Raw genomic sequence first — 144,179 nt, 5'->3', positions numbered from 1 at the left:
TCTTACCCGGCTTAAAGTCTTTTATTACCAATCCTTACAAGGCCTTTATTTTACCAATCACTGCTTGTAGTCATACACTTCCAGTTACAGAAGTGTTTGGCAGCATTAAATTAAAAAAGTTGGACAAATAACGAAATCTAACATTTTAATGCGTTTTCCTGGTTCCATTACTTACATTTGGAAAAGTTTTATACTCGTTATGAAAAAATAATCTTAGAAGAGTTTGACTCCCGTACAACGAAAACTGACCTGCATATTTAATTTCAAACTTTGCGGTTTCATGTCATTTTCAGCTTGCCTTGAGGAATCGTTTAATTAAGTTAGAATAATTTGAGGATATACGTTTAAATAAAGGTGTAGCAAAAAATGGGTGTAATTTAATAGACAGTAAGGAAGTCATCTGGTGTCCGTATCAGACTTTTTTTAAAGTTTATTTATCCAATTGCACGTAAAACCAGATATATCATATTATTTTAAAAATACAATTTCAATTTTTTCTACATTTCACGCTACAAAAGTACCAGTTTACATCAACTTTTAAGTTCAGAGCTGAAATATGAAAAATTAGATAGCAAATTCATTTCTTTTGTCATATTATATTTAAAACAATTTACAAATACACGATAATCCTAAGTGTTCTTTAGTGTGTTGTAAATGCAAGCTAGTTTCTCTTAGAAAACCAAGATCTCTCTAAGTCAAGCTAGCCAATGCATGCTTTACTATAAGAAATTAACCAAATTATCGCTAACCTGATTATAGCGAATAAATTTTAAAATGCTTAAGTTACTTTCTCCTGATATTCAGTTTCATGTGCTTTATTTCTGATTGTTTACATTCACATGTAATAATTATTTTTTTTTCTCTTCAGGTTAATGAAAGGCAATGGCAAAGATCCATTGTAATGTTTAAGAGTACATAGTGTTATTTTTTGCATATTTAAAAATGAAACATCTTGCATTCATTAAAAATGCGATAATTTGAGTTAACGAAATCTCTTACATTTTGAAAAATGTGTTTTTTCCCCGTCTTTTATGCAAGTTGGACAGCCATAACATATTACATTAAGTTTCAAAAGACTTTATATTTCATGCAAAATATTTGGATTTATAAAAGTTTAGTCTTATTAGTTGTTGTTAGAGCATTTGGCACTAATTTTTAATATCTGAGAAAATAAATTTATTTGAACTACTTTCTGTAACGTATTCATGAATTTGCAGTTCAGGAAAATAAGTTGTTAAATATTCTATGAACTCAGATTAATTTCATCTAATAATTTAACAATATTGATATTATTGCGGTGCACAGGTTCGTGGATTTGGAGTAATTGATGATAACACTTGATGAAGAATCAAAACACAATTTGTTCTCAAGTATTACATAGGACAGTTCCAAAGACACGTTTACAATCGTCGAAAAACTACGAATAAACACACTGAAACAATCAGCAACACAGCCATCAGGTTATAAAGATTAAGCACCTGTACAAGTAGGGTATATATAGCTTTAACTTACCTTCGAGCATATTCCCGAGAAAACCGCTATGAGTGTGTTTTAGAATGTTTTCGCTCCGTCTGTGTCATATCACTAATTTTGTCGTCAAATATTGCCAAATGGTCAATTTCGCGCCAAATCTGACAACCACGCCTTTCCTGCTACTTTCTGGCAGCCTTAGCCCTGCTTTTTGGGGAAGCTATCTCACCACAGCTGGGTATATCGCAGTAATATATTGAAGGTAAAATAATACGTTATTTTTTCTCTGATGTATAAAAATTATTAGTCATTTTTTAAAATTTGTATTTAGCTTCATTTTTTAAATTAGAATAGAAAAATATTGTATATATAATATTTTTATGATTCTATGTAATGATGCACGGAAACTTGATTAGTGAAAAAGTTTCAACATTTATTGACTACAACTTACAGACTCCATTTTTACGTATAAGGTTTATAAAGATACATTTATTTTGCTAGTATTTCGGTTTTGTATATTATTTATATGCTATTTAAAATATTTATAAAAGAAAGTTTGTTCATAAGAGACGTTTTTAGCTGGATTAAATGAATAACAATGATTAAATGAATAATAATAGCTAAATGAATAACAATGATCTCATGACATAATATTTGGGGTTAAAACAACAACAGCTGTTGTTATTTATGAGTTTTATACTTACTATAATGGAAACTTGTACTTTCCAAGTCTAAATAGATATACCAGTATAAATCTGTCTGAAGACCACGTTTTCATCACGGAATCTAACCACGGAGGAAAAAGCATATAAAAGGAATTATTCCTTCTCCTTATTAGATAGGCTATTATTGATAAGATATAGGAAGGTTCAAGATCTAGGGTCAAAGGTATTATTCTCAGTATAGTGAAAGTCTGCATAGTTTTCTTTTCATTTGAGATTAAGTGGATAAGTATAAATGAAAATTCGTTACATGGATAGAAAGTTTGATACAACTTATCTCAAAATAAAACGAATTAATGACTTTGTAGGAAATATTAAGCAATACATTTCTAGTTGAAAGAATAAACAGAACGCAGTTAGAAATGTTGACAATGTAGTTGAATTAATTTCAGAATAAAATGTATTAATGGCTTCATGGAAAATATGCTATAACATTTCATTCACGGTCTTTCTGAATCACATAAAATTCATATTAAAATTCGAAACATTCATATTATTGATCTAAAATTTGCCGTATAAATAATATTTAATTGTTCAGTTTTAGTTCGAAGAGAATGATTTAAAACAAAACATTAGGTAGCATTTAATAGATGCAAGATTTCTCAAATTTAGAAGTAATAATTTATGAACGACATTAATTTGTCACTAATTTTAATTGAAAAGTTTTATTTCATTTGATTATTCATAAATCAACCAACTAGAGCAATTTGCTTTGTAAGGATTATGTTAATTTTATCAACAGTTAAATTTTGAGTTAAACTTCCTTGCCTATCGCTTCTTAATTTCAACCTACTACTTCCGGCCAGAACGTAGTTTTAGAATCAGTCTGAATGCTAATGAGGAAGAGCGGTATTTAACCTCGAAGTTATACTGTCTTAGTGAGAGAAATACCAGATATTCTGTCTAGCACGAGTCCGCCTTTTTAGGCTACTCTCTCGTTTACGCTCGGCCGTATAGCTTCGTAGTCAATTAGCATTAAGGGGCCAACTCTGTTAGAATTTTGATAGCTTCGGCTATATCTTTTTAGTTAAGATTAATTTAGTTTATTTCTTAGTCTCTTAAGTTGAAGCCCGAGTGTCGGCTTTACTGTACAACTCCAAGACGGAGTTTTGTTGAACTTTATTTGGAATAATAAAGGGTTATTTCACCCTTCTCACTTGTCGTTTTCTACCTCACGAACTCAAGCGATTATTCGCTTACTAGTTCTTAAGATTCTTCACATCCAACTGTAATTTAGATGTACACAGTGGAGAATCCAACAGCTTTCAAAATACATTGAATTATTTCATGTAAAAATAAAAATAAATATCAAACAAATGTTGAACTTAGGACAAATGTTGAACTTAGGTTAAATATTTTATTTGTTAAGTTCATGAAAAGTGACATCATAATTGTGAAAGTAAGCTATAAAAGAAGCTTGTATATCGATGTAGCAAAATTGTGAATTTATATTTATTATTATGATGCTAAAAATTTAGGTATACTTTATTTTTAAAATTTATTTACTTTATTTTTTTATTTTTAAAAATTTAGGTATGTAATCTTTATTTAAAAAAATGTTCTACTCCATGCAAATTTTCATTCTGAGACTACTAATTCATTTATGCACTACATTCGAGAAGAATGTTTTATTAAATCTTTAAAAATGATTGAATGATTCACTGTATTATTTAATTATGAATAAATATAAATTAATCTGAAAATTAACTTTGCAGTGTTAAACGTAACAATTTGGAACATGGTTCCTTAAAAGTCAGTGAAATATTTTTTATATTTTTAATCTTAATTTTAAAAATAAAAGCAATTTTTTGTAGCGTTTTTTACTGAAGATTCATTTTTAGCTCCTTACATACTTTTTTTTTATCTCTTTAAGAATTATTAAAATAAACTGAAATTCAAATTAAAAAATCTAGTTTTGCATTTAAATATCAAAATCCTTATTGTTTTGTACTGATTATAGGAGAAAGATTTGAGAACATCCCTGGAAGGCGATAAGTAGGTTTAAAGTCCTCACGACATCCAGGCACTCTATCGAAAGGACTAAACTAAAAGGTCCTGAGGATATATTGGAATGTGACATTAAGCCTACAAGAAGATGTATTTAGAAGGTTAAGAGAATGTCATCCCCTTCCGGAATGTCCTAAGAATATGGTAACTAGGGTTTTAAATCCTAATAACAATCCGTACTATGGGACCTAATGAATGTATGGAGGCTATCTTGGGATGCAACACTGGATGTCAAAAGTAGGACTGTAATCTTAATAACATCCCTTACTCTATTAATAGGAGAATGTCCTATCCTGCGATGTGACATTCAGTACTTGGGAAAACATGTTTAATAGTTAAAGAAGATATTTTGGGATGTTTTAAGAATGTGGTAACTATAGATTTAAATCCTAGTAACGCTATTTACTCTATCGGTGGCACCTATAGAGGATTTCCTGAGTAAAGTTCTTAAATTAAGCACCAATGAAGGTAAGTTTAGGAGATTAATTGGACAATCTGGAATGTCATGAGGATGTTCTGTGAGTAATACCTTCAAGATATTCCACGGAGATTTTGTGCTACATGGGAGCATTCATTGTAGGACAATTAAGTACATTTTTCATTTGAAGAAAGGAAAACTTCAGCGTCGGATTGTTTTTTTATATTTGTATTAAATATTCCTTAATTTATTTAGAATTCTCTTATATTAATATGAAGCATAGTTTTATTTTCAGCTTAATCTGAAATAAAAATTGAAAAACATCGTTTTTATTGTAGAAATTTTCAAATATTTCAAGCGGAAATAAATTATTTTAAATACAAAATCAAAGTAAAAAAATATTGTATGTTCATTGAAAAACTTCGTATGTCAAATTTGAGAATTAGCATGTTAATGATTAAAATTTAGAGCTGCTTAATGAATAAAAGCCGGACGAGATCCAACGCATTGGAACTGAGCATCCTGGAGATGTATTAATAAGCAAATTTTGCTTTCATTTATCATCCACTAGATTTTGATTGTGGCACTTCGATTATAATAATGTCTTTTGGATTGATTTGAGATACCTACAAACATTTGGGCCAACTTTTTCACTCGATGCTACGCCAGGTATCTACATCAACGCCTTGTTGAGTTTTCCCCTTTGTATTGCTCTTTCTCTTAAATAAATTATTCAGGCTTTTTTAAAATTTGTTTTTCCATAGATGTACATGAAAAATCTTCCAAATTTGTCACAATTTAATAAATGGTGGGTTGATTTTAAGCCTTAACATCATTTATAAAATACAGACAATTGCAGTAAAAGGTTCAGTAACCCTAGAGGATGGAATTTCATAACTCGCTCATGAAAGAATGAATTTTTCCAAGGAATAATCTTTCAGAATATATTAATCGTAAGACATCCCGTGACAATGATATTGAATGAATAGGAATTTGATTTCACCAATATAATTTGAATATTCGGAAACAGGTTGATCAGTTATTTTTTTCCGTGCTACAAAATGGTTATCTTAAATCAAAGACTAAATATTCGCTCATTATATTACCTAGGTAACAAAATTCGCTATATTACCTAGGTGTACAGAACTCACTATATTACCTAGGTGGACAGAACCTATAAAATTTCTTGAGACCAATCATCAGAAATATATTGCAAGAGCTTGTTGTATTGCCAAAGCACAGTGGATAAAGAAGATATGTGTGCATGTTTTCAGTAAAGTAAAGTGGTACTTCAAGTGAGAAATTTAATTTAGAAATTTTCTATTTTCATTTCATTAATATGGTGATAAATTTCTGAGACATATGCTGTTATTTTTATTGCATGTTTAATTTGTATTGCATGGTATTAAGTAGCATAAAATAGAATTAGATACCCATAATTAGTAAACATAAACTATTCGCTTTCATAACAGTTTGGAATACGTTTATAAAGAATAATAATCGCTTACTGAAAAATTAATGTTACATGCTCATCATTTCTTTTTGCAGTTAAACAAGAGTGCTTTCTTTATAGATTCATTAGATTTGTGAGAGTACGAAACATGAAACCTGAGTAATCTCTCGCCGGAAATAAACTCCAGACCATCCCATTGTTAGCTGGAAGTGCTTGACAGTTATACCGCGAAAGCACTCATTCAGGAGGAAGAAAAACCTTACATTCTCCCCCACTTAAAAGGTGACCGAGAAGGCCAGATTCCTATTGTCAACTCTTGTGGGGATGAATTACCTTTCACCACCTTTCAGTTCAGGCGCCACTTATAGAGTCTATTATGTGTTTCTCTGAGAAGTAAACATGAGAAATGTGCAAAATGTCCAACGTTCTCACCGGGAGTCGAACTCCGGACCTTTTGATTAGTAGACGGACGTGCTTTCTAGTTAAATGAGAAATGCACGGAGGGAAGAGGAAGAAAACCTTACATTTTTATTTCAAAGTATTGTAAGGATCTTAAGTTTTACTAACGTTTATTTTATTTTAAATCTTTACTATCACTTCTTATTTTCTACTTCCGGCCAGAATTATAAGCGTGAAGGAGTTTATGCAAAGTTGTCTGGCGAACGCCAAGTATTTAAGTGTGGCCTTTTTGCCAAGCAGAAGAGAGGAAGCCGTGAGTTCGAAGCAGGCCGCTTACCTTAGAAGTTACGCAGTTGCTACTTTGCCTTTCAGGCCAGAGGTTTTCATCCTCTTGATAAATTAAACGTATTGTAGTGTTCACAGTCTCTGTGCTACATACGCTTTCTGTTAGTATAAGGCCAATCTTATTCTAAAGTTAAATTAGAGTTTAGTTTTATTTTGATATCTTTTAAGTTAGACCCCGAGTGGAGGGTCATTGTATTCCGAAGTACGGAAGTCATTGTATATAAAGAAAAAATAAAGGGTTTTGTATACCCTTCGTCTGTATCCTGTCTACTTACTACAATTAGTGAACATAGCTTTAGTAAGCTCTCTGTTCTAGTCAGGTCATTGTATGTTTCCGAAGAAGGTTAGAAGAAACATTGAACCTGATAGTGGCGCCCGACGAAGAATAACCATGGCCGAGTTTCAAGAAGAACCTGTGCTGCCTGCAGAAACAGCTCAGAATCCAGAAATGCCAGCTGCCGCCCTGGAAGGATTTGGGTATATTGTCCAGACCATGCGCGCTTCGATGAAACCAGAAGCAACGTTTAATGGAAACTCACAGGTAACCAGTTTTTTGGAAAAATTGGATGACCACTTCATGCTCTACCCCGTGCACGAGTTTCAAAAAGTTACCTTAGCTACCAGCGCTTTGAGGGGCCAAGCGCTTAACTGGTTCAAATGTATCGGCAGAAGTCTCTTGGGTCAAGCAGGAAGTCCCACCTATACCTACGAAAATTTCAAGACTGCCCTACTAAAAGCCTTCCCTGTTGTAAGGGATCGTGCGAAATTAGAAACAGAACTTTTCAGTATATATCAACAAAGAATGGAAAACATCTCGAGTTTTATTTTAAGAAAAATTCACGTTTTCAAGCTCTTGTATGGAAACCGTCCGGATCCTGAAATAATTCAAGTGATTTTGCCGAGGTTACTACCCCAAGTGCAAGACTTTATTGAATTGAGAAATCCGACTACACTGGAAAAATTATTTGAGCTAGCAATCCAGTTTGAAAGTAGAAGAACGGTGGACGTCGAAAGAAGACGCCAATATCAACAGCGAAACCAATTTGGTACGCCAAGACTACAGCAAACTCAAGCACATGGCTACGGAGAAAAAGCGAATCAGTGGGCAAGGAAACCCGAGCATTCAAAAACAGCCGGCGAACGTCGACAGTTCAATAGCAACCCAGGAAAAAAGTCTCAAGGCCAGTGGAGAAAGAAGGAAAGCACCGAAAGAAAAAATAATTTAAACTAAAACGGATTTCTGCTGACGAGAGGGTGCGGAAATCCGAAGGCCACGAAAACCCCTCTTCCTACAAGTTAAATACAGTAATGGTGAAAAATTTAACTCTTCCGAAGATTGAAGTCTTGGTAAATAATATCCCGGCCACCGCACTCCTGGATACCGGCGCGCAGTGTTCCTGTGTGGCAGAAGTCTTTTTTAGAAAGTATTTTCGCAAATACCGCATATATAATGCGGATAATACAACAGTATTAGCGGCGCAAGGAGAACAATGTAAGTGCGTAGGTAAAGTACCTTTGTACATCCGTATCAAGGACGAACAAGTAAAGGTGATGTTTTTTATAGTAAAGAATTTGCAAGCACACTTAATACTAGGAATAGACTTTCTTTCAGACGCACAAGCTACACTGGATTTTAATGAAGCGTCTCTTAAGCTGACGATGAAACCAGTGCGTGTAGAAAAGGTTGAACCGCCAAGGTTAAATCTCGACCACCTGCCTAATGACGAGCAAGATAGAATCGGACAAGTGGTAAGTGAATTTGCTTCCTTATTTAGTGATATTCCAGGATTTACCCAGGTTACTAACCATAGTATTGACACCGGAGATGCATTGCCGGTTCGTCAAAAACCATACCGGTATGATAAGAATAAGGAAAAAATTATAGAATGGCATATTACCGATATGCTACGTAAAAAGATCGTAACGCCTATCTCAAGTAGTTATGCTAGTCCGGTGGTTTTATGTAAGAAAAATAATGATTATCCTTTGGAGCATCCAAAAAGGTGGAGATTCGCTATTGATTACCGTAAATTAAATTCCATAACGAAATATCCGGTATATCCGTTACCGATTATAGAAGAAATTTTAAGGAACATAAAATCAACCAAATTTATGACAACTTTAGACTTAACGAATGGTTATTTTCAAATAGGGATCAGGCCTGAGGACGTGCCTAAGACTGCTTTTATAACAAAGTCTGGCACTTATGCATTTTTGCGAATGCCGTTTGGCCTTTCAGGCGCCCCAGCAACATTTCAGCGATGCATGGACATTGTGTTAAGACCTGTTCTCGGAAAGTCCACATTTATCTATTTAGACGATATCATTATTACTAGTGATAATCTAGACCAACATGTACAGGATTTAAGACAGGTGTTTTCTTTATTAAATGACGCCGGTCTAAAAGTTAATGTCGAAAAATGCAAATTTGCAGCCCCTGAATTAAAATATTTAGGTTACAAAATATCGCAAAAAGGGATCGAGACAGATGAATCAAAAATAATCGCTGTACAAAAGTATCCGACTCCAAACACGGCAAAGAAGCTCTCTTCTTTTCTAGGACTTTGTTCATATTATAGGTCCTTTATAAAAGATTTTGCGGCTATCGCTGAGCCATTGTTAAAATTAAAAAGGAAAAAGGCAAGATTCTCGTGGACGGCCGAAGCCAATAGTGCTTTCGAAAAATTAAAACAAGCATTAACGCAAGCCCCTGTGTTGAAATTTCCTGAAAAGGATGAAAATTTAGAAATTTCAGCGGATGCTTCGGATTATGCGGTAGGAGCGGTACTTTCGCAAAATCAGCAGCCAGTGGCATTTTTTAGCCGAACTTTAAATCAAACACAAAGAAACTATTCCGCGACCGAGAGAGAGGCACTTGCAGTTCTGTTAGCAGTGCAAAAGTTCCGAGTCTATTTTGGAAAGGCGCCGATAACAGTATATTCTGATCATGCGGCGGTAACTAGATTGTACTCTGGAAAAAATTTATCCCCAAGGTTAATAAGATGGGCACTCAAGCTGCAAGAATATAATCTGGTAATCAAGCATACCCCCGGAAAGGAAAATATCGTAGCAGATGCCCTGTCACGAATTAAATTAGACGAACAGGGTAATACCGTAAAAATTGCAATGCTGACAGCGTGTACAATAAATTCCCGAGAAACTGTAATAACCGAACTGGGTAAGGATCCTGAGTTTGGAAGTATTTATGAGTATTTGAAGGATCCTGAAAATTTTAGCCACCAAGATATTGTGGCGATAAGAAATAGGGCGGCCCATTACGAACTAATAGATGGTCTATTATTTTATACAAAAACTACGAATTCCAACAACGAATTTCGACCTGTTATCCCAGCTAGTCTTAGATTAAATATCCTGCAAGAGCTCCATGACAGCCCTTTAGCTTCTCATGCTGGTATTCGAAAAACTACTCAACGCGTACGCGAGGCAGTCTACTTTCCTGAACTGCAAAAGTTAACAAGGGCGTATGTCCAGTCCTGCCCAACATGTCAAGCCGTTAATTATATTAATTTCCGCCCGGCCGGGTTTCTAAATAGTATTAAATCCGAATTTCCAAATGAAATAATCGGCATCGATTTATTGGGCCCTTTCCCAAAAAGTCAGTTAAACAAAAGTCGCTATCTCCTTGTTATAGTTGATCATTTTAGTAAATGGACCGAAATTGTTCCCTTAAAACGAGCCTCCGCGAAATTAGCTACCGATTCTATTTTAAATAAATATATTTTAAAATACGGGGCGCCCCTAAAAGTTATATCGGATAATGGCCCTCAATTTGTAAGTAATATATTTGAAGACATGTGCCAAAAACTGGGCATACGTCATTTAAAAATGGTCCCGTATCGGCCGCAATCAAATATAGCGGAACGGGTCAACAGAAATATAGTGAAAATTATCCGTAGTTATGTTAAAAATTTTCATAAAAGCTGGGATAACTATGTCAATGAATTTGCTTTCGCCCTTTGGACCGCAAAACATGATACAACGGGCAAAACTCCTGCTGAGTTATTTCTAGGCAGAAAGGTTATAACACCGTTAGATAAACTATTTTATGTGCAACAAAGAGCCCCAGAATTTAAAATGGGTGATATAGAAAAACTAATAAAAGAAGCGAAAAAGAATACGGAAGTAGCACAAAGAAAACAAAAATTGTATTATGACTTGAAACGACGGGGAGTAACTTATAAAGTAGGGGATGAAGTACTAAAAATTAAGCATTCACTTTCTTCAGCACCAGAAGATAAAACTGCCAAATTTTTTCCACGCTTTGAAGGACCATATGTTATAGAAAAAATAACTCACGCTGTTGTAGTGTTAAAGGCAAGAAATGGTGAAACCTGTTCCGCAAACATTGACCAGATAAAACCATTCTATGACCGTAATAAAATGCAAATCTTTTCAGATCTTTTGCAGGATCCGGTACGGCAGACACCGCAGGTACAAGTTCCAGAGGTGGGAAAACGACAAGTACAAGGGCAAGCCAATGAGAGACAGAAGCAAGTGAAAAGAAAATTGCCCCGCGGAAAAATTGAAGGTACAAAGAAAAAGAAGCCGTTCCACCGTCCAAAAAACAGAGTTCACGAACACCCCCAGAATGAAGAAGGGAGAAGGACGACGTATGTGGAAAAGACCGGGAGAAAGGACGGCAACTATAACCCGGCTGTGAAACGGAAGATTGACTCATCCGACAGAACTCTCCGCAGCAAAAGTCGCCGAACTGCGGAAGGGCCATCAGCGGCGGAGGAAAAAGTACAAGAAAAATTTGAACGGCCAACAACGAGGTCCAAGCAGGATCACGACAGAAGTTTCCCGGTTCCACCAAGACCAGCTGCCTTCAAACGGCCAAGACCACAAGCAGAGGACAGAAGGAAGATGTTCAAGGGTGGCCGTAGTGGTGAAAAACGGAAGCTTCCAGAGGAAAGCACTGAAGGGCGAGCCCGTACAAGAAGGAGGATCAACCAAGCTACGGTCTGCAGCACCTTTAAAGACTGGGCCCAGAAAAGGATGTCTGAATATTACAAAGATAAGTAAAATTTTATGTTACTTTACAAACTTAAGTTAATCTTTCATTCTTACTGCAAGTGGCAGATTTCAAGAAGTTTTACCTCATGCGAGGTCTACCTTTATCGCCAAAAGGGCGAGAAATGAGTTGTGACCGATTTTCTTATTATGTTTTTCAATTACTCGCGCGTAAAACTAAAGTTGATGTATAATAGCGTTGTATAAAGACTTAAATATTGTAAAAAGTTATTGTATAAATTTTATTTAAAACATTCTAACAAGAAAGAAGTTTTAGTCTGAAAGACTTTTTGAAATGTAGTATTATTTCAATGTAGAAAGAATTGGCACTTGCTTTGAAAAGAATAGAAGTTAACAATGTACTACTAATGTATGTTTTCAAATGTGTAAAATTAACGGCATCTTGATATGTTCTTGTATACATGTGAACTGTTATTTTGAATGTTTAGAAATACCGTGATATGGTAAAAGTGAAAGTAATGTTAAAAATTTGTTATTCGTGTGACTGTAAAGATTAAATCATGGTGAATATGTGTTAAAGGTTGAATGATGTAGTTAGGCTCTCTGACGCTACACTTTAGAGTTAGCCACTTTCAGAATAGTACCTCAGGGTCTAGAGTTGAAATTAGGGTGTGTTAAGAGGTCTCGTATGTTGAATTTTAACACATTAGTGTTTTGATTGTAGGAGGAAGTGTTGAACACATAGACAGAAACACATTCGTGTTTGGTGTTTTTACAACACATATCAGAGAGCACGGGGAGAGATAATTAAAATAGTCATGAATGAAATAAGAATGTTAAGAAAAGTATATTCTATTTACAATGTCATTCTGTAACATTTCATTAAACTAGTTTTCCTTCCAGATCTCTGGAAGGAACCAGAATTGAATAAAGCTCCTGTTTTGATGCAGTACAGATGAAAAAGAAAAAAAGATTGTTGTATATTCCGGGAGCTGCTATTGTAACAAATTTCTTTCTTTTAAAATTTTCTAGTTTCCAGCTAAGTTATGACTGTAAAAGGTTGGCCTCGCGTTAGTTTCTAGAGCTAAAAGTTTTCAACAAGGTCGTTTTAGACCTCAGTTTCAAACTAATTAACTCTGGCGGGAAGTATGTAAGGATCTTAAGTTTTACTAACGTTTATTTTATTTTAAATCTTTACTATCACTTCTTATTTTCTACTTCCGGCCAGAATTATAAGCGTGAAGGAGTTTATGCAAAGTTGTCTGGCGAACGCCAAGTATTTAAGTGTGGCCTTTTTGCCAAGCAGAAGAGAGGAAGCCGTGAGTTCGAAGCAGGCCGCTTACCTTAGAAGTTACGCAGTTGCTACTTTGCCTTCCAGGCCAGAGGTTTTCATCCTCTTGATAAATTAAACGTATTGTAGTGTTCACAGTCTCTGTGCTACATACGCTTTCTGTTAGTATAAGGCCAATCTTATTCTAAAGTTAAATTAGAGTTTAGTTTTATTTTGATATCTTTTAAGTTAGACCCCGAGTGGAGGGTCATTGTATTCCGAAGTACGGAAGTCATTGTATATAAAGAAAAAATAAAGGGTTTTGTATACCCTTCGTCTGTATCCTGTCTACTTACTACAATTAGTGAACATAGCTTTAGTAAGCTCTCTGTTCTAGTCAGGTCATTGTATGTTTCCGAAGAAGGTTAGAAGAAACATTGAACCTGATAGTATCATCTTCGGAAGATCATTCATCATTATCTGTATGTTGATGTTCTGAATATTTCAGAGGAACTATCAATTTATTTATTATTCTCGAAACCTGCCCTTTTTGCACAACCAAGATTTCGGCGTGGTTAAAGTTTAAGATTTTATGAGTCTATGAAAAACTTATCTCTTTGTTTAGGGCTATCTGATATAAAACATATGTTTATGATTAGATTGATATTAAATGTTTTTAAGGAATACATAAAAATTCATCCCATTTTGATGCTGAGAGAGGAAAACGTTAACTTTTCTGTAGTTTTTTTCTTTGGCTTTAATGCCCCCCCCCAAAAAAAAAAAATTCAAATTCAAGCTGTAAATAAATTTTAAAACATAAATCTCCAAATATATTTAATAATTTAATGAACGTTAATTATAATGTTGTTAAAGTGTTAAAATATGTTAGAAAGTGCTGTAAGACAGATTGTTGTACGAATATTAATATTTTAAAACTAAATAATATTTTTACACTTATGAGGTATTTCTCCCGCTTTCCTAGCGTGCCTTCGTGGTGTAGTGGTTCTGCACGCTGTGTCGGTATTCCAGAGGTCCGTGGTTCGATTCTAGGCGAAGGCGGTTACTAATTTTTCCTCTCTCCGGCCTCGAATTAACCTAATGTTTCTACACACTAACAAACTAATTAAAAATTTTAAAATACTAAAATATATACACTTTTAGCGTTATTTGCCTAATTTCTACTTTTCTTGGGCATCAATGTTTCATTAGTTAAAGTAATGGTACTAATCAATACTTAAGTACACATAACCGGTTACATAACAGACTGGCTGCATGAGATTTTTCATAACTTCCTTCAGTTGTAATGACAGTAAGAGGGAAGTACATTCGAAGGAAGGCCTTCTCCTCTATTGTATATAGCCTTCAAGTGTTCTTATCGTAGTTAATTAATAAAGGATCAACTCCTTTTTTAGAATCTTCTTTTTTTAAGAAGCGCATAAAATTTTCCCTGATTTGATTTTCAAATATCCCCAAAAATTTAGTTACTCTTAGACCATTTGTCTTCTGAGAATTTTGTCTCGTAAAGCGCGTCTTCAACCCTTGCGTTTCAGAACCCTTTTCTTCTCTGTATCCATAGCTTCCCCCCAGCTGACAATTCACACGAAACGATTACGATAAACGGCCTCGACTGGGAAATAATCGTCATCGGAAAGGGTTTTGACGATTGCTTTATTCTTTATTTTGTTTCCTTCTTCATCTTTGCAGAATAGTGAAGAAGAAAATATCTAGGATTATAGCTCCGCCGGTGAAATCTAATCGCCCTTTCCTTAAAAAAAATAAAAAGATGATAAAACATTCCAATTGGCAAAGAGGAAAAAAAAACCTGCGGAAGAAAAAAATTAAAAATTTTCACAACCCCTTGCCATCTTCCCTGCTTTGCATATTGATGCTTGGGAAAGATCCAACTTCAAAATATCTGAATAAATCCCCTCTTATTTTCCAATGGCTCCCTTAAGTACCATCTACATGGCTATGGTATTGAAACGTCTTCAACACTCCCTCCACACCTAATGCTTAATCCTCTTTGTGCCGTTTTTCCATGGGGGTGGGAAGGATATTCCAAGGGATATCTGATGATAAAGGGGTGCAATCGTCATTTTATAATGCCTATTTCTGATGCTATTGAGAAACAAATTTTTTGACGTCATTTTAAATGTCGCACATATCCTTGCTATCTTACTGTCGAAGTGAAAGTAAGAATATAAAGGAAATCTGAAGGAAATTCGTAATTATGATTTGAAAGAGGGAATTTGAAAGTTCATTGCAAGGATCGAGTGCTTTCTTTTAGGGATTATTATTGCTAGGGAAGAGGATTTTCCAACGCACTTGAAGAGATACCATTAAAATTTTGGGATTAGGGACGACTTGTCGGAATTGAGAGATTTTCATTATTGTGGAAAGACTGATGGGATAAAAAGAAACTTTGAAGAGATGACAGAGATGTCATAATTTCAAGAAAAAGGATTAATAAATAAAAAACGAAAAAATTCTTAATTTGTCAAGAGTTTTAAAATTGCAATTAACGCGATCGCGAACATTCATTCATGCAATTTTATATACCGTTATAATAGTTAATTTCGACATTCAAAGAAATAACATTACGAAACTATTTCCTAAGTGTTTCTAGACCACAATTTTCTGTCAGTACTTAAATTAGTTAATAATTTTTATTATAAGATATTTTCTCCCTCCTTCCAGCATGCCCATTTTTCACTTCTCCTGCCCCCCCCCGAAAAAAAAACCCTAATGACACTACATTGGCACCCGATCTAAAAGGTGGTGGATGATAATTCGTCCCCACCAGTGTTTGGCGACTGGGTCCCCTAATTCCCACTCGCCCTTTAAAAGAGCGAGTATGTAAGGTATTTTCGTCTTCCTTACAGCATAACTTTGTGGTGTAACGGTTGCATACTCGGAACTTATTCGAGGGGTCCGGGTTCGAATCCCTGCTAAAGCGTTGCACGTTTTACACCTCTCCTGTTTCAAAAATACCTAATGACTCTACATTATTATAAAAAATTACTGATCATAAATAACTCAATTAATAAAAATCAGAATTAATCATAAATAATGACAATTAAATCTTTGAATCTCTGAGACTTTAGAATATTTAAAGACATTTGATTGTCTTGATGTCCCCTCTTTTTTTTTATGAGTAGGAGCAGGAATGATGTCAAACGGAATAAAAATATTCTTAGAATTCCTACAAAATTCTACATATTCTTACAACAGATTTTTTTTAATGTATTTAAATTTTGTTAAAAAAAAGTGTTCTGTCTCAACAGCTGTTTCCAGATTATGCAATCTGAGACCACTGGCTTAATTCATATTAAAAGCTTTTTGTATTCTGTAGACTTCTGTGCTAAATACACTCTTCTGCAAAACAAAATCGAAGCGCCAAGAAGGACTTTTGCGATAGTGACGAAATTTGGTATGCAAAAACATCTTGATCGAACATACAAATGATCAAAGTTTCAAGGCAAATGAACAGGAATAGCGATCATAGCGGGCATTTCTAGTGCGTAATTAGCAAATTATAAAACCAGTAACAGAGGCGGAAAATTTACCTTTTTTTGTTACTGCCATTGTAATTCCGTAAAGAAGCAACTAAAGATGCCATTACGACGATATCGAAGACCTTACAGGCAACTAAATGATTTCGAACGTGCTCGCATTATAAGGTTGTCAGCAATAGTTGCTACAAGGAAAGTGCCTAAGAAATGAAGACTCTGGAAGGCCAAGGATCACAAATGCGAGGCAAGATAGGATGATTCTTCGCCAAGCCCGAACCTCCCCAACGGTATCATTGTCGACTATTCAACGCACTACAGCCACGTCTATACCTCCCGTGGTACCGTGCACCATCTTTCTGGCCCCTGCGAAAGAGAAGCCAAACACATGGCAAAACTCAATGCTAGCACCATTTGAGGATTACGTGTGCATGTGCCTGTGTATGCAAATAAGAATAATTAAACACACAAACTCAATCTAGTACAATAGTACTGCCAAAATATGTGGCAGGTGCAAAATGGGAAAATACTTATATTTTGCAAGCTCCTCATTTAACTTTCTTGACCATCGGGTTATATTAATTTCCTAATTAAGAATGCAAGCTCGCAGGAAAACAAATAAAATCTAAGAGTTAGTGCATAATGAAATGTGCGTTGTACGAAAAGAAATCAAGAACAGAAAGCGCTTTTAAGTACATAGTTAATATTGTTGCGTTCTACGGCTTCGTGGATTTGAAGTGAATGAGGACATCACTTGATAAAGAATCAAAATGCAATTTTATTCGCCAATTTTAAACTCAGGACATTGCCAAAAACACATTTACAGGCGTCTAGTTAAACAATTAGCAACACAGCCTTCAGGCTATCAGGCTGTAACAGTGAAGACAGTTTCATGGCAAAGCGCTAAAGTACAGCTCCTAACTCGGTGTGGTCGCTCTCAAGCTAATCTCTGAGCTCAAAACACTACTATTGAACTGAACATGCTCTAGATACTCCTCACAATACTCCCCGTACAGGCAGGATATACACAGCTTTTGACCTGCCTTAGAAGGACATTCTCGGGAAAACCGGTAAAAATTCGCTCTAGAATGTTCTCGCTCCGTCTATGGCGTATCGCGAATTTTGTCGCCATATGGGCGATTTCAAGCCAAAATCTGGCAAGCCTCTTTTTTATTGCCACTTTCTGACAACCCTAAACCCGCTTTGACGGGAAGCTATCTTACCGCATTTCGTAACAATATCAACTATTACCGAGAAGAATTTAAAGATAAATATTGGAAGTTATCGCTTCTATTTTTTAATTTTAATTTGAAAAATTAAACTTCAGTAATTTTGAAAGTTTAATTTCTTGTATTTCAGAAAACTTTCATTCCTGTTTCATCTTAACTGTTGCTTTGTCTGCTATTTAAATGTATACCTCAATTTTTCTTCTCTAATACATTTTTGGCATTATTTCAGATTCTTCCTCTAGTATTACACAGAAATTAAGATTATAAATGAGCTTAGAAATGCAGCTAAATTTTCATATAAAAAAGCTCTGCTTCTCTCATTTTAAATTAGAAAATAAGATAGTTTAATTGTAGAAGAAACATACGTCTAATGTCGAGACTTCTAAGCTTCGTGAGTCAGAATATTAGATGCCTTACAGCTGTTCTATTTGGTTACGGCAGATCACACAAGGAATATCTGCCTAAGAAGAGGGAATCCTTCGTGGAGTACGTTCTGGGAAAACTGGCTTGTAGCCAGCCACCTTACACGTGGAAAAACAACGAAAATACGACGTGCAGCCAACCCTGGAACTGAACTGAGAGATCGAACTACCAGTATTAGCGACGTTACTGCCCCGTCGCTGGTTGGCTCCTAGACGCCTCGTGAATCTCAAATGAAAAACTCTTGAAAGTAATTATAACTGTAATTCCACCTAACACGTACGACTAGAAAACGGAAAAGCTACATTCCTTTACATATTGCAAGATATACAGTATAAAAATAACTTTCAAATACACTGGGAAACCGGAACTTCATTTGATTCGTTCTCACTCTATTGCGCAGAGTTACAATTGAACCAGGGAGGCCATTGTCCCCTGAACTGTATATGTGTCATGTACTGCATGCATCTCTTTTACTGAATGTGTCTCCTGTACTGCATCTGTGGAAAGCGAAAAAAGACGAAAGTCTCGCCACTCAAGAAAATAAGTAAACGTGGGCAGTTAAAGCTAGATTACGACGTTGTGGTCTTTAAGTTTGTGATAAACAAATGGTATGATCGAATTATTTCATGGAATGATTTGGTTACCAAGAACGTTTGAAACATTTTCGGCATCACAGCTAAGTCCAGTTTTAAAGAAATGCTTATTAAGTAATGTGGTGCACCACAGGGTCGATTTTCAAGTCATCATTCATCAATTTACTTTCCATCAGGTAATAAGCATTTAAAATTGTTCTCAGAATCTTATTCTATGCTACCTGAAGTTTGCGAAAGTTTGCATTTGAGGCCGACGCCCAGGCTGTAGATGCGGAGCATAGAATTGGCCTTATAATGCATAGGTATCCTTTTTTTGTTGAGAGACAGTTTAGAGTAATTTCCTAGGAGTATAGAAAGTTAATTGGCGATACCACAGGTCTCTTCTATGACGTCCTGAATATGATACGTCTGTACGAGCCTTTGATTAATGATAACCCTCATATAACTTGCATTATTTACAGCGTCACATTTTTCCCAAATAAGTAGAGGTTTTTCAATTTGCTATTTTCTGAATCTCGCCTCTTCTTACTAATAGGAGCTTAGACATTGAAGCATTTATTCTGATTCTACTCACACGTATTATTTTTTAATATATGTAAATTTAAATTGCGCAAACAAAGTAATTTCAAGTTACTGTATGATGATACAACAAAAATTTATGGAAATTATAGTGTTCAACTCATTGGGATTTCGAAAATATATTTTGGTAACATTGATTTTTCTTAGTGAGAGTAAGTAGCAGCTTGTTCGGATTTTCTTATTCAAAAAATGACACTTTTAGGAAAAATGAGCAGAATATGTGAAAATTCAATAGCAGAAGGAACATGCACATTTACATACGTTTATAGAATGTTTTAAAAAGTCTGATGTATGTAAATGCTACAAATCTAAGGCCATGGACATAGTTACATGGATGTAGTTTTGATTAAACTTTTTTTCATTATATTTTTAATATATATTCTTTTTTATATTTTAATCCGCTGCTCATTTATTAGAATATTGAAGCAGCTTCTCTGGTCCTCAGGTTTCTGTAATGGTAATTATGCATCTCTGGGGTCATCTGGAAGTTTAAAGTTTAAAGCTCTGAAAACTGAATTTTGTGAAAGTTTTCTCCAAAATTATTAATATTACTTCTGTGAAAGTACGATTACAGTTTTAATGTTCTAACATTATAGTTGACAATGTATGCAAGCACGTTTAACTTGGCATTCTAAAGTCATTAATGGAAAATACTACTGAATACAACGTTTTGCAGCAAATTTGAGAGCGAAGCAGTGTCAATGGAACCAGATGTTATTCTTAATCCAGATATTTCCAACCCGTATGAGTATCTCAAATGAAAACTTATTAAAAATTCTGGTAATTTATCTCAACAGGAAATTCAGAAGCTTTTATGTGATGAACAATTTGCCAATATGAAGGTCATCAGATCTTTTTTGCTTTATGAAGCGGCATGTAGATTCATGTGAAATTCTAGGAGGATTTGGGTTCACATTACTCATGTTGAAGTTTACGTTTCTTAACTGAAATTATTATAACTGATGTCTCATTATTAAAATTCGAACAAATTATGGAAATTTTTTATTATATCCTTGACGTATTGCCAATTCTTCTTAATTCCTATTCATTTATGATTTCAGATAGAGCGAGCAATTCAGTAGTAAGAGTAGTAGATTTGGTTAAAGAATTGAAGTCTTTTTAAATCATGCAATAATTCTTCATGCTATATTTTTTCTGGAATCGAAATCCAGGAATTCTAGTTACTGTTGGTATCACAATCAGGTGCTGCAACTAACATTTACAATTCGCACAACAAATAAAACAATGATGGGAGATATCGTGCAGTATACACACACTGAACCAATCAATTAGAAATCCAAAATCAATATTTTATTGGACCACTTTTACGCGGATAACTGCTCTGATTCTTTTGGGCATCGAATCTACATGCTTCTGGAATGCATCTATGTCCAGAGAATACCATACATTAGCTATGCAGCTTTTTAGATCTGATAAATTAGATGGAAGAGGAGAGTGCTGTCGGGTGCGTTTTTCCACCTTAGCCCGCACATTTTCTATAGTGTTAAGATCCGGGCTATGCGGTGGCTAGGGAAGGTATTGAAAGTCAAACTGATGTTCAGCGAACTAATTTTGAACACTTCTGGCACGATGTAGAGTTGCATTATTGTCCATGTAGTATCCGTCGCCATTAGGATAAAAATGCAACATTGCAGGGTACACTTGATCTACCAGTATATCTAGGTACCCTCGAGGAACACCAGGGAATCGTTTCCATGCCAGCAGAACATACCCCATATCATTATACTCCCACCAGATCCTTGCACAGCGCGAGTAAGGTGAGATGGATTCATAGTCTCATGGGGTTCTCGACAAATTCGACTACTTCCATCAGTGCCAAATAAGGTGTTGCGTGATTCATCCGACCACATTACCCGTCTCCAATCCTCAGATATCCAGCGTATTCTTTCCCGACACCACAGTAAACGAATTCTTGCATGTCGAGCAGAAATGAGTAGTTTTTCTCACAGGCACCTGACTATGTATTCCTACCCTCTGCAATTCTCTGCGCATGGTTCGAGCTGAAATCTTTTGGAAAGAGTCTTTGTTGACGAACTGTGATAGTTGAAGCACAGTAGAATCTCTGTTTTGCCGTAAATTTCATCGGAGACGACGCCGATCACCCTCTTGGAAAACTGCGCTCGAACGTCTTCTAGAGAAGGACTGTAGTTTCCAGCTTTTTAAAACCTTTGATATGGCTGCTTTTGAGAACCTAGTGAGATTTGCTGTCTTCGAAATCGAGGCCCCTGCTAAACGGGCACCAATAATAGGCCCTTTTTCAAATGGAGAATGATCTTTTGTTTTCCCCATTTTACTTTATTCATCGTGGAAAGTACTCTTACACCTTACTTATATTAAAATTCTAACCACGTGTAACCCACGTCATAAAAAAAATTACATACCTCCTCTCTAGCGCACATTCAAAGGAAAATCTTAAAGGTTTCTAATTCATTGGCTAGTATGTATGTTAGTCATGTACATCTGGTCTCCGTTTTCCTTAAAGAGCGAGTAAAGTCTTCCCTTAAAGTGCCAATCCGCAGACTGATATTTTTAATTCACATTGGATCTAATGGTTCGAATTTGCTTACGCCAAACTCGAATAAGTTCTGTAAATCATTAATGACTTTAATGGGTGTACACCAAGTTTTAAAACAAAAACTCTTAATTTCAATAACGTTTTCTTAAATTGTACTTCGTAATTTAAGATGTGAATTCAACTATTACTGAAATAGATTTTGTATTTAATTTTAAACCGATACCTAATAATAATAAATAAGTGAAAACAGCACAATCTCACGTTTAAGTGTAAAATAACAGATAGCATCAGTTCATTCAGTTAAGTAGGATAATGGTAATCGCAAGTATAACCAATTACTCTTTGAATGTCTAGATATAGTTGAACCTTTCCTTTCAGGCCAAGGAAAAAAACACGATGTTGTAGAGCGTATCAAAGCTTTTAGATTTCTGGTCACAGTAAAATCATGACGTCGTATTCCCAAAGATACTGATTCGGGTCACATGAGTCTTTTAGAAGCAAATATTTTTTCCCATTGCACATGGATCTCAAAAAGGTCTCTCAATACTGCAATAGGTCAAGCATTAAATGCCTAAACAATTAAAGATCGTTATAAGACACCAAGTACTCTCGATTATACGCCCGAGTTACACGCAAAACATTCTTCTGTAGTGATGTTTCGAAATCCTGTCATCAAATATCCATCAATTCTGATTTATGTTCACGTGACTGCAGTTACACCTTTGATCTTTACTAAAGCGTCAGAATGTAATATGCACTTTGTAATGTCGCTTCAACATTTCAGCGAGCGGTAGCCAGTAGGTGTGGTGTATTTAATTATGGCAAAGCACACTAAGGCTATCTGCCTAAGGGGAGGGATGTCTTCGGGGAGGACTTTCTAAGGGAAACTGGCTCGTATACACGTTACACATGGGGAAAACCACGAAACGACCCATGCAGCCAGCCCGTTCGCGGGATTCGAACCTCGGACCGAACTACCAGTGTTCAGCGAATTTACCGCTCGGCCGCTGGTGGGCCGGTAGCCAGTAGGAGCATGCGTGTATTTGTATATACGACCAGAATTTTCCAATATGCATGCGTGCATTTGTATATGCGATGTTCTGGTACGCTAAATGTATGTAAGCTTTGTAAAACTGCTGTCAAGAGCCCAGAGTTACAAGCTTCCAAGTCTGAATTAACTTTTCATTTGCATGATCGTTAAGTTTAATAATCTTTTAAAGCTCAGCTGTATTTTTAGTTGTTAGAACAGCAAAGATCTGCGTTGCTTAGTTTTAAATACTTTTGCAGTATATTTTAATAGTTAGTGTAATCAAGGCTCAGGAATATATCAGTCTTGAGTAAAACTAAAAACTGATTTTCGATGCGGAATTTAAAATATTAAGTCGACCTTTAAGAGAGGTCTCATTTAATTCAATATACTCTCTAAAGAAAGATAGGAATTTATTTACTCACACAGCTTTTTAATTTTATTTTCAAACAAATATCAGTTTGGCTTTCGTTCCATGAACTTTTTCAGGCTTTTTGAAAATTGAGTTACCTGATATTTGCTTGTTGAAATCATCTAACTGATTTTTCTTCTGATTCATAGGCAAATAGTCCTCAGATTCATAAGCAGATAGATAGGTTTTACTATAAATGATAAAATAAACCAATTAATACATAGAGGCTCAATGCTTGGATTCTCTTTTCGTTTCCACTTTGTGCTAAACTTTAAAGTGTAATCATTAAGCATAAAAATAATTTAAATTTTTTTTAACATTTTTCCTTAACATTTTTCCTTTGTCAATGAAAAATTTTAAGCCTCAGTCATCTCTGCTGTTTTTTATGCAAAAGTTATCAAGCGTTTTCAAAATATCAGCTTCTGAATGTGTTTAAAAAAAATATTTTTTCTATTTTTTAATTTGAGTTAGATAAATCACTGAGAGCTAATTCTGTAAAGTTTTCTAAAAAGAATTGATTATAGTTCTGTATAGATGATTTGTAATGCTTTATCAATTATGTGTAGATTAAATTAAATACCAGCCAAACTGATTTTGCTTTAGGTAATTTACAAACTAAACAAAGAGGGAAAAATCATCAAACTTTTATTAATCTTTGTCAACTCGCGATGCCAAACTTAGTTCTAAACTGACCTGATACGTAATCTTCCAGTTGAAACAGCGAAAAATAAATAGGAGTCTCAGTGTGGTCTTTAGTACTAAAAAAGTTTGAGACAGAAAATTTGGATTTCACTTTTTAAAATGCAATTTTCCTGGAGTTGCAAAGGATACAAAGAAGAGCAAGAGAACAAGGAAATTTGGGTCCTGAAGACTATCTCGCAACTTATTGAAATCTGTCATAGAAATAGGTTACGGAATCTCAATAATTTTCCTATTAAGGAAAATACTGATACAAGTCAAAGCTCATAATGAATTTATTACTTCATTATAAGCTTTGACATATATCAGTTTCCTGCTTGACTTTATGCAGTTTCTTGCTTGAACAGTAATGTTAAAAAGGGAGTAAAATATATGAATACGTAATTAAACTATATGAAGATTTTCTAAAAGTAGCGAGGAAAGGAAAATAACGTATTATGCAGATGATAGCAGGAGTGATAAGAAATGAGCAACACCTTCGCCGGGAGTCGAACCGCGGACCTCTGGAATATGCTCCCAGCGTGCAGACCACTACATCACGAAGGCACGCTAAGAAGGCGGTAGAAATACCTTACATACTCCCCCTTTTAAAGGGCAACTGGGGTTTTAGGCGACCCAATCGCCAAATTCTGGTCGTGAAGAATCATCATTCACCACCATTTAGTTCGGGCACCACTGTAGATATACCTTATATATTATTTCAGGAATGCACAATTTTTCCTTAATCTTGAATTTAATAATTTTTCCTTGGGTTTGAATACTTGAAGATCAGCAATGAATGGAATCTTTCGACCATGCGCGGGTTATATATTAAGTTTTGTAAAACATATATTTTGAATGCTTTTGTTAATAACTAATATATTTTATTTAAGATTAATACATGTTTGATAACATTGACTGCATAAAGATGATCACAAAAATTTCCAAAACAATTATGTTTTACAATTTTATTTATCAACAATACAGATATGTAGCTATGTACAGCATGATGTTTTCTTTTTATAAAAAAGAGATCAACCAATACACTAAATTTCATTGGTATCTTTGCTCATTATTAAATCTTGGCTTCTTTATAAATAGGAACTAAGAATTACAGATTTTGAGAAATTAATTGCACATACTTTCAGAAAAAAGATAAAAAATATAAAAAAAAGGCCATAATCGTTCAATGTAATTCTTACGTAATCTGTGAATAAAAAATAGTTGAAAATTTTTAATGTAGATTGGACACAATGGTTTTAACTTAAATACCTCTTTTTTATTGTAGTAATAAATTTAGTTTCAATTAGCAGTTTAACTGTATCAAAGACAGAATTCAGTATGTTTTTATGGTTTTAATGTAGATAATTTTAATAAATAATTTTGATGAAGAAATTTACTTAAAGATTATTGTATAATAATTTTGTATTCATTATCAATCTGCCCTCATTAAAATTTCTTTGATATAATAAATGATTTTTAAAAATCAGATTGAAAATTTGACCTTTTCAGTAAATGGTTAAAAGCAAATATATATGTCAGAGTTGAAAGAAAGTCTTTAAAACTCTAACTCATCGCTTCAACGAAGCAGAAATAGTAAGCATTTCTTACAGAGGTTACAAAAAAGTAATAATCCATCAAACGTACCGAGAATTTTATGAATGATTCATTCAGAATTTCAATTTCTTAATTTAGCTATTTTTAACAAATAGTCTAAAAATTTACGAGCTAAAAATAATAAAATTTCATTGAAATTGTTGCAAATATTAACTAAACAGAAAAAATAAGTTCACTTCAAATTGTAGCAAAATAACATTATGAAAGTAATTCAGTATTATAAAAAATAATAACAGTAAACTTAAAAATGAACAAGAGATCATTCATTAAATAAAGTATGAACATGCTTGTTTGGCTTCTTCTCTGAGTTTCAATTGTACAACAGTTTACTATGAACCCAGACTGTGACTAACAAATAAGAAAATAAATATTAAATTAAGTTCATTGGTAAAATAATGGATCACAAATATTTTGATAAAAACAATAACACAAAAGTTCAGTGATTAATACATTTGGACGAACAACAAAAACGGCACACACAACTTTCAGTTGCCTACAAAAACGGATACACTTTCTTGGATTTTATTCTAATACTGTTCTCTAGTGAAAAATGGATAGCTTGATTCTGTATCTTACCAGAATGACATGGTTTGTGTTAAAGAGAAATTAATCTGCAGATGCGTTTATCGGAAAGGAAGAAGGAATTAAAAATTAATTTTGACAAAAGCTTCATTAGCTTCTATTTGCCCATACGTTTTATTTCTTAATTTAAACACACTAATTACGTATTAAAATTTAGTGTCATAAATGAAGTGATGTGATTCAGAGGAAAAATGCTTTGTTTCAGTCACATAACAACATACTATATACAGTGAGTCAAAAAAGTATTGAGGCAGAACAAGATTCCAGACATTTTTTGAAAGAAAAATTAAATATTTAATTTAAACGAAATATTTTTATTATTTTCCGTATAACAGAGCTGAATAAAACCGGGAAACCTTAGAGTTAATTAGAAATAAAGTTAAATAAATATTAAATTATACATTTTTCGTGTACGAACGAGAGAAAAAAATTTATTGGAGCACAGAAACATAAAAAAATATTCTGTAAAAATTGCTTTAATAATGTACTGGGTCTTTTCATGAATTCGTTGAGTCTTCTAGGCATAGATTTTATTAAGATTCTTTTGAGATATGCATCTATTTTTTTCCATTTCGTGGTGAATTTTTCCCAAAGTATATTACTGTTTGATAATCTGACGTTATTAATTTTCTCTTGCAAATGATCCGAAATATGTCGAATAGGATTGAAATCTGGATTATGCTTTGTATCATCGTCTCTGCATTAGTAGATTCTGTAAATATTCATTGGGGTTTTACGAGTTCGCTGGCTTGTAAGTAAGATTTCTAAGATTGTAAGGATTGTTAAGTAATATTTTTAACCATCGACTTTCCTCTGCGTTCTGAGAATTCTCTTAAATACCGTATTCGTGGATTGTGTTTAAGCAAATTTATTTTACAGTATTTTGTAATCAAACTGAGCAATAGATTTTATTTTAGATTCAATAGCTCAACTATTTTTTATTTTTTAGATTTTTGTCGATTTCAATGAAAAATTACACTCTTGCTCGCTTCAAAAGAAATCTTAACTTCTGTTCCCCATATTAACAACGTAGCTCCTAAGCATTAAACTGCACCTTTTCTTCATTCAGGTATTAAAATTCTTCATTCAGGTGTTTTACGAAAAAAAGCTCTTTAGCTTTTACGAATTGGCTCTTTTACACCTCAGCGTCCTAGTACTTTTTTATCTTAATTTCGTATTTAAGGGCAAGGTACTTAAAATATCTAATTTATTCATTAGTGCTGTCTATTATTATTTTTTGTAACATATTTAGCGTTGTATTTAGGCTCAGAAAGCAATGAAAAATGCTTAGTTTTGGAATAAAGGCTGAATTTTCATAACCAAATTTTTAAAATTTCTTCTGCCCCAATATTTTTTGAGCCACTATATCCAGGAACAGTAGTTTAGTTGGAAGAAAATTCTGTTTAACGTAATAATAATGTCATAACCTTCCTTAGGACCAAAAGAAAAGTAAATCTTCCTTTTTATTTTCGTGAGAAGAACAAGAATTTAATTTGTCCATAAATTAAATTTTGTTATGTAAATAAGAAAAAGAAACGTATGTATAGACTGAAGATAATTGTAATTGATGATTACTTTATTGTTTTGTTTATATCTCTCTAATTTCTCTTAATTTTTGCTTTTAAGTAAGCTTATTATTAATGTTGATTAATTAACAATACAACGCATTTCATAAAGACTCTTTCCCTGAAATTTTTTATGAACACTCTCAATATAATGTAAAGCATTAAATGAAAGCTGTTAGAAACGTCGTGTTAGCTGTTAGAAACGTCGGCTGCTCTAAGGATAGCAAAAATATGCGCCACTTAGGAGAAATGTAGTAAAACGCTATTTATTATAATATATATATAATAAAACAAACTGGGTTTCCCGATAGATTTGGATATAAAACAGGAAGCAATGAGATAAAAAAATAAAGTTTATGAAAAGGTGAAATTGAAGAAACATGCAATATCTTCAAAACTTCATAAAATTTTAAATGAACTAAATTGGTCACTCTTTCAGTGATTATAATAAATTATATTCTTATTTGTAAATAAATTAATTTCAATTAATTTAATGCAAGAAAATTCCCTTTTGAAATAAGTTTTAACTCATAGAAAGAAACGATCATAAAAGTGCAGTTATAAAAGAAGAATTAAACAAAAATCTAAAGTAATGAAAAGCAACAGGGAATTAAAAGAATAACTAATAAACAAATGGCGAAAAGATTCATAATAAAAGTAAAAGCCATGGCTAATCAAACAGAAAAAACAGGAAATAAAAACTTTGCAATACACAAATTGTTTCAAAAGTTTAAAGTTTATCTTAAAGGCGAAAAGAAAGAGCGATAAATTTTGATAAACTACCCCATAAAGGCAATTTTGTTATATTATATATTTAATTTTATTAAATATTTATTTACTCAAACATTATGTAATAACAGCAATATATTGAATAGTAGAACGCAGGAAAAAATAGTGGTTTGTTAATAACTAAAGGTTAAAACCTAAAAGTTTAGCTTTGCAAAATGTACCAATTCCAAAATTTATAATCTTAGTTCTTAAATTAACCTAACAAAATACTTCTTTTTTAACATTCAAAATAAATGAAAATAATTGGACATAAAAGTTTTGAATAAACGAGTAAACTTAACCATACGAATAGTAAAAGCTATCAAATGCTGTAAAATAACTATAACAGTTAATTAAACATGCCAGAAAAATAGAACTGAAAAAGAAATAAGGAAATTCATAACAGAAAAAATTACGTTAAACTGAAAACTTAGCACAAGAACTTATTAAAGTGAATAAAATTGTTCCATTAGGAAGATAATAAAGTGATATAAAAAGTAATTCTATCCCCAATGCCTCTTGTTAAGAGCTAAACTATTAATTTGAAGTGAATAATAAAATATTTATTTATATAATGAACTAAAGCAAAGGCTAAATAAACTTTATTCATAGGATAATGAAGATAAATTGCTACGTTGGTTGTAAAGTTAGAATAAAATAATTTAAAACTATTGATATAAGATAAAGAAAAATAAAAATAAAAAAATAATAGAGATATAATTTTAATGCCTCGGGAAATGGGAGAAAAAGCTCAGCCCCTACAAGGATTGCTTTAGTATTAAAAAAAAGAACATTAATAAGAAAAGAGATGGAAATATTAATAAACGTTCAAACTAAGAAAGTAAAATTAGCATAGTTCTTATATCGAAAACATTCACTCGTTGCTTCATAACTAGTGAATAAATGCTCATAGTCCCATTAATTGCAATTTTTTAATTGTTTTCAAAAATCGTTTTAGCATGTGTAAATTTCTGGGCGTCATACTATATGTTTTATATTCAAGCTACTATATTACTGTTCATAACAAAATAAAAGTAGAAAGGGAGAAGCTATTTTTAATTCATATGAGAAAGAAATTCAGAACTTTATGAAAGGAATTTGTATTTCATGTTCTTAATGCCTTTACTGCTCAGTCATCTATAATATTTATATTTGCACTAATTAAAGAAACAATCTTTAGCATCTCATGAGTAATTACCTTAAGATAGTACAGTATGTTTACCGCAAGCTTACTTCGTAGTAGTTTTGTTCCCACGAAATGAAATAAAATTCGATTCCTTTCATACAATTTTCACTACCAGAATGGCTAACCAAGAAAAAAATCATTTAACCGGGGACAATAACATCCCTTATTGCAGCATTTGCAATATCCATATCTTCTCTGGCATGACACTTCCCTTATGGCACAACTTTAACAAGAACAACAGAAAGCTGGCAATGTCTCAAGATATGTGTGCTTCGTGGGTGGCAGAGAACGAGATTTGTTTTTGCTAGGTAGCAAATCCAATCATTGCCAGTGTTTGTAATTTAAGGAGTTGTCCAGTTGTTGAAAATGGCACTGTGTCCTCTTGCAGAGGGACCTGCTGAGGGTTGACTCACTGCTTGATGGGACTGAGGCACCTGCAGACGCAGCAGGATGGAAAGAGGAACCAGTCCATGAAGATTCCTTTACAGTCGTCATCAGGGTCATAAGCCAGCAGTCGATGCCACTTATATTTCTGCTCGCAGTTGCATTCCCCGTTGCATTTCTTTGTCTGGACAGCCCTGAAAATGAAAATGATTACTCATGTTGTTAACACAGAAAAATGAATATGTTTCAAACAAGCTTTCCTACTGTCCACATATTGTACGTCGGAGAATTTAGTCGGAATTGTTACCTTATTTTACGTGATAATAAGTACACAAAAGACGAGTACAGTATTGAGAAAGGAAAATTATTCAGCGTATTTAACTAAACCAAATTACAGATAAAACTATTTATCATTATATTTTGGTTTCGTAGATACAGCGATGCTTTACATATCGAAGGTTCTGGCAATCCTGCGTCGAGCTTATCGATCAATGCCATATTGCTGATTACACATTTGTCCGCATTTTGGAGTAATTCTCATTGTTGTTCATTAATGCTGCACAAAAATTAAGCTAAATGCTTTATTTCTAACAGCTAAATGTCTAATACAATATTACAATTATTTAAGACTTGTTACTTAAGACTATATTTCAATTTTGTCTATTGTTAAAACTGCATATCTCATCAATGTCACTTTCTTCGGAATTTCGCAAATATTTTTATGAATTACATGCATTTTATATACACATTATTAATTCTTCAAACTCTGAAATGTTCTAAAGAGTTATTGCATTGAAAATGAGCTGCCAACAGCAGTTTCAAAATTTCTCTCTAAATAAATGTTCTAATGAAAATGAGTAATATTTTTACAACTTAAAGCAACTAAAGGGGGGGGACCAAAAGGGAAAAAGTGTGATTTATTTTACTGCAACAGTTTCTAGAGAGGAACCTGATGCAATATTTCGAAATATGCGTTTCATATTTGCGAGCAGATACATAGCACTTATTCTCGGTTGTTTATTCGAATATGACAAAACATGCGAGTCTTAGGTATAACTTAGTACCAACAGCACCGTTTACGTTCCATGTGCTAAATCTAATGTTCTTACATTGTTTTGATGTTTTCATTCACATTCAGGTAAGTAAATTATCACCAGCTGTTAAAAGAAGAATGATGTTGGCGAGTTGCACAGCAAACGCTGCAATTGCTGAGAGAGGTTTACTACCAAACCTATTTTCTTTTTTAACGTTTTCTGAAATTTCTTTATATACTTATATACAAAGCCATTATCAAAGCATTCAACATTGTATCTAGAAAAACTCTGCTTATGTTACGTTCAAAATAATGAACTTTATTATTAGCTCAAATGGGCGATTATTACCGAAATGCAAATTTACATGGTCCACTATAAATGCGTATTTCACTTTTTATTCGAGTCTTTTGCTATTAAGAAAAAACGTTAAGATATTATTTTTTTTCATATTTAATCTGTCTACCACTGATAAAAAATTAAACTATTTAAAAGCAGTATACGCAGTTCTTAAAAAATATTATTTTTTCACATTTTAATCTTATTGATTTAAATAATAATGAATTTAATTCATGATATAGTTCAATAAAACATTAAATAGTTTTACAGAATTAATTACAGTACATATTTTTCACGTTTTAAATATACAGAGAGGTATATAGCATTTTCATGTGTATAAAAATTATATATAAAAATTTTATACACATACAATACACAATTGTACATTATATGCATTACTATATTTAACACTTCATGTTGCTTAGATATTAACTCAACCGCCTTGGCTATCTGGCTATTTTTCAGAGTTAAAATGCTGAAAGTTAATTATCGAGTACAAGTTGGCATTTTTAGAGCCTTTTTTTAGGAAGATTCCCAAACTATTGATAATTATCGTATGTAGGTAAATACTATCAACATATAAAAAGAAAGCATAACTTTAGCAATTTAAAATACAAATTTGAGTTGTTAAATAAGGATTACGCCATACATTAAAAAAATGAAACACGTTCTTCTTCAAATCTTTCTGCAACTTTTTTGCTCTGTTATTCTACCGAAGTACATAGGAATCAGTTTCGCTTAAATAACAGAGAATTGAGAGGAACACAGCTTCGTGCAATCCTCGGCGACAGCGGCTATTGAGAAAACGCATTTCCTCGATGTTCCATTTCGAAAATTTTCAGCTAAATTCTACATTCCTGCAGAAATTTTACAGCAGTTTCTTCCATTGCTGGCAAATTCCACAAACTCATACTTAAAACTAAGTTTAAAGCAAAAAAAGTAAGACGATCTGTTTATAATAACCGTTGGAACTTGGAATACAACAATAAAGAACTCATATGAAAATGACTTTAAAGGATTATTATGAGCATGGTTGGCGGTTAGGTTAGGTTATTTCATTACGGCAAAGCCGCGAGGGCTATCTGCCTAAGGGAAGGGATGCCTTCGTGGAGGACTTTCTAAGGGAAACTGGCTCGTATACACGTTACACATGGGCAAAACCACGAAAACACCCATGCAGCCAGACAGTTCACGGGATTCGAACCTCGGACCGAACTACCAGTGTTCAGCGACTTTACCGCTCGCCCGCTGCATGGTTGGCGGAAGAATGGTTATGCACCGTGGTTGTCAGAGTGGTGGGCCCATTCTGAAAATTTGGCGACTTCTACTGAGGTGTTGCGTTAATACGTAAGTACCAAATATGCATATTTACCTAATATATTATAAAATGCTTCGCTACACCGCCTGAGCTATCTCTATTAATAATCTCTGCAGAGAAAGCGTATGAAACTTTAAAAGAGTTGTAGGCGAAAGTTTCTAAAATCTAGCCCTTTCAGATTTATTTTTTTGTTTGTTTGTTTTGTTTCGTTAATGCTGTTTTTTCTCCTGAAATTGTATGCAACATGTGATGCTTTTATCTAGCTTTTCCTTTACAACATGTTCCAAAGATTACTACTTTGTTTTTGCACATCATTTATACTCTTTCAAGCTCTTCCTAAGTGCAATTTATCATTTAGCAGCCGTTTCAACATATGAAATGATGTGAATGAGTTATATGCAAATACGTAAGCAAGGATTTATGAATGTATGTATATGCCACAAAAATGCGGCAGATAATTAGTTAATTTTCGGTGCAGTATGAAATTACTGAATGCTTTAATAAGTTTTTAAATTCTTAATTTATCAAATCTTTGCTAAATATTATTCCAAATTACCTTCGCATTAATCGAATGTATATCAGAAACCTTAATGTGCTAAAGAAGGCGAGAGGCGAGAACAGAACTTCTTTAAAATAGCGTCAAACTTTCTAGTTACACTCATTCATTTCATAGATATTTTCCTCTTTATTTAATAACTGGTTTACCTACATGCAGTGACTAGCTATGAAATGTTTTCGCACTTTATCTTATGAAAATTAAGAAAATAACACAGTTAGAAGTTAGAATCTAATATTTATTAGATTCTGTGTTATTTTTTGCAAAAGCAAAAAATACAAAATAAAGTCTGAAAAGTTTCAAATTTTAACTTTCTCCCAAAAAGGGATTGTTAATTTTTTTTACGCTCTCAGCACTCTAGCCTCTACTCTTGCAGTATCGTTTTCTGCGTACATAAGTTACATACAATTCAACAATAAAATCACAAAATTTTTAAAAGTTACTTAGTAGCATATGTTTAGAATTACATCAGTTAGTCAGTGTTAATTGTTTGCAGACATTTTATATATTTTTCGGTCTTTTTCCAATTCGTCACATTAATTTTTAGTTTTCTTAGTAAGATGGTTAGTAAAAATTTTGACGTATTTTTTATTATTAGCTTTTTATATGTTAACTTTATTTAATAACTATCATTTTCTTCGCACTTACGTCACGTAAAATTCAATTCAACAGCAAAATCACAAAATATTTAAAAGCAATATATCTTTTAGATTACTGATAGAGTGTTAGAGGTTGCCCAGCATATTTCTTCATTGATTAAAGTATTGTACGTTTCTTTATTTGTTTGGTAGGTTATTGGTATACTTTCTTTATTGGTAAAGAAAATAGTTATCGTAAAAAAGAAAAAGTGAAAAATGATTTTAATGAGTTTAGTTGGTGTGAGTTCATAAAGCTGTTGAATATTTCTAATTAAACATCTCATAATTTTAATAAATGTTTATTTAAATCAATAACATTAAATTGTCGGGAAAAAATTCTTAAAAACTGTGTTTATTGCTTTTAAATCGTTTAATCTATTACTCACTAACCATCCAGATAAAACTTGAAAGTACCTTAAGTTTTACTGAATGGCAACACGTAGGCGCATGGAAGATAAAAGAATTTTATTTCCGGCCCGGCAGCACATTGCTTTCATAGCAGAGTTTGTTAATTAAAATTTTCCGAATGACATGTGTCTCGCGAACTGGAGATAAAAAGGTTTTATTTCGAAGAGCGTTGCCACTGCTCGCTTTCAAATTGTTGAATTTGTTAATCAAAAATTCATTAAAGTTTTGTAAAATATGCCATAAATACTAAAACAAATTCAAAATTCGGGTTTCCAAGTGCACATGCTCGGATGAAGGACTACGTTATTCAAAATTTGATGCCTCCAAGTATCGTCGTTTTCCACACTGCGAGGAACACAGATACTCGCATGTTGAATCTTCATTATTTAACTCCAAAAATAATACTGGGCGATCATATTTGGTGGCAACAATTTCAAAAATCATATACCGTTTATAGCGAACCAAAGCAAAATTTTATTTCGAGACTTTTAACGAGAGAAATTAAAAAAAAAAAAAAAAAAAAAGTGCCAACATAAATTTTTGAATTTTTCCGTAAATTTCGCACCAAATTTTACAAAAGAAGATGTGAAATGTTTCAAATTTTAAATTATGTCCAAAGAGGCGTTTTTTTTTTTTTTTTTTAACATTTTGTGTGTTACCTTTATTTATTAAATATCCTATTCTTCCCACTTAAACCATATAATTCAGTTCAAGAGCAATATCGCAAGATAATCTTAAAATGAGCATATCTTTAGAATTTCCGATACACAGTCTCGCGCGCTGATGATAAGAACGTTTTTCCTGTGCAATGTTGCCATATCGCTTTGAAATTCTCGCTTTCAAATCCATGAGTTTGTTAATCAAAAATTCTTTAAAGTTTTGCAAAATATGAAATCGATAATAAAACAAATTCTAAATTTCAAATTTGGGCTTCCAGATGCCCATACTCGCAGGAGGATTACTTTATTCAAAATCTGATGGTTTTTAGGTACCATTGTTTTATCACAATGCGAGAAACATGCATACATTTATGCACGCACATTCTTCATTATTTAATTTCTTTAAATATAATACATGGCTCTAATATTTGGTTTCAACAATTTGAAAAGTGAAACAACGTTTGTTGTAAATCAATGCAAAATGACAAAACGAAATTAGTAGTTCTTCTAGGCAAATTGCCCCTCTGGACTAATAAATATTCCAGTAAACTCTCGTACCAGTGTGTACGGAGTTAGGGACAAAGTTTATTTACTACAGTAATCAATAACACCTTAAGTGCTTATAAAATTGTTAATTAAAATGTATCGAAAATCATACGAATAAGCAATACTAATTTCAGTTTCATTTAACAGTTAGAGATATTATTTTAAAGAATAAAAAAAATTATTAAAGTAAATTTTTACTTTATCTGAATTATAAGGAAAGTAGGAAATAATGATCTAAAAGCACTTATCGGCGAAATTGGCAAGTTTTAAACTTATATGAGCTCTTAAAACTCGAATGTTGGTATGGTACATAGAAGCAAATGTAATACAGTAAAAATATATTCTTGTATCCCCTTCCAGAGAGAACTGAGAAGCCTTAGTCTGTTAGAAAGCTATAATTGAGCAATTACTGAACTGTTGTAGAAATGCTTTCTAACGTCCTAAAAATGTTCGTGACTCAGCATCTAGATTATTATTTTTTCCTTCCTTATCCATGATATTGCAAAAAAGGGGGAAAGTGAAAAAAACCAAGGAAAAGACAGAAGAAAAAGAAAAATGAAGCAGAGATCATCTTCGTCGGCTATACCTTATAGTAATAGGTGAAAAGAGAGTAGACAAAAGAATGTTCTCTTTAAGAAAAAATCAGACGAGAAAAAAGGTCATGGTTCATGCGTGGGTGGTATGGGAATACTAGCCTTGGGTCAAGGGGCCTTGAGGCGACTGACCCCTACATCGCAGTAATGTTCTGCGCCGGCATCTTATTCAGAGCTATCCGAAGCGAATTGCGTAATTTTTTTCCTTTCGAATTGTCTCTTAATATTTAAGTATAAGGAATTTTTTTTTTTTTTTTTTTTTTTTTTTTTTTTTCGGAACACTGCATAGGTACGAATATTATTACTCTGGAAGTGATTTTAGTGCCCCTGACTGGATGACACATGAGGTTGACTAGATTGATGAAGTGCGTGAATTCAGTTTGGGTTGATGCTGACATTTCGTCTGGAGAATGTGAAGTTTAGTTGGCCTACGCCCACAACTTTCAAAATTCGTGATTTCTGAAACTGAAAAGATATGTGGTTGGAAATGAGTCAAAGATAGTATCTTTTGCACTTTTACTCAATCTGTTTGCAGAAAATTCTTAACTCTTTTAGACAATACATTATAACCCATTTATCCGAACTAAAGTGGGAGGAGATATTTCCGTAATGTAATAATTTATATATGTTATTTAAAATAATACGTTAACATTTTAGATCCTCTCTCTGTGAAATGAACATTTATTTGACGCCACAGTTTGATGTACAGTGTACATAAAATTCATCTCTGGCTTGTGATTTTCATGCATGGATTTTCTGATTCACTAATTCGATGTTATGGTTTTCTATCATTTCTCTTCAAACATTTTTCACTTTTAAATATAGATGCAGGATTTATATTCTAATCTAAACTTCAATAATTAAAACATTTTTAAGTTTGAAATGAAAAAACCAGATACATTTTTGAAACAAAAAAAAATTATTTCCTGTAAATAATTTGCTTCTGTGTAAAAGACACCGCATTCGCTTTATTTAAAAATACTTTCAGACTAATGAGAGTCAGTGACTTTTACCAATAACTGAAGAAATCAAACCATTTTGGAAAATAATTGGTCTTTATTGACTTTGTAATCCTCTTACCCAAATTTTTTGAGCAGCTGTACCTTACCTTACCTTATGCTACCATTCCCCTTACCATCCACGTAACCTAGGAAGTGTGGTCATTGTACGAGACATAATATTTTAAATTAATCTTTTACGCATCCTGCAGACAGCCACTTTTCATCGTAGATGTTAGAGCATTCATGGTAGACCCGGAAGAAATCATATAGATACAATAAGATGCTGTAGTAAGAGATTTAAATTATATTTCCTTTATAGTAATTAAAGATTTTGCGGCCACAAATACTTCACACCTTAATCGAACCTGTTCCAGAACAGTTACATTTTTAATTTTGTTCCGATAGATCGTAAAGCAGCAAAATGCTTCTGAGCGAGAAAAATGGTGGTGGTGTGGTGTATTTAATTATGGCAAAGCACACTAGGGCTATCTGCCTAAGGGGGGGATACCTTCGTGGAGGACTTTCTAAGACGAGAAAAGTGGTAAAGGCAGAGTCTGTTTTAAAACGATGTGCAATAAGCAAGTGGCTGGTGTTCAGGATAAAATCTTATTTCAGAATGAATTAGTTGCGGTTTCAATGCTATTATAATTAATAATGCTGTAAAATTAACATTGGCTGTTTGAGTTTTAGCTCCATTTACATCACCAGCGTCATGTAGAAGACATATGATATGATTAGTTTCGAAATTACGCAGTTCAGGAAACGTTATTAGCATTTTTAGAATAACTATCGGAAGTTCCCAAATTAAAAACAAGAATTAAGGGGTTATTGCTAATTTAAAGCATAATTTATATATGCACATTTTTTTCTCACACACACACATATAAGGTAATTTTTAAAAATTTTGGAAATAAAAAATATTTTAAAAATTAAGTTATATAAAAATTTAATATACTGGGAAGTAGAGATGTCAACAGCCTTTGGCTTACAATGACAGCACAGCCAAAAATTTAACATTTTAACCAAAAGTGTTTTAAACAAAAGAATAAATTAATTGATGTAGTTTAAATATCCATTTATTGCTGAAGTGAATTTCTTGCTTATATCCATTTCTCCTCAGAAAGTGGTCAATCAGAAGCAGACATTTGAATTAGCATCTCGTACTCAAAAACAATTTTTTCAATATATATATATATATGTATAGGTAGTATGAAACAACCTCTTCAGCAACAGGAAGAGGATTTGAGGATGAGGGCGCAGTTTACATGTCCTACAGTTTTTCATTCTGTAATAGTCTTCCCATTATTAATAATATTTTACTTCATATATCTGCTGTTATTAACTTCATTCGCATTTCAGCCATTATAATTAAGAATTTCTTTCATAAATAGCAATTCATGAAAGTAAATCATACTATGAGAAATTCTAAAATAGACTGTAAGTGAAGTTGATGGTGAATTAGGCTGGAATTGAATTAAGTCAGAATAAACGTGATGAAATATTTTAAGCTTTGAAGAGTTTATTTTTTACTATACATAAATAATCATTTACTCTAAATTATTTTTTTAAATTTCTTTGTTTCCTTCTTATAATTATAGTTCCAAAGAGCAACTTTCAGTAACTCTATTAAGGGTATTTTCCAGTTTTCATTAATATTATTATTTATTATTCCAAGTTATACCAGTACTGCCAAACTTTTGAGCTCCAAGTTACTGAATAGTAATTTTTGTTTTTGGTCAAATCAAATTTTGAAATGCAGTAATTTTTCAAAATTAATCGCAATAATCATCAAATAGTAGCTAAAGATTGCTTTGATTATTAGCTAACTCATATGTTTTAAAGAATTGTACTCCCTGTTCCGAACTGTACTGTTTTAAAGAACTGTATAGACTGTTCGGAAAAGGTGGATAAAAGTTTCGTTTTATTAAAAGGTTCTGATAACAGAGCCCTAGATTCGTCCTTCCAACCACAAAGTTATAATAGACACATAAGGAGTTGTAGATTTATTCTCTCTCTCCTTATCACATGCCATTATGATGCAACTAGGAAGCATGCATGGCTATCAAGCGGGAAGTCCGAAATTCGAATCCGATGAGGACATGACTGATTTCTCACGTTTCTCGAATCTGAAAATAATGTAAAATAATAATCCATGATTCCTTGGACGGTAATTTGTCATAATCACGATTTGGCAATTGAATCCCCCAGTCGCTTTTTAAGTGGAAGTGAATGTAAAGTAATTCTTTCTTCCTTACCGAAAGCCTTCGCTGTGCTAATTGGCATGTCCAGCTAGCAATCAAATGTTTTGGAATGTCGGCGAGGAAATTGCACATTTATTACGTTTCCTGCTTCTAATCTTACAAATCTATACAATATTTTGCCACAGATACTAATACATAACAAATAAAAGCTAAGAAATGAAATTGCAGGTATTTAATAAAATCTTCATAAAATTCTCAGTCGAGTAAAGGAAGATGATCAAAAATTAAATGGCAAAAAGACCACATGCAGTGATTTCTTTAATACGCTGGCTGTTAAACTTCCGCAGGAGGGGAGGAATTCATGCTTTAAGGAGCTTGAAAATAATATTTATTAGTAATATTAGTAATTTAATTAATTTTAGAATGAACAATTTATTGTAGCTTAACTGATTACCGTTGTTTCGCTTCCTGTGGATAATGCGACATATATAATGTATACTTTTCTTGATCATATTTAAATTTTCGGGGCAACTATGATCAGGCATCTTCAAATTTCTGTCTTGTGTTCTGATTTTTGTATGAAAGCTTGTTTGCTTTTTTTTTACTCTTTATTTTATGCATGTGTTATAATTAATGGAGCAGCAGAACCATTTGCAAAATTGTATGCATGTAGCTTCTTCTATTGTAAAGTTCGAATGGGTTAAAAAAATTCAAACTTAGAAGAAGCAGAATGGTGAGGATATTATTAACAATTTATGCTTAAAAGATGAAGACATTTTGCTGCATTCTACATAATTCAGAATTGCCATGAAAACGTTTCGTTCAGTGACTGTAATCCAGTTGGGGAACTTGATATTAGTGATGCAAATGGGAAGCACTTCAAAACATTAAAGGCAAAAAGAAGCCATTTTTGAGAAATCACAAATCACTTGACTAATCATCTGTACTTAAGTTATTCCAGCTTGACGAGGATTGAGCATTACTTTTGCTTGAAACTGGCGAATTCCTTCTTTTACATTCTCTAAATGTCGAAAAGTTTCTTTATAAAGATGAACTTAGTCAAGTGAAGAGAGTGCGAATCTGAAAGGCACCAAGAAAACTAATTTTCAACTTACATACTTACACAGATCCTAGAACTCATAATCATACAGCAACTTTGCAGTTCTTTCGTTTTTGCGCTATGCACGCGTTATTGATCAGTTGCTTCACGAATACTGGTTAAATTTCTCGTAAAAGGATGAAATAAACCACGGTGCCTCTGCAAACATACAGAAAAAGGTAGCAAGAAATTTAGTTATGAAGTTATGTCTCAGAAAATACAAAAGGACCTTTAAAGAATCCATGTTATTGGTCATCTGTATATCCGAGGTATGCATTTTCGATATGCATGTTTGTCGACATCTTTGTAGCATATCATAGTTCATTATCTGTGTTGCAATGCCAATGGCAGTTTCAAATAGTATATGGATCACACCCTTAGCAATAAACTACAGATACTTATGCTTTAAAATTTCATTTCGGAGGAATTTTTGTCCCTCCCCTTCCCTCTCTTTCCACTGTCAACGCATCGAAAGCAGCACCCGCGATGAGTGCTCATCGTTTTTTTATTGCTACTTCTCAGAATTTTTTTTGACAAAGAAGCCACACCTTGGGGCCGCAATAATAATTGAATGCTTGCCCTCTAGCCATTGCCAATCTCTTATCGTCTGCCATTAGCTGGTGTCTTTCGCCCACAACACCACCAACGCTAGGGGGTGGACAACAAATTGATGTAAGAGCACCTTCACTGAGCATAAAAATACAATATTCTGCTTGATTTATGATTAATCTTCTAGACAACTCTGATAATGCATTTACTTGAAACCAGTCGGTAAAATTCTAGTCAGGAACAAAAACTAAAGATTGTTGGAGAATTCTTTAAGGCGTCTGTGGCGTAGTTCATCATGTAAGAAGTGTACGCAGAATTTGGTTACCATCTGGAACTATAAGGCCTTGGGTTTAAGATCACAGATTTCAGAAGGAAATCAAAAGAATTCTAAAATTGCTCATAATCCTGTTCTTCTTCATAAAACCTAGGAAATAGGAGCTGGGAGACACGAAAGAATGTCCTACCTGCTGCTCCAAACTGTCTTATTTGTGCCGTGAATGAATACTGCTAATGAACATCATATGAAATTATTTGGCATCTTGATATACATCTTATTTTGGTTGTTGAACTTTAATCGCTATCGGTCTCGCAATAATTCACTTCGCTCAGTAGTGAAGCCTGAATAAGAATTTTGATTACCTGAGGATTACATTTTAATTGAATTAATGCTAAAGTAGGGATCGATAAATAAAGTTATATTGCTCGAAGTTGCTCCCTTATGCTTGGTGACGTATGCTTTATGGCGAGAGTATGGCATGTCGGTCTTCACTTAGACCACGTGACAACCACCTACCGCGCTAACTAAGGTCCATTCCATTCGTCCCCCACCTTCAACATAAAAGCGCAAGAGCCTGTCATCGCCGAAAAAGCTTCGTCTGGAATGTAAACATTCGGGGAGGGGGTCATGAAGGCCCCTAAGCGTACGAAGAATGGACGTACATCACCGTTTGATAGTCGCTGTCTCTTTCATCGTCTTTTCCATGTTTTGGGGAAGTATTTTAAAATGCAATGAAGGTTACAGTGAAGAGAAGGTTCCACCTGCTCTTATTTCGCGATGTTCGGTCTTAGCGCTCGGCATGAGACAGAAATGATGAAATGTCTAATTTCCACAAGAGTCATGGGCAAAAACTTTTAACGCACGCGTTTCTTCTCTTTATGTTTCATCTTACTGTGACGTTAGTAAATAACAAGAAAAGGAAAAATATGGAAAAAATTTTTTATATATTAATTACAATTTTTTTTTTCTGTACTCCGGCATAACTCCAGTTTTTCATAGATTTTCATTTAAAATTACAGATTCAGTTATAACGGTGTTATGCCCGAACATTCAGACTGAAATGTATAATGTACTGGCAAAATAAAGTTATGATTAAATTTTCGAAAAGATAAAGGAAAAACGGTAATATAAGAATTAATACGAAACCGTTTTTCGAGGGTCAAATGAAAGAAAAATAGGAATGTAAGAAGTTAGAGAAGGATTTTGGAGGTTTCCTAAAATATAGAACCATGGCTTAGGTCTTACAGGTCTAGAAGGTATCAAGGCATGTAAGATCCATTAGGAGTTTGAAATTACTTTAAGGTGTCGTTAGAATTGAGAAGTTTCTTAACCTTAGTAATTAGAAACAGATTACGGAAATGGAAAAGAAACAAAGGAACTTATTTTAAATATGTAAATCTCTTGCATTGAAACCGAACACTGAGTAGTACGTTTAGCTTATTGACTCATTTTAATAAGCAAAAATGAAAAGAAAAAAAAAAGGCCGACTAAATTTTTTTAATTTGTAGTTTCGTGAATTCACTACATTAAAATGCCCGTATTCTGTATTAAAAAGTATAAAGAAGATGTAAATTAAAATAACAAAACTCTAGGCTCTTAATTATCAGATCTTACAATTACCAATTTATTCCACCTTATCCTTTAATTATTTTCCTTTCAACAAACTTTTATTTTTTTTTCTTCGCAGTTAGAAAGGTTTTAAAAACTCCTCTAGAATGATGTAATGGATGTTCCTAATTAGAGCAAATGTTTAGAGGCCCATATTTAAAAATCAATTGACCTAAACTTTGTCAAATTTGGTATAAATACTCTCTAGACTGTCAGTTTTCAAACACTTTGTAGCCTAGTGGCCACTAGCCACTAGTGTAGCCGTTTACGAAAATCTAAAAAAAAAAAAAAAAAAAAAAAAAAACCTGATGGCTTACTCCATGTCTTACAAGTTACTGATGTTTAGAAGTAGTGCTACAAAGACGAGCAAGAGTAAAAAGATAATACGGAAACTGAAAGAGATGTTTAAATAATTGCGCAACTGCAAATTTAGCATCAAATTATATTCTAGAAACTCTCTTATTCTAAAGAAAAAAAATTCTTTAATATCTCAATTTATTTTTAACTAGCACCAGCGGGCATGAAATTGTCAAAACTTGACCATAGAAATAAAAGTTCTTCTAAAGTTCAATAAATCAAACCTTATCAATTATGTGACGACCTATCAGTGAGGGAAATAAGAAAGTGATCCATAGAATAAACTCACTTAGATATTTTTTAGGTTATTTCATCATATCATTCGCAATTCGCAAGCTGTTCTACAAGGGGTAGAGCCTTGTCACTCAGGTACCCTGGTGTACCAAACACCGTTCCAAGGAGAAGAGAATAAACTCACTTCCTTTAATTTAATATTTTCTTCAATTCAAAAGCATATACACCCACCAGCGGCTGAACGGTAAAATCTCTGAGCACTGGTATTTCCGACTTCGGTTCGATTCCAGGCGAACAGGCTGGATGCATAGGCGTTTTCGTGATTTTCCCCATATGTAATGGGTATACCCTCTACGAAGGCATCTCTCCCCTTAGACAGATAGCCATAGTGTGCTTTGCCATAATCAACTAAGCCAAGCTAAATTCATACGTGTTCATTACTTGTTATTCAAAATTTTTATTATTCATAACAGAACCTATTTCCGGTTTAATTTTATAAATTATAGTGCAACTTCAATTGAAGTTAGCATAATGTATCAAAATATGCATAGAGATCCATCTGTGTTAACCTATCCAGGCATTTGTTATATGGTAACAGATTAAAAAGTCATGCAGAAACGCTGAAGTTTTCTGTACTAAAAAGTGTTATGTGCTTAAGTTACAATGTAAAGTGCTTAAGTTACACACAGAAATTGCTCCAAAAAGATGCGGAAGCTCATTTACACATTTTTGGTGCTTCTAGTTAACCTGCCTCATCTACTGCTGGAACAAAAGTAGATGACGCTCGGTCTGGAAGCACTGAAATATTTTTGAATTGTAGTTATGATGCATATTTTTATATAAATAACACTACGTACCCATGAAATAATTCACATGAAAGCCTCGTGATTTTCAAAAGACTTTGCACAGCTCTAAAGTTAGAGGATGGTATGGCTTTACTCTCTTATTCTTCAGCTGAAGAAACATACCAAAAAAGACAAATGACTTCTTTTGGGGGTACCTACCAGTACAGTGAAGTATATACCAGTACTCTCAATTGTATTATTTTTCAATTTCAGTGTGACATATGTCAAAGAATAACCGCACTTACGCATGATAGAGCACTCCTCGTAAGTGGACTGAAGGATCAACAAGGACAGAGGATTTCAAGAAAGACCGACACTGACATTTCGTGAGAAAATGGCCAAAGGGTTAGCCTGATCTCATCCTCTTTGATTTTTTTCGGAAGAATTTAAAGCTTGATACATCAAGACCGACATGGATTTATTGGATCATTTAGCAACTCAAATAATAGTCCCAAATAATGCAGCATATAAGGCGAATCCATGAAGAACTGACTTTTTCCTCAACAAAAAAATTATTCAAAATGTGTATTCAGAATATTAAGAAGCTAAATGTTTTGAACCATATGAGCAAGCAGTTACAAAATACACAGTTTTGTGAAATATAATCATTTAATTATTGTGTAGAGACATTACGTATATTTTTGGAAGCCGGAGAGATGAAAAATTAGGAGCAGCCTTCACCTGGAATCGAACCACTGACCTGGAATAGCTGTTCAGGATGCAGAACCACTATACCACAAAGGCACGCTAGGAAGCCGGGAGAAATACCTTATAATTGTATAGTTAATTTTTTATACATCAGTTTATCTTTTCACATAGGAAAGATAAACAAAGGCATAGAAAAGATAAAATAATGCATAAAACTGTATTATATTCGCAGATAGTTGTATTTTACATGTTGTTAATTTCTTTATTTCTACTGATGTCTCTCCAGTTTGCTTCTCCGCCAAATGAGTTACAGACGTAGAAAACCTAACCCAAAGATTCATGGAGCTGACCTTTAAAATTTATTATTGGGAGAAATAAATAAAAGAAAATTCAGACTTTATTTTGAAGGCATGAATATTCTTAATGAAGTCTATAGAAAAGAACATACAATATATAATAAATGGATATGCAGTACACGAACAGACAGTATAGAAACGAACAGGCAATGTAAAGGAACATACCACGTATACATAAAATCATGATGCTTTTTAAAAGAAGAATAGCTTTTAAATGTTCTTGAATTAAAAATCTATAAAATTTCAAGAATAACCGATACTTCGGTACTTCACAAACTTAAGCTTAGACAAAGACAAGAAACCGAAGAATCCCAGCTCTCAGACAGCTCAATTAGAACCCTCCGCCTCCAGTTCTGTTTGAAGGGGTCGAAGATGCATAACCACCCCCCTCTTCTACCTGGGAAAAGAATTTAAATCTACTTGGACAACCATAAACGTCCAAATACGAGATGGAATAATTGGCGTTAACAGCGGGAAGAACTCTGAATTGCCCCAGTGTTTAACCAAAAATTATTTACTTTGCTTTTCTTTACAGCATTGAGAGATGCAGGAAAAGGTATGATACTTTAACAGAAAGCATTCCTGTGGAGTTTTGTGTCCCAATAGTTGTCCCAGTGGGACATCTTGAGCTTGACTTTTGGTTGATGACCTAGAGATAAGAATGGGAGGATTTAGGAAGTAGAGCTGTAATCTGTAAGATGTCCCCTTTGCGTCACAACTATTGCGCTAAAAGGGTATGTTCGTTTATGGGGTCTCTGAATAAGAAGCAATGAACTATAAGCTCTTCTTGCATAACAGAAATATTAATCACAAATATCCTAACGCTGATTTGTGTGAAATACGATAGATTGTAACACGACAGGTTTTATCAAGTATTGATGGGAGCTTAATAAATTGAATTAAATTAAGCAGACATTTCAATAATCGTGATGTAATATCTTTTTAAGAGATTTTCTCCTCATTGTCGTTTCACTGATTGTAAACATTTTAAAATCATGGAGGTAAGTACTCAAAAATAATTTTATGTAGTCATTGCTCTAGCACATTTTCCCTCCAAATAATTATCTGCGTCTTAAGAGTTTGCAAATGCAAATGAAGAAAACACAGAGGTTTAGACGGAGAAAGAAATTAACGAAGACTTATAAGACTTTCTAAGACAAAAGAATGCAAAATATTTTCAAGAAATATGAATTTTTTTTATTATTTTAATTCAGTTTTAAGTTGAAAACTAAACTACATATCGTTCATTTGAAGCCTTTGAAAGGCTCATTTTTGAATGTTATCTATATGTTAATTATACAGGGCCATTTTTTATTACCGCCTTTCCTGATGGTTCGTGCTTTAACGAGCAAGGGTAACTTGAAGTTCATTCTGTGTCAACATCCATTTTTTACATAAAATACTCCTTTACTTTAGTATAACCCGAATTTAAGTATCGCATCACAACCTATGTAATAAGGAAAGGGACACTACATACCCACATATATTTTTTTTTCGCTTTACATTTCGTCGCTCTAAAACTAATACAGACAAATAATACAGACAGCATACATTGTACATTCAAAAGCCAGCCTGAATAATTTATTCACATTACTCTGGATGTGATATGACGTCAACCTTCTCTGAAGCTCATAAATCTGAACTAAATGATAAGATGGAGAGACTCATTTTGGTTCATAATAATTATTAAACAGAATTCTGCAAAGTATGTCAAACATAGAAATGTGATTGCAGGATATATTAGTCTTTAAGCTATTCATATCGCAAACAATAATAAGTAAAAGAAGCACAATTGAAAAAGAACTCGGACTTACTGACAAACTTCTTGCTGAATTGCTTGCTGTAGATGCTGTGTATTGACGATTGCACGAATTTTTCCTGCGCTATTTGATGCCCAGTAGGGAGTGACGATCTCCACTGCCGATTCACAAGCATCAACTCTGAAAAGAATTTTAAAAAGAATTAATATGGGTTACTTTGATCAAAACTATATAATTCACGTTTAGTTTTCTAAATAAAAATACTGACAAAATGGAAGATATAATGTATTAGGTGATTTGGGTCTATTAACCTGTAAATTTATTTTATATGGCTATATTTATTTCTTAGAACTCTATTCTATGACTGCTATTTTTTTCCCTCGAAAGATGGGGTCTAGCCATCTTTAGTCGTTGGCTATAATTAAGAACAGAAGCAGTGTTATGTAGGCACCTAATAGGTAGGTCATCCTTTCCTACTGTGAAGGGACGGACATATCAATATATGAAAAGAAAACATACTTTAGCAATTAAAAATATAAATTTGAATTATTAAATGCAGATTACTTGATACACACTGACTAGGATAATCCAATTCTTAATGGAATTTCTGCAAAATGGGTTCAGTTTCAGAGAGAATTTTCAGTTGAAATTTATTAAAAATTCATCGGTATAGCCACGTAGAGAAAATGCAGTTACACGTAATTTGTGTTGTTTGAGAACTTGCGTACGCAGTAGTGATTTATTTACGACAAGAAGTGGAATGCTAATTTAAAGTAAATATTCTAGTTGAAAAGACTAAGGTTGCTTTTATTAAGCCCTTATCTTTTCCCATATTGGAGTTGAGCATATTTGATTATTAAACCTTGTTAATTCTACGAGGAATATTTTGAGTAACTGCAAATTTGAAATCTTTGCATGGACCGACTCTAAAGTTATATTAGCAGGCTTAACATCACCTCCTCATAAATGGAAAACTTTCATCTCTAACCGAATGTTGGAAATCATAGAGGTTTTGCGAAGATTTCATGGAATTATTTTACTTCGCAATTTAATCCGGCAAAATCTTGGTTTTAGAGAAGTTTTGCTAAAAGAGTTTGTAATAATTCGACTGTGGCAGTAGAGCCCTAGTTGGTTGAAAGAAGCCCTTTCGGCTTGGCCGAGTTCTGATCTACTTAGTATCAGTGAAAATCAAGGTGCATTAACTGAAGAAAAGAATAATACTTGATTTGCGTTTCATACTAGTTTGGATGGAAAACGAGACTTTTACGTACTCTTCTATATAACGTATCTTCTTTATAAAAAAATGTACGAATTCTATGTTACTATAAAAGATTTGTTAGAGATTTCAAAGTACAAAATTGTCTACTAAGTTGCAAGTCTTTGAGTAAAATTCCGTCTATAACTGCTTTAGAATACAAAGAAGCATTAAGGCATTTAATTTCATTGGTACAACAAGTATATTTTAAAGATGACGTGAATTTACTAAACTCCAAGAGTCTTAAAAAGTTCATTGAGGCTTTACTTAGTTCATTGAGGCTTTACTTAAAGATCTCTTAAGAGTGGATTAGCGCATTAACGCATTCAGCATTTTGCGTTAAATTACAGTATTACAGTGCTCAGCATCCATTAATTAATCCCTCTTCTAATAGCTGAGTGAACGTTTGATTAAGCAATATCAAATTACATAATTACATGTAGATGCTGTAGTGTTAAATCATATTTTAAAGAAATTTTAATGGATTATTGGAGCAAAAAGCTTATTTAAAGCATTATAGCAACACGCGTAGCTTGTATTAGATATGTAAAGCGAATATTTTCTACTTTTGTTTTATGTTCCGTATTTTATTGTTAAATTTAATAAATGCTTTGTTTCTTGTTACAAATTCTCCTTTCCTGGATTATTTATTTCTAGGTTCAATCATATGAGCAAGCATATAAACACTTCCGTAGAACAACAAATATAATACAATAACAAGCTGGATGGCGTCCGATTTGCTTGGAGCAAACCTCGGCAAGGGAAACGGAGTTCTGTGTGAAGCACAAAGGAACTGGCACCGGTTATCTAGACTCTTAACCCTAAATGATTTATGTATAAATTCATAAGATTCAAATTTTAATAAATAAGATTGAAAATGAAGCTTCAAATAAAGTTCCAAATAAGATAGAAAAGAATATTTTGGACAGCAGAGATGTAAAAATTTAATATAACAATTTTGAAGTAATTGGTGTAATAGCAAAATTTTTAGAAAGATTGTGGCTGGCAAACATTAAGTCTAAATTAGAAGAAAATTTTCGCCTTAAACATAATTAATCCACTCAATAGTGTAGCCATTTGTGTGTGACCTTTCTGTTTTATCGTCTCCAATGAACTTCCTAGCAGCGACTGGTTTCTTGAGGGACTAACTTAAAGCTTACTAAAGCGATATAAACGCATTCCCAGTACTGTCATGGTATCTGTTGCATATATACTGATTTCCCACTTTAAATAACCAAAAAATCTTTTACTGCACAGCTTATATTCTTGTACAAATTTGCAAAGAAGCGGCCTATATTATCTGTTATTTTCTGATGACTTGCAGACTTGACTTTGTGCAAACTCTCATACTTTTTTGCAGACTGACAATGTGCAATTAAGATCTCTATCTGAAAAGCAGTCACATTTCACTGGCATAACCATATACTACGTCATTTTGAATTTTTCACGATTAAAAAGTTGTCTGTTGAATCTTTTTTTTAAGCATGTAAACTTTTTATAGATTGTTAAAAAATTCCGTAAATAGCATATACTGATGATGATACAATTTATCAATAAGAGTGTATTGGAGTTCAAGTAACAATTATTCGTTTTTACTATTAGTTAGCATTATTACTGCCCTACTTAAACTAAGAGATAAAATCCTATAATACAATAATTATAAAAGATATTTATCCCTGCAAATTCAAACTGAATTTAACATTGCAAAATATATCGCACCAACCTTCATATTTTTTATTGTCATATGCAGTTATGGAAAAGTAGCATCGAGAAGTTTTCTTCAACATTTATAGTATTAATTCAAATTGCAAATTAATTGAATCAGACAAAAAGCAAAACAAGCTCATAATTACATTGAGTTCTTTAAATTAGACCAGGACCGGCGCCAGATCTGGTGCAACCAGTGCAGTCGCATTCGGCAGCAGAATTCAGGGGAATTTAGAAAGAAATAGAGCGATACAGTATAGAAGTTACAGAGTTTGCACAAAACGGCGAAAAGCCTACGCCGACCCTGAATAAGACTTTGCAATCGGCCATGTTGTAATCAGTAATAGTTAATCAAGGGGTAAATATAAAACTTTAAGCTCTAAACTAGAGGTAGCTAAGCAGGTCTATGGTTTCAGTGAACTAAAAATTACAGGAAAGAAAATAGAACAGATCGACTTACTTATTGGGAGAGGTTCCGAACGCCGTTCTCGCCCTCTTGTTTCTGCTGTGAACAGGATGCCCGTCATAAGTTTCAAACTGGTCAAACCTAAATGCGGGTGTACTGTTGTCGTCGTCGGTCCCGAAAGAGTATTCACCGACCATTCTTTTGACCAGAGCTTTGTTTTCATCAATAAACTTCTCAATACGATCTCTACAAAAAAAGAAAGGGAGATTTAATTTCGGCACATATTGTGGTGGCTGACTTCAGTGAAAGCTATACAGTTGATCTTCATATTGTCACTAATAATAAAAACAATATGCAAAAGAAAACTGTTACACATGTAATACGCAATTTGCAGGATTGTTCAATTGTTCAGTGAAAAATTTTTTCAGTTAAAGGTTTCATTTAACCTTCAAAAGTACGATCCTACAAATTTGCGCAAATGAACTCTGATTCTTTTTCTACAGATGTTTATTTCATATTAGCACTGTCTTAAAAAGAGTATTCAGGCAATAAAGAACAGTGATAACATTACTATAGAGTATTCAGGCAATAAAGAATAGTGTTAAGCATACTATAGTAATAAAATTCAGTGCAAGGTGCGTAAATTTGCAAGATTGTAATTTCAGTCTTGCAAATTTACGCAATTCCCAGGACTGTTTCAACTGCAAAAGGAAAAAATTCACGCATTTTACGCAAATTGCACCTCCATATTTAACGCAATTTGCAGGAGTGAAAGATTTATGTGCCTGAAAGTTTCATTTAATTTTCGAAACCACTGTCCTGGATCTTAAAATGTGATTCTTATTCTTATAATATGTTTAATATGATATTATCACTATTTTAAAAAGAGTATTCAGGCAATTCAGTTCAATAGCAATGTCGTAAAATAATCTTTAGAATTTCCGACTCACAGTTCCGCGCGATGGAGATAAAATGTTTTTTTTTTTTTTTTTTTCCCCGTAGAGTATTGCCATTGCTCTCTTTGAAATCCTTGAGTTTGTTAATCAAAAATTCGTTAAAGTTTTACAAAATATGAAATCGATCATAAAACAAATTCCAAATTTCAAATTTGGCCTTCCACATGCCCATATTCTTAGGAGGATTACGTCATTCAAAATTCGATGGCTCTATGTGCCGTTGTTTTATCACAATACGAGAAATATACATACATTTATGCAGATTTTTCATTATTTAATTTCTTCAAATATAATGCAGGACTCTAACATTTGGTGGCAACAGTTTGAAAAGTGAAACGGACATTTATAATAATTCAAGGTAAAAATCACAAAACGAAAACAATAATCCTTCAGGGAAAAAGCCCCTTTGGACTAAAAAAAAATTCACAAAAAAGTCTCATTTATGGAAAATTTTTGAAAATATCTTAAAGTTCGCAAAAGCGATCGAAGATATTCGCCCTACGATGAAGATACTGCCCTAGTATTGACATGTACTTTAATTTAGCTTATTTACTGTTTACAAGCAAAATTTAGAGAAAATCTTTCAATCTGTATTTGCGTAATTGGGTGACATTCATAAAGACAACATTTTATCCTTACAGATTAATCGAAGACATCCCCATAAAGATCTTTGGCGTCTATTACACAAAGGATAAAACTTAAACGATTTTATATTACATAACGTTAAAAAATAGCTTTCATTAATTGCAATAATGTAGCAAACGTTCGTAATTATCAATTTGATAGATTATATATTAAAGACATTTTGAGTTATATGAATTAGATATGTTATTAAAAATAAAATAAAGATTAAAGTTATTAAGAACAGAACTTTGTTTTTAAATCTCTCAATTTATGCAACAAATAGAACTATAAGTTGAAAGGTAAATGATTAAAAGATCTTATTCCACATCAAAAATCAGCACTCTGAATGGGACCATGAGGAAGATATATGAAAGGTTTTGTCTTAATGGCAGTACCTGATAGATCATGTAAATGATAAATAGCATGATAAATAACGTAACGTAAGAACCAAAATATTTGGAAAGACTTCGTTAAATCATTAACATAAAAAATGAATGAAATTATCTTTAAAATAATTTTGAATTAAACAACATAACTTTCAATGCGTGCGTTCGCAATGCAGGAAAGTTGGGAGCGTGGTTCAAATTCAGGCGAGAGTATAAGTGGTTTCTAACGTTTCCTGCCTTCCAAAAAACTAAACTCTCTACAGTTTCTTTAAAATTTGCACTTAAAGCTAAATCTACTTACATTAACAATACATGAAATAATTAAATATTTGTTTTCACTCTACTTTGAAGTAAATTAATTTATACTAAAAGCGGGTTGAGCCATATTTTATCACAGTTGAATTAAATTCTTGTCAACAGCTTGACAATGGCTAACATATACCAACTAATTCTATTTTCTTAAAATTTTGAGTATTTTTTCGTAAACGGAAATAAATATTGATAAGTGAGAGGGGCATTGTTATATTATATCTTATAAAGTTGCATTCGATATTTATTATATGTTATTACTTAAAATTACATCAAATTATACTATATATGTTACTTAAAAATTACACCACAGTATAAAAATGACTTATTGAGAGTTAGGCAGTTTCTCACATGTTAAAAAAAAAGTCACACAAACATTTATTTTATACATCATTCATAATTAAATTTCATTTTAATGTTATTATGCTCGTATATTTTGACGGTAAAATAATATGCTTTTATTGTTCCTAAATATTCCATAAAATATTGAAACTGACTTTATTTACGCCAGTCATGTTATTTTTAGTTTAATGAAGATAAATAGAATTTATATCAACACATTTTATTTCTAAAAATTTTGTTCTATTCCTTAGGCCTTATTTCTCTCCATATAAGTCTTTTAAATATGTTTCGATAATCTACATTAAAAACGTAACGACATATAATATATTATTTGGGTACAATTTTAATTATAAACAATTTAGAATTTAAAATTTATTAGATATTTTATGCTATTACCTCTTGCTCCTCTTCTCCCTGCCACTCCGGCCTTCTTCCCCTTCCGTGGAACTGAGGGAAAAAAGAAAATAAATTGCTTAAGACGCTTGTCTTAAAATTTTTATCACCGGAAGGCAAAGGAGAAAAGAACCAACATTGAATAACATTTTGAAATTAAGTTAAATACACAGGTTTATTCAAAATAACAGATCCCTTTCAAACTGCTTATATATATTTAAGAAGCTTGTCTTAAAGTTTTTAACACCAAAATGCAAGGGGGAAAAAAAGAACTTTCAGCGAATAACATTTTTAGAGCTAAGCTTAATATATAGGTTTGTTTAAAATGACTGGCCTCTTACAAATTACCTTATTTAGGGGTGGGGGGAAGTACTGTGAATTATCTTAAATGTTTCATCACTGTAAGGGGAAGAAGAAAAAGAATGAATACTGGACCACATTTTAAAATTAAGTAAATACACAATCTGGCTAAACGTTTTAGGACTGAGCTCATAAAAAAATGAATTAGGTATTTTTTTTTGTTGTTTACTTATTATTCTTCATATAACTCTTGTGAAGTTACACATCGTTTGGTGCCATTCGCAAGCCGTTCCATAGCATACTGGAAGTTCTCTACTGGGATGCCTCTTAGCTATTTCGTAACGCCTTTTTGCATCGTTTTGATATCGCCGAATCGATGACCTTTCAGCTTTAATTTTAGTTTTAGAAATAAAAAGCAACCTGATGGTGACAAATGCGGCGAATAGGGATGGTGATGTAGCACAATTACATATTTTTCTGCTAGAAACGAACGAAGAACAGCTGCATTATGGGATGGCGAGTTTGCAGCAAGAACCAATTTTTGTTTGCATGAAAATCCAGGCGCACACATGCGATGCGTTTCAATAGCCGAATCAATACACTCGTATAAAACACCGCATTCACTGTTTTTTCTTTAGGAACGAATTCACTGTGAATCAATCTTCCACAGTTAAAAAAAAAAAAAAAAACCTCTTACATTGTTTTTATTATGGATTTTTGAAAAACATTGTTTTTGGCTTTGGAAAGCCAAATTTAAACATTGCAGACTTTAAAATTATCATTTAATACTACATTTTAATACAATAGGTCATTCGCACTTTATGGAGATGATTTTGACAATCAAATTTCATGCATAAAGTATGCATGTCTTGCCAGGATTTACTTTTATCTGATAGTTTTGATTTTTGACTAGCTTGAATTTTCCGTGAGAGCAATTCCCCTCCGTAATTTCAATTTATAATACTTCTCTTGGGTCATTTTCAAAGGTCCTTTCAGTGTTCTTGAACGCCATTTTCTAAGGCTCGTTTTAATAAACCAAAAGAGGAAAAATTCATATGCGAAGCGCCAGGTGATTTTAAAAGTATTTCGTTAAATTCAATGCATTTTATTCCTGTTACTCTCTTTGCTAAATAAAAAGGAGTTAACTTAGACATGTGACTAGAGGCTTTGTCCATGTGAAATTCAAATTTAGAGATATCCTTTCTGTTTAAGGCCGGAATTTCGTCTTCAAAAATTGGTTCTAAAATAGTTTCATCAAAATATCAAAATAGCATCAGAGTCTATTATTCTGCTGATAATACAGTGAATTAATTTTAACCTTACTTGAGATTTTTAGTTTCAGTTCTCTTTTCCAACAAAATTTTGCAAATATCATGAATGCTGTTGAGAAATTTTTTGTACATTGATGAAGCCATTTTGTGAGTTGAGCAATAGAAAATTCATCTTTTTCAAATTATATTCACTTAAATATACCCATGCCGCATCAGGTGTTATCACAAATTTTCTCTTCATCAACAGCTAGATATTTTCCACATAATTTTCTGCAATTACGTTTTCTTTTCACGATATACTTCGGTAAAAATAGGTGAACTTTAGTTGTTTTTTTAAAATTAAAACACAAAGAATTCCCCATGTACCACAAAATATCATAGCATGAAAATTGGCTTACAAAACTACGTATGAAATACAATACAAACAGTAAAGGAAGAATTTAATACAAAATTATGAAGGATTACAAAAATTAACAATGAATTTGCAAAGACATTAGGTTAATTGGAAGGAGATATGAAAAATGAACAATGCTTTCACCGGGAGTCAAACCGCGGACCTCTGGAATACGCGCCCAGCGTGCAGACCACCACACCACGAAGGCATGCTAAGAAGGCGGGAGAATACCTTATATACTCCACCTTTTAAAGGGCGACTGGGGTTTTCAGGGTACCCAATCGCCAAATCCTGGAGATTCATCATCCACCACCCTTTTAGTTCGAGCACCACTGTAGAGACTAGGATTGTAGACGCCCCTGTAGGTTAATTGGAAGCAGGAGATATGAAAAATGAGCATTACCTTCGCCAGGAATCGAACTACGGAGCTCTTGAACACGCGCCCAGCGTGCAGACCACCACACCACGAAGGCATGTTAAGGAGGGAGAAATACCTTATAAATTGACAAAAATATTCAAAGACACACTTCTTTCGGAAATAAACTGAAAAAATCTAGAGGTCACTTAATATTAATTGTTTCCGGTGTCAGTTTCAAGATCATTTTCAAGATCATATTTGGAACACAGAAGAAGCACATGTTCAACATTTTCCTCGCCGCCGACGCTGCAATCACATAACATTTCTGGACATAACTTAAATGCTCAGTTAACTTTTGAAGTTTTTAAACGTCGATTTTAACTTCAAAACTATATGAATGATTTTACTTACGGTGCCAGAAGACATTACTACTTCCAGTGCATATCCTTGAATCGGGTGATTTTGTTTCAGGATCAGAGACTTCATTTTCTTGATATTTAACCACATTCGAACAGTCAGTTTTAGAATGCAATTTGCGGTAATTTTTTTAATATTTTTTCAGCTACGCTTTTTTTTTTTAATATTTAATATATCGAATATACTTTTCTTTAAAATGCAGTAACCTTGATTTTACACCGGTTACAATTTATTAATATGAATATTTATCATCGTGAATAGCATATACGTAAACAACAGACTATCTGTCAATTTTAGAAGCCATTCCCAATATAAATCTCTGCATAATTTCTGTAATATCAAAATAAATCAAAATTATTCTGGATTTTGTTACTATTTTATCTCAAAATGCTAACAAAAAAATTTAAATCGAAAATTGTTTCGCAAAGTGCGAACGACCTTCTTTCTGTACTAAAGTTTAGATTGCAACATGCAGTTTTATAAGCAAGAAACTATGTAATTGTTTTAATACATTTTTTAAAGCATCAGTGACTGCCATTAACGTTTAGAACGGGGACTTACTTTGGATATGTATTTCCTGGTGATGGACAGTAAAGTTGATTTTTCCGCCTTATGCAAGGGTAGCCTCTGAGGATCTCAGCGCAGGTTTCTAGCCACAGAATCAAAGCGAAAACTGTCAGGGTCGCCTGTTCGGAAACAAAATGATAAGTTTTAAAAATTAGCGTTATTATTACAAAAGGAAGTAAGTAATAATTATAGAGTACTACTGATATTTATCTTTCATTTTTAGTTAGGCTTGAGTTCTTGTAATATGTTTTAGCTTTTATTAATCTGATCACCAGTTTTTCCTTAAAAACTAATGTGGTCTTTATAAGATTGGTGTTGTTGTAAACCTTCCGTATAAAATGACTCTGAAATAATTTCGCATGTATTCAGATTAAGGCATACAGATCCTTTGAATAAACAACAGTAATTTTGATGAAAAAAGGTTAATTGATCAAATATTGGTCTATAAACCATTATCAATCATTTCTTGTAAATTTAACTTGAAAGAAGTGATTTTGGATCTTTTACATCATTTGGAACCACAATGAAATGTTCTTCTTGAAGCTACTGATTAAAAATGTACTACATTATATTCCGGCATCACTGATATTTCACATCAATAATTTCGCCATCTTGTGAATCTTGTCTTTAAATTTGCAACGCAATAAAAAAGAAGCGTTTTAAAAGCTATATTTATTACACAGATAATTTTTTATACAAGGTTTAAATCGTTAGAATTATAACTCGGAGCATGTTGAAACCAATATCTTGTATAACCACTAATGGCAAAAAGTAACAAAAGCCTCATTATGCGATCACGCCCACCGATGGCCCAGTAAGAAAAAAAAGCCGTTGATTTTGCCCGACATAAGATTAAATGCCGGTCAATGGTGCTTCGTTATTATTATCATATGTAAAGTGAATAAGAGGGGTGTATACGAGCCAGTTTTCCTTAGAAAGTCCTCCACGAAGGCTTCTCTCCCCTTAAGCAGATAGCCGTTGAGGCTTTGCCGTAATTAAATAACCTAAAGGGAATATGAGGCAGTTTTCTTTGTAAAGGTCTCACCATGACAGAGAGCTCTAGTGTGCTTTGCCGTAATCAAACAATCTCATCCACTGCGAAATCAAAAATCAGATGTGTTCAGTAGGCAGCAGATCCAGCCAAGTAAAAAAATGGAATATAAAGGTTATTAAAAAAATTTGACGTTGGATGCCAGATGCAGCCGCGTAAAGAAATCTGAAGAAAGATAAAACGACAGACCTCCAACATGCCAGAGACAACTGATGTATTCGATATGACACCGGCAATGTATGAAACGTCAGCGTTTTATAGAATGCCTGGCGTTTTTAGGCAAAGTATGAAATATGAGAATTATTATATACTTTACCTAGGCATTGTATATAATACTTAGGCATTCTATAGGATGACAAATCCGCTTTAGGCAAAGTATGAAGAAAAGTTCATGATAAGCTATTATTTAAAAGATATTCATTCCTGAAAAATACAAATGTTATTTTGAAAGAATAATGAAAGACTACCATTAAAAACTTTTATTCTAAATAAGTTAAAAAAATTAGTGGGATGATTTTGGTACACCATAATAAATGTATATATTCTCTAACTGGAAATCAATAAGATCTACCTGACAACGGGAATTAGATTCAGAAAAACCATAGTTTTCAATATGATGCCCTTTTTGATACCTTTCTGTTTTTCTGGCAGGGCCCACAAGGATGAATTGTACAGTTCAATACCATTTTGTGTAACATTTTTGTATTTGGTTTCTTGCAACATTCTGTCACGTCTTTCGTGTCTAACAATCAAATGAATTTCATGAAGTACGTGAAATAACTGACGCCTTCTTTAACAGGATAAATGAGTTTAATTTTGTTTTTCGCAAACAACACATCATAGCGATTCAGCAACCAACAGTCTCGCGTTTCCATCTTAGAAGTGATTTAGGCTCTTTTACATCATTTGTTAACTTCTGGTAAGTAGTTTCGGTTATTCGAAAAGAATCACAGATGTACTTCACACATTGCCGGTTTATCATTTGGCATTCTATAAAATGCCTAGGCAATGTGTGAAATGTTTAATCGTTTCATACATTGGCCAGTTTCCGACATTCTATAAAATGCCTAGGAATTCTATAGAATGCCGGATTATATACTTTGCGGTAACAGATATACAAAAAATGCGTATTAAGTGCGTGCAGAACTGAAATCTAGTACCACTTCGTGACACAGAACTATGTTCCGCATCGGCATGATGACGCAGAATTCACTCAGTCTGCCCAGCGATGCCGCTATATGGACCATCAATGTTGTTGTAGACAGAAACAAGGCTAGTCTAAAAAATAATATCATAGCATTTATCACTGCATTCAAGATATTGAAAACATCACTGCAGTCTAAGAACATGTGTGATGTACAGTTAACCATAGGCAAAGGAATGGGTGTTTTCCAAAAATTCTTGGATACAGTTGACGAAGTCGAACTGCATTTGCGGATATAGATTATTATGCAGTACTCTCTATTCCTGAATTGTGCTGTTTAATGCAGATGTACGAACCATAATGTTCATCACATAACATGCCTGTCGTTTCGTTCAGTGGTATAATATGACCAATGAGACCTTCCCATCTAGCTTATTCCTCCTTGAATCACGTATTCCACATTAAGATCACTAAGGGAGCATAAGTAGCTACATAAATCTTTCAGCATAAGTACCAACATCGTGAAAGGATAATTTGTATCTCGATATTCCACAATTTTCTCACATTCAAAGCACAAGAAGACATCGGTATGGGTGGTACATTCTTTCGCTGAGGCATCATCAAGGCTTCGTTATATGCTTACTTCTTGTATTAAACTTTCTTCATTTAATACAGAGAGCTTGAATTTTGTCATGATAAAATAATAATACCTTTTAAATAAATAAAAATTAAATAAATAAAACTTGCTGTTTTAGAGTAAAGCTATCTGCCTTCCACCAAAAAACTTAATCGAAGCTATTAAGTTAAAACTGAATACACAATAGACCATGAGTTAGATTCCAAGTTGAACCTAAACACTACATGCTGTTATAATCGAGTTCAATCATACATCCCATTTTCTTACTTTCCACTTTCATCGTGAGTTAAAAGGACAGATAATTCAAAATGTAGAGTATAAAGTATTTTAAGGGCGCGTTTAAACTGTACAGAGGAAAATATTTCATCCTAATTTCTCAGAATTTAATAATTTTACTTATCGCATTTAAAATATTAATTTATAAAAAAAATGTTTATTGGTTTTCTAGGTGCGTATGCATCAACATAGTTTTATTACGTAAGAATTAAATTACCCATTTTTAGCGGCGAAAATAATCATAAAGAAATTTGAAGCGAAAATAAGCACAAAGAAATTTGAACATTGCCCTCATCAGATCATCTTTCGTTAGTTTTCAGTTGGATGAATTAAGATTAAGGTCAGCACAGTTTGACAAGTGATTGTTGCATAAAAGTATGTATTATGTTGTTAGCAGCCTCAAATTCGGCCACGTCTTCACCCAGAATCATACCTGATGCTCGCAAGTCACTAGAAGAGCATTCATTTCCCTGCTGCTAGCGCCATTATCCCCACTTAACTCTGCGGGCACCTGAATGCCTTTTTCCAAAATAACGTAAACAGTCTCTCAGCGTTCATGCAGGTGGAGTAACAAAATAAATTCCTTCGCTAACGACGACAAAAGAACAAGTGAGTAACATTTTTTGCGACGACGAGTGTGTAACACTTTTCCTTTCTCACGCCTGCGCGGGCTCCTACCCTTGACCCTAGATGACGGTAACTGACCGTCCACCGACCTCCATCGTGAGTTAAAAGGACTCCATTTCTAAAGCACTTGGAATGAAGGGCACGTGCCTAACCTTAAAAACCCACACCTGCTAATGCCTACGGTTGTCGGGGCTTAAGTAGAAGGGTAAGACCCTTCTCGTAGTTAGGATGGCTCCCTCCGCCGCTGCTTTTGTCTTCAACGGGAGCTCATCTTTCAGGTTTCTGTGGGAGATGTTTGTCAAGTGTTTTCTTTATTGTCTGTTGGTGGCATTACCTTGTTTTAAAGGTTTTACCACTATTTGATTACAGTATGTTTGTGGAAACGTTACGGCTTTATCACATATGCTGCCGGGCAATAATCGATGATCACAAACTAAATTGCTGCAAGTATGGCATCGAAAGTTCCAAGTGATTTTCAAATTAACATTCTTTTTACTTGTAATTGACAAGATTTTAAATCATGCAAAATTATGACATGGTTCTGTTATAGCTCTTCATTGCACTGTTCTTCACTGCACTACGCTTCTAAACAAACAGTTCGTTTCTTTACAAAACGTAAGTTTACGACAATCCTACACAGAGTGAGCCGATCTCACTCTACATATAATAACACTACACTTTATCTCTACATATAATAAAAGAAAGAGTCTGTCTGTGTGTGTCTCTTTCGTTCGCGCTGCGCGCAAGCTAATAGACCCACGGCTACGAAATTTGCTACATAGGTGCATCTAGACAAGAGCCAGTGCACCTCAAAGCGATTTTTTCGAAATTGGAAATAAATTTTTTTTAATTTTATGTTTTGTGACCAAATCGCGTCATTTTGAGACATAATGGGCTATAGGAAAGCGAGATTTTACTCTATACACTCCATTTTCACATCGTCATGAAACGTAGGCACTTAGCTATTTTAAGAACTTAAAGTAAATTTCGTGTTTCAATAAATCGATTAAATAGGAATTTATTTAACAAAAGGTACTTAACACCTTTTCAACGGGATTTTTTCTAAAAAGTTTATTATTAGAAATGTACAGTTTATTTTTCTTTGATTTTTGGACAGGTTAAACTTTCATCCTTTTACAAAAAGAATTTCGGAAAAATGATAATATTTTGTATTAAATTTTTTTTTAAATGATTCCGAGTACACTTCTCAGATCTCACATCTTTAAAAATGTGATTTTGGCAACAATTTTCCTGTTTTATTGTTGTTGATAGATTTTTGATGAAATCGCATCATTTTGAATAGTTTCATTCTTTTAGAAATATGGGAACAATTTTTAGAAACAATTTTTCATCGTATTTCTTATGTCACTGTTTTTAAGAGATTGGCATAATTCATTGTCTTTTTTTATATACATAATACTTTTTTTTAATAAAGTTGTTCTGCAGAGTAAAATTCTGCGCAGAATGTTTTGTTTTTGGAGTTGCTTTCATGTTATTTCTTGCTTATTTTACTGTTTGTAAGATATTGAAAAGTTTTGCATGATTTTTTTTTCTTCAACGGAAAGTTGGTTAGATTTTATTAGGATAATTAATATTTGTATTAAGGGATATAGCTTATTTCATTGTAATTTTTTTCTCTTGAAAATATAAGATAAATACTATAATAATTCATTATAATTTGCTTTTCTAAGATACTATAATAATTTAATTATAATTTGCTTTTCATAATTTTCTGTTTTTTGTATTCTTTTATGTTATTTATTGCTCATTTCACTGTTTTTAATATATTGAAAAGTTTTGAGTGTCCTTTTTTAGGAAACAAAGTTTTTAACCTCCTTTATACCATTTGAGTTCTTAAGATTTTGCAAAGGGAAGTTGGTTAATTTATTTATTAAGATAATTAATATTTGTATTAAGGGATATTGCTTATTTCATCGTAATTTTGTTAAATGTAATAACTTTTTTTTATGAAGTTGTTCTGCAGAGTAAAATTCTAAGCAGTTTTTAAATTTAACGTTTAATGTTCCCTTCAGCCATTTTTCCGGTACATTTAAAAGCCAGACGAAGGCTGGTAGCGAAGCTGCTAGTAAAACATATATTTTCGATTTGCATTTTTTCTCTCGAGGTCTGAGTCATAATATATAACGCACTTTTATTGCAGTCATAATGAGGTTACAAAAAAATGCTCTTCCTGTTATGGCTTCTGTGCGCTCAGTGACTTGTGAGCATACAGCATCGAAGTGATGATAAATGTACATCCAATCTGTAATTGTTCAGGGACTTGCAAACATTTAGTGATTACCTAAGTTTTAAGAATACTATTTTCATTATCTTCTGTTATTATAAATTATCTATCTGATGGACTTATTATTTCCAGACTATTGTTACACATCCATGAATTTCTTACATTTGCTACAAACCTGAAAATTCTGCAATATTTGAATTTTTTATTGATATTATATTAAAATCGCCGAGCTACTGTCATGGTAATAAGGAGAGGTGGTAGCCTTGAGGTCGGTTTCGAATCCAGGAGAAGGCATGGAGGTTTGTGTCTCTGAGGCAAAGGGCACTTATAATACCATCGAGTCCTGTTGGGAGGCTGATGGTAGAGGAAGAGAGGTAGCAGGTCTCGCATACGTCCCTATGGGTTTTTTTCATCAAAACTGAAATGGAGTTTCCCCTTTCTCACGGATGTAATATTTGATCTTTCTGTATGGTGTCCACTGAGCAACAGTCTCAGCAATGAGAAGGTAAAACGATAGATTGGTTCGACCATTTCTCGGAAGAATGCTTAACAAACAAGTGCCTGGCCGTTGGGAAAAATATAAAATAAGTGAATAATTATTAATTTTCATAAAATTATCACTAAATCTTCGGATGAAATGAGACGAATGACAAATTAAATCATTTTAAATCTAAAATTAGGTCTTTTGGATCAAGGTTGGGATGGCAAAAGAAATATTTTGAAAAAAGAAATGCTGAAGGAGCCTTATTGGTATAGAGTAGGGTATCTCAGATGGGAAAACACTGGACTCTGGTCTTGCGCCAGAAATTATAATGAATATACTAGTCGTATTTAAATTATATGTAAAATTTTTATGCACGGTTTTCATGAATCCCGAATTTATTTTATAGCTTCCGCAAGTATAAAAAGGAGGAGAAGTATTATAGTATAAATTATAGTGTGCAGTCTGTAAATATAACATTTACAAATTTTGTGGACTCAAAAATTTTATAGAGTACTTTAATTTACATATTCACTTTATACATTTCACTTTATTATGATAAGCTGAACCAAATTCATCTAATAGTTCGATATACGCCTGTAATTTTTATCATCCATATAGCTTAAAAATCTTAAGTTTTCCTACACATTTCGCAATTTATTAATTATACCATCTATAAATAAATAAAAGTTTAAAATAATGCCACAAACTATCAATGTTCGTTTCCTATTAAATATTTAAAACAAATACAAATTTTTCAAAATAGAAACTTAACAAGGATGAATTGAAAGAATCATGGAATGAATATAATCAACTAAATGATTACCTCAGAGTTCGCAGAATAAGTCAAAGCACTTGCTTTTATGTACGTTTTATTAATAAAAATAAAACAGGTGACAGAAATTTAGATCTAATCTGTAATGCAGATGAATTTTGTATTTTTTAATAATTTTTGTAAACATTTTTTAAATTTTAATGATAAATTGTTAGACTATAACCTAAACTAATCAGATTGCACATTTTTTGGTAATCAGTGTTTGCAAACTAGACATAGAATTATTTTAACTCGTAAACACTATATACAGAAGTATTGGCCTGTTATAAACTTTTTATTTTTTTATTTAGATAAGATATGAATTTTACTTTCCTTCGAATTCTTGCCTTAAGCTAATTAGAAAATATTTTGAAACACCACTCAGCATAGTATTAGTCTTATCTACTAGTGAACTGTGTTCGCTATACAAGAAACTGCGTAATTCATTGCTATAAACTGATAAAAGCCACAACTTTTCATATGAAGTTAATTCCTCTGAACTGTCCAACGATACAATTCTAAAGAATTTACGTTTTCCCCTAGCGTGCCTTCGTGGTATAAGTGATCAGTTATTATCGTATTATCTGTCAGGATTATCAGTATTATTGGATTATAGTATCGGATTATCAGACGAAAGGTCCACAGTTCACGGTTCAAGTTCAAATCCAGGGAACAAGTCCATCAAGGTCCACAGTTCATCAAGACATCAAGGTCCACAGTTCAAATCCAGGCGAGAAATTTTTGTTTTGTTTTTGTGCGTGTGTGTGTATTTTCAGCTTTGAAAAAACTAATAGACATTAAACAATTAAAGCGATTAAAATGAGTCAAAGCATCATTTACAAATCTGGCAAATTATACGGAAACGTTTCCCATAGTATAGTTATTGGTAAGTAAAGCAAATTCTCAAAAAAAAAAAAAAAAAAAAAAAAAAAAAAAAAGGCAAATTACTAAAAATTTTGTCTTTTAAAACTAAAAACATTGCATTTAACTTTCTCTATACTGTTGAAAGTAATTCAGTTAGATAATTATTAATTAAAATTGATCTCTTTTCTAACTGATTTACTTTTAAATCATTTTAATTCTTAAGGATAAAAGATCTTATTTTTGTTAGCAGATACTCCTTATATGTTTTAACCCACTAAATAATCTAAGTAACTCTGCAAATAAATAAAATATGGGATCAGAACAGAATTTTAATTTTTGAATTTTTGCATTAAGTATGAAAGGAGTATGATTTTTGTTTTGGTGTTGTGTCCGTAGGTACTCAAAATTGATCACAAAGAACCCTGTGTAGATAAAATGCAGCCAGCTATATCAGTGTTGTTCCCAAAATAGAGCCGCTCAGGATCAAAGGATATTCTCCAAGAAGAATTAAGGAACTTATAATCGAAGGACAGTAAAAAATATAGCCAAAACTTAATGCTATTTTGTTACAGTGGCAGGGACGTTAAGATCTTGTACCATATCTTTTTGTTTTCATACCCTGAAAATGCTGAATATTAAGTCGAGTTATAATTTTTGTGATGTCTCAATTAGCATTAATTTCACAAATCGGGTAGATTGTTTGATAGTATTTCCTCTAAGTCGATAACTGGCGATGGCATTTGCATCGTCAAGAATAATCTGTTTATTATTACCATCACTGAGATATCTTGGCTCTTTCGCGAGCCTTTTTTTTTTTTTTTTTTTTTTTTTGGCTGTTAAATTTATTTGTTTAATCTGTTATGGTAAATCACGTGATATCTATCTGCCCTGGCATGCCTTCTTGGAGAATGTTCTGTTGAAACTTGACACATATTCGTGTAACACACGAGAAAAATTACCGAAACACCTATGCAGCCCCTTGGCCTGCATTCGAGCCCGTGTTAAATTTCCAGAGTTCGGTGATCTTATCAAGGAGACTATTGATGGATCTTTAAAACTATGGCTTATGATTATATGTGATAATCAAATTAAAAAATTTTATACACTTTTCATTCAAAGAAAAAAATAATTTTTACATTTTCTGTAATTTTAAAATTATGCCAGTCAATCAACCGAAATATCATCAGTTCTATAAATAATTTCAAGTAACGGATCATAAACAGTTAATTTTTAATGAATTCGATGCTTAGCTAAAGCAGCACCAGGCAATAAATGCTCCAAATTTTGCATTATTTGAAGATGCAGTTTATTTTGAAAAATTAATTGAGTTTTGCACTGATTGGACCCAAAACCGACTACGGTGAAATGCTAAACTCAAAAAGTATTCACAGCCAATCAGTGACGAGTAAAATCGCGGAGACTTTTGACCTTGCTAATCCAGAAGTTTCCAGTAGCACAAGCAGACAGACCGAAGTCTTCGAGGAGGATAAATGTTGCTGATTTAAAAGTCTTGTTGCGTATTATTCAGTGCCTCTTCCTTGTTTTTTCCTTTTTCAGTGGAAGAAATGACGTTGACACAAGTTATGATCTTGTTTCGATGCTCTGCGCCGGCAGCTTAGTCACACAAAAGATTATCCCCTTGTCAAATGTCCTACCCTCCATAAAGTACCTGACTGCTGAGCATGATATACAGACCGCTGGGGAAGATGTTCTACGACGAAAAAAGGTCCCACTGCTACTTGTCAAAACAGCTGTTGGAGTCTGTCTTCGAACCGAGAAGTAAATAAAAAGAAAAAGCAATATTTTTCAGATTCTCAGCGCAGTTTTGTAATTCTCTGTCAGAGCCGGCTTATTAAAGATTCATTGCCTCGGGTCTGTGTTTAATTCTTTTCCCCTCTCCAGTCTCCATCGGAACTCTTTGTAATCGGAGAAGTACTTTGGTTAAAAATGATTACGTTAATTAGTTAAAGTTTCGGCTAGACAAGTCTTTACTTGCAAATTCACCTTTGCCTTAGAATATGAGGAAACTGAAGAATAAAGCGCCAACAGACACCAGATAAACGGGGCATAAAATAAGCGTGTATGCCTGCCCAAGTTTGGAAACTGATAGTTTGTTTATAACTTTCTATAGTTTTTTTTATATAGGATTGAAATTTCGAATGTCGATCCTATATTAAAAATTAGTTTTCAACAACATGAAACAAATTATGAATTTTTTATGCTGTTGAAGAAACTGAGATTAATTGAAAAGGAACCATTTGATCAATATCAAGCATATGATGCTGAAAAGATCTGTTTGGTAGGATTCTTGAAACTGAACGTCAGCTTTTAATAAAACTTCCTCATTTACATAGTATTTATTTGCGCAATAAAAGTTTAAAAATATTTGCTATGAACAAATGTTTGACTTCATTATTTCTTGAAAACCAATAAAAATTAATTTATAACTCTTTCTTATCTGAACATCAAAATTATTTGCATTTTGGATACATAAAACATTCAGTTTCATAGCGACTGAAATAACTTATAATTAGAAATATACATTACTTAGATAATATAGATTTTAATAATTAAAATACTACGCAATGCAATGCAATATTTTTACTTCCTTGACCGAAGTAAAGGAATAAGTATTCGCGAAAACCTTCGGTTCTTATTTCAACGAAGATATCCATTCAAACGACGTTTTAACCTGGCATCTGTACATGAGGACAGAACAAAGGACTCTTTTTTCCAAAGCAGAATATAAAACAGATTTAGAGATTTTTTCCCTGACGTATATGTACCCCCCCGTACGTTCGTACATACATATGTATGTATCTCGCATTACTCAAACACGAGAAGCCTTAGAACGTTGAAATTTTGCAAAGGAGACTTCTATACTTAGTTGTGCACCTCTCTTTATGGTTGCAATCAGTCGCAGCAAACGCATATATATATATAATGTTGTATGATCTTAAATCCATTTAGTGCGAAAACAAGTTATTATTACTTGCGCAATTGCTGCAAAGTAAGTTAATAATAATTTATTTCCTAAACAGTATTGATTAATTGATTATATTATCTCCTAAGTTTAATTAAAGTAGAATTATTTTCAAAGTGTGAATCCATACTGGTAAGTTATATTTTGAAAGATGTTTTGAAGTAATTTGAAAGCATAATGTTAATAATGTTTTAACGGGGACTGGAGTTAAATCATCATGAAGAATAAAATTTCAATTGTAAAAGGAAAAATTAAAAACATGTAATCATTGTCATTGATCGGAAATTAGTTGACTTTTCAAGGGGAACAAACCAACTCCCGTTCAGTGAACAATAATTGATAAAAATACGTAAATACGAAAGTGTTTCGTCTTTACTCGAGTTATAAGTTAAAGCCAAACCGGCAATTCTAGTCAGGCCAAATATTTCCGCAAATAGAAGGAATTATGAACCAATGCTGATACTAAAAGAACTTATTCTTATGAATCATTTTAGTCAATACAATTTGGAGTAAAAATCAATTACTGTAGAGAAATCCTAATTAACTCGAGTAACCGTCCCCGACACTTTCATGTTTATGCATTTGAGTACTATATTATTTGTAGAAATTAAACATTGGAAATTGTCATTATGAAATCGAATTCAAAGTAAAGTTGAATCAGTTTTTTATTCCATGTGTTGGTACACTGTACATGTTTGTCTTTAAAAGGGATTGAGTTATGTTGTTCTTATGTTCCGGTTAAGGGTTTTATGCTTTTCATTAATCTCCATGCAATATTTGTAGAATTATCAACAATTTAAAATTTTAAATGATGCTAAACTTAACGAGGCCGCCATTTGTTTACATTTGAAACTCTTAGCAGAATAATAAATTCAGTCAGTTGGTGCACCAACTTCAGTGTCTATTTGACAAGGCGGGCCAGAAAAAGTTTCAGTTTTGTGCACAAAATATCGGTCCCCCTGCATGCTAGTTGGATTACTTGTTTATGCGGGGAATAATTTTAACTGTAAATATATTTGACTATTTTTAACTGTAATTTTATGCCTTTCTGTATTTTAATAAAAATGCTTTTTTTATTAAAAGTTTATGTATTCTTGCCTTGCTGCACTCTTTTACGTATTCTTACATTGCTTCGAAGTGTAAATTTAATTAATTGAAAGAGAAATATATCTCTAATGAAATTCGAGGAAAAAGTTTAAATGAAATGCAGAAAAATATACGCATAATTTAATAAGCCGCACAAGAAAGTTATGTGGTATTCACATCAGATATTTTAAATATGTGTTTAGAAATCTGATAACTTCTTTCTATCATAAGTCGCATAATAAATAACATGACTGTAAGCTCAAATTATATCAGTATAAATTTCTTTCTTTTTAAAAATATAAACAAATTTCAGTTTGAAAAACACATTTTTTGGTAAAACTTAAATTATACATGAGTCTAACTGGATAGTTTGAAAAGTGATGTACTGAAGGAAGTCACTTCAGAAACGGAATTTGAAAAAATAATAATAATAATAATAATAATAATAATAATAATTTACTCCTTATGATTTACTCATTTGATTGTATATTCAGAAAGTAATACTGCATTTATTTATAATTCACTTTTTTTAAGAAAATAGTTATCGCTTACAATACCGCTTTAAATTTCAAAAATAGCTATCGCTTAGACTTTTATGCGGTACTGAATATTAAAAATTACCTATATCTTAATTTATCTTCACAGTAACTAAGAAACCCTATTTCTAATGTCATCCCATTAGTTACATTTCAACTAAAATAATGAAAGTTAAACAAATTATGATGTTCAGTACTATGGAATCCCCAAAGCAGGCAATATTTTGACAAAGAGATCTAGATCTTTCTTCCTAAAATTTAACACTCACCCTTAAGTTGCTTGGGATTCAGGCGAGTTTGCAGGTGGAGAGAAAAAGACTAAGGAAATTTAAGTTTCCACATATCTCCAAAATTTGCTGAGACATGGCGGATGAAGAGGTTTTAAAAAATTTAAATGGTTTTGCTGAATAAAATCTAACAGTAGAATAAAAGAAAAGAGCTTAGAATGTTGGAACAGGAGTTCATCCCTTGAATGGTAAGAGGAAAAGCGAATAAAATTATATGACCCAGTAACTGAGATACTTTGGGATTTTTAAAAGGCGACACGATAAGCTGAGAACCATTATCTAGTTAATGATGCAGGTATGGTGACTGCGTTACTGCTATATGGAGTGTTGGAAAATTGTTCTGCTGTTGAATTGATAGTAGAATCAAACTAAAAGCAAAATCATCACATTGGAAAAACAGAATCAAAGGACATTAGAGTTCTTATTTATCTGAAGCTTTTACTCTTGAATCATAATAGCATTGTAGTAAGCAGTATAATTACTCTGTAATTTCATATTTCAAATTTGCCATGATTTGTAATTGTGCTATATACTTACCATGATTATAACAAGACAAAAAAGAACTGTAAATTAAAATAATGGATGGTTCATAAGTTTTAAAATACACTTTAAATACACTTTAAGCTAATATAGATGAAAATGATATAGTTAGCCCTATAGAGGAAAATCAGCAGCTTAAATTTCGGAATATTTCCAACGACTTATCCTAATCATTATCGCATTTTGTGTGCATAAAGCATTTTAGACTGATATTTCATTCCTTGTTTCGCATCGGTTTAATGAAAGGATTCATTGGTATTGTATATGTTATATGTAGTGCAGATACACGTATACGTAGTACGTATAGTATCTTTTGTTGTTTTCTCGTCGCTTAAGCGTTAGGCTAACGGTTGAAATATTTTTCATGAATACAGAAATATGAAAAATGCACCGTGAATGCCCGATATAAAGTACAGAGTCTTTATTATTACTTTCCTTAACGTTTGTGATGTCTTAATGCATGTAATTTTTTAGTTAAAAATTATGCTATTCATATATGCTAAGATTCATACGAGTATATTATATATCACCTATATAAAGATAAATCTTGGAACGTTATTCCTAAAATCAGAAGCTTGTCTCAACATTGATTCATCGCATGCCTGTTCCGAGTTGGTGACTTAAATAATTCTATTTCTTTTAATCATTTTAGAATCGCGATGGACTTTTTTAACTTCAAAAGTTTTCCATTGAAATATACATATTTACTCCACATGTATGTGGAAGATCTGATAGTAAGGAACAACAGAGCTTTTCTAATCCAGTAATTGATTTTCTATGTGCTTTGCAGTTCTTGTTCAAGATTTTAGGATTTTTTCTTAGGTTTTACTTAGGTTCCTTACGCTTCGTTTTTTTAATCTTTTACAGATACTGCGTGAGTGAAAGGTTTGCGGCAATCTTGCATCGAAACAGTTCGACTGACGCCATATTGCTAATTTCTATGCCTCTGTCGCATATTCTGGTTAATTTCTTCACTTCTAGCTTTATTTATAAATCGAAATGGAGTCAGACTGATGTTTGTAAGACCATCTTTATTTGTCTGGTGACTAAAATTGTATTTATGTTATAAGGTATCTCTCCCACTTCCCTAACGTGCCTTCGTGGTGTAACGGTAGCACGCTGGGCCGGTATTCCAGAGGTCCGTGGTTCGATTCCCGGCGAAGGCGGCTGATAATATTTCATCTCTCTGGCTTCCAAAAAATCCTAATGACTCTACAATGTTTTCTCTTCAAAATGCTATAGTTTGATTCTTTCCATTTTAAGGTTGTCCCTCTTATGAATGTTTTGTAGAATATTGCAGCATTTTTATAAATTTCCTTGCTGTAACTATAATTCTTGAAATCTAGTCATAATACTTCCATCAAAATGTTCATGTTTAGCCTGTATAGTCCAAGCTGACAACTTACAGTCAGTCGACCTCCAGTTGCGAAGAGGATAGTTTATCTATTATTATGCCTTCGTGATTCTAACGTTAATTTTAAGTGTTAATTCTAAATTTTAGGCGTTTCGTTTAATTGTATGTACTGTTTTTATCTATATTTTCTTGTAACTGTCACAGTGCTTTGTTAATAAATACTTTTAGAGTTAGCCGGCGTTTGTATTTATAGAGAACGGCTTCACAAGTAGAATTGAAAATCATAGTTCTTTCATTTTATATCTAGAGCTAGAAAATGTTACTATAGAAAAGACATTTCGAAAGAGAGATAAGATGCAATATAGTCCTCTTCCCTAGAACTTGCGACTCTTCTCGGAATTCGATCTGCCTCTTTAACATTCTCACAGCTCGGTAACCGAGTACAGTTAACCGAGTTTCAGGAAGTTTCAGGAACAAAGGAATTGTTCCTTGGGAAAAAAATTAAATTTTCTTTCAGCATGTATGACGAAAAGCATGTATGACGCTTTACGCAATCGGTTTCTTATTATTTGCATACGTCCGCTCTCTTAATAATAGCATGGATATATATTAGATTTTTTATATTTATGGAGAAATAATGAGAAATAGCCTTGATTCATTTTAGTGTATTAAGTTCAAATTAAACTCCTATTATATAGAGGAATATATCTGTATTATTCGTAAGGAGACTTAGAGATATAGTAAAATTTTAATCTTTACATCATGATATTTAAAAAATTATTATCTTGAGTCAATCGTATAATGTAAATATTTAGTTATTTATTTTAGTTAAATAGAAATTTATTTTTAGCATTAAGAATTATTTTGATGTTAAAGTTTTTTTCTCCTTTTAAGGGAAATGAAGCAAAAATTCTAATACCCACAAATACTGATTTTTGCGTACTACAAATTCCTAGTTAATAAACCTGCAATTTCACCTTTTTATATGCAGTCGGTAAATGTTATCTTTTTATTAACTGAAAGCAAAATTTTTGTAGATTTTAGGTCCTTTAATAAGAACTTTTAATACGTTTAGCAGATTTCTTTCCTCTCCTCTTTGTCCTTTCGCTCTTCCGTTTTATTTTTAATTTGTTTTCCTTATTTATTTTTTGCAGACTCAAAAACTGATTATACAACATTTCGTTGTCACGAGGATCTCAAATGTTATTTTCACCACCAAAGTAAATAGCCGTTAGAAATGTCTTTTATTAGCCGCCGAGAAGGGATAGTTTTTAGTGATTCTGAGTGCCGTACCGAAGGAGCCAGGCTGGAAGCCAGGAGAAAGCATGGTTATTTGAAAATGTGTAATGCCTTTGTGGCATGGAGGCACTTTAAGTATATGGCGAGCCGAAAGTTCTCTCGTGGGGCTTAGTGGTAGGGAAGAGGGCTGGGAGGCAGATCAAGCCTGACATGCTGTCCCTCAAAATTGGGGTGGAAGCAGATGCCCAACTTCCTTGAGGCTTTGGCAAATATTTTTCCAGGAAATATGGATTCGACAACAAACAAATGTTTTTTATTAATGACAAGAAATGAGCGAGTGTTTATAATATTTATTAGTTAGGTGTATTATAAATCACATAATATATATGTCATAAATTATATTTTTAGAGATATTATTAAAGCATTTAAAAGTATTTAATATTTTCAGAAGTACCAGATTTGTTTTTAAACCGCTTTAGCATAAGAAAGACATAACTTTAATTTAAAAGATCTTTTAAGGAATATTGGATGGCAACACCTCTCAGTAACGGGAACTATGCAGGCCGCATGAACGGCAAATTGTAGATTATATATTTTGTTGAATGGCAATATTTGGACTCGTGAAGGATAAATGCCTTAGTGGGGTAACGAACGTAACTGCCGCAAAAATTACGTACTAAAACGTTTGAACACATACAGACTGAAACGTGAGATAAGTGATTTGTTTAACAGATCAGCTATGATAAAATACTTAAGGGCTGCTTTCTAAACGAAAGGATGTCTTCGTGGAAGACTTTAAAAAAAAAAAAAAAAAAAAAAAAAAAAAAAGGGCTTATATTCAAGGCACGTATGGTGACAACCATTCAAATAATAGCTTCATCAGCATTCGAATCCAGATTTAACTTCCATTATTCAATAGTCCTAATTACTCGGTGGTTGCTGGGCGAGGTAAGGAAGCATAAGTTGTCGGAGGATAAGACAAGATACTACAAAAATAGTGATTACGGTGAATGAAAAGGACCCCCAAAATAAAGTATTGAGTATCAGGGAGTAACGATGGAAAAGCTTTCGAAGAATTTTCTGACCCTTCCTGTATTTCATGTCCAGTACTTCATCGTATTCCCGCAATATTCATAATACTTTTCCAGACAAGTTTCAACAAGTTCAGGTAATTGAAGATCTACTGTGTAACAAAATATTTCACTTTAAACTTGACTTTAAATAATTATTTTCAAGCGCATCTATTGTGGGGGGGGGGTCGTCGTCGCCTCTCTTTCATGTAACAAGAATACAAGCCTAAACGAGCCACGTGCGCAGCACTCTTATGAAAGCGAAAGATCCCTTCTATCAAGAAAATGAATTCCATCTGATTTCTCATAAACCACAAAACAGACATTAACTCTCTACTTCAACTCCGTTCCCACGCTGACTAGGAAAAAATAATGTAATAATAATAATAAAAAAAAGGTCTCAAGACCGAAACATAAATTTTTTCCCCTCAAGGTTTTGTAACCCACCCTCGGCTAGTCTCAAACTCTTAAAGATGAAATAAAGAGTAAAAAAAAAAAAAAAAAAGTCCAAGCTGAAAGAGCGGAAAAAAAAATTCAAGCCACCCATTAAAAGTCGACACCGTTTCCATTCATACCTGCAACCAACACAACAGGAAGATTATTGTAATGTACTATTAGAAAAGAAGTAATAAAAGAAGTAATAAAAAAGGAGAAAGCTTTTCTTTTCCACCATTTAAGGAAGGCGGCCTGAGAAGAGGGGAGGTGGGGGATTGGAGTGATGGAGGAATTTAGAAACACGGCCGCGGAACATGGCCGCACTCCATAGTTAACCCCGCGGTACACCTGTCAGAGTCCAGCGCCCGGCACGCCGCTCACGCCCACATTATGGGTTGCTGGAATCTTTGATCGCGCAATACGATGGCTCTTTTTTCGATCCTTGGCGAACATCTCACTGCTGAAGAGCCGTCCATTCTAATAACGGGATGAACAGAGAAACGGGATGCATTATAAATTTGGACCCAGTATGGGAAAGGAAATTCCCATGCAATAAACTCAAATTCTACTATATAATTATAATTCCAACAAAAACGTTTATCTTACAAAAATTCTGTTTACCTGTAAATAAAAGGAAAGTGACCATCAGTATATTTAAAATTCATTATTTTGAAGAATAAATTTTCATTTTGTTTGTCATTTTAACCTTTATATTCTGTTCCTTATTAGATCATACTTTATAGAAGTGGATTATATAGTCAGCAATTTGGATTCAGTAAATATTAATTTCGACTTCATAAATTACCATACAGATCGAGATTTAGAAAAATAAATATTATGTTATATACACGGTTACAAGAAGATTTCTCATCGCTTAAAATGCGCGTGAGACACAGTGTGTCTACAAGGTTTTAGGACTAAATTTGTATAAAACTCAAAGCTCAAGAAAACAACATTCTTTCTTCTTTGACGTTAATATACAATCCTTGTAAGTTATACAATGTTTATTATGATCATACAACAAGTTCGATTCTTTCGTATACAGCCACTGGTTATGACTTTCTAAATCTCATCAGTGCTATTAAATTAATTACCTTTGATAGAAGTGAAAGTATTCTGCAGCTGCAAAATCAGGTGAATATGAGAGGAAGTTAACTGCAGTATTTTTCTTGTGACTTCACACTCATTTCAAGCCTCAGTCGCAGAATCACTTCCAGAACTGGGTCTTTTACGTCTTTTAAAATGTGAGTTCACTTTCTATTTCGTAGTAAAATGGTCATTACGAATGATATGATTTAATTCAGAAACTGTCACCGTCATGATACTTACATGAGGTTTCTGAAACCGAAGTTCCTATGGTTATGGCCAGCCTTCTCAAGCCCAGGCATATGATCACCATTTTGCTTCCACCATCATAAGCAATGCAATAAATTTCATCTCTAGTCAGAATTTGTTTGTACACTTATGCTGTTTTTCCCGCTTTTTAAAAACCTTCATTTCTATTCTTTTCTCAGCTTTTGAATCCAAGATAGCAGATGTTTACTGAACCAAAGCGAATTATTAACTGCATAGAAAGTTCTGTTCGCAAGCAGACGATATGTTTTGGCAAAGCAAAGTGAGACAGCATAGTAATAAATGCTGCCTCTTATCGTTAAGTAGGTTTGCTGAAATTGTTTGAATAAATGAGTTATGAAACCTTTTAGACACATTGCGTATGTGCGCATATTAACGTTTAAAGCATGCATAAACTCCCGTTTTAAATTGAATTTGTTATTTATTTTTTAAATCAAATTTAAAATCATTCATCTTTTTTTACTTCTTTGTACGAAGTAACGGAAATATTGTAATCGCGAAAAATTTCGGTTGTCAGATTTCAACGGAAATATCCACTTTGACCGTTCCCGAATTCATCTGGACTATTTTTTTGCATGATGTCTATATGCCCAGACAGAAAAGGGCATTTATTCCAAAACGTGACATCGATCTTGATTGATGATGCATACAAGCCTTATATATCATAAAATACCACCAAAGTTTAGGGTTGTCTTGTATTTTGACCACTATGGTAAATAGTTCATAATAGTAGACTACAATAACTTTATCTGACACAGTTATAGCAAACCATTTAAGAATTTTAGGAGGGATGCTTTCATGAAAGGAATTTTTCCAAAGGAATCTCGGGAATCTCATTACATATGTTCAGGAATTCACGAATGCAGCCCTAATTTCAAATTTTCTACTTAAAAAAGTGCTTTGGACCGCACGCTTATTAGGCTTTATAAGTGCCAAAGAAAGTTATCGCCAATACAAGAATAATGAGTTTGCTATATAGTCAACACAACAAATTTACATTAACTAAAAGTTCGCTTGAATCATAGATTTTAGTTTAACTAAATCTCAAAGATTTCCATAAAATGAAAATAAATGCGCAGCCAGCCTAAGCAAGATAATGTGTCACAATCCTAATGACTGAATCGCTTCCCAACGGTCAAGCGGTAAAGTCCCGGAATACTAGTAGTTTAACTCTGATTAGATTCTAAAGGACTGGTCTGGCTTCATGGGCGTTTACGTGAGGTCACCGATTCCTAGTCTGCTCAAAAGCGAGTACTCACGCTGGGCTTCTTTCGCCCACTGTTTAAGTCACGTGAGCATTGGAAACCCTAACCTTGTTTGTCTAGTAACCTTGGTTTTCCTCATATGTAATACAGATGCGAGATAGTTCACTTTAGAAAGTCTTCCACGAAGGCCTTCCCCTTAGAGAGCATGCTTTGCCGCATTACCCTCGCATGCTTTACCGTAATCAAATAAACCAAACCAAAACCTAATTACTCAATCAACTGGATAGTTGAAACAAAATCTTCTAGTTCTGAAATTTAAATTTCCACATATTGCCGGTTAGTCTATCATACTGATTGCTGATTTGCCAAGCAGGAGTACAAAGTACAACTGTTCTCCCTAGGATTCAGGAAAGTCTGCAGTTAAGAAAACTCTATAATTAAAGTTACGTAACTGAGATTTACTTGAAACTAATTGAGACAAAATCAAGATGAAATAGGACAGTCTAAGAAAATGATCCACAGAAATTAACAAAATTGTCGTATGTAAACCCAACGTATACAATTTTTCGTCGCTGGGAATAAAACTCTAGATAAAGTGGCAATGTCTAATGACCTTTTAAACTTGGCCACTAGTCGGCCCACTTTGCCGAGGAAAAACATGAAAAAATGTGGAACATGGAGAATCTAAGGAAAAGTAAAATGTTTTCCGTATAGAGAAAGAGCCACAAAATGGTCATATAACTAAAGTCCATGTTTATCTCTGAGAATCAAAACTTTGACCACCAGTATTAGATAGTACTTAGTTGGACATTGAGGATTTGGAAAAGAAGTCATATCAGAAATGACTTTATTCCATACTAGGATATTAAAAAAACATGTTTTATTATTTTCCAGAGATAACCAAGATTCAAATACAGTTATCTTTAAGTCACAGTATGAGAGTTTAGTTTATAGATTATCCCATGTCGGAATTACAAAATACTGGATGGATAATGATTGAAAGGAACAAGGTAATAAAAGTTACCCTAAATCAAAGCTGAAAACACGGGATTGATTTGTACTTATTTTTAAGTAATATTTTAATCATGAGAAAATATAATTATTTATATTAAAATTACTGATAATTTTTATAAAATCCACTTTTTCTTGCATACGAACCTACTATTTTATCTGCCTACTAGAATATTTAACCTACTAGAATATTTCGAACCTACTAGAATATTTCGGCCTTAGAATTTTGGAAATAGAGAATTTTCTCCATTCTATACTAACAATTAATGCATTTTTCAGAATTTCCAAATTAGAAGTTAATTTTTCAAATGCGATGTGAAACCGAGAGAAGAACGATGTCAAGCTAGTATATCTGTACCTTTTAAATAACGTTAGTGAAATTTCAGTTTAATTTATGGACCAGAGAGAATAATGAGGAAAGTAGCAACAAATTTATTGCAAATAATTTAAGTTATTTTGAACTTTGAAGATGTGATTATCCTAACATTTTTACTACGTTGAAAGAAACTGCTGTATTTCGTTTCAGTGTTTCATAAAGTGAATGGAAGATAAACACGCCAATGTTAAATTCAAAAAATAAGTTAATATACAACCTTTGCTCTTTAAAAAGAGAGACCTAAATGAGATCACCCTTGAAATCAATATATCTATCAAAAATCTACTTAATCTAAGGCCTTGAATCTACTTAAAATCTACTTAATCTAAAGTTGCTTTTTTACCTATTTTTAAATGAACGCACAGTGATTTCTTTAATGTGAAATGAATGGAAAGTCACAATTATTTTTGAAGAGAAAATAAATTCATTTGCACAAACAATTCTCTCTTTTTGCAGCGATCTCGCCTTAAACTCATGCATACTTAATTTTCTTTCCAAATTCGCAGGCATAAGTCTTACGACATCTTAATAAAAATACGGGTTCCAGTATACAAGACCTTTTTGTTTATTCGTCATAAGTTATTTTCTCCCTTCTTTCTGCACGCCTTCGTGGTGTAATTGGTAGCATACTCGATGCGTATTCGAAAAAATAGGGTTCGAGTCCCGGTGAGGGTATTGCACATTTTTCACGTCTTCTGCTTCAAAATAACCTAATGACTCTACTGTGGCATCCGAACTAAGAGGTGGTGAACGATAATTCGTCATCACTAAGATTTGATGAATGGATCCACTAATCCTCAGCAGCCCTTTAATATTTTCTCCCTCCTTTCAGCATGTCTTTGTGGTGTATACTCGAGGCAGATTCGAGAGGTCCAGAGTTCGGGTTCCGGCGAGGGCATTATACATTTTTCACGTCTACTGCTCCAAAAAACACCTATTGACTCTACAACATATAGAATTATTTGATTATTCTTATGTCATCATAATAAAAGGTTCTAGTATATAAGACTTTTTTGTTTATACATAAAGAATTATTTGATCAGTCTTATGGCATCATAATAAAAATATGGGCTCTAGCATATAACACTTTTTTGTTTATACCCACAGAATTATTTGATTATTCTTGTATCAACATAATAAAAATATGGGTTCCAGTATACGAGACCTTTTTATATATACGTATAGAGTTATTTGGTCATTCTTATGTCATCATAATACAAATATGGGTTCTAATATATAAAATATATAAAGAATTATTGAATTAGTCTTACATCATCCTAATAAAAATATGAATTCTAGTATACAAGACCTTTTTGTTTATACACACAGAATTATTTGATTATACACATAGAATTATTTCATTTGACACAAATTCTTATGTCATCATAAGAAAAATATAGGTTCCAGCATTTAAGACCTATTTGTTACGTATAGAATTATTTGATTACTAAATTATTCAGTCTTAGAAATTGTTTCGTATATTTTTCTTATATATATATAAAACTGAAAGTGCGCCTTTGAAATTGAGGATAATTCCGAGTTAAAAGTGGGTAAATTTTATATTAGTATTTAACTGAAGTAAATGAAAATCCATTTAATGTTTTTGCTGTGAAGAACTTTAAAAAGAAGAAGCCGAAAATTATAAATTTAAAAACAGACAATTGATAAAGGTGATAAACCAGTTATTCTGAATCAATAAACTATTCTTTTGAAGCTAAAGGCACACATTAATCATATACTTCTTTATCAAGACAAATGATTTTGTCTTGCTAAAACAAAACAAGATAAGTATAGTTAAAATTCTCAATCACTTCCTAGTTTTCATCTTTTTTCACTGTGTGTGAAATATGGGTGTTTAATTTTTTTCAAAACATGCTTAGCAATAAATTACGATTGAAGGGGAGAAGACAAACGAGTAGGTAAAGATTTGGCGATAAATTATATTAAGTTATTTATTATAACAAAGTAGTTCCAATTCAAGACTAAATACTGTAATTTGAAAAGACAATTACATTGTGGGCTATCCAATAATTTCATTCCGCCTGAATATTGTGAATCTATTTACAAAAATTATTGCGTCTACATTCAAACATTTTTGCCATTTCGAGTTCTAATAATAATTCTTAATATTATGCATAAAACTGAAGCCATAATATGAAAACTCGTGCAGAACTGGCTTACATTTATAGCACCGACACTATGCAGAATCAAAGCTGCATAGCTTCTAGATTGCCTAGAACCTACAACGATATTTGACCAATTCTTATAACCGACTTAAAATTATTTGAAAATTAAAAACAAATAATAACTGTAACAATAAAAAATCTGAAAGCTTTCAGATTTTACATTACGCCCAAAGAGGCGTTTCTTTAATGCTTTGTGTGTTATCTCTATTTATTAAATATCATGTTCTTCGTACTTAAACCATAAAATTCAGTTCAACAGCAATATCGCAAAATAATTTTAGAATGAGCATATCTTTAGAATTTCCGATATACAGTCTCTCGCGCTGAAGATATTTTTTTTTTTCATAGTGTTGCCGTTGCTAGCTTAGAAATCATTGAGTTTGTTAATCAAACATTCGTTAAAGTTTTACAAAATATAGAATAGATAATAAAACAAATTCCAAATTTGGGCTTCCAGATGCCCATTTTCGGATGGAAACGTACGTTATTCTAAATTTAATTGCTGTAGGTACCGTTGTTTTATCCTAGTGCGAGAAACATACATACATTTATGTAAATTCTTTATTATTTAATTTCTTTAAATGCAACATAGGGTGATAATATTTGGTGGTAACAATTTGAAAAGTTATTCGCCGTTTATAGTGAATCGACGCAAAATGCTAAAACGAAATTAATAATCCTTCTGGACAAATTGCACCTTTTTTTAAAAAGAAATTTTAAGTAATAATATAATAAGGAATTTGATGAATAATTCATATATGGTCGATACTGTGATCGACACGGCGTAAAGACAACACCGTCTCAGGACAGATACAAATATTGCAAAGGCGTCGCCTTAGGGCAATGCGATGCATGCCTATAAATTTTCAACTGAGGAAAAAATAATCATTGTTTAACTCTATCTTATAGTAAAATCCTTATTAACCCATTTTAATCAATAGTTCTGTACATTAACCACTTTTAATCAATATTTGTGCACTGAATCATTGATTTTGTAATCAGATACTCAAAACGAAACGAGTTGCGAGCTATTACTTCCTATGCTTTCTGGGTAGCCTCCTCGTAAAAGAAATGTGATTGTGCATGCTGAAGAGCCTCAGCATTCAGTCAGCGAAATAGTAACTAATTTACAGCAGGCAAACTTTTACCGCAATGCGGCAGAATGGACAGATTTTGTGCTGTAGTTTGTTGTCGCATAACAGCTACAGGAAGAGAATATTCATCGTTTACCACTGAATTTAGAGAAAAGTTTTACTACTTTCTAGTATGCAGGAGGCGCTTTTTCCGTTTCGAGGTTTGCGTTGTGCTAAGCATTTAATTTAAGGATCAATTATTATTTCTTTCAAAGTTGCATATGACAATGTCTACAAGATTGGGCAATATCTTTTCCAGAAATTTGAGACAAAATACATAATTCAAGAAAATTAGCCGGTTAGTAGCTATTATATTAAAGATGGGTTTTCCCATGCTTCTTTTCAATTATTTCATTATGAGAGAATAATTTCTTGGGCTAATTTCCCGTATCAATGATGAAATAATTTATCAGATGTCAAGTACTGCGCTGGCATTCTTTCCTGTAGGATTTTTTTCCCGTTTCAAGAAGAAATTTTGTGCTGTTAACTAGAGAGCTTCAGCGTCGGAAAGAATCCCTGCGGGCTGCTTTATGTTTACAATTTAATCTTTTGGGGGGAAAAGAAAGGGTAAGTACTTTATTTCTTTCTGGAAAGGGGTTACTTTGTTACTCAAAAACCACAAATTTCGACTCACATTTATTTGGTAAATACGGAGTTACAGAGAAGAGAAGGCTGCCATTTCGTTCACTTAAGGGAAATTAATCGTTGCCTTTTAACTACACCTGTCATAATGTTTTTTTACTTAAACGTTTATAATCACAGTGTAATGAATTTCTGATTTAAGTCTCATTAGCTTTTTTTATTTCTGGGCTTCTTTAAAGTTTTACAAAACAATGTCTTAAAGCTGTAATAGTTAATATTTTCGAAAATCATTTCAAGAATGACTGATAATAGAATGGAGGGTGTGAAACAAGATCTAATAACAACTATTTAGCGTTTGACCTTTCTTTGAGAAAAATGAAATAATCAAAAATGATAAGCCTTGCCCTTCTTTAACCAATTTATCTTGCAAAGATAAGGATAAAATACAGGAATTTTTAAAACATTTTCTAGCTGCTTAGTACAAGAAAAACATGGTTAGCTGGCTGTACAGTTCAAAACTGTTTTGCTGCCTTTCTTTGTCTACTGTTTGGTGAAGACAAAATAGCTGTGTGGGCTAAAAATACATTTAGTAATTTGAATATGTTATCAATATCCATCTAAAGACATAAAAATTCTCTTGGTCACATTAAAGCAAGTTTATAGCTTTCCACATTTGGACGATCAAGAATAGAACTCCATTAAAACAACAGAAGTAAATATCTATAAAGCTTTATAACAAGGCCTAAAGCCAGAATTTCAAAGAATTTGATTTTGAATCAAATTTCTTGGACAGACCTACGATAGAGCAGCAGTTATAGCAGAAAAAGTAACTGGACTAACAAAAAGGGAGTAAAAGAAAAGTATCCGCAAGTCATTTTCATGCATTTTTGTTGCCGTGTTTTAAATTTGTTTTTGTAACAATCTGTACGAACCATTAGAAAGTGCCGCACGTTTTCTAAAAGATTAATTGATATTTCTGCATTTTTTCAACCTCTACAAAGAGCACTCATGCACTAAAACAGTTCCTAGAGAAAAATATATCTCAAGCTACACTTACAAGATGGAAATTTTGCTTCAGAATTATTAACAGAGTTCACCGAACAAAAAAAAAAAAAAAAAAAAAAAAAAAAAAAAAAGTTATGTTTTCACTCCCTTGTTTGAAGTAAAGGATGTATGGAAATCGCGAAACATTTCGGATATCATATTTCAACGGAAATGTCCTATTGACTGCTTCGGAATCCATTTTGACTTTTTTTTTTTCTTAGCATGACTTCTGTATGTATGGACAGAATAAAGGACTCTTTTTCCAAAACGAATTGTAAAATAGATTTAAAATGGATTCAAAACGGATTTTTTTCGTGACATGTTGTACGAACGTACGTATGCATGTATCTCGCATAACTCAATAATGATTAACGCTAGAACGTTGAATTTTAGTATGCGGAACTGCTATAAGTTGTGCACTGTGCACCGCCATTTGTTATTGCAATTAGCAGTACTAAAAGCATGCATATATATATATATATATATATATATATATATAATTTCAAAGTGAAGTAAAAAGTTGGAACGTAAATTAACTATAAATTTAGTTCCAAAAAATAAAGGCCAACCTATTTTTTATCGCCATGAAATTGGTAGCAAAAATTGAGTTACGTCTATTGAAGCGTACATAGTTAAAAAACTTAAAAGTGATCCAAAGAAAATCATAAAAACTATCAGGCACGAGACTTGAAAAGAATTACAGAGTGCTATAGAAAAGCACGAAAAAAATAATCCCCTTTGTTTAAACGCTTCACCGAGAACTTGTCAAGGGAATCAGTTGATTGATGAGTTCCGAATATGTGTTTCGTTCTTCTGAACCGTCTGAGACTCTATACCGCTTCTGCATTTCATTAATCATAAATTTTAAAGTGATACTTCTAATGAGTCTCAGATGCGCTCAGATCTTTTTTCTGCATGAATTCGTACTCATAGAAAACAAATATACATAAAAATAAACTGTAGTAGCTGCTTGAAGTCCATATACCCAGCCTTTAGTTTCGCAATCTATGGTCGTAGCCATAGACTTCTAAACTCAGAAGTGTTTTAAATGACGATAATATTCATAATGGTAGTGTCAAGTTTTAATAAAAATTAATTTTAGACAAACAACGAAATTCAACTTTTAATGTCATCTCCCGGTTCCTATACATATATTTAAGGAAATTTCATACTCGTTAAGAAAAATAAAAATCCAAGTAGCTTGACTACCGTACGACAAAAATTAACCGGGATATTTAATTTCAAAATTTGCAATTTTGGTATCATTTTCAACTTGCCTTGAGAGATCGCTTAATTAAGTTAGAATAATTCCAGGAAATAAGTTTAAATGAACTGCAGCCAAAAATGCACATAATTTAAAAAGGCCGTAAAATCATTTGAAAATATCATACAGAACTGAGATGACTGGGTACTTTATGTGTATCACAAGCACATAGGTTCATTAAAGTTTTTACTGAATATAAGAACTTCTCTTAGAAGTGGTTTCAACGATGTTTTATCACTCAGGTATATTTTTTAGATTTTACAAAAGAAAACCCTTGATATTGTTTACCGTGAAAACCCTTGATATTGTTTACCGTGAAAAACACATCACAAAATTTCAATAAGTTCTTACAACACAGAGAAATAGCTTTGCAGCATGTAGTATGGGAAAATGTCAGCGCAGAAGAAACAAAGGAATAAGAGCAAAAAGAATGTGTGTGAAATCAAGAAAATTTAAGTTAGAAATTTAGATAACGTATCTAATTAAAACTGCCGAAAGATTTGGTTCCCTGACTAAAGTTGAGTTTTCGAACTTGTGAATGAAGAGAACGTTGCTACTTTCAAATTTAATTTTCCTGGTGTATTTCTAAATAAATTAAGTGCCACTCCATACCGTAAAGACTTTTATTTTCTAAAGTTGAAGAATGATCTGATCGCTTTATAGTCTTTTATGGAGCTTGAAATTATACATGTATATGGACTAGTACCATATATAACAATAATATTAATAGCATTATGAGTGAAACTTTCAAATTACCTTCACTAATTCTATCAATATCAGCTTCAATAGTATCGACAAAACGATCATTTTCAGCATTGAAAAGAATTAATAATTACATTAGATAACGAAGTAGCAGGACAGATTAAGTACACTTAGCATATTATCTATCTACAAACAACTTCTGAGAGAAAGCATTGCCCTCATTTTATGAAGGTGTTATAAAGGAATTTGCTATTAAAAATAGAACGACAGAATTCACATTCAACTAATATTAATTCTAATGAGTTTATTATAAATATTAGTTCCAGACTTTTGATTATATCTTAAGCCTAGGGTATATACTGTTATTTCCACAAACAAAATAATATGTGTATCTTCGGTGTAAATTGCTTATATAAATGTTAATAGATTTTATAATATAATAGTCAGAAAACTGTTGAGGTTTAAATACACTGGTGAAATAAATTAAGAGAATTTGTATATTTCATGGAATTGCATAAAAAGAACTGAACTGAAGGAAAAACCACTACTTCTGGATAAAAATGCAAATCTTGTACAGCAAATAAGTAAGCGTACACGTGTATGTAGTCGGAGCCAGCAGGAAAACAGGCTTTATAAGCGTAACAATTCGTCTTACAGGAGGGTAAGACGAATTGCGTACTCTAGTACACCTCGGCGAATTTCTTGGTGTTATCTTGCAGCAATCGGTTAAATTCACATCGGAACAGTAAAAATGAGTAACCACCAACTTTTAGATGATGGAATGAGGTGGCGAATTGTGAGGAGGCTAGAGGCAGGCCAATCGCAAGTCCAGATATGCAGAAAGTTTAATTTAACGCCCAGCGTCCTGTGTAACCTATGAAAACAGTTCCAGGATACTGGATCCATCGAGAGAAAGCCTGGGCAAGGTCGTCCAAGACGGCCAGAGAAGATCACTATTTGTCCATTTTTAAGGAGGCGTAACAGAGAGGCTACAGCTTCTCAGCTTTCTTGGCACCTATATGCAGCTACAGGAGCCCGTGTAACAAGGGTGACTGTTTCCAAAAGACTGAATGAGAGAGGGTTGTTTGCCAGAAGACCGGTTGTTTGCGTCCCGCTCATGTCTACGGACAGGAGAGTCCGATTAGCATGGTGCAGGCAGGATAGTGATTGGAGTACGGAGCAATGAGCTACTGTTCTGTTCACCGACGAGTCCCGTTTTAGCCTGAACACCAATTCTCGCCGTACTTTCACATGGAGAGAGCCAGGGACCCGTTACCTACCCTCCAACGTCTTCGAAATCAACAATTAATGGCGGTGGCGGTATAATGGTCTGGGAAGCCATCCTGTTGGATGGCCGCACACCTCTCAACGTCATTGACAGAGGCTCTGGGACTGGTGTGAGGTATAGGGATGAGGTCTTGGGTCCTATTTTCCCCTTTTTCGGGGTGCAGTGGGCCCCGAGTTCATCTTACAGGACAATTACGCGAGGCCACATAGAGGTCTTCTGGTCGACGAATTTCTCGAGAGTGAGGATATTGGACGGATGGATTGCCCAGCCAGGTCTCCAGACCTCAACCCTATAGAGCATGTCTGGGACGCTTTGGGGAGGGCAACTGCAACTCGCAACCCCCTTCCAAGAACTATCCAGGAACTAAAAATAGCGTGGCAGAATGAGTGGGACCAATTGCCACAGGCACTGATAAACTGCCTTATTTCCAGTATGACATCACGCTGCGAGGCCTGTATGGCTGTAAGAGGGGACCATACCCCCTCTTATTTAACCCATTTATTTTGTGTCTTCTGCAACCGCTGTTTCCGACCTTCAGACTTCCATGAGTGTTACACACGAACATGTGTGTCTATTATGACTGCTGAATGTTTATTTTGTTTGTATTATATCAACCTATCTTCACACCAAATTTTATTAAAATCTGTCCAGTAGTTCTGGAGATCGTAGATCAAATAAGAAAATTCTCTTAATTCATTTAAAAAGTGTATTTATTATTCATACCTTATAATTTTATTTATGCATTAATATATAAATGCTTACTAACTGAATACAAAATATACTTAATGTTAATATAGATGTTTTTTTTTTAAACTTCGCGTTTAGCAGCATACGCGTTGTGAAGACAGAATACGTCCACTCAGACATGCGACTGACACTAGTTAGCGGCACAGAATCGACCCGATAAAAGGGTTTGAGAATGAGAGGTACTAATGAGTGAGATGCTTAATGAATTCTCACTTACACAGAGTCGTTAAAGGCCTTTGATCAACACTGCCATAAGATCGAAATTGTTTGGAATCTACACAGGCATAGGATCAACGACTGCAACGTTATCGACACCGTACAAAATTGATGCTGGCATAGATTCGACACAGTGTAATAAAAAAATATAAATCTCGGCAGACAATCGACGCTGGAACAGAATTGATGCAGCACAAGATCGACATGGCGTAGAATAAGGAAGGCATAGGATCGACATAACATAGGATAAGGACGACGTAGGATCGACAGCGGCATAGGATAACCATTGATACACGATCGACACAGAGCAAAATCGGTCATGACAGTATCGATACTGCATAATATCGACTACCGACATAAGGTCGGCAAGGCTCAAAATCGACAATGGCATGAAACTGACACGTTCAGATCGGCATTATGGGATCGACACTGACATAGGATCGTACAGCATAGGATCAACACTGACATAGTTTAGATACGGCACAGGATCGACGCTGGCATAGGACTGACACAGCAGATAATCGGCATTGTTATAGAATCGACGAGGCATGGAATCAGTACAGCACAGAATTGACAATGCATACAATTGACACAGGACAGGATCAAAACTGGCACACAGTCGGCACTTGCATAGTGTAGACAAGGCTTATAAGTTAGAATAATGAAAAGAGAAGAAACTAAATTGATTAAATTATTGCTCTTAGGTCACTTGCATAGGATCAAAATCGGCGGTTAAACTGCCGTGTCGGTCGTATGCCAGCAGAGAAGTGATCGATTTTGTGCCATTCCTTAACAGACGTCTGAAATAGCATAGAGAAATACTGAAGCAGATGAGGTTAGACTACTTTCTTCCTATTACTACGGGCAGGTGATATAACGAGTTAAGACATTTATTCCAAGTTTTTATTGAATCAAGCTGGTTTCCAAGGCTACGGTATTGGACTTCGGATAAGTGAACAACGAAGTTTCCAAATTTTATTTTGGCAAGGCGTATTTAATTCAAACATTTTACCATTAGGCCGCAAATGATACACTTTGATTAAATGAAATAGGATTTGCTGAAAATCTTGAGATGATAATATTTGTATATCATTGGGTGATTATTTCATGATGGAAACTGTCCAGCAAAGCAGAAATAGAATGTTCCTCTTTTCTCGATTCAGACACTGAAAAATATTACATTCATTATTTTTAGAATGTCACATGCTTCAAAATTTGAATAGTTTTTGCAATGCGGGCATTTGTTTTCTGTGATTTCGTATTTTAAGTTATCAAATGCTTACAAAATCAGACAAAAGGCGTATTGCGTATTTTGTATTTCAGATAACTGGCGAAATACCACAGCTATTACCCAGAAGACCTTCAAGTTTACCAATTTGGGGTTAACTTGAGGATGAATGTTTTGAACGGCTTATAAACAAGAAAGAGTCTAAAGAAATTTAACCGAAATCATTTGACTGGAGAGTTAATGAGCAAAGGTGAAAGATAAAGTACGTATGTACTTTGTGTAAACATCTTACGTTTGCAAGCTTAATTATTACACTTCTTTTTAACTAATTCCACATTCATTTAAATTATTTTCAAGTTGAGTTTTCTAGATCCGTATGGTAAATAAAAGCATTTTGAAAAGCACAACATAAATGCTAACTATACTATTTAGCAACTGAAACACTGGATTAAAGTAATTAGTATAATTGTTTGCATGTGAAATTTTTTCAGTGATTTTAATCTGTAAATTCTAGGGACTGGTTTATTTATAAGTGATTATATTTCTTTCAGCAACAAAATAATCTTAAAACTGAAACTCATAAAGTATTTACTTAAGCAAAAAAATTATATCAGAATTTTTTATAATTATCTGGTGGAAAAATATTTTATTAATTGAGGTCAAATTCTGTCTTGTAATGTATTTTAATAAGAGTTTTCATAATATTGAATAATTTTCATAACACCGTGATCTGAGATTTTTAAAGTGTTACACTAAATTATCGATCAGAGATTTTTGTTCTTATTTAAATTTTTCTATTAATTGTATCGAAAACCGCCTACAAATACGAATTAAAGGGAGCTATAAATCTACGCTTGGGAATACATTACTCTTAAAACTTGGTTAAGACTTGATTAAGTTTAAACCTAAAGCAAGGAATAACTTAAAAATCATTAAAAATTATTTCAATACTTTTTTAGATAATTTATGTGTTTCTTTGATTATTGACCGATTATTATTGATATTCGAAATAAGCATTTATTAAATATTTCTGAGTGAGGTGATGATACATGTCAGTAGCACTCGGTAGTTTATTTTTTGAGAAGACATTTAAAAAACACCACGAAGGCATGCATCGTAAGATATTACATTAGAACTGAAGTAAATCCCTCTTAGAAAAAACTTATGTACCTAATATGTGTCACAATACTGAAACGGCATCAGTGCTTATGCAAATGCAAATTTCTATGGAAGAAGAGAATCTTGCTTAATAAACACTACAACTCTTACACTCACGACTTAATATCAATAAATATTAATTTCAAATGTTTTGATGCTTCCGAGTTTGGTCTCAAGTTCTAAAGTTAAAGTAAAACGCGCTGAAAAAAGTTCTTTCCTCAGTTTGTTAAATGAGCTAGAGTTTGCTAATGGCAAAGATCTCTCCTTCTCTTTTTTCATTCTTTGATTAATTCCCTTACGATTTTATTGGCATATTTGGGCTCAGAAAATTGCATAGCTCGGTTCAAATGTAGTACGCAATTTACTGTTGCTAGATAGTATATATCAGTAGATAAATGAAATTTTGTATGTTGAAACATTTGTTCTTTACCACCTAGCCTATGCTTAATTTTATTTCTTGATATTGCAGGTAAAATAATTAACCATGGAGGAACAATGGTTAAACCCTACTACGTCAATGGTACACAATCTAATTCCTCTACAAATTTGGAAATGAGTTAGTAATACCGATTCACACTAAGCTGTTGCCAATCTATGGAGGCAATTCGTTGAGTCTAAGTAATGCATATCGATGGCTTCGAAGTGGTGACTGCAACAGTGTGCCAGCCATGGTCAGGTTAATCATCAACCGTATAACCGATGGAAAAACGTCAGTCACTGAGTAATTCATCCAAAATGACAGTTGCATGACCATGAGACATAGATTACACAGGTATAGCAAATAATTGTGTTAATGTTAATTCAACTATTGGTATACAGAAAAATTTGTGCTTGCTGAGTTTCACAGCTCTAGACAATCAGGAAGAACGAGTATGATAATCTTCTGGAAAGTTCCGTTGGGACTGTGGAGAATGCGGAGTCTTTACGCATGATGAAACCTGGTTGTTTCATTTTGATCTTGAGAAAAAAAGAAAATCTATGGGAATTATTTCATGGAAACAGATATGTCTACGTTGCAGTAAAGCAAATGGATTTCCTGTTTAATGCAGTTTTTATAGCAAATATATTTGCTTTAATGCGCGATAACACTCAAACTTATCATTGTCTATATAATGTACGGATAAATGATGCGTAGGAGAGAAAGGTCTGGGAATGGTATAAAGGTGTTTCTTTTTATGTCTTAACAGAATATATCCATGTTATAATTTTCTTTCCAAAGAATTAAAAATTGAGAACGTCCTTTCAAATTAAAGACTACGCTACATATTATCATGTTCCGTTTCTTTTCATTGACAATTATTTTATTAAACATAGAGCATACAAAAGAAAATCCATTTGTTTTACAAGATTTAATAGGAGCTAGACTTCAGCAACAGAAGAATTATTAAGTATCAACAAAGTAGTAAATATGGGATATGTAAATCACGGATATTGTTTTCAGTAAGTTGCAGTAATCCCATAAGTCACTCTCCAAGAAGTTCTCCAAACTCTGTTCATTGTTTTTAAAATTAAAGTTGAAAATTTAATCGAAGATAAATTTTAGAATTTTATTATTTAAAAGCATGAAAATGAATTACCATTTTAAACACCGGATTTCTCGTTCAATAACTCATATTCAGTTTGACTTCCGAAAGAAATTTCGGTTCCCTTTAGCTGTCTCTTTTGTTGCTTGCAATATTTTGCATTCTGTCATATATTAAAGGCCTTTGATATGCAAAGTTTTTCGTTTATGGTTTTTCGTTTTTCGTTTAGTTTACGGTATGTGTTTTTAAGTCGGCGGTTATATTGCCCTAGATTACGTAATAATTTAGATTACTTCCACAATTTGAGGCATTTTAGAGTCATTAAGGTTTTTTTTACGAGAGTATCATGAAAAATGAGCAATACTCTTGTCGCGACTCGAACCTGGACCTCTCGAATAATTGCCGAATGTACTACCGTTACACCACGAAGGCATGAGGATAAAGGAAGAAAATACCTTATAATATAAGCAATATAAAATATGAAGCAATATCAAGTAAATTGGAATAAGGAAGATTTGAGGTACTTTTCTTTCTATTGAAATTGCGATTAAGCGTTGAATAATTAGCTCAATAGAATAATATTTTGTATGCATTCTCTGTTTGATACATTAAGAGTAATGGAAATTAGTTCAGCTAATTATCTGCTTTCAAAGTTTGTGCTATTTATAAGCCCAAAGGGGCAGTACCCCAGAAGGGTTATTAGTCTCAAAACGGCATTTTGTGGCGTTTCACAAGAAACGGCGAATTAGGTTTCAAATTCGTTCCACCAAATATTATTGCCGTATATTATATTTAAAGAAATTAAATAATAAATAATATGTATGAATTTATGCACGTATTGTCCCTTCGTTTCCTTTTGCTCTTATTTTTTATTTGGTGTCCAAACCTGTCATGAGCAAATCTATTTTCTAAATAATGTATATGGAAGTTTATTGTCATTAGACAATTTTTCTTAAATATCATATTTGATTATGTTTTCGGCGGGAAGTCTGTAATTTCAAGAAGGAAATAAATTAAATGGCAGGCGACCCTTTTAATGTTTATTATAAATTCTTAAGCGGTTCTTTGTTTAATTTTGTAACTTAGAGAAGATTGTTAAAATACATTGACCAGAAAATATCAGTTTAAAATAGATCCTTCAATTTCTAAAATGGTGCATTTTCATACGACTTTTAGATATCCTCTCTCTCATTGACCCTATGATTTCCAATTCACTTTAGAATATTGTGCTATTCAAACTAAGATATATTTTCAATTCCTGCATTAATTTCGTTATAGAGAAGTTATTGTTCTGTCTGCTTGCAGACAACTAGGTTTTAATACAGAAACTGACACTACGTTAACATTTTCTCTCCTAAAACCAGATTATTTACCTAATCGAATATGTTTATTCATTTTTACTCGCTGAAACTCTTTTGCTGTCAATACTTGTTTCTTTGAATAACCGTGTAGAGTCATTAGATTTATTTTTTGATGCGGGCGACATGAAAAATGAGCAATGCCCTCTCCAGGACCCGAACTTCGAGCTCTCGAATAAGCCCCGAGTGTGCTATCGTTACACCACAAAGGCATGCTGGAATAAGGGAAAAAATACCTTATATACTATCCCAGTCTCCCTTTTAAAGGGCCAGGGAAGATTATCGATTCAGTTGGCCAAATCATGGGTGGTGACGAATTTTTGTCCACTACCTTTTAGTTCACGCTCCACTATGCAGTCAATAGATTCTTTTTAAAGCCCGAAAGGGCAATTGGCCCAGAAGGGCTATTAATTTTGTTTTGGTATTTTGCGTTGATTCACTATAAACGGCGAATCACATTTTAAATTGTTGCCACCAAATATTAGAGCCCTGTATTATATTTAAAGAAACTAAATAGAGAAGAATTCTGCCATAAATGTTTCTCGGACCTGTGATCAAACCAACGGTGCCTAGAGCCATCAAACTTTTGAATAACGTACGTCTCTACTCGAATATGGGCATCTGGAAGCCCAAATTTTGAATTTGTTTTATTATCTATTTCATTATTTGTAAAGCATGAATTTTTGATTAAGAACTCAATGATTTCAAAGTGCGCAATGGGAACACTATACACCACGAAGTGTGTGTTCACGGGGGGGGGGTAGTGTCTCCAGCGCGCAAGACTGTGTATTGGAAATTCTAAAGATATACTCCTTTAAATATTTTGTGATATTGCTGTTGAATTGAATTTTATGGTTTAAGTGCGAAGTATATGATATTTATTAAATAATAATTATTAAATAAATTATTTATTTAATAAGCTATTAAATAATAATTATTAAATAAATTATTTATTTAATAAGCTAAACAAAACGTTAAAAAACGCCCCTTTGGGCGTAATATAAAATCTGAAAGCTTTCAGCTTTATTTTTTTCTTCCTGATGCAGGAGGTGAAAAATGAACAATGCCCTTGCTAGGACTCGAACTTGGACCTCTCGGATACGCGCCGTGTGGACTCTCGTTTCACCAAGAAGGCATGCTGGAGGAAAGGAGAAAATAATATATACGTCCCCTTGGTAAAGGGCGACTGGGGATTAGGGGACCCCTGGTGCTGACGAATTATTATCAACAACCTTTTTAGTTCGGACGCTACTGTAGCGTCATTAGTTTTTTTATTTTTTATTTATTATTATTTTTTAAAATGCGGGAGACTTGAAGAATCAGCAGTGTCTTCGCAGAGATTCGGACCTGTACCTTTCGAATACGCGCCGAGTGTGCTACCGTTATACCACAAAGACATGCTTGAAGGAGGGAAAAACTACCTTATAAACGATTTTACAGTTTGTTACTGTAAAATAAGAACTTCAAGATTATTTTCCTCTGCCCGATTTGACTCGTAACTGCATGAACAACAGCTGCGGTAAAAAGGCCGAGTCGTTAAATTCCCCTCCCCCCGCTTCATTTCCGTTTCGCATGTTTCGCTTCATGAAATGAAGACTGTCTTGAAATACAGTCTCAGATGAAATGAGGAAAGTAAATGCACTGATGAGGTTATGCACTGATGAGGTTATGCACTGATGAGGTTATGCACTGATGAGGGCAAGAGCTAGATTGCAAACAGAAGGGAGTTGCCGACGGCCTTGAAGTGCCTATTTAAAACAATAGATAATTATTAGATAAATAGCTTAATAGTCATTCCATTAATGGTTTTGCAATCATGCACTTTCATTCCTTCTTAACAAATCAAAACATTAATCATTTTCCCTCTCATAACGATAATTAATGTTTCTCAAATACTTTTAAAAAGAAAAAGATATTTTTTCCTACAGTTTACTAATTGTATTATATTTTATTTATAAATATTTTATTCATTAGAGAATTTTAAAATTTCAACATTTCTAAGAATGCTAACTTTTTTCCCCCTTAAACTACTAATTATATGAACCACTATATGAATCATGTAAAGTGGAAAGCCCGGAAAATTTCTGCTTTGAAGTAGTCTCCAAATGGAGAAATGGTAATACATGATCCTTATGCTAAGTGTCTTTACTTGCTTAAGTATATATACATCATTCCGTCTGTTACTGCCTAAATACCATAACGCAATAATGAATACTTGGAATAGTTACATCTATTATAACAGACTGATAAAAGATATTTTTAGTAAAATATGTGGGCTATCTTTCAAATATCGGAGTTGAAAGCTACACGAGTATTCATAGAAAGTTGTATTAGTACGTTAATGGAGGAAAGGATTGAATTATGCAAGTTATGGTAAAACGCGCAAGGGCTAACTTGCTTGCTTGAGTTAAGATATTTGAACATTGCAAAACCTATCGCAGCTATCTGCGTAAGGGAAAGATACCTTCGTGGAGAACTTTATAAGGAAAACTGGTTCGTGTTCACATTACTTCATGGAACAGACCACGATATCTCTTATGCCGCCTTCCTTTTTGCGGGATTTTGTAATCTTGGTGAAACTATTAGTGCCCAGCGGTTTAACGATCGTCTTTGGTAGGCTGCACTAATAAAGTAGTTATACTTGGCTTATTTGATGCATGTCTTGCTCTACCGGGTTGAATTTGCTATTTCAATACAATTCAGTTTTAAGCGAAAGCATGTTTAGCTATTTAAAATTCTGTCATTTAGAGGTTTGAATCTGTCATTATTTAAAACCCGTCATCTAGATTCGTCGCTTAATTAATGTTTTCTAAAATATCCTTACAGAAAATTTTTCTGGCAGATTTTGAAAAATTTATAGAAAGATTTGATGCACAATAAATCAAAATTGAAGAAATTTTTTCTTAGTTGACGTTTTTTCAGTACGATCTTAAATCAGATGATATGGTAAGAATCCATCATTACGATTTTTTAAGAGATCGGTTTTCGGAAATTAGATCCTTAGGAAGAATTATAAATTAAAAATTAATATTAAATGTTTTCACGAAATTCTATTTAGCAGCAAGAAAGTAATTAGGATAAATTACTCTGTTTGTATTAGAAAAGTTTAGAAAAGATGGAAAAGAAAAGGAAAATTTTAAATCCAAATTGTCATTCATTTCCACTTTCTAAAACAGAGTTGAGAGCTACAGTTCTAAACGTAATATATAATATAAATTTGACTTATGGATATAATGGGAACTTAACGAATTTTTGATTAACAAACTCTACGATCTGAAAGCAAGCAATAGCAACACTTTTCGAAATAAAAAGCATTTTTATCTCCAACGCACGACGCTGTTGCCACTCGAAAAAATGAGGGCGAAAATTAGCGCTTTCAGAGTTTTTAATTCATATTTCTGCTGATTAAAGTCGTACAAAGATGGGAATAGTCGAAATGGCCTCTCACGAATTTTTAGAATCGGGAATAATATTTAATGTTTGGCAATGCTATTTTTATTTCATCGTAAAACTTAGAAATGTTTTTAATAACAAACTCTAGGATTTGAAAGCTAGCAGTGGCAACAACTTTCGAATTAAAGCAGATTTAGATTTTCATCTCCAGCTTGCGAGACTGTTGCCACTCGGAAAAATGAGAGCGAAAAATATCGTTTTTCGAGTTTTTAATTAATATCTCTGATTTTAGCTATTTTTTTGGGGGGAAAAAAGTGGACGTTGACCTTTTACAGGACCCAGAAAATAACTGTAGAAAATTTGGTTACGATAGCTATAGTTGTGATTGAGTTATTAGCGAACAAACACACACACAGACTTTCTTCTTTATATAGTATATAGATAATCTCATTATAACAAAATTCAGCAAATTGAAACCTCTTCCTTCCTATAGAATAGGATCAGTTTTGCAAATCTATTACGCAAGGCTTCATTGAAACTTGTCTTCACGAAGAATAACTTTCCAGAGTTTTGACTACGACTGATGAATATGCACAGAACCGACAGAAAAAAAAAAAAAAAAAAAAAAAAAAATGCAGGGAATTTTTTTTTATTTTTCGTGCCATATATATATGCAAAGAGTTTCTAACCTTTTCTGGCCTTTGGTAAATAAGGAAAAAATACCGATATCGATTTGGCTGTCAAACCAGGTTAACGGATGCACATTCTTAGTGTAGTCATACGTCATGCAAGTTTATTCATAATCTATCAAACTAACGTCAAGAAAACATTATTATAAATTCTCTTAAAAAGCAACGGTATATGCTTTCAAAAATATAGTGATAACAAGATTTTAAAATTTTGTGCAAAACTGATTTCTGCGAAATTTGTGAATTAAACTTCATGAGATTGTACATATGCAAGATAACTAGCGTCTATACATGAAATTTCTAAAAAAATTATTTATTTATTTTATTTTATTTTTTTACTTTGTATTAGACAGAAATACAAGTTAATATTAGGGATTCGATAAAATGCTCGTGTTGATCATTGAAAGTTTTGAGCTAGGAACGATCTGTATGCTAGTGAGAATTTTCAATTTCATTAATCCATATTTTGGCAGAGATAGTGTTTAAGAAGGGAAATAAAAAATACCCTATACTTAAGCATGTTGTGTTTAACAGATAACATGGGTCACCAGAGACACAGACTCGAACAGGTATTTCCCCAATACACTGACAAGCTGGTTTAGCTCAGCTCAGTATGTTTGGTGTTTTGAAGGATTATAAAGACTGTTGATGTTGCTCGGAATCAGCTATTAGTGTGTAGCCTAGTTAGTGTTCTCTTCGCTTTTTCGTTTTCTGACCTAAGATGTGACGTGGAAGAGGCAATCCTAGACTTGGCATAATCCGTTTGGCCCTTGGTGGGATGTGGCATAAGTCCAGTTGTGTTTAACAAACCATTTCTCAGGGACTTATAGTAGGAGGTCACATAATACGCTATTGCAAACGAAAACGTTTCGAAAAAATTATTTGGCAAGAAGAATTAGTTGGGAAGGCAAGAAGAATTATATCCAGTTATTGAAGAGAACTTATTCTTTTCCGGTGTCTTCCTGTTTCCGCGGTTGTCAAAAACGTTCCTGTTTCCTCGCTATCATGAATCCTCATTATCCCCCCCCTTTTCAAACGGGTTACATAGTGAGGGGCCGAGTGGACCTTAGGAGAGCAAAAAATTTTTAGATTTAGAAAAAAGAATTTTTAAAACAAATAATCGAAAAATATTTACGATCTCACATCTTTGTATGAATGAACCTAATACTATATAAAAAAGGAGACAAATGTTCAAATTCTGCGGTGATTTTGGCAATGAGCTAAAAGATCGTTTCCGAAATTAAAAAACAATATTCTTGCAAAATTCTCCGTAAAGGGTGAGTTATAATAAAATCTTTCAGAATAAATATTCGTTCTATAAGGAAGTTCGTTCTTCTAAAACGACTTCTGATTTGGTTTTAATTGCGCCTTTGCAACTATTAATTCTTTCATTTATGCAAATCCAATAAACTGCATTTTCCTTATTTCTATTCCGAATTCAATACTGTTAACCTTTATAAAGGGCTAAAGATTTTTCTCTTTTTAGTTTCAATAATGTCTAAAACATCCATACTGATTAATATAAGATGTGAAAATAACAGCTAATATTGTAGCAGAGTTATAAATAGAATGAAATTAAAGATTTCGAGAGGAGCCTAAACTTAACAAAGACTAACTTATTCACAAAAAACAAAACAAAACAAAACAAAAAAAAACAAAAAAAAAAAAAAAAAAAAAACTGCCCAGCTCTTCTTAACGACTTATCCTGACATCCCCTAAGGAGCTGTGGGAGGGGGACTGTACTCTCTGATTTCGCGGGAACAGGAAGAATTTTGAGAAACGCGGAAAGAGGAATCGCGGAAACTGAACTAATTCTTCTTTTCCACATGCATCGAAATAATCCAAAGTAAAGCACATGTAAAATAAATTTAAACTAAACTAAATAGTCGGAAAATCTTCAGTATAATCATCACTCATATTTGTTTCAAATTAAAATTCGTATTATCTTATCTAATTAACAGAGTAATATTAGCAGCAAATATAGAAATGGGAAGAACGTTTATTTCGAGAAAGGGAAGAGTCGTATAGATGACTTCCGAAGGGGATCTTGCTTGTATTTATGTTATGCATGGGAAAATTTTACGAAATCTGATTTCATTTGCCCATTCAACCCTTGAGAAATGAGTCTGAAGAGAGTTACCAGTTTCCACTACTTCAACCTTTCGGTTAAGTAGGAGGCCTAGAGAAAACAATTTACGCTTATATGATTTTATGCAGTTGACCTTCTGGCTGTAAAAATCTATATTTTTATAAAATTGTTTTCTTATTATACGCTTTGTAGTGATCAGTTTGAAAGAAATCTTAATAATAAATCTTTTAAAAAATTAAATCTAAATCTTTTAATTATTAAAATAAATTAATCTTTAATTTAATCTTTTAATTATTAAAAAGTTTTAATATGTTCAATTAAAATTTTTTAATAAAAATTTCCCTGAAAGAATTATAACTGATTTTGTATACTGTGACTTCAAGGCATAGAATTATCTTGATATCTTACGATACCAATTATGTATCTGATAAAATAATTTCTATTTCCTTTAATTAAAAGTTCCCATTATTCACGCTCGTCAATGAATTACGAAAAAGGAAACTGCTAACGAACGATAGCAATCCGGAAGCTAACTTAGCATCTTGCGAAGAAAGGAAATAATCTTTCAAAACCAAGGTCCTTTCACTGGGGGCTAGATTAAAGTAGACTGGGGACCTTAGCACGGCTCTCACTCAGGGTGTGCAACGCTCACCTTCTTAATTTTTTGAGAGAGCAAGCAGAATAGGGAGAAATTCTAAAAAGATTATAATATCTACAATTTTGATTTCGGGCTTTGTTGGCCAAGGGGATAACCAAACCTTACGTCCATTCATTCTTCAGTCGTCCCCGGAAAAGCTTACACTCGTTACAAGACTTTGCAGGTGAAAACGCGAAAAGAAAATCTGGCGCTAAGTCGCCAAACTTCGCCGTACGCTTTTATCTACCTGCGTACCGACACTTAACAACTACTAACCTCTGCCGCCTCAGTCACGTGATCCCTTGGCCCCAGTTTCCCATAGACCCCAACTGACCTCTCGGGGTCAATTCCTCCAGCGCTTCAGAGATGTTTCAAGGGCGAGACGACGGGCAGAAGCAAACCTGTTCCCCCCTCATATTCCCCACCGAAAAACTTCTTATTTCCTTTAGGTATGATTATTAGACCGGTCATTTTATGAGTGTTCGACCCCCTTCCCCGGACTTCCCACCCCCTACCCGTGTTGCGTTTCCCCCCCTTTCTGTTTATTACTCTCTTAACAGTCCCGCAGACCCCTAATTGTAAAGAAAAGCTGAATCTGAAGGTAAGAATAGTCATTATTGCAGAACATTTAGCCGGCAAAAATTTTGAGTGCGCGTCTTAGATTCTGTACACGGCCGGAAGAATCGACAAATGTGCGGTTACCACGGAGAAGAGGAAGGAAGGGGAGGATGGAAGCGTAGGAGAGTGGAAGGATAGAAGCAGTGGGTGTGAAAATGGTAGATTCGATTACACGGTCCCCTTTCGTTTCGGGGGAGAGGAATTATGTGTTTTGTTAGCGGGTAATTCTAAGTGGTTTCTCTTCCCCTTTTTTATGGCTGTAGATAAGAAGGATAAAAAGAGAAATCGTAAAATCGAAGGTGGCATCTCAGTAAAGGCCTCGGCATTCACTTTTTGCGCTTCACAATAAAAATTTGGCTCTGTAAATGAACTGAAATAAATTGTATATAGCCATCTTGCACCTCATTAATGTAAATGACATTATCGAGTGCGAGCTATTTTCACTCGTGACCACTTCATTGTGTTTGAGCGACCTCTGTCACTCGCATACATATTTAAATGGTCGAAAATTGAAAGCAGTACTAACAAAAACAAGATTTATTATAACTTATGCTTCGCAATTTTCAAAAAACTAAATTTTTCAAATTTGCATTAACGAAAATGCAGGATTTAATAAAAAAGAAATTATATCTTTTAAAAGTAAATAACATACTCATAACCAGAACTTATAATTAAACACAGCAACGATAAAAGAAAGAAACATAAGAAATTTTAAAACGCTACAAATAATAATAATAATAATAATAATAATAATAAAATACAAATACTGCTTAACAGATTAAAGCTCTGGGAAGTAAATTTTTAAAATTATTTATTCCTTTCTTTATTTATCCTAATATCGTAAAGCAAAACAGGAGTATCTGCCTGGGAAATGAATGCCTTTATTGAAGTCTTTCTGAGAGAAAATGGCTCATGGCTCGTATTCATGTTACACACAAGGAAAAACAAGAAAACAGGCACGTAGATAGCCCATATATTGGGATTCTAATCCAAGCCGAACTGTAAGCGTTCAGTGGTCTAATCTACTCGTCGACTTGTGGGGCTTTCTACTGCAGTATTTCCAAAACTCTTCGGATCACTGCCTCCTTGTCTGATTATTTTGTTAATGTCTATTTTTTGAATGGGGTATGTGTGTATCAATGCATCGGCATGTACACATATATTCATTTTTATTTGTATGTATTATCATAATGAATGCACAGATACCATGCATGTATGCATCATAAGATAATACAATTATATATAATTGTACATGTAAGTCATGTATAATTTATGTATATTGTATCTTAGCGTCATTAGGTTATTTTAGAAGCAGAAGACGTGAAAAATATGCAATGCCCTCGCCGTAACTCGAACCTGGACATCTCGAATACGTGCCGAGCATACTACCTTTACACCACGAAGGCATGCTGGAAGGAGGGAAAAAATAATAACTTATATACAGGGTGGGTCAAATAAGACCTACCAGTGTTAAACACAAATAACTTCTTTATTTTTTGATACAATTATTGTTTTTCTTTTTATAGGTTATAATTGAATTCTTTGAAATTTATTATGGAACCATACAGTACAAAACAACGCGTTAAAATTATCGAGTTTTTCTATTCTTGTCAACGATCAATTTTTATGACTCAGCGTAAATATCGGCAATATTTTAATTCAAGTGTACTGTTTGGTGCGATGTTATGGCCAATAGAATTATCGGCTCATATTTCTTCGAGAATGAGGATGAAACGCGGGAAACGATTCCGGAGCTTCTTGCAGAACAATGATTGAAAACTTTTTGCGGCCAATGGCGGAGCAAAATCCTTTTTCTTATGGGGATATTTAAAAGACAAAGTGTACTTTAATAACGCAGAGACTATTAGACAGCTGAAGCAGAATATTCGAGACGAGATGCTGAGTCTTTAACCAGAAACATTACGTGGCATAATGGAAACGCGTTAAAAGAAGCCAATCTGTGTATCGAAAAAAAAAAAAAAAAAAAAAAGGTGGACATTTGCTTGATGTCAAATTTTATACATAATTTCAATAAAATATATCTAATGTATAAAAATTAATCAAATAAATGATTATTATAAGAGTTATCTGTGTTTAAAATTAGTAGGTCTTATTTGGCCAACCCTGTACTAAGGGAGATGTTCGCAATCATGGCTAATTAAACAATTTATTTGCTACTGACATCACATTTTAATCCATTTACCCATAAATTAGCTAATGAACATATGTAAGAGTGAAACAAAGACAAGAATCCCAGCCATCCACGTCATATTTAGAGTAAAAATATTTTGCAAAAAAGGTGCAGTCTACATTTGAATGTTTGAATATTGTGTTATCGCCGCTACAAAATTTCCTCTTACTTCTGCTTACTAGCTTTTATTTATCATACAGACTTATATAACATACATTCAGTAATCTTTCTAATATTTGGTATTAAATTTTCATAAAGTATCCTGAAAATGGGCTTCCGCAGAAAATTTTCATTGCAGAACTGGAGATAAAATTTGAATCAATAAAATTTCTTTTAATTATTTTAACTAACTGGAGGCTCACAAAGAGATAATATAATATAGTATTGCATCAATAAAAAGACAATAGATAGTGTATATACCTTGTATGCATCAATAAAAAACACACTTTTTACTCGATTCCAGCGAGATCATGTGAACTTTCCCATCGCCAGCGAAAGCATATGGTCCGAGGTTCTCGTTCTTAAAATTATGGTAACCTTTAGAACAGGGCAGGGGCAAATGTATTATGTGATATATTATATTACATTTTTTCAAATGACTAATGATTTAATATTTTTCCGATGTAGAGTTACCATATGAATATCAGTTGAAATTCTTCTGCCATAAGAGTTAACTTAATACTATTGAACATCTTTGTTTAATTTTCATTTTCTCTTAAACTCCACTGGGGCATTCGTTAGCTGCGATGCTTCCAGCGAATTATCACTCCATAAAATTTTAACCTAAGATTGCTAACAAAATATGATGATAACTGAAATAATATCTGTCTTTAGTAAAAATAGAATTGCCGGCTAGTGAACTAAGAATGATAACAAAAAATAAATTTATGCGACTTACAGATAAATGCAGGTAGTTATGCAAAATCTTAGTAACAATCTACTCATGAGTAAAATAATAATTCCCCAAGCTCGTAAAATAACTAGTGACATGTAATTAATTATTAACTTAAATCTCCACGAATACTATGTATGAAGTTCAAGTTAAATCTCATTTATCAGAAGTCAGTTCCCAACAGGATCTGAATTGCGCCTAAATTTCAGGTCAAAAGTAAACACCTGGAAAAGATAAGTCGGTAATTCCATGATGATCTGTTATGGCTTTATACTGCATTACACCTTCTCTTGATTAGTAACTTAATTTTAAAAATCTGATGTGTACACAATATGACTTCCTTGTACGCAATATTAAATTATACGTATTTTTTCCTGCATTTTATTTAAACTTATTTCTTCGAATTTCATTAGAGATATATTTCTCATTCAATTAATGCAGTTGAGAGATAGAGGAAAACATAAAACACCAAAGCAATTATTAAAAAAATTACAATTAAAATTTACATTAATTACAGGTTCTATGCAAAAACAAGCAATTCGGCTAGCAGGCAAGAAGGCAGATTTTTCGGTGCACAAAACTAAACGTTTCCTTTTGTTCCACTCGGCAAAGAGGCAGTGAAGGCGCAGAATGACTTAATTTACTATCCTGCTAAGGTTCAAATGCAAACAAAAATGGCTACTATGAGAGGAGGAAGGCTTAAACAACTTTTAAATTGTTGATAATTCTATAAGTATTGCATGCATATTTACTAAATTTACTAAAAGCATAAAAACCTTAACCAACCGGAAGATAAGAAAAACATAATTCAACTATTTTTAAAGCAAAAAATCCACAATTTACCAACATATAAAAATAAAAAACTATATATATAATTCAAAGTTAAGTAGTAAGAACAAACGAAAAAAGACCTATATATATATATAGAAATAGGCTAAAAATTCGAATTAAAAATTAGGATAAAATTTTTTTATAAAACCCGTCCTGCACTATAACTGCAGGACTGAGATGGAATAAACTAAAAACATCTAAATTAATTAATAAATTGGATTAAAAACTAGGAAATTCTTCTATAATATAATAAATTTATATATATATATATGTACTTAGCAGCGTTTACAGCTAAATATCTTGTTTAACTTCTCTTTTCAAAATTTAGCTACATTTTCAAGTTCTAATGGTTTGGTTTTCTTTAATTTAATTAAATTAACTTTAAATTCGCTTTATAGGAATAGAGAATATTTGCCTATTGCAACCAAAAAGGGAGGTGCACAACTGCATGTTATAGCAGTCCTATATACAAAATTTCAACGTTCTGAGGCTACTCGTTTTTGAGTTATGCGAGATATATACGTACGTAAGTACAGACGCCACGAAAAAAATCTCTTTTGAATTCATTTTTAATGAGTTTTATAATTCGTTTGGGTGAAAAAGAGTCTTTTATTCTGTTCTGACGTACAGATGTCATGCAGAAACATCTTTAAATTGCATTCGATAGCCGTCAAAATGGATATTTTCGTTGAAATATTCTGCCCGAAATTTTCGTGATTACCGCACTTGCTTTACATCGTACAAGGAAGTAAAAATAATGGGAAATGGAGTAATGTATTTTAATAAAGAAAAAATTTGATGTGTACACCACATGACTTTCTTGTACGGAATATTAAATTATACGCATATTTACTGCATTTCATTTAAACTTATTTTCTCGGATTTCATGAGAGATATAATTCTCATTCAATTAATTCAGTTCTCACTTCGCGACAAGGCAAAAATATATAAAAACTCAAATTATTCAAAATTGAAAGATATAGAAAAACATAAAACACGAAATACAGCTAAAACAATTAAAAACAATTTTTACAATTAAAATTACTGTTTCTAAGCAAAAACAAGCAATTTGGTTAGTGCGCAAGAAGACAGATTTTTTGGTGCATAAAACTGAAAGTTTCCTTTTGGTCTCACTCGGCAAAAAGATACTGAAGGCGTAGAAACTGACTTAAATTATTGTAGACGCTATGCTGAGTCAATCTATGTTATAATTTAATAATTTAAATGATAATTCCAGAATGGATTAAGCATGATTTAATTCGCATAAGAAACTAACATAAGGTTAAATAAAATTAAATAATTCTCTTGCGCCATTGCTGCGAGGAATGAAATTTGAATTTAACAAATACAAAAACATCTCATTCATATAAAGCTAATTAAAATTTTAAATTATGAAAATTCACTTGTAAATAAATAAAAGATTAATTATTGCTGCGAACTAATTTGCAATATCAGTCAAATTCAGAAAGCATAAGTAAATCAAGTGCAAGCATCTTAATACATGAAAAGAATTAATAATCCATAAACTGATCCTAAAAACTTTAAGAATTTTTTAAGACTAAATTATGTTGCATAAAGTAAATAATTGTTGAGCAGGCATGTGGCAGATTTTGTAGGAGAAGTTGCCTCTAAACTTAACTCTTCAATTATTCAATTGGTGTTTCGTCAACCATATAAGCATGGGTAAAGAATTAAACAAAACCAAAAGTAAAACTAAAAGTAGTGAATTGCCTAAATGAGTAACTTTAAAAGAATTTTGAGAAATTTAGTAAGTTAATTCACTTACAAAACAAATATTATTAATAAAAAGTACATTGCTAATGTAATTAAGAGTATAAATCCAAAGTAATTTAGAAACCCTAGCACTTTTGAGGCGGCCGATTGTTACCAAAAAGAGAGGTGCACATCTGCATGTTATAACAAACCCCATACAAAGTTTCAACATTCTAAGGCTATTCGGTTTTGAGCTATGCGAGATACATGCATACGTACGCATGCGTACACATGCGTACATACGTACGCATGTATAGACGCCACGAACAAATCTTTTCTGAATCCACTTTTAATCAGTTTTATAATTTGTTTGGGGAAAAAGAGAGCCCTTTATTCTGTCCTTACTTACAGATATCACGCAAAAACATCGTTAAATTGCATTCGATAGCAGTGAAAATGGATATTTTCGTTGAAATATGGTATTCGGAATTTTTCCTGATTACAATACTTCTTTACCTTTTACTTCGTACAAGCAAGCAAAAAGCCAAATGAATGGTATGGTGTTCAGGAAATAGCCGTAATATCCGCGTTATTTAGATGCAGTTCACAGAAGCCTGAGTTAAGTGAGCCGGTGGTGAAGATCAAAAATGAATCAGTCGTCATCTCTTTATTTAGAAATAAGAGCTTTTCATTTATTCATTCTTCAGAAGCGAAAAACTTGACAACATCGCTGATGTTGTAATCATTTTTTTTAAAATAATGTGCATATACAAAACTATTATACTAAAACTTTCGATTCGGAATATGGTTTCAATAATTTTTTTTTGATGGATTACCTGTATTTAAACCTTCTTTGCATTAAAAAACTTATTTGAAAGCGAATCAACTTTCTCTACTACAAAAGCATTAAAGTCTTCAGTAAACTGTAAAAATCTAGCAGACATCACAAAATGTTTTTGAGATTCCGTGAAGAAATAAATATCACAGTAGACTACCACTGATTTGGACAATGTTTCGGGAAAGCATCTATTGGGTACTGTTTTTTTTAGAAGTTAAAAATAAATTAAAAATTTAATTTTTTCCGGGATAGTGGTTGGCGACGCTGACTGCTGTACCGAAGAGCCCGGTTTCGAGTCCCAGAGAAGACATGGTTATTTTTGAATGTATATATGGTGTCTGTGTGGCATGGAGGCACTTAAAATATGCGGCGAGCGGAAATTTCTCTAAAGAGGTTAGTGGTAAGGAAAGAGGGCGGGGGAAACCCTCGAACCGCCCCCTGGAGTTGTAGCTAACTTATAATAGCGTCAAATTCAAGTCTGCGGACTAGGATTTGAGTGCACTTTCCTTTTCATTTTACCATTTTTTATTTTTTCTAAATCTATTTTATCAACTTTTTGAAACCTTGATCGTAAATTATTCGAGAAATTAATAGATAATCCCAAGCTACAGCTTGTGGCATTTAACAATCTGTTTATGAATGTATTAATTACTTCATACATGCGATTTAAATCAAATGTAGTGTTTAAAAGCGAAATTGTGAAGTTTGAAAACTCTGTGCTTAAAAATAAGTCACTACTATTTTTTAATGGAATCAAACCTGGCTGTGAGTTATCACGAAAAATGAATAAATAAAATGTTATTTGGCTGTGCCCCAGTTAATTTAAGCACTCTACTATATAATTTACGAAGATTTTCACTGTTTGAAATTACTTTATGGTTTTACGGTTAACCTTATAGATGTTTTATGATTTCACATTTATTATTATTCAAACATAACAATTATTGGTGAAAACGATGTATTTAGAAAACAATAAACCACGTATTTCTCTCTTTACAAAATTAGCCTAGCTATGAATTATCTGACACGACTCTGGCCCAGTTTTATTCGAAATTCCATTTTATGATAACTTTTATGAAGGCCTTTACTACTGAGGGTTCAAAATTATTGTTCGGTTTCAGGACGGTTTGAAACTAGCTGAGCTGTATGTATGTGTCTTTAAACGTCCTTCTGTTTGCAGTATCAAATCGTTCAAAAACATCACGAAATTCGCTTCCAAGGACCACGTAAATGCAATGAAACAAATACATCGCCTTTCCATTTATCAAAATAAATGATGAAAAATAATAAGTTTAGAGAAATTGAAGAACTCTAATAGTTTGAAAACACTGCGGCTCTTTTTTAACCTGTGTGTGAGAAAAGGCCCCGGGCCCGAAGATGAACTCCGAAAAAATTACATCAAGTCAGCGAAGAACGCATGGAGAAACTTAAGGCGGGGCAGTATTCGGTATGTCACACATAACATCGCTAGTCAAGCTTGACTCACGACTCGCCCAGAGGCAATCACGAATCGTTTTCGGAGGGGCATATGCCGAATAAGAATTGGTAACTCTAATATTGTATTTTTCTGGGGTACATATTGAGCTGGAAGGGAGGAACGCAGGTTGGCCTTGGATGCTTCTTCTTGCGTTTCATTTTTCGGATTTTATTTTCACTATTATTTCGCGATTGGAGCTCCTCCACTCCCACATACATGCACGTGACCCTTGCATGAATGTAGCGGCTAATAAAATTGGTCGTTATCGACAGCTAATTGTTTGCCTTTTTTTTTACTTTTAATTTGGCTTTCATTCATCATCGCACAACATATAGCACAGATGATTGCATTCAAATGAAGAAATGAAGTACGTTCGTAGTGAAAATTACACAAGCCCTACATCCTTTCATATTTTTCACAGATATTACTTTTTTATTTTAGCATATCTAAAGTTTGAGACAGTTCTCAAACCTGTGCCAGATGTACGTAATCATTCTGTTTCACTACGTATAACACATTCAGATAATTCTCTAAATATTTTAATATAATTTATTACACTGAAATCAACCCAAATATTGATAGAATGGTGAACTCTTAAAACGTGATACTGTATTTTATTCAAATCTATAAAAATAATATTTATTGTGAATTCAATAGAAAGAATAGAATTGAATAATATTCTGTCTTAATTTCAAATTATTATAATATCTATATAAAATTCAAGCGTTTAATACACATAGCCGATTATCGCAGCATCTCTATTTTCTTTTATTATTGGTGCACTGAAATCAGGATGACTTAAACTATACAATTATCTCTAAATACTCCAATGAAAGAAAACGTAGCAATTCACTCATTTTAAATTGACATTTAGAAATGGCAATATTAAACAGAAAGATATTTGGTTAGCCTGAAATTTAGGCGCTTTATTTCAAGCAGTTATCCAAACTGCGAATAAAAGAGAAAATTCATGAAATAAATTACAGTCGATATTCCAGCGATCCTGCAAATCTATGAAATGGAAACAGCCCTTTTACTTTACATATAGTGTAACTTAAAACTCCCGATTATTGTCTACAAAAATAATGTTATTGAGATAATAAATAAATATATACGTACACTGCGAAAAAAAAAAAAACGGGGGGGGGGTGTCAGTTCTATATCTCCCGTTCTACTGGGCCGATTGACGAAATTTAATTTTTTTTTCATGTCTGGAAAGCGCGACTTAGGATATGTATTACATTACGAGTCGACTTAGGATATGTATTACATAGCATTGTTTTAATATTGGTATTTTGACATAAAATCGGATTTTTTCTGAAATGACATGCCAATTTTTTTCCATATTTCAATTCTACAACTCAAATTATGCCAAACTGTCAAATTTTGTAAAAATCGCACTAGTAGTTTTTAAAAAATTAGCTCTCAAAATTTTAGTTGCTCAGAGTTAATTGAATTTGATATATATTTATCTCTTTTTTTTTTTTTTATTAAACTTACTTGATTCCTCCTTTCATATTTCAAAATTTAGGTTCACTCCAAATAAAATTGGCCATTTTTTTGTGATTTATTTTCAAAATTTGTATTTTTAAATAATTTTTATATATTTTTCGAAAACAATTTTGTATTATAAACAATTTCTTATAATAAATTTGAAAGTTTTTAACACCATCTTAAAGTAGATATATTTCTAAGCATATCTGCAGAAAATTAGAGTTTTTTATTCAAAATTTCCTAAGATATACTTGAATTTACATTTTGGCACGTTTTGAAATTTGGCGTATTTAATATAAGCGATAATAACGAAAATATTGTTTAGACACTTTTGTTAAAATTATTTGAAAGAATAAACAATGGACCTTTTTTCCTCTCGTGCATCAATGAAAAAAGAAGTAAGCAGGTTGCTATAAATTAAGAATTCCGCCAAGTGGATTATTCTTGGCTCAAACTGAAAAAAAAAATGCGAAAATATAAATTTTTAAACTTCTGCATAAATTTCTCACCAAAAATTACAAAATTTATAGGCATAATTTGAGTCATAGAATCGAAATATGGAAAAAAATTGATATATTTTTTCAGAAAATGCCCAATTTTGTGTCAAAATACCTATGTTAGAATATTGCTATATATAAATCTAATATCTAAGTCGCGCTTTCGAGACATCAAAAATGCAATTTGAATTTCATCAATTGGCCAAGTAGAACGGGAGATATAGAACTGTCCTCCCTTTTTGCGCAGTGTACATCAAGCATCAGCAATGCAGAACAGTATTCCCTCACAGTCACTTCTGAAATTAGTCTCTTTTCACATCCAAGAATATTTAAATATCTTTTTACAAATTCTATATTACTTTTCTCAGAGTATGGTTTATAGATATTCTTTTGAATTTTTTCGAGTGTAGCACATGAGTAATTTTCTTCCAGTATAGCGTCTTTTGCGGGGTTTATTTTCTCATACGTTTTTCTTTAATAAGCATCAAATGCAAAAAGTTAGCAAATATTAAACTGGATGATATGGTTGTTCAAAATTACACTTCTAATATTTAGCTTGAGAAAACTGAAAGTTCCTTTGAGACAGAGTTATACTAAAAAAACTTTAACCACCCAGATAAACTTCTAGACCTAATGCCTTCGGACATTTTCCATAAGGCTTAATATGAAATGTACAAAAATGCTATGCGCAAAAGATTCAAAAAGTTTCAAAATTTAAGAATTGAAGTCTGTTTGGTTGTGAAAAAAGCTCTTTTTCAGCATCGATTATGATGCGATTATGAGGTTCTGTTCTGCATTATTCAAGGTAAGTATATGTATATTTTTAAGTCTTCATCTCATTTACTTAATTTTTATGACTAATAGTTCGGGGTATCTAGCGAGAGAATTTCTGTATATTACAGTCCTGTTTATTGAAATTATTTTTTAGGTTTAATATGTTTTCAAACATGTTATAAAAAATGTTATAATTTTCATATACAAAGTCTCTCCATTTTTCTAAAATTCGTCTTTTGCTTCGTCGTTTTTCTGAAAGACCACAAGTATTCTACCACAAAAGGCACAACTATGAGCATATACAGTCATGTGATATTCAGAGCTATCTATTTGTCAAATAGAATGGAAGTGAGGGATTCCAGGTGCTTAGAGAACATTCCCTGAGTTTTCTTGTAGACCCTCCCGGGGCAATTTTCTGATCGACATCCCTGCTGAACGACTATAAGTGTTTTAGCAGTAAGGCTAACCAAGGTTGCGTTAGAGGTGGTGGAATAGTGTTGTTATCATTTGCCAAAAAAAAAAAAAAAAAAAAAAAAAAGTAAAATGTAAAATATTTTCTAGCAAGTAAAAGTAAAATAAAGCATTTTTTTTATTGAAAAAAGACAGAAAAGGTAAAGAAGTGTCTAGAGATTGTCTTATGCAGGCAGAATTGTTTGTTTATGAACTGAATGCGATTGAACACAGGTGAATTATGCCTTGACTCTAGAGAAATGCCTAAACGCAGTAGCTGTTAAGGTAAAATGGCTCTCATTTATGTTGCACATGAGAAGGCAACAAAAACACCCGAGCAGTCAGCCTGTTCACCAGAATTCGAATCCCCATTAAACTACCACTGTTCAGCGGCCTTAATCATTCTGCCATCGATGATTTAATTTTAAAAGAAGGCTATGTTTACTGAGAACTTCAGCGGCCTTTAGCATTCTGTAAGGGGTGGATTAATTTTGAAACAATTAGATAGATTACTGAGAATTTGTAATGCTTTATCAGCCGCTGAAAAGAACCAGTATTGTACCAAAATGTAAGCGTCAATTACCAGAAAACAAACATCGGTCTTTGATGAAAGGATAAGGCTGCTTCTGGAAAACATTTAGCAGAATCTACTATGATTTTTCGGAGCAAGAACTTCCCAGGACTTCGAATTCTAAATATCCTGATTGCTAGCCGGACATGTTTGTAATTACCCCACGAAGACAAGCGGTAAAGAGGGAGAAAATACCTTACATTTACCTCCACTTCATCGAAGCGGGGATCCAGTTTTCAAATCCTGGTGGTGAAGAATTACCGACCACCAGCTTTTATTTCCACTGGCACGTCATTTTGTATGTCGGAGTAGAAAACGTGAAAAAGAGTTTGCTTTGTCCAAGAACTGATATTCCGGAGCATCGTATTGCTAGCTGGAAGTGCTTCCAATTACACCGCAAAGGTAAGTTATAAGGAAGGAGAAAATACCTTTAAAGTTTCACTTACAGGAGCAACAGGAAGCGATTAAGAGCTACGATATGAAATTTCGTTAAGTTACAAAAAGAGACGAACCTCCTCCTATGCAAACAGAAGTGGATAACACCATACATTTTCTGGCCCCGAAAAAATTCCATACCCGGATGGTATTGATAATATCATTGCTAGAGAGATTGACCGAGAGTTACCAGAATTACTCTTCGTGGTCTTTTCAGCTATCTGGAAATATCAAAACTTTCCTAAAAAGATGAAGTTGACAGGTCAAATCTGGCAAAACTTCGACAGTTCCTTCATCTTATAGGCCGGTCTGTATAGCCTTGAAAGTATTACTCTTTCCAGTACCTTGCCAACACTCGGCAAGTTACTGGAAAGAGTAATATTTTCAAGGCTCAACTTCTTTCTGCAAAGGTCTCTGCACTCCAATCAATATGGATTCCAAGTAGGCAACGCAACCGAGCATACCATAAAAGACTTAATGGCCGCCATCCAGCGGAACAAGGAAAATGATTTGAACTCACTGGCAAAAGCCATTGACATCAGGAGAACCTTTGACTCCCTTTAGTGGCCAGAAGTAATTCATTTGCTGCACGTTATGGTCCCATTATTTCCCTCCTTTGCTCGTACCTTCAAGATCGAAGATCGAAGCGTACAAGTAACACCAGACAGTGACATTTATTTCAAAAATGTCTTTAGAGAGTGCACACAGGGGTCATGTCTGGGACCAATCCTCTGGAATATAATGGTAAATAAGGCACTTTATCAGTTTGAAAGCGTAGAATATGCTCGAATTATAGCCCACGCGGACGATTTTATACTAGTTGTGGCAGATAGATGAAGCCTCGAACTGAGAACTCAATACTGTCTCAATCTATTCTCCCAATGGGTTAGGGCATATAAGCTTCTGATTTCGGCACAGTAAACTAAAGCTTTACTCCTACGACACAGCAAGCAGCTTTAACGTAACTCAAGTGTTAAACCGGTAAAATGCCTTCCCAAATTGAAATATCTTGGGCTAATACTCGACAACACACTTTCCTGGATGCCACATATCATGATCCAGAAGCGAATTAGCATCCTAAGCAACAACATGAGATGCATAACTTCACTTAAATAAGGGGGAATATCTCATCTAATCTGCGAAAAATTTGGCATAAAACCGTTACAGAAACAGTAGTAATCACATACGGAGCTGCAATCTGGGATGGTGAGCTTAGCTCTCACATGAGGAGATCCCTTTTTTCAACTCAGAGACAGCACCTACTTCAAAAATGCAGGGCCTACCCCACCACGTCAACACCAGTCCTACAACAAACTGGCAGGAACTCCTTCTTTAGATCTAATACTTGAAAGCGAGGCAACTGTCGCAATAGTGACCAGGTGAGTGAGTCACAAAGGTGACGGGTTTCAGGTACTCAGAACGTATATATGAACTAACATTGGACAAGAAAGACTTCGTAAAATATAGAAACTGCTATTATTACATAATATTCAACCTTGCAATTTAGTAGCTTTCCCTGCTGTAATGGTATATAATTTCGTTTGGTTCACCTCTGTGGTTGGAAGCGATCTTTGCGGCTCACTCGCTCACTCACTCACCTTCCAAGTTACCTATTGCGACAGGAATCATGCTGAATAATAGGATCAATCATGCCTAATATACTGTATATTTGCTGATATTTATTTAATTTTATCCTACTTCTTCTTTTATGCAGTAGTGAAAAAATTAAAAACGTGCGCAAATCGCTGCAAGAAATATGCCTTTTATACATAAAATTTAATCATCATCATTATTATTAATTAATAATAATTATTATTAATTTATCAATTATCATTATTATTACTTAACTATTAATTTAATTATTAATCGTTATTATTATTATTATTATAAAGACCTTCTGTAGCAATGAATATTTTTTCCTGACAGAAGGAAAAGAAACTGATATTTTTCATTAAAAGAATTCTCATCGTAAAAACTTTGATGAGGAACTCAGAAACATTTAAAGAAGACTAAAGAAAGAGATAGAGAAATGTTACCATACTTAATGAAATATAAGGTAACGGCATGTGTAAGTCGATCTAGTATTTTTAAACTGCTTAACAGAGTAAGAGAAAAAAGTCGGCTTTCACGTTTAGGTTAGGTTATTTGAAATACTGTAAAGCTCTTTAGAGCTATCTGCCGAAGGAAAGGGATGTCTTCGTGGAGGATTATCCACACGAAAGTGGCTCGTATTCATGTTGCATAAACACGAAAACCCATCATTTTTTTTTTTTGTGTGTGTGTGTGAAATGTTTGACGACATATTTAGTTTTTGACAATTAGAAGGATAACAGAACATTACATAGTATCGTTTTTTCGATATTTAATAAGGAAGCTTGTCGTCAATATCCAGATGCCGGCATCAATCACAAAAATGATCCATGTACCCCCTAATCAAGGGTGAATAAAAATTACTGAGTTATCAAGTACCATCTGTATATTATTTGAAATATATCAGAAGATTTAAAAAAGATGAAAATCATGTAATTTATGCAACATCATGAAATATGCTAAAAATTTCTCATGTATTATATCAAAGCAGTTTCCTTTAAAAATAGTAATTGTCAGTGCATTAAAAGCTATTAATGGAAATTTATAATTATTTATCACACATTTTAAAGTAAAACAACTAAATTATAAGCATTTTCGATAATAACATTACATGTTATTTATAAGAAATCAACATTTAACTAAAACCAATTCTAAACCAAATATCTTTCATATTAGGGTTAGGTAAAATTTTATTATTTTAAAAATATTTGATTATTTTTGCTTCAAAGACAAACAGAGAGGTAAAATATTGTCTTACCCCGTATCTCCTGAGTCCATTAAATATCTCGGATGCACTCAATCCTAGCATTTCTTACCTGGTTTCATTTTGACTACCGAATTTATTTTATCCACAAAAAAAAAAAAAAACCTCAGTATCAAAACAACAAACAACATTTAAATAACGTTTTGGCCACACAGCTTACTCTCTGTTGCCACTGCTCGATACTTAAATAATTAAGGAATTAAACAAAGAAAAAAATTAAGTTAACTTTTTTTTTTCTTTCGCAACTTTTGCGATTGTAGATCGAGTGAATTGCAATAAAGCCAATTAAAGTCCGATAATTTTTTATTTCATTATGTTTCTTTTTTGCTTTCTTTATCATTTTCAAAGGTAAAGTCAGTTCGCCGCCAATTTACGATCCGCCATAATTTTAGGAACCTTGTTACATTGTTCTGTTGTAGAACAACTAGTTTTCTTCAATAGGCTTTTCGTATATAACTCACTCCTATAATTCGGTGTGGAAATCGTTCATAAATATCCTGGATTAACATCTCTCAGCTGAGCAGCGGTGATTCTTGAACCCACTCGCTCGAAGAAAAAACATTTAATCTAATTGGAGAGGACCTCGACTTTATATTTTTATTCCTTTTTCTTGTGCCCTTTGAAAACGGGCGCATTTGGGAAGAGTTATTGGTTGAGCGGCTTCTTCTACCAGCTCGTTATTATTATCCGAAAGCGCAGGTATAAAAGAGAGCGTTAGTGGCAACAGTAAAAAAGAACACCATCATGAACGTTGAGAGGAATAAAAAAAAGTAACAATAACATTCCGAATAGCATTAAGTTTGACCTCCCAAGTGTCGGTTAGGTACATTTGTGAGTTATTTTAATTACCTGGAAAAAAGCGAAGGTAGTTCCTAAACTACAACAAGGTAACGAAGTTCTTTCATACCTGGTTTTTTCTACCACTAAACATTTTTGTTTTTATTTAACTATGTGGTTTCTTAATAAAAACCAGAGCTCGATTAACCACGTAATTACTCAGTGTAGTGCTCTTTTGCAATCGTCTCATTGTCATTGCGATGAAGTCAGAATATATTGTTATTGGAAATGGAAATATTTTAAGACTTTTAATATTTTGCTTTGTAGTTGCCGTTAGCGGGTTATGCTTTGAATACTCAAATGGTACATGACATTTTTATTGAAAATTGAAATGTAAATTTTCTTTTTGTTAGGCATAGCTTATGTATATTAAAAATCAGAAATATTTTACTATTTTATAGAGAAAATGTGAGTTGAAATAGTGGAAAATTAGGTACACATCTCTACGTATAGATAAAAAAAAGCTTCCCTTTGCTACGTGTTGCAACACGAAATCGTATTAATAAACTACAAAGCTCAGTCTCTATTGAACGCAATTCTAAAGTAATTCAAAATCAACATCCCTTAAAAGTTCGTAATTTCTACTCGAGTTTTAAACGCTTTCTGCTTTGAAATGAAAATAATGCGTTATTAAGTTAAATAAAAATTCTATTTCTAGATAGAATTTCAAGTTGAATCAAACACGTTAAAAAAGTTACATTTGCCATTCAAAAGAAAAATCATTAAAGTTCAAAACATTTCTGCAGACGATAATGTTTACGCGAAATCATAAAGAAATGAAACCAGTAATAAATTTTGCATTGACGGTTATCTCAGCCAAAAATGTTTTTGAGGGAAACCAAAATACACTGAAGTGACAAAAGTCATGGGATACCTCCTAATATTTTGTCGATCCTCCTTTTGCCCGGCGAAGTGCAGCAACTCGCCGTGGAATAGACTCAACAAGTCGTTGGAAGTCCCCTGCAGGAATATTGAGCCATTCTGCCTCTATAGACGTCTATAATTGTGAAAGTGTTGACGGTGCAAGGTTTTGGGCACGAACTGACCTCTCGATGATGTCCCATAAATGTTCGATGGGATTCATGTCGGGCGATCTAGGTGGCCAGATCATTCGCTAGAATTGTCCAGAATGTTCTAACCAATCGCGAACAATTGTGGCCCGTGACATGGCGCATTGTCATCCATAAAAATCCCATCGTTGTTTGAGTACGTGAAGTCCATGAATGACTGTAAGTGATCTCCAAGTAGCTGAAGGTATCCATTTCCAGTCAATGATCGGTTCAGTTGCACCAGAGGATCGGGTCCATGCCATGTAAAAACAGCCCAGACCATTATGGAACCACCACCAGCTTGAACAGTGCCTTGTTGACAACTTGGGTCCATGACTTCATGGGGTCTGCGCCACACTCGAAATCTACCATCAGCTCTTACCACCTGAAATTGTGACTCATCTGACCAAGCCACGGTTTTCCATTCATTTAGAGAGCAACCGATATGCTCACGAGCCCACGAGAGTCGCTGCAGGCGATGTCGTACTGTCAGTAAAGGCACTCGAGTCGGTCTTCTGCTGGCATAGCCTAAGGAAGACAAATTTCGCCGCACTGTTCTATCGGACACATCCCTCGTACGTCCCACATTGATTTCTGCGGTTATTTGACGCAGTGTTGCTTGTCTGTGAACATTGACAACTCTACGCAGACGTCGCTGGTCTCGGTCGTTAAGTTCAGGTGGTCAGCCACTGTGCTGTCCATGGTGGAATGTTATGCCTGAAATTAGATACTCTCGGACACTCTTGACACTGTGGATCTAGGAATGCTGAATTCCCTAACGATACCCGAAATGGAATGACCCATGCGTCTAACTCCAACTACCATTCCGCGTTCAAAGTCTGTTAATTCTCGTCGTGCGGCCATAATCACGTCAAAGCCTCTTCATATAAATAACTTGAAGACAAATGAAAGCCCTGCCCAAGCACTTCGCATTTATACATTTTCTACGCGATACTACTGCTATCTGTGTATTTGCATATTGCTATCCCATGACTTTTGTCACTTCAGTGTAGTTTGTATTTTATTATGATTCCACCAAAACACAGATGTCTTCTTAAAATAGCTGTTGCCAGATGTATGTTGCCAGTTTTCGTTAAAATGCCTATTCGTACGAAAGAAATTTCTAATTTTAAGATTAATATGAACTTTCATTGCCTTTTTTGGGTGATTAATCCATTAAAAATAAATTAAAAACCTGAAAGCTTTCAGATTTCATATGACGCCCAAAAGTTTTTTTTTTTTTCAATTACACACACATACATGATTCGAGAGCATTTGATTTAATGCTTTTTGAGCTAAAAATATTTAGAAACAACGTAGCTTTAGAATTTCCGATAAATAGTCTTGAGCGCTAGAAATAAATTTTCCCTCCCCGCACAGTGTTGCCATTGCTTGCTTTGAAATCGTTGAGTTGGTTAATCAAAAATTCGGTAAAGTTTAAAAAATAGGAAATAAGTAATAAAACAAATTCCAAATGTTCATATTCGGGTGGGGACTACATTATTCAAAATTTGATGGCTCTAGGTACCGTCGTTTTTTCAGAATGCGAGAAACACACATACATTCATGCAGATTCTTCATTATTTAGTTTCTTTAAATTTAATACAAGGTGATAATATTTCCTGGCAACAATTTGAAAAGGGAAACTGACATTTATAGTGAACAAACATAAAATTCCGTTTCGAATCTAATAGCCCCTTTGGGCTAACGCCGCTTTGGGTTAATAATGAACATCAAAATACGCAATTTGTTTCCTTTATTTGGCTCGCTTTTTTGTTGGTTTCCTTTTACGGTAACACAGCATTTGTAAATGGCAGACTGCGACAAGAAATGAGAATACGTAAATTATTATTATCTTTGAAACAAACTTACGCTCTTATAAGAAGGAATATGAGTTATCCCTTATGTGTTGGTATGCATTTCTAATCAGGAACGAAATCTCTTTTGTGAAAACTCTTCCTTTTCCTTAATTTCCTTTTCCTTCCTGCGTCGAGCGTCTAAAACAGCTAAACCATTATTAATTCTTCCTCGCTTCGGTTCTCGGAGCTGCATACATGGGGCTTTTCTCCATGTAAACATGCGATCCGTATCCCTTAAAATAGCTTTCATAAATATATCTTTTCAAGGCAATCAGTTTCTGCTGGCTTTGTAAAAATGACTAACATTTATTTTTCGTGTGTTATGTAAATTTGTGTGAAAGAGAGATTTTCGGAAAAAAAAAAAAAAAAAAATCAAAGATCGCCTTGCAAGCAGCCGACCGAGATATTCCTGGTGCTTTTTTACAGTCGCATGCGCTAACCACTACACTACAAGAGCACTTGGCATAAGTGCTTTTAATTCCTTACTTTTAACCCTCTTCTCAAAACACTTAAAGGACAGCTGGTGAGAGGAAACGTACCTAGTGGGTAAAATTAAGGTATGTTTAATTATCATCCACTACAGATTATTATCTCATGTCCCTTTTAGCGTGTGTGTGTGAGTAAAAATTTTGAAATATTAACCATGAGTTTGCCGAGAATTCAGCCCGAAACTTTCTAGTTGCTGTAGTTGGATGAACTAACTTCTGAATCACAAGGAAGCCTCTGAGGAATGCTTCTGTGTTTATACAGATTTCCAATATTAGTTAACAAATCTAAATTTTTGACTGTTAGTAATTTCATAACTTGTCTAAGAGCAATATATAGCAGATTAATGATTTTGCAAAAGCCATCGCGTTTTGTACTGTCATATTTCATGAAAAACTTGTAACTCTTTTAACAGCCAGTTGTATCTTGAGCGTATCAAGGAAATCAAGTTAAAACATTCAAGCTAGAATTTAAAATTCCACAATAATACTCGAAAGCGTATACTGTACGCCTTGATGAAAATGGCAGCTATCTTTCAGCTAGCCATGAGGAATTTGAACAAACTAAAATGTAAATCGTACTTTAAAATTTCTGTTAACTGACAAAAACTATCTATGATTCAACTATCTATGATAGTTAACAAAAACTATCTATGATTTCAAACTATATTTGAAAAATATTTTACGCAATATTTTTCAAAACAATTGTGAACTGAAGAATTCCAATTGGAAGCTGAAATGAGGGTTATTATGGAAAGTTCTAAATATTTTATTCTATATCGAATTGTATGAGCTAAAAAGTAATCCATATCATTGCTTTCTTTAAATTAAGTCTTTGGGATACTTCCTTATTAAAATGCTCCCAAGACCGAATCGCTAATCAACCGAGATATCTCGCTACGTATCCTTATACATCACTACATGTTATATCTCGGTTGATTAGCGATTAAATTTTGGGGCCGCTGTAGTAAGGAAGTACTGTCTTTATTTTCGTATTTTCTTTAAAACTAATCTCCGTTTTTCCACCTTGCTTCCGTTGGAAATCAGAAACTCTTTAACTTCAAATTCTATTTTATGTTTCCAATCAATTAATCTAAACTTACTATCTACGAAACTCTATCTAACAAAGAAAAGATGCTCATATTTATAGCCATCTGCTCTTGTCATTTGCCACTTTGAATTGCAATGCAGATTGGAAAATTCTACTGTGCAGTGTGGCGATAAAATGACCATATAAAAGTTTTCTTATCATACAATTCCCTGTCAGCTGCAAACCAGCTGCGGTATTCGCAATCAGTTGCAGAGTGGCTTAAGACACGGAACACTGCGTTTTCTTCTTAGGACTTATTTTCATGATGGAACGATTCAGCTGATTGAGGTTTCATAGTTTTTTTACTCATACATAATATGCATAGTAGACAGATTCCTTAAGAAAGTCTTTCACGGAATATATTGTTACGAATTTTGTATTTAGATAGTTAATTTTAGTAGAATTGTAATTAAAATAGTTGTATTTCCCCTTGCAACGCAGTGCGAAACAAATGTTAAGCTATGCCAGAAAAGTAAGAATACAAAGGCACGTGCACCTAACGTTAAGTAAATGGTTATCTCTGTTGTATTGAAACTGAATAACGATAATTGACCACTATGTTAGCTGAAACCGTAATTCCATTTTCTTATTGCTTTCGTGAAATCTCGAGAAGCAGAAAGTACTAAAAATTTCTCGCGACCGGTTGTGAACTATAAAAGGTCGAAGAGAGAGCATCTGACTTCAGTTGCTTAGTTACTGTCGCACGCTCTGTAATAATTAACATTGGAACTAGCAGCAATAAACATATATCTGTTTCTTGTACTCAACGAGAGGGATAAAGCATTTGAATAATTTTTCATCAGAATCATTAATGATAACAATATATTCGGAATGGAGTAAATGGTAAAAAATGGCAGTCAATGGCAAAATGTTGTTATATATGAAACGGAAGACTGTAAAATTTGGAAGTTAACTTGAGCTATTTAAAAGCAATGCTTCCTGACCATTTTAACATTGCGATCCGTACACATCCATTTGCGAGTTATCGCGACTCATAGGTGCATATTTAATTATTGTGAAAGGGAAAAAACCGAAGCGAAAGGAGAATAGAAGAAGAGAATAATATAATGGTGAAAAAAACTACACTCTGGAAACTTTAGGTTATAGTTTAACCCTTCGATTAGTTTATTAATAAAATTGAAAAACATAAAATATATATTAAAATTTTTAAATGTAAAAATAGTAAGATTGTAAAGAAATTGCAGTCTCATTTTAGTATAAAGATTTAAGTTTAACATCGGAAATAAATTTAAGCCTAGGTATTACGATACCTAGGCTTAAACTTATTTCCGAAATTTAAGCCTAGATTAGCCTAAATTTAAGCCTAGGTATTACGATAGTTTAAGAATTACTTACCCAGAAACTGAAGGTATACAACTATAATCTTATATTTAAAAATGAGTTATTTAAAATGGTAAAGCCAAGTAGTTTGCTTTTTTTGATTATAGCAAAGCACTCGAGGCTATTTGCCTGAGAGGAGGGTTATCTTCGTGGAGGACTTTCTAAGGGAAACTGATTGGTATACACGTTACACATGAGGAAAACCACAAAAATACCCATGCAGACAGCCTGTTCGCAAGATTCAAACGTCGGACCGAACAATCAGCGTTCAGCGACTAAAGCCAAGTATAGTTTTTGTTGCGATATCATTTACATATATTTTTTATATTTCTCCCGCTTTCCTAGCGTTCCTTCGTGGTGTAGTGGTTCTGCACGCTGGGCCCGTATTCCAGAGGTCCGTGGTTCGATTCCCGGCGAAGGCGATTGCTCATTTATCATCTTGCCTGCTTCCAAAAAATACCTTATGTCTCTACAAACTCACGTGGAAGACCTGTATATTAATTTAATAAAGAAATTACTTCATTATTGAAGGCCTCGCTATACGCAGATTTCCGCGGATCACTTCGCAGACTGTTACTCTTTTAGCATTTCAAATTTTTCACAAGATAAATTTGATTGATTTTTTAATGTTACATTGAAATTAAGACCATTGTATTATTGTGACCGTTAATTAATAGCCATGAATTGTCGCGAATGAAAGGAAAGTCACTCGTTTTACATTTTAAAATCAAAAAGTTAAAGTTATTAATCATACGCAAAGCGATGCAGTGAACACTATACAGACAATAAATTAAGTATTTCCTATGCGACGCTTAAGCGAATTATAAACATCCCAAAAATACTAGAAATGAACTCGAAATATTACTCCAGTGAGAGCCCTCCCACTGGAGTAATATTTCGAATCTTTATTGCTTTATAAAAATTTTCACATTGGAAAATTTTAAAAAAAGAGTCCCGTAACACTTTGTATTGCGATATTCACATTATTGTGGTGGATTGGAAGGAAACACACAGTAACTCGAAACTGCCTGTATTTTACCATGTTATGAAATATGAAGGAAAATGAAATGTTAACAAATAGCTGGTTTTTACGTAATACATGAGGGCTATCTGGCTAAGAGACGATGCTATAATGAAAGACAGGTTAAGGTTCTTATATTCGTATCACATATAAAGAAAGCATTAACGAACTTTTCAGGTTATATTTAGATCGATATGCATGTTTAGATCTGACCATACTACTTTAAATAACTTCACACAGTCGTCTAGAAGAATTCTTTTATACATTTAAGCTGAAGGTTTAGCATCTTGCATTACTGAAATCACCCTTCTTTTTATAATTTGTTTCATTATATAAAGCTTTGTACCCTCACATACTTAACTTTGACAAATTTCTTAAGCTAAGCTATTTATGTTACATTCAAAAATATTTAAAAAAGAAATAAATAAAATAAAAACTATTTTCCTTATTTAAATGACAGGAAAATCCAGACACGTATACTCTGAGAAAAAGAAAACATAGTAGACTGCCTACAATTAACTACCGTGTTTTTACTTTACGTGTTGAAAGCGCTAAAAGAACAAAACGCAACAAAAACACTTCCTGTCAAATTTGCCAAAAACAAATGAGAATTACAACCACACTCTCCGCAAAGGAGAGGGGGGAATACTACTTGCTTAGCGGCCTCTTTGTGCCATAATTACAACGCGGGCATTCTCTCCTTTTTTCCTGAGAAAACATTACACCCTCCTGCCTTATTCTACTCGTTTTAAGCTAAATTTCGTGTTTGAGAGGTTGGAGAATCTCGTGCACGAACTGTCCTCTCCATAATTGGTGCAGGAAGAGGGTACATACCACAAACGTAACACTGACGCCATGCCGCACACGAAAGCGTCTTTGACGCCGAATATAATGCAAGAAGATTATAACTAGTACTTTGGATGCTGTTTTCTTGAGATGAAAATATTCACAAAAATCGTAAGGAACTTTAATTAAAATTGGAGTCAAGGGTAGATGTTTGCCATTGTATCGCAAGTCTGAAGATGTACTGAGCACCATATATAACCGAAATAAGAAATTTGTAAGAAAATTAAGGAATTGTACATATGATCACATGCATGAACGTGATCTATGAAGAAGATACTTAAATGGCCAGTTTGAGGTGAAATTGAACGAATGTTTTCGTTTAAAACAGAAATTAGAGATAATTGATAATTACATGCTTCAACACCTTAACTGCCTTCTGCATCTTCGATAATTCACAGCGGCTTTACTTTTCGGAGCTTTGTGCATCGAATGTGATTCGCAGGTTTTGCATTGTCTCAAGCTGTGTGAAAAATCATTGCTCCACAAACACAGATTTAAATGGTTAAAGTTATTGTTATGGCCTCAGAAATTCGCTCCGTGTTTTTGGTTTCTGGCTTCTGGAAGCTTTTCCTAGTAAATTAATATATAGTCAACCTTTCTGAATCGTATTAATTGCAGATGTCACTGCTAACGCTGGAACTAATGACTAAAATAATAATAAGTAATAAAATTTTTTTTTTTTTTAAATCCGAAATGTTTCAGATTTTAAATTATGTCGAAAGGAGCGTTTTTTAACGTTTTTTGTGTTACCTTTATTTATTAAATATCATGTTCTTCGCACTTAAAATTCAGTTCAACAGCAATATCGTAAAATAATTTTAAAATGAGCGTATCTTTAGAATTTCCGATTCACAGTCTTACGCGCTAGAGATAAAAATGTTTTTTCTGTACAACGTTGCTATAGCTCGATTTGAAATCCTTGAGTTTGTTAATCAAAAATTCGTTAAAGTTTTACAAAATATGAAATCGATAATAAAAGAAATTCCAAATTTCAAATTTGCGCTTCGAGATGCCCATATTCGCAGGAGTATTACATTATTCAAAATTGGGTGGCTCTAAGTAACGTTGTTTTATCACAATGCGTGAAATATGCATACATTTACGCTGATTCTTCATTATTTAATTTCTTTAAATATAATACAGGGCGATATTATTTGGTGGCATCAATTTGAAAAGTGAACCGACGTTTATAGTAAACCAACACGAAATGCCAAAACGAAATTAATAGTCCTTCCGAAATTAATTGCCTCTTTGGACTAATAAAAGCTTATATTCCATGTTGAGGGAAAACTACCTAATTTGTTACTTGCCCCAATGTGGTAATTTTATTCCTCTTCCAAATTTTTACATCAAATTTTTAATAGTATTATTTTTATATCAAATTTTAATAGTATTATTTTTATTTTTATAACGCTGATTTTTGCTGTTTGAATTCTAAATTAATACTTGTTCGGCTTGTTATTTTATCTTAATAAGTTCAAATAGAATTTGGAAAGGTCAAAATGAATATTTTCGTTGAAATATACCTGAAAGTTTCGCGGATCACAGTACTTTCCATACTTGATATAAGGAAGTAAAAAGTAAATGTCGATGTTTTTCTTATTTGCTTTATTACAATAAATCTTTTATTTGTTGAATTCTTCTTAATAAAACTTAATAAAATCCATATATTTGATGTTTGAATCAATATTTATTTATGGTAGTATGGGTATATCGACACTTATTAATGACCTGAGTGCCATACTGGTAGTATGAATAATTTTCATACTACCAGTATGGCACTTTGTTTGAAAGTCCAGAAGTTACTCCTCGCTTTAAACTATAAAGTAAGGTCATTACAGATCTTTCCGCCTTGAAAATTTTTAGAAATGAAAGTTTTTCAAACTGTGAAAATGTATTTATCAACTTAAAAGTTTCTGCATACTTTTGCTATTATGATTTCTTTCGAAACAACAATCACATTATGTACACGTATGCATATAAAATTAAATTTTAACTTCAATGAGAAATTATTATAAAATTTAACATAAAGTTAAAGAAAAATTACATTGAGTTTAACAAGTCTCCTTTCTAATTTGGCTGCATCTAACTTTATTCCCAAATCAGTAATATTCATATAATAAAATTATCCGAAGTGTGGCATTTCAAACTTAATTCTTGCCATTATTCTTATGTAACCTTAGTACAACGTGCATAGACATAAGGGCAAAAGTTAAGGTACATTTGTTTTATCCAATCATAGTTAAATTGAAATTTTTACTATCTAATTATATTTAAATTGAAACTTTAACTAAACCAATAATAATAAAGACATATGCCATATGAATGAAGCAATTTTGTTATTTTTAAACTAATATAAATAGTATAATCTTCTTATATTTGGCTATGTACGTCTTGTCTGGCGTATATATTTTTACCATCTATTGTTATTATAGGAGTGTATGAACGTGAGTTAAGAATTATGCAATATCCGGTCCAAATCTTAAGCCAGCTTAGAAATCTACAGGGAGTCCATAATTTAATCATCGGATAAAGATATGTTTTAAATAATATAGAATAAATGATAGAGAAAAACAACTGACTGAATTTTATTTAGCAGTTTAAAAATTTTTATAATAATATACATCAACATGAGCACCATAAATTGCTCCAGAGTTACAGTAACTCTTTCAGTAACTCACTATGGTGATTCAGTTTTTGATTCTTCGATGCTGCCAATGTCTGCAGCATAAACTCTGTTCTTCAGCTATCCTCAGAAAAAGGAAGTCAAGCAGTGTGACGTCAAGAAAGCTGGGCGTCCATGAAATTGGTCCAACTCGACCAATCTAACGATCTGGGAATATTTCATCAAGGAACACATACATATGTGTAGCCAAAGCAGGTCGATAATAAATGTTTGACTGCATTTCTTCTAATTGCGATATCGAAAACAATCTCAGTATATCGAAGTAATCATCTTAATTAATTGATGACTCCAAGAAAAGAAGGGGACAATCACTTTGCTATGAGCTAGTGCGCATCAAACGGCTACCTCACTCAATTTCTCTTACAAAATGCGGGTTTACTGACACCCAAATTTTGGAGTTATATCGAGTAAATATGAAATATTGCTTCATCACTGAATACGAATTTCTGAAGAAACTGATCATCATTACTGATACAGTCAAGAATGTCTAGAGAAAAGTCCTTACAAAACAACTGATCGTTAGGTTTGATTTGTTGATAAATCTGCAGTTTACACGCAGTCAGTTTGAGCCGTTCACAAACAACATTGTGAACAATAGACGTGGGAATTCCTGCTTATAGGCTGACAAGGCAAATGGATTTACTGGGACTGCATACAAACCCACCTAGAATAGCAGAGACATTTTCATCACTGACTTTAGCCTACCTGCACTTCCTTTATGCAAAACATGTTCGTTCTCTCGAAACTGCTTTAACCAACATTTAATTGATTGTTCCGTTGATGGAAGTTTATTAAAATTGTATCGAATCACTTCATTTCGTTTCTCATAATCTCTGTTCTCTGATTATGAGAAACGGAGATTTTGTTTCTCATAATCAGAGAGCGCACACTGCCTTTTCAATAGACGCCATTTTGTATGTAAACAAACTAGTTCCTTTTACCATTTCCAAAAATTAGAACAAATGAAATTCCTTGAAATAAAGACTATATCGATTTACATTATAGCCTGTTACTTCATAAAATTATTTTTTAACTTAATTTTGTTATATGGTGATTAAATTATGAACACCCTTTATATTTTTAAGAATGTTATGCGAGATTAAGGAATTGTTTCAACTGGCCATGATTATATCTTCCTTGTAATCATCCGGCTATCAGCATCTACTATAAGCTCAAAATGTCGTCATATATAATATAGCATTTATATGTATAATTTTATTGCTGTTTAACTTATAGAAAACGTTTTTGAATCTGTCTTAGTACATTTTCTATACAGTAAATTCTTGTAACCACATACACATATACAAAAGCTTATACACTACACATTTAATACATAAAGTTTATACGTTATATATATAATACGTAACATTACAAATAATATATACACTTACACATATAACTTTTAAAAAGCTTTGAATGTTTCCTAGTACGCTATACAGTAAATCCTTGCGAACGCGGGGCTACGTCATTAACACACTATGCGTGCAGGAAAATTGCGTTTCTTAAAATTAGCTTTCTATGAAAAAAAAAAAAAAAAAGTGTTGAGTCTAATTCATATTAAGAAAGTACGTGTAATTTTAACAAACTTTATAGAGTCATTAGGTTATTTTGATGCTGAAGACATGAAAAATGGGAAATTCTGTCCTCGGGTCTCGAACGTGGGCCTCTCGAATAAGCGCCGAGTGTACTACCGTTACACCACGAAGGCATGCAGGAAGGAGGGAGAAAATACCTTATAACCTAAATACTGCTAAAATAATTTAAAAGTAAAAAAAAGACAAAACAATTATTCAATCAATTATTCTTTTCAAAAATGTTGTTGAATTTTGCTTGGGACAATGACTAACACAACTCTTTCAAAGTTTCGTGGTAAAAAGCGAAGATGTTTGAGTGCCTACGTGTAATCTTCTATATTCATTTGGGTGAAACTCCAATACAAAAATCAGACAGTTCTTGTGCCTTTTTTAAAAATTTATTTAACTTTTCCAAGTTAGAGGCGCTTTATCTTCTATATTGTACCTGCTGTCACTGTACGCTAGTTTATAAAATGATCCAGTTCTCTGTTTGTCATTTCTCGATTAATACATTCACTTATCTTTCTTCCATACTTGAAAATCCTTCACCGCCCTTTGCTTTTGCAATTTGTACGATTTCTTTGGGTTCAATTTCAATCGATGAGATTCCTTTAAAGATGTTGATATTTGCTGGCCAAAGCTGAGACCAGCAAGCCGTCACTATCGATGAAAGAATGCTACACCACGTACTAATGAAATTCTAGCATTGGATAAATTAAATAAAGCAATTAAGATAACGCGGATAAGTGAAATTGCGATGTACAAATCCGCGTTCGGCAAGAATTTATTGTATGTATATAAAACAAAGAAAGAAAAGGCAAATTTTAGCAACAGAAGGAAGGATAAAAAATTTTCATGGTTAATAGTAAATCTGACAGTTTCAATAAATTCCCAGAATATACGCTACGGAAAAGAAAAAAAAAACGTCCTTGAAAAAGGAAGAAACTTATACAAATAAATTACAAACTAAAAATAAATGAATAAATAAATAAATAAAATTTTAAAAAAAATCTGAAAGATTTTAGATTTTAAATTACGTCCAAAAGGGCGTTTTTTTAACATTTTGTCTGTTACCTTTACTTATTAAATATTACGTTCTTTGCACTAAAACTATAAAATTCAGTTCAAGAGCAATATCGCAAAATAGTTTTAAACTGAGCATATCTTCAGAATTTTCGGTACAGAGTCTCGCGCGCTGGAGATAAAAATGTTTTTTCTGCACAACGTTGCCATTGCTCGCTTTGAAATCCTTTAGTTTGTTAATCAAAAATTCATTAAAGTTTTATAAAATATGAAATTGATAATAAAACAAATTCAAAATTTCAAATTTGGGTTCCAGATGCCCATATACGCAGTAGGATTACGTCATTCAAAATTGGATGGCTCTAGGTACCGTTGTTTTATCGAAGTGCGAGAAACATACATACATTTATGCAGATTCTTCATTATTTAATTTCTCCAAATATAATATGGAGCGATAATACTTGGCGGCAACAGTTTGAAAAGTGAAACGATGATTCAGAGTGATTCGAAGCAAAAACGCAAAACGAAAACAATAGTCCCTCAGGGACAAAGTACTTTTGGACTAATAAAGATTAAAAAAAACAGTTCATTCATAAGCGAAAAACTTTACTATTATTCTATGAGACTCGAATTTCGTTCATTCTCTTCGAATGAAAGTTGCTCAAGCATCTCAGTGCAGAAACCACTCGGTATCACTGGATCAAAGTATTGCGGCTTAATTTGGCATGAAGGTGCTAAACGTCTTCCTTTCATGGGCTATGGTATCTAACACGGACACTGCGGTTTATCTGAAAGCTAACAATGCGGATCAGAAATCGGTATGTGGTCGATTTAGAAGCGATTATGAAGCACTCCCACTCACTTTGACCACTTTCGAGGTTATACACTTCCGGAAAATGGCATCTTCAACAAAAGGAGGATGAGAAAACGGAATAAATACTGCGGTTCCAAGGCAGTTGATATATAATTGTTGTGGTCGGAGAGGTGAATGAAATGATGCGGATATTGGTTTTGCAGTTAAAGCTTAGAAGTGGTAATAAAAGAAAAATATCACTGTTGTATTTAGAATCAAGTTCTTAAAGACCAGGCTGTCAAGAGAGCAATTTACAGAAGCTTCCTTTCTATGTAAAAGCAAGTCGCATTTAATGCATGCTGGAATTGCCCTTCTAACTTCGCATTCATTAATTGGAGCTGTATCATTTTAATGACTGATGGCACAATGATGCTATTTTAGGAGTTGCTATAGCTCGATATTTCCTGATTTCAAGATGTTAAAGGAAAATTTCTGTTTATCAACTGAACAGAAACTGATAGAAAAGAGATATCTTTTATTTTTAATCTTATGTCATTATTCAAGAAGTGAGCCGCAAAGAGAACCGTAAACTTTATTTATTCGGCTTCTCAAAATATCATTATTTATATACATAGTTGCTTAAGTATTCAAAGTTTAAGCTAGGAACTTTGTTCTATTGAAAGTTTTAAACACAGTCTTTAAAAATTAAATGGAAATGAAATGCTCATTAACTATCAATCTTTCTTGGTGTTCAGATGTTTTAAGCTACATATCTAAAGTTATTTTTAATGTTTAGAGTTATTCTGTTTATTTAAAAATTGTCCCGAACTTTGGCTGTAAGTTACAAATTGCATTTACTGAGCGCTCGAAGTTTCATGCATTATGACTCAAAATATTTAAAGATATTTATTTTTCAATCACGTTCCTGATTACTGTAGTCACTGGTAACATGCTTTATTTACTGTAAATGTAATATATATAGTTATTTTCTGTTGCATGTTTTAAGTTAGTGCTACCAGATTTTAGTGTGCTTTAGGTGATCTAGTTTTCACCAGCAATAAACCTTCTGAATGATTGATTTCGGGGATTTTAATGCATTCACGTGGTGAGTAAAACAGAGTAGGTATGTGATTTTATGGAATGTAGAATTATGTCTGCAGAATTGTCTTTTGATTAATTTAACTTGATTCTCTGCTAAATATCTTTTAAAGCTAATTTTGTAAACATGCAACGGCAGTTATTTATGGATCCTCTTTTTAAGTTAATTTGCAACCAAATTTCAGTAAAAATAAATTTATACTTATTAATGTCTTTGGTACTCTTTAATGTTTAAATGTGAGCTTTAGCTCTCTTAGCAATCTTTTGTACGTAAACATATAGGTTTTTAAACTTGTCAATTGAAGAAAAATAGAATTCAGAAGCTTTTAGAAGCACAATTAAAATATTTTGAAGTAAACAATACTATTTCATTTGCTAAACTTTATTAAAGGTGGTAACAAAAACTTTGAGTTATGCCTGAAATTTTCTGAACTGTATGCTGAGGAAACTGTGAACATAGAGAGTATTCAAATTCATAGACCTCAAAGGATTCGCTTTCCATATTTAGAAAACCCAGTGAAAATAATTTAAAATATATAATAAATTTTACTGAGATACATTTAAAGTACATAAAATAGACCACTGTAGACTGTAGGAAGTAGCGACCTTTGAGTATTCAATTAGCGCTGGCATAGAAAAATGTATATATTTCCTGCTGATAATAATTCTTTAACCTTCCTTTTTATTTTTTACATCATCAGATAATGGCATAGATAACTATTTTACACTGAAATTTGCGTATGCATATGTTGTCGTGGCTATATATGCAAATTTCTGGTTATGAAAATAAGGGATCCTCTCTACTGAAATCCATTTTTGTTACTGGAGACAAAGTACAATAACCTACCGACAGGACTTCAAAAATTATACCGTTTCATTACTCATCTCATTGTTATTTATAAATGAAGCTGGCTGAAAGTTAGTTTCTTCTATCATAATTACCAATTCAATGTTAATTAAATTATAAGAAATGAAAGACCGCACATTCGATATGAATTAAGTTTTGAAAGATTATGATGAAAAATTATGCGGGGTGACAATCTTATAAAAGTGTAGGGGGAACAAAATCAGCAGATTTTCTAAGGAATGTGTGTGAATTTAAGTGGAGCAGGGAGCGAAAGCTTTAAATCGTCATTTCTCATGCGAATTTCGAGCAATTTTGCATCATTACACAGACGCAAAGCTTGCCGATAAATGCCTTTTACTTATGGTACTGTGGTCGGAAACGGAACAGCTGCTCAAAGGAGGGGCTCGGGAATCCTTCGTTGTACTTCCTTTAAGTAGCTGCTCCATTTTATCCTCTGCCCCTATATAACGCGTGCCGTAAAGTTTCACTCTCGCGGTGCGATAGATACCGCTCGAAATTTCGCACTAGGAATAAAGATTTATGTTATATCATCTCAACGCCCCATCAGGGCACACATTCTTTTCAAAATCTACAACACTCATTGCATTCTTTAACTTAATTTTGCACAAATGTTTATCTTTATTTCATTATTTTATATTTATGAACTCCTACTCCTATTTATCGCTTTGATTTATTCTGAGAATTATCTGTATTCTAAAAATTGCAAAATGCATGTTTACTTGTAAATTTTAAATGATTTAAATCATAACTAAATTCATCATAAAGCATATTATGAATATAGCATTGTCTCTGTTTTTAAAAGGGCTTTAATTGTAATTGTGTTATGCTTGTCTGTCTAAGTGGCAATTATTTAAATTAAAGCATCAATTAAAGTATTTTCATATGTTAATGATAATGTGATATCATAATATGTCCAGATCAATACGATACTGAGCTAATCATTCGTTAGGAGTAAAAAATTTCTCGGACACATTTCTGGAGGCTAGATACATAATTGTATTTATTTCTGCTATAAAATATTAATACTTATTCCCCTGAGATAAATTTAGAAACAGTTGATGAATAATGAGTCAATATTACATTCTCTGCCACGCTATTAAAGAGAGTTTTTCCACAAAAGTAATATTAACCTTGGGAGAAAATCATTGCTAGAATTGCATTAAAAATGTGTAATTCTATTTCAAAGTTTTGCTTACAAAGTTTCAAGCATTACAAAATATTTTCAAGCAATACATATTTACATCATTCAAAGTGTTGTAAAGTCTGTCTTGCGTAATTCAACTTGAATTCTTTAACCCTACTCAGCGAGCTATCGCTCCGTCTGTGAAAGTATAACAGAATTTTAAGAAGGTTTAAAATAACCCATTTTATTAAAGCTTAACAAAACATATACAACTTGTGCGTGCAAACTGAAACTCCACCACTTGCGGGTAGTAGATGAAGAAATCTGAATTCGCAAATTGAAATGCATTCGTAGACTGTAATATAAATGAACGCAACAAATAGAGAAATTTAACTCTATACATATTCTTCAGCATTTTTTTTTTCTGTATTTTACTTCAATAATATATTTAACTAATATAATTTATAACACAGGGAACTGATAATTTTCATACTTAGTTACACTGTTATTGTAACGAAAGACATTTCTAATGCCAGTATTATGCAATTGGTTATAGAATAACTTTTAGATCGTCGTTTAGCAGCGAATTTTATTATTCAATAAATTTGAATTTTATGTTAAAAATAACAAAATTCTGCACGAAACGCTTTTGAAGTTTGCTTTAAGCAATAAATGAACATCATACATATTCATATGTATCACGTCTAACTTTTTTTTTCCAATCATAAGCAATCGTAATATATAACCCAAAGTTTTCACATAGATAACGTAAGTAGTAATTATATTTTTTTTTCCTAATCCACAGGATTCCATTTTCGTCTTTCCTAGCACTATATTTCTTTTACACTAGGCCAAAATACAGGATGTTTATAAAGTCGCGGACCCATTTTGATGTTTAATAACTCATAAAATAATAAAGATAGATTAAAATTAATAACATAAACGGTTAGATAGACGCAAAAAGTTTCATGACCCTTGTCAATGAATTTCACGTGTGCCCCCTTCGTCGCACGAAGAATATCAAGTCGATATTCAGTTTCACGCCAGGTACCGGCAAGCATGTCGGCATCCACAGAGGCTATTGCGGTTGTAATTCTGACTTTTAGGTTATCAATGTTCGACACTCTCCTCCTGTAAACGTTGTCCTTTACAAATCCCCAAAGGAAAAAGTCTAGCAACGTTATATCAGGTGATCTGGGTGGCCAGCACCATCTTGTTGCAAAAAGACATGTGGCTGAAGCTCTTCTAGTTGTGGAAATACGAAGTTTTCCAACATGTTTAAGTATACGACTGATGAGACCGTCTTTTCTGTAAAAAAGGAAGGCCCAATGACTTGGTCGTGCATTAGTCCACACCACACATTAACCTTTGGGGAATCCCTTTGTACCTCACGGTATTCATGGAGGCTTTCAGATCCTCATATGCGCACATTATGGCGATTAACAATGCCAGAAAGATGCCAAAAACAAAAGAGAAAAAATGCGATTAATAAGCAGACTATATTTAGAAAAGTACAGATATTTAGACTGGAAAATGAAATTATTTGAATTTAACCACACGCGCAGACGATATTTGCAAAAGTTAAGATATTTAAACCTGAAAAGGAAAATATATAAGTTATTCCATCAATAAATGCCATAAGTTTGTTTATATCGTCATTATTTTATGAGTTATTAAACATCAAAATGGGTCCGGGACTTTATAAACACCCTGTATAATAAAATTCTAAAGTAAAACCCGCAGTTTTATATATTTATGTTTTATTTGCTTTGCAAAGTACGAAATTTAGAAAATTTAGTGTAACAATTTGAAGTAATTAGTGCAAATGTTCGAAAGGGAACTCTTAGTTAAAGACAACATTTTTATGCTAAAATTCAACAGTACTTATTAAGCACCGTCTTGAATATTGAGCCATTCATTACAGGCATTTTGAACATATATCCTTACACTACAAATTTCATTGACAAACTGTTAAATCGTATGGTTTTATGGAACAAGTTACTGAAACTGAATTTTTTTCAGTATGTTACGAAAATATATCGCTGAAGATTTGCTTGTTTATTACTGAAGTTTATAAATTCTTATATTCTGTATTATTAAGCGACTGCACTTCATCCTAAATAAATTTACCAATGATTTCTTAATCATTAATTTTTTTATATAAATTAGCAACCTTCCTTTTCGTTTTCATAAACATTGGTGATTTTACAAAAATAAAAATAACCTTTGAAACTTCTTTCTTTAAATTTTGAAATATTAATACTCTTATCTTTATCATCAATTACGCTTAAGACTCCAATGTTTGAATTTACTTATAAATTTCAATTTTAATAAATTGATTTAAATTTTGCCTATTAGAGACACGTAGCCAAGTTACGAGTCAATGAAATGTCACTCACCGATTAGATTTGAATACCTCTTTAAACACTAACTGGTTGCTAAATACCGTAAAGCCTGTCCAGGACCCACGGTTCCAGATAATCTGTAGATATGATCATTTTTTTAAAGGTGGTGTTAAATACCAATGCTATTTATACTCTCAGAATTACATGTTACTTACAGGGATTGTCACATACCTTTGAGAGGGCTTCAACAAGGCTTCTGATGAATATTGAAATTATGGCAGTTATTGAAAACTGTTTTTTAGCTTTCTGTCACTTATTGCATAAATTGCACTTTCATTTATTATTATTTTTATTACTAAACTTAGATTTACATCGAAACCAGTACTGAATTTGCCACTAGCTTCTCCAAGTACTTATTGATTTTAGGCATATATTCGAAATATAAAATTTTTCAAAAGAAAATAAAGAGTTTTCTGAAGACTCTTTAGCACTGGGGTGAAAAGATTTTGTAAATGTAACTTAATTTTTAAATGTTCTGTAACTTGATTTCTTATATGATACCCAGTGTTCTTGAATTAAAATAATTCAAAATTGTTGCAAAAAAGGTTCATTTGATATTAACGTTAACACTCTAGATGCAGATATTATGTCTGCTCTTATGACTCTTACAATTATATTTTTCAATATCTATATACAATAGCCCGAAAGTCCGTATTATTCGACCAAACAAACTTTTATGATAATCTCTTAAAAAGCTGCTTGTTATTATATTTGTATTTAGTTCTTAGAAGAATCAATGACGAATATTTTCATAAATTTTGTCTGAAAATGTCTGAGATTTTTAAATTCAATTTATTGTATTAAAACATAACGTTATGCTAACTGGAATGCTTACTTTTAGATAAAACTTTCTCTGTAAAATGCTAGCTTTTATATTTATGGAATTTATACGCCACCATTTTTATAAAATTGTGTGCCTTATTAGCCCAAAGGGGCTTTAGCCCAGAAGAACTATCAGTCTCGAAACGGCACTTTGCGTTAAATCACTCAACACGTTATATCACTTTTCAAATTGTTGCCACCAGATATTACGGCCCTGTTTTATATTTAAAGAAATTAAATAATAAAGAATCTGTATGAATGTATGTATGTTTCTCGCATTGTGAAAAAATGACGATACGTAGAGCCATCAAGTTTTGAATGACGTAGTCCTCCATCCGAATATGAGCCCCTGGAAGTCCGAATTTGGAATTTCGTGTTTGTTTTACCGCATTAAAACATAATTAAACCCTATACTAACTGGAATGTTTGCTTTGAGATAACAATTATCTCTATAAAACGTTAACTTAGCTTGCGAAATTGTTTATCAGAAATTCTAAAGATATGCTGTTTTTAAATATTTTTAGTCCGAATGCTCTCGAATCGTGTATGTGTTCTAACTTTCTAATTGCAAAATTATTTTACATGTAAATGAAAAAACTCCCCTTTTGGCGTAATATAAAATCTGAAAGCTTTCGATTTTTTTAAAATTTGAACTGGAGCTGCATGTCTAAACTCAAAGTTTTAAGGAAATTAAGGACATAGGCAATATTTTTTTAACATAACATTTTTTTGCACAGCAAGTACATCGAAGACGAAATTGACTTGCCCAAGATTTTATACTGCGTAGATTCTTTTTCTCTATATGTATCTCATTCTCTTTTTGACGAAAGCAACATCAATTAAACTTCAAGCAAAACTTTTTTTTATCTCGATTCAATGTCATAAGACCTACAGTATATATTATATACCATATAAATGGCCTTTATTTTAGCAACCATTTATCGTAAACATGTGCTTCTAATTGCAAAAATATTTTGCATGACAGAAATTAAAGTGTTATAACATTTTTTAATTTAAGAAATCAGTTTTATTAAAAATACGTTGATTTAAATTGCGAGTTCCCATGGTCCCTGTAGTTATGTTTAGTAAATGGTTATAATTATTTTAAATAATAAAACACAAAATATTGGAACTCTGTGCGATAAAACTGAGTGAGATATTTAATTTCAAAATTCGGAACTTTCGTGATATTTTTAGGTTTCTCTTGAGAGGTCTATTAAATAATGAATTAAAAGAATTAGAGGTTGAATCATTTTTTTCTTCTCTTTAATGTCATACAGTGATATTATTTTGTGATTTAATAGTAATTTATAATTTTTTATATAATTTATATTAAAACAATTATGGTACAAATAATTTATAAGTTTTTTTAAATGTTAAAAATACATTATTAAAATTTTTATGCAATTTTTATCACTTTAGCATCATAATCTAATGACCACAGAAAACATTTTATTAAAGAATTATATTTATTTTTGTATTATACAAATTGTATTACGAGTTGGCTATATGTCAATATTGAAGCCTCTCATATTTCAGAAGAGATTTCTATAAAGTTCTGTAAACAAATGCTTCTGTTAGGAAAAAAAAAATATTGGTAAAACGTTTTCCAGACAATATGCACAGCAGTGCTCGTCATTTAACTTGTTAAGGTCGAAAACATTTTTTGAGCTGATATTTCATTTTCAATTACGTACAAACGCAAAAGTTTCTTTCTTTAATTTGAGTACGACCCCCTAACATGATCTGAAACTTTTAAATACCTCCATAAAGTTTTGTCGTACGAGAGGCAAACTTTTCGTTTCTTCTTTCGTTCCTTTTTTTAAAAGAAAAAGAATGAACATTTAGCAAATATAACTCTAGTTAATGGGGAGTGTAAAAACGTAAAATTTCGAGATTTTTACAGAATCCATTTGTTTTTTAATTTTGGAATACCACAACGTACGTTTTTCTTTATTTAAAACTCTTTTGCAATCGGCAATATATGTCTATGACCAAGGTTGCAAAAATAAATGGCATGTAAGGACTTTTGTGGACACATCGTATATTGAACAAGGTTCATTTCTACAATGTAACTGCTGATTAATTTCGTCTAGGAAGTTCAAGTTTTAGGCAGAACTAAACGTAGTAATACAGAGTTCAAAATATTAAGCAAAAAAGAACTCCAAATTTTGAGTAACTTTGAATTTTTTTCAAAGAAGTTTAAAATTTCAGTTTGTCTTGTATAAGAAGGGGAATGCTGTTCTTCTCATTTCCCCCTTCCCATTCTAAACAGAGAGCAACTGACATATTCTCACATGTTATCGGCTGTCTCTGTCTAAACGCAGTTTATAACATTGTGAGAATTTTTATTGCAGAGATATTTAGTGGCAAATTTTATACTTCCATAACATAGGGGTTTATTCTTTTTTGAGAAAACTGATAAGAGTATATGGAAAACTATCGCTTATTTCTAATATCTAGGCTAGTTATTCTCGTATAAAGTAACGCTGCGTCTTGCTCTTGGCTAGTTTATTTTACATCATGTATCTTTTTTAAGTATTGTTAATTATATTTCATAAGTTTTTGTTCAACTTCAGTTTCACTTGGGAAAAAATACACATATTTTTTTGAGGAAAATGAAGTGATTAATAAATACACAGAGGTTTGTGCTAATCAAAAGTAAGAAAGTTCATAAAGATAGTTTGAATTGCAATTTATAAAGCATTGCGTTATTAATGTTGTATTCATTAAAAATTATGGTTATGCGATGTCTTGCATCGCAAACAAAGCGTAGTAGTTTTATATAAAGTGTACAATTTAGTCTACGCATGATAGAAAAATTCCAAGACGATCCACATATGGTAAATATTCGTCTAAATTAATACATCATCTTCTCAAACCTATACACTATTGCATTGTCTTTTTACATTTTTAAAACAAATAAATTAGAATCAGTAATAAAATTCCGTGGCATAAAAAACGAACAGTTCGGATAATTGAAGATCCGGAAATTTGGAGATCAGGTAATTAAAACTCTTTTGATTGATTAGAAAACGTAATGTGAACTCAGTCAAATGTTTCACTTATAATCTTTCAATTAGAGCTTAGTTATTGTAAAAAACGAAAGCAAAAATGTATTTCGAGGTTTACACATAAATCAAATCTTCTCCTTATGCCTGGAATAAGGTGAAAAATCTTAGGAAAAACGGGGCTACAGTACAAATACGATTTTAATTTAAATTATATTTTGAATTATGTATATTGTGGACTTTTATAGTACGAAGATAATGCTAAATATGTGTCAGTAAATTTCCAATAAAATCGCATGCTTAAAGAAACAAATCATTTGATTGTCTAATTAGATTTTACCAAGATTATATATTACAGGAGAAATACTTTTAAATTTCTTGGCATAGTACCTAAGTCATTCTTGCTGCTGTTGTTTACTATAAAATGAAAATGAATTATTTACAGGAAGAGGCAATTATCCAACTCAATGAAACAGAAATCATTTGTTTCAAGTAAAGAGATTGATCTGTAAATGTCAATTTCTTATATACAAGTTGAGTAAATTTATTTCCTTTGGATATTTTGAAACGTTTGTTTAATGATTTGGCAAATTTTATCTAAGTCGTTATTAAAATTGAGTCGTTATAATTAGCCATTAGGATAAGTCTATTATAGTACTAATTAAAAATGATTTTTACCTGTGAACAAATATGAGCCACAACCGAGAATCATGAGCCACTAAAGGAACTGTTAATTATTATTACTTCTCATGCAAGGTTTTAAATGCTTTTTCAAAATGTAACTCAGTTATAAAACTCAGTTGTTTATAAAACGTATGAAATCGATTTAATTTTAAACTTTTTTTAAAACGCATATAAAGCTCCCTTTAAAATAACACTATTTTGCAAGGTAAGCTCTTAATTATGCATATATTTTCATAGTGCTATAACTCGTTATTTCTTTGTGTACATTTGTTTTCTCCTTGATTTTATGCTTTACTGCAACAATTAAATAGCAGTAAATGTGTGATTTCTTTTCATTCTATCTTTTCTATTATTATTTTAAATTTTTTTACAAACTTTACAAAATGGTATTTTATTAAGCAATGTAAAATATTCGTTCTTTTTTTAATAAAATGTTTATTTTTAATAATTACCATTTTGGCCTAAACATAAGACAGTCTTAGAAATAACATGATCTTGAATTTAAAATATTTTGAAACGAAAAATTGTTTACAAAGAAGTTAGTCTCACAGAGGTAATTATTAAAAATAAATATTCAGATTATTCACTTTTAATCTTTTGCCTCGGATATAAGATAAGATTTAGAAATAAAAGGGTTTTGAAATTTTTAAAGTACTTTACAAAAAAAGAATTGAAACATAGTCGCAACATATAAGATGACTATCTTACTATTAAAAATAATGGAATTGTCTAATTTATTTTGAAATAAAGTAACTAATTTTTTTAAATAAGAAATGAGGGACAAATTATAAATTACTTCAATAGTTATTTTTTCATTATTTTGAACTACTTATATAAGACAGATATAATGCACAGAAGAATATTTTTAAGGGGAAAAGTCGCTTATATTAAAGGCAATACAGTCTATGTATAACCTGCGATGTTTCGTTCATTTTTATAAAGAATCGCTTTATATATATATTTTTTGGTTTTGCTATTACTTATCATGCAACTGATTTTAATTTTTGAATAATGACGGCAACTGCGATTTTCTCATTTATCTCGCATTGATTCTAAATAGATGATTTCTTGTTTGAAAGTTATTTAATCACATTTTGGCAATGTTCCACGTCGATGAAAGAATGAGAAAAATTCTTTACATCGATGAAACGACATGCACAATTAACGATATAATAATGAAATACAATTTAAAACCAAATCGCAAAATGTACCAGAAAAACCACGTGGTACTCACCTGCAAGGCGATCATGGTTTCACTTCCAAGCACTCCTTTTTCTTTTTTTCACCCCACCGCACGCACTGCCTCACTTTCACGCGCTTTTCACTTTTCAACCTCTCACCAATTCACTCTAACTCTCACTCAAGGCTGAGTCCGTAGTGTTAGCCATGCAACAACATGCATGAAATATTCAGCAGGTGCTTCTGAGCAATAACAGCACCACTGGGACGAAAGAAAAGAAAAACACATACACACAAAAACAAATAAAAAATTTTTTTTGTGAAACAACTCCAACTCTTCGAAGCTCATTTCATCGTCTGCTGTTTAGTTCTTTATTTCTCCAGTAGGAGGAGAGAATGCAGAATCGTCTGCGTATTGATTCGTCGATTTTTTTTTGTAACGTCGGACTAGCCTCCAGTAGAGGGTGTACTAGGCGGGACTTTTTAGCCTTCAAGGTGGGCAAGCAGGGGTGGCGTGGGAAAAAACTGGACGATCTTTTTTTTCTTCTTTAACTATTTGTTTATTTTTTGCTTGATCGTCTGCTCGTGTGCGTTGCAGAGCGGAAAAAAGGGGGGATTGAGCTTTTGCTCGGTCAGTGCGGTTTTGGCCCCGCCTTGGATACGGGTTGGTTTAAATGGGTTTTTCCCGCCTAACTCTATTCGTGTAGATAAGACAAATAAATAACTTTACCCCAAAGTAGGTACTGTTCAAAGTAAATTTTATTCACATTTTCAATTAAAAAAATTCGAGTATTCTCCCCTCCTCCCGAGAACACAAATTTATTCTTTGGCAGCAATATTTAATTGATACTTAGATAGTAAACCATGATTAAAATTAATATAATGCTAAAAATGCACAAACATGTTTATTGTATTACATCAGGGATGTCAAACTCATAGGTACACTTGGGCCAAACAAACAAGGTTTAACTTAAGGCGGGCCGCAAAAAAAAAAAAAAAAAAAAAAAAAAAAAAAAAAAATCAATATTCATAGAAACGTAGATTTATTTCGAATAATACAATAATAAACATATATATATATATTTATATAGAAAAGAACAAGAAAATTTAATGTTTACGTCCTGATACTTGACATCTCTTCTCTGCTATTATCTTTCCTATTTCGGGAGAAATTTTGTTTGTAGTGATAACTTTCAACGCTGACACAAGGTGAGCATCATTAATACGGTTTCTAATAGGAGACTTATTACCTTTCATGACTGAAAATAACTGCTCGCACCGATAAATGCTACCGAACATGGAAATAATTTCATATGCGAATTTTCGAGTATTTTCAAACCTGGCTGGTAAATATTTGTAAAATTCAGGCACGCCCACTTCAATGAATTTTGCTTTCAAATTTGAGTTGCATTGAATCTCGATCACCTCCATTTGCATATGGCTGGGTACTGAGTCAATACTTACTGAGAAAATCGAAGAAAACAAAAAACAAAATTTGTCTTCGAGGGAACTAAAATCATTAAACCTCGTTTCAAATTCAGTTGTTAAATTTACAATTTTTTCTGCGTATTTTTGATACGAACAATTATCATCTAAACTTGATTTATTCATGCTGCACGTCGGGAAGTGCGTCAAATCTTCATTTTTAAGTTGTTTTCCCCAAAGAACTAGTTGGCATTTGAATGCTTTAATTATGTCAAACATGTTCCTAATGATATGATCTTTTCCTTGTAACGATAAATTTAAATCGGTTAAGTGTTTGGTTATATCAACTAAGAAAGATAAATCTTGTATTCATATTGGATCGTAAAACAAACTTACGTCTTGATTTTTCGTTTATATAAACTGACATATTTCTTCTTTCAAATCCCAGAATTGTTTGAGAATCTTGGAGCAAGATAGCCAACGCACCTCGGTATAGTAGGACAAACCCGAATATTCACTATCTAACTCACTTAAGAAAGCAGTGAATTGACGCTGATTTAAACCTCGAGATCTTATAAAATTTATAACTTTTTTATATATGACAAAACATTCTCCATATTTATTACTTTCGTGCATAGAACTTCTTGATGTATAATACAATGCATATGATGAATGTTTGAACCGTGAATTTCACTAAGTTTTTTCTTAGTAATGCTACGAAGTCCTTGTTTTTCCCGGTCATTGATGGTCATCTGTAGCTACAGAATTTAATTTTGCCAAAGGTAGATTGTATTTCTGCAGAAGTCCAAAAACACAAGTAAATATATCTTCTCCTGTGGTAGTACCAGGCATCGGTATTAGTTCCAGTAATTCCTCAAAAATGTTAAAATTCTTGTCACAAGAACGAAGAAACACTGCTAATTGAGCTTTGCCACTAATGTCCGTGCTCTCGTCACAGGCAATGGAGAAACTTTCGAAACTAGATGATTTTGCTTTGATCTGATCACTTAAATTCGCGGCTAAATCAGTAACTCTTTCCGCAACTGTATTTCGAGACAATGAAATTGATTGAAAAGCCTTCACATTTCCAGGACAAACAATTTCTCCAGCTTTCATTAGGCATTCCTTGATGAAATCACCGTCAGTAAAAGGCTTCGAATGTTTAGTATCAACTCGGACAAGACGTAGCTTGCATATACCGCCGCTTCACTTTCTTGCAATACTTTACTAAACATGGACTGTTGCTTTTTCTCTCCTAACTTGAGCTCTTTCAACTTTTCTTCTCTCATTAATCGTTCGTAATTGTTATATTTCGATTTGTGTTGTTCGTAATGACGTTTAATATTATATAACTTTGGTACATTAATAGTATTATTACATATCAAGCAGATTATTTTATCTTTTATTTCACAGCAAAAATATTCTAATTCCCATTTTACTTGGAATATTCTATGTTCGTCAGCGATTTTTCGTTTAATTTTACTACCACTTGGTTTTGATATAGACATACTGAATACAAAGGGCTGGAATAAACACGGTTAACGTTAAAAAGTTAACAAAGTTTATTCTTTACACAAGAGATAAATCAAAATGCTGAAA

General features: G+C 32.9%; 1 protein-coding gene across 2 annotated transcripts; it reads right to left on the bottom strand.

Annotated features, from left to right (window-relative positions):
* Positions 1 to 25,018: 25,018 nt before the first annotated feature.
* LOC118197507 (protein spaetzle 3-like) lies at positions 25,019 to 141,495 on the bottom strand. Of its 2 annotated transcripts, XM_035369021.2 has the most exons (6): positions 141,211 to 141,495; positions 56,870 to 56,994; positions 53,572 to 53,622; positions 50,613 to 50,804; positions 47,245 to 47,370; positions 25,019 to 30,361 (listed from the first exon to the last, which is right to left on the bottom strand). In XM_035369021.2, exons 1-6 carry the CDS (start codon positions 141,223 to 141,225, stop codon positions 30,193 to 30,195), a joined length of 678 nt encoding a protein of 225 aa, XP_035224912.1. In that variant the 5' UTR covers positions 141,226 to 141,495; the 3' UTR covers positions 25,019 to 30,192. The 2 variants fall into 2 exon arrangements, with proteins under 2 accessions (XP_035224912.1, XP_035224913.1); XM_035369022.2 differs by lacking the exon at positions 53,572 to 53,622 and having other exon boundaries at positions 141,211 to 141,494.
* Between the last annotated feature and the right edge of the window lie 2,684 nt (positions 141,496 to 144,179).

This window comes from Stegodyphus dumicola, chromosome 7 (assembly GCF_044657685.1).
Source record: "Stegodyphus dumicola isolate Sdum_Otavi_A_Nest chromosome 7, ASM4465768v1".
In the NCBI taxonomy this organism is placed as follows: Eukaryota; Metazoa; Arthropoda; class Arachnida; order Araneae; family Eresidae; genus Stegodyphus; species Stegodyphus dumicola.
The sequence above is the reverse complement of the archived record's forward strand: the minus strand, read 5'-3'. Positions and strand labels throughout refer to the sequence as shown.

Coding starts and splice junctions, on each gene's coding strand:
- LOC118197507 (XM_035369021.2), bottom strand. Junction 47,371..50,612: donor TTCGGAACCTCTCCCAATAA/GTAAGTCGATCT, acceptor AATTCTTTTCAG/AGTTGATGCTTGTGAATCGG. Junction 30,362..47,244: donor ATTCAGCAAGAAGTTTGTCA/GTAAGTCCGAGT, acceptor TTTCATTTTCAG/GGCTGTCCAGACAAAGAAAT.